The 124643-nt window shown below is 46.1% G+C and overlaps 3 protein-coding genes and 2 pseudogenes across 12 annotated transcripts; 4 read left to right on the top strand and 1 right to left on the bottom strand.

Annotated features, from left to right (window-relative positions):
- Positions 1–11021: 11021 nt before the first annotated feature.
- Positions 11022–11589, top strand: LOC101141006 (large ribosomal subunit protein eL18-like; annotated as a pseudogene).
- Positions 11590–19069: 7480 nt separating this feature from the next.
- CHRNB4 (cholinergic receptor nicotinic beta 4 subunit) lies at positions 19070–49749 on the top strand. Of its 5 annotated transcripts, XM_055363926.2 has the most exons (7): positions 19070–20029; positions 23169–23229; positions 37044–37192; positions 41245–41289; positions 41392–41501; positions 42637–43615; positions 47305–49749. In XM_055363926.2, the coding sequence occupies exons 2-7, from the start codon at positions 23184–23186 to the stop codon at positions 47461–47463; spliced, it is 1488 nt and encodes a 495-aa protein (XP_055219901.2). In that variant the 5' UTR covers positions 19070–20029; positions 23169–23183; the 3' UTR covers positions 47464–49749. The 5 variants fall into 5 exon arrangements, with proteins under 5 accessions (XP_055219901.2, XP_004056660.5, XP_018866036.3 ...); XM_004056612.5 differs by lacking the exons at positions 19070–20029; positions 23169–23229 and adding an exon at positions 31390–31585; XM_019010491.4 differs by lacking the exons at positions 19070–20029; positions 23169–23229; positions 47305–49749 and adding exons at positions 31421–31585; positions 44123–44361.
- Positions 34328–35706, top strand: LOC134757344 (uncharacterized; annotated as a pseudogene).
- Positions 49750–51202: 1453 nt separating the features above from the next.
- On the top strand, positions 51203–80400 carry CHRNA3 (cholinergic receptor nicotinic alpha 3 subunit). The gene is made up of 6 exons (XM_055363924.2): positions 51203–52410; positions 54226–54365; positions 54481–54525; positions 56514–56623; positions 71410–72421; positions 77779–80400. Exons 1-6 carry the CDS (start codon positions 52134–52136, stop codon positions 77905–77907), a joined length of 1713 nt encoding a protein of 570 aa, XP_055219899.2. The 5' UTR covers positions 51203–52133; the 3' UTR covers positions 77908–80400.
- A 2-nt stretch (positions 80401–80402) lies between these two features.
- CHRNA5 (cholinergic receptor nicotinic alpha 5 subunit) lies at positions 80403–109091 on the bottom strand. 6 transcript variants are annotated; one of them, XM_055363927.2, is made up of 6 exons: positions 108775–109091; positions 93553–93704; positions 87828–87872; positions 86090–86199; positions 83879–84710; positions 80403–81429 (listed from the first exon to the last, which is right to left on the bottom strand). In XM_055363927.2, the coding sequence occupies exons 1-6, from the start codon at positions 108878–108880 to the stop codon at positions 81268–81270; spliced, it is 1407 nt and encodes a 468-aa protein (XP_055219902.2). In that variant the 5' UTR covers positions 108881–109091; the 3' UTR covers positions 80403–81267. The 6 variants fall into 6 exon arrangements, with proteins under 6 accessions (XP_055219902.2, XP_055219905.1, XP_055219906.1 ...); XM_055363930.2 differs by having other exon boundaries at positions 84411–84710; XM_055363931.2 differs by having other exon boundaries at positions 84417–84710.
- Positions 109092–124643: the final 15552 nt, after the last annotated feature.

Below are 124643 nucleotides of genomic sequence, written 5' to 3'. Positions count from 1 at the left end.
AGCTTTGACTCTCTCTCTTTCTCTGGGCACCCGCGCACCTGCCATGCCAAGCCATGTTGAGCCGAGCCGAGCCCCCCAAGAGCCAAGCCCCATGCACAGCATCAGCAGGACAGTTATACCTTTTACAGACCGTAGTAACTTAAAGCCAAGTATGAACTTACACAAACAGGTTATATAACAAGTGGAGGTGTGCACTTGTGCACCAAACTAGCTGAGTCATGCAGGCCTGAATATCCGCCTTGGCCTGTTCCTAGACCAAAGCACATCCATGTACCTTACAATCTCTTAGTTTCAGCCTCTCTCCCATTCTGAGTTTTCTGACTCTTTTTTCTTTTTTCTTTTTTTAAGACTATGGCAGCCCATAGAAGCAAGAATGTTAGTCCTAGAGAATGAGACTTACCTAAATTCACTCCTAGAGCAAGCTGATACCTGTGTGGGGCCCACAGCCCTGGCCCCCAATCCCCAGGCTGGGCTTTTTCCCTAGCACTAAACTGCCACTTATCACTGGTTATCAGGATTGTTAGTGCACAGCTGGCCGAGGCCAGGTGCCGGGCACAGGACTCCCTGAGACGAGCCACAGGGTGGGCCCAGTGCCATATAAGATCTTGCCCTCCCAGCTGGAGTCACAGCTGTCCAGGCCCATAGCTCTGGCCTTCCAAGTCTTGTTTCTGGGAAGCCAGATTGAATTAGCTGCTGGGCCCATCTGGTCAGCCCTTGGCCTAATACCGTCTGGCAGCTCATGCCTCAATGCCAACCCCAGCCCCATGGCCTCACGGCCAGAAATCCAATTTACTGAAGCTTAATTGAGCCCCTGACTCCCTGGAGCATTGGCCCTCAGGCTCTCCTGCTCCGCTAGCAGCAGATTTCCCGGTGATTAGGAAAGGAGGAAAAAACAGCAGGAGCCAAGTTAATTTCAATTACCCTCATTTTCTCCCTGGAGCAGCACACACCCCTTGCTAAGTGCGTCTTTATGTCAGCTGCAGTGGAAGCTGATGAGTATTAAGTATTAGAGCTCTGGGTGCCCCAGACACCTTGCATTTTATCTGCTGACTCCAGAGAGCAGACCGTCCCCCCGCACCTGCTGGTCCTCAGCATTTAGTCCTATTTTATAGAGCCCAGAGAAGCAAGCTCAGATACAGTCAATGCCTGTGTGGGAAAAGGGCGGAATATTTTAACAGTCTTTCCAGATAATTGCGGATAATTTTCTTAAATACTACATCAAAACTCAACAAGTGGTACTTCTTAAAGGTTAATTGCAATGTGGATTCGGAAACCATATCGATGAAATTTCAGTACTTTGTGACTCTAAAATCCATTGATCTATCTTGCACTTCAGATGGATTTTTTACCTATGCATGATTTTGTAACATTATGCATTGGTCAGTTGGAAAATATTGGTTTTCTGAGTTATGCAGATCTTTCAGATGTTGATGCATTTTATCATATAGTATTTTTAAAAAATCATATTTATTATTCTTACCACAATCTCATCAGAAAAGTCTGTAAGTGGCCGGGTGCAGTGGCTCACGCCTGTAATTCCAGCACTTTGGGAGGCCGAGGCAGGCGGATCACAAGGTCAGGAGTTTGAGACCAGCCTGGCCAACATGGTGAAACCCCCGTCTCTACTAAAGATACAAAAATTAGACAGGCGTGGTGGTGGGTGCCTGTAATCCCAGCTACTCGGGAGGCCGAGGCAGGAGAATCGCTTGAACCAAGAAGGCAGAGGTTGCAGTGAGCCAAGATTGTGCCACTGCACTCCAGCCTGGGCAACAAGAGCGAAACTCTGTCAAAAAAAAAAAAGAAAGAGAAAAGTCTGTAAGTATTGGAAAGATATTAAGCTTGTGGTAGCAAATACAAGTTTTCCAAAATTCTCATCTTCACTTGAAAGCTCAAATGCCTATAAGTACTGTCAGTTTCCCTTGAAGTGGCAAGCTTACTTTGCTCATTTTTTAGACAATATCCATCTCTGAATAAGTAGTTTGTCCACCATCCTTTTTTTTTTTTTTTTTTTTTGAGACAAGAGTTTCACTCTGTCGCCCATGCTAGAGTGCAGTGGTGCAATCTCGGCTCACTGCAAGCTCCGCCTCCCAGGTTCACACCATTCTCCTGCTTCAGCCTCCCAAGTAGCTGGGACTACAGGCGCCCACCACCACGCCCACTAATTTTTTGTATTTTTAGTAGAGACGGGGTTTCACCGTGTTAGCCAGGATGGTCTCGATATCCTGACCTCGTTATCCATCCGCCTCTGCCTCCCGAAGTGCTGGGATTACAGGCATGAGCCACCGTGCCTGTCCTGTCCACCATCCTTTCAAGCAAAAATGGTGTTTCATGAAAAATGCAACTAGTTCAACTTGCAACTCAAAGACTGCACAAATATTTTTCGTCTAGATATTTATACTTTGCTATGAAACAGAAGTGCTTTATGTCTACCTCCCATTTGTTCACAGATTATTAAAAAGATGTGAACTCAGAGGTTGAGATTTCACAAAATTAATACATATATATTTGCTTTATCAAGGGCAGTCAGAAATGAAATGCCAAGTTCCACTTGCTGTAAGTGTGTGATGGTGAAGAAAACTATGATCACCAGAACAGTTTGGTGCCACCGCCTTGATGTGGGTTAGGGCACTGAAGTTTTACTCCCCATTGCTTTTCCATGATCGATGCAAAAGGCTAACATCATAGTCTATTATGAAAATAACTCTGACCTTGTAGAGCCTCTAAAAAGGCTTTGGGGACCTCCAGAATTTCACGGGCCACACTTTGAAAACCACTGCCCTAAAGCAGGGATCATCCAACCCCAGGATACATAAAAGTCACCTGGAAGGCTGATTAATATGCAGATTCTTAGGCCCTAGCCCCAGAATTCTGAATCTGTAGTTCTGGGACGGGATCTATGATTCTGCATTTCTAACAAGCTTGCAGGTGATGCTAATGCTGCAGGTCCTGCAACCAAAGTTTTTGTTTGTTTTGCATTTATTTTTATTTTTTATTTTTTGTAGAGAGAGGGTTTCATCATGTTGCTCAGGCTGGTCTTGAACTCCTGGGCTCAAGTGATCCACCCACCTCAATCTCCCAAAGTGCCAGGATTATAGGCATGAGCCGCTATGCCTGGCTGGGAACCAAATTTTGAGTAGAAAAATCCTAAAGCACACAACATTTCTTAAAATATTTTCATAGAATGTTAACAAATTTAAAGATATTTGGGAAGAACTGGATTAATCAAAAATATACAAGTTTATTTACTGTGGGACTTCTCAGAGCCTTTAATATGCCAATGTAAATTGGGACTCCCCAGGAGAGGCATTGGGTGCTCTGGGTTCCCAAACCTATTTGGTTTGGAATGCTTTTTCAGGGCTGGTAGCAGGGGCTTACAAGTTAATGTTCCTCAGAGCATGCTTTCTGAGCCACTTCTGTAGCAGTTTATGTATCAACTCCCTCAGGGAACAGAGCCGACCATCCCCATCTCCTCCTCCTCCTCTTCCCCTCTCCCTCCCAGGCCAGCTCTGCTCCCTTTCATACCTCATCTACATCTCTGGGGAGGGGAAGTGGGGACAACCCAATTTAACTGTAGGACCACATTGTACCACACTTGGCACACTGAGTTTTGTTTCATTTTAAATTTATCAGTCTGTGGTAGACTTATTTCAAACATGGATCACCAAAATCAGGGGCATGCTGTTCAATATGCCTCTTTATATATATATATATATATATATATATATATATATATATATATATATATATATATATATATATTTTTTTTTTTTTTTTTAGATGGAGTCTTGCTCTGTCCCCCAGGCTGGAGTGCAGTGGCACAATCTCAGCTCACTGCAACCTCCACCTCCCAGTTTCATGTGATTCTCCTGCCTCAGCCTCCCAAGTAGCTGGGATTACAGGCACCCACCACCATGCCTGGCTAAATTTTGTATTTTTAGCAGACACAGGGTTTCGCCATGTTGGCCAGGCTGGTCTCGAACTCCTGACCTTGTGATCTGCCCATCTCGGCCTTCCAGAGTGCCGGGATTACAGGGGTGAGCCACCGTGCCTGGCCCGGTTCTTTTCTTCTTAAGCTTCTACACAAATGGGTTCTGTGCACCTTTCTATCAGGCATGCGTATACCTCCAGTGCTTACAGACAAGGTCACAAAAACCATTCCCCAAAAGAGACATGGAGTTAGTTGGAGAGTGAACCCAAAAGGAGCTTCAGGACTCATACTGCACAATTCACTTGGCTTCTAGGGCAGGGTCAGTTTTGGGGAATCATAATCATACCCTCCCATGGTGATATGACTCTATAGGCATCTGGATTGGGGACAAAGGCTAACCTGAGAGGGAGGCTGCTATGAAGGAATCCCGGTAACCAAAACAAGTAGAGGAGGGAGGGAGTAAGCCAAGAGGATGCAGAACTTAGCTCCTGCCTGGCGACAGGCACTGCTGCCTCCATGCTGAATGGCACGGGAACAGCTTAGCCAGAGGGGCTTAGATCCCGGCTGTACCCCAAGACGTGGATGTGGGTTGTGCAGATAGGAGCCACCAAACATGACTTGTTCTGCTCTGCCTCTCTTCAGGCCCTGGCCATTTAGTGTGTTAAGTATATCGGAGACTGTAAAGGACAGAAGAGGAACCTGCCCCAGACTGGACAATCACACAGGGCTGTCTGGAGGAGGCAATGCTGGAGCTCCTGCAGGGAGGTGGGTGGTGCGGAAATGGGAGTCCAGGAGAGTTACCCTGATGATTTCCCTCCACGTGCAAGGAAAAAACAAGAGTGGGGGCATAAGTATTCCTTCCTCCAGCAGATGGATTCAAGCCATCTAAGAACAGAAGGGGGAAAAGAGTGTTCCAGGCCAGGGGCCAGCATGAGCTAACATTAGGAGGCATCTAAGAGCACGGCTCACTGAGAAACTACAAAGAGATGAGACTAGAGATACAGGCAGAGTCCAGCTCACAAAAGGCCTTGAATGTCATGGCAGATTTGATCCTGCTGGTTCTAAAGGTCAACTGAGGAGTTCAAACAGGGATCTACCCTCAGATTCCTGCTTTTGGAAGTTCACCCTGGCTGTCGCAGCATGTGCTGGGGACGAAGGGGCTGGAGGTGGCAGAGCCACAATATCTCAGGCAGAAAAATGAGGCTGAGTTAGGGCAGCAGCTGTGGGAATGAATGGGATTCAAGATGGGGACTGAGAAGGCACATTTATATCCTCTCCTTCCATTCAACTGATGGACCAGTGTTTTAAACAGTCTAAGCCACAACAACAAACATGACAGGCTGAATGCGGTGGCTCACACCTGTAATCCCAGCACTCTGGGAGGCCGAGGTGAGCAGATCACCTGAGGTCAGGAGTTTGAGACCGGCCTGGCCAACATGGCGAAACCCCATCTCTACTAAAAATACAAAAATTAGCTGGGCATGGTGGTGTGTGCCTATAATCCCATCTACTCTGGAGGCTGAGGCAGAAGAATTGCTTGAACCTGGGAGGCGGAGGTTACAGTGAGCAGAGATTGCACCATTGCACTCCAGTCTGGGCGACACAGCAAGACTCTGCCTCAAACAAAAAAAAGAAAAAAAGAAACAAAGAGGATGGAAGAAAGTCATTAGCAGACAAGTGATTTCATCTGGAAGATGAAAAGGAGTTAGAGACCTGTGGGGTAGATTAGAGGGGCTGGGGTGCGGCGGGGCTGAGCCATCTGCCTGTGAGAACCTGAGGGAGCCTCCAGGCTCCAGCGCAGGTATCACAGAGGGCAAAGTGAAAATGGGGCTGGAACAGGCAGAATAAATGAAGATCCAGGTAGGGACAGTTAATGCCCTTTCCCCCAAGTCATGGGTTCAGCCAGGCACTTACCCCAAGGAAAAAAATCAGAGACTGTCTCTAAAGAGAACTGTGTATACTGCCTGGTGAGATAGGTGCTGCTAGTGTAGTGGTCGGCACCCTTGAGGAAGCCCCCTTACGGCGGCATTTAGGGGTCCATGAGTGTAATGACTGGTTCCCACTCTAAGCTCTGCCCGCGTGCACATAACCCCCTTTGGCCTGTGCACAAAGTTCCTTTAGATATGGAAGGACACCAGGTAGCCCCATATATTTTAGAAAAGCTTCCAAAGTGAAGGAGAAAGAGCCAAAGAAGTCCTTAGAGGACCTTCAGAGAATAAAAGATTAAAAAGAAATAAAGAAAACGTGTATTCTCAGGAAAGCTCAAGGAAATACAACTTAAAAAAACACACACACAAGATGTTAAAAAAAAAAAAGGAACAGAGAAACAATTATCTTTTTAAAGATTGTGGCAAATACATAATATAAAATTCACCATTTTAACCTTTTTTAAATGTACAGTTCAGTGGCTGTATTAGTCTGTTTTCACGCTGCTATAAAGATACTACCCGAAACTAGGTAATTTACAAAGGAAAGAGGTTAAATTGACTCACAGTTACACATGGCTGGGGAGGCCTCAGGAAACTTACAATCATGGCAGGAGAAGGGGAAGCAAGAACCTTCTTCACGTGAGGGCAGGAGAGAGTATGCGTCAGTGCAGGAAAAACTACCAGTTATAAAACCATCAGATCAGGTGAGAAGTCATTCACTATTAAGAGAACAGCATGGGGAAAACTGCCCCCATACTCCAGTCACTTCCCACCAGGTCTTTTCCTAAACACCTGGGGATTATAATTCAAGATGAGATTGAGTGGGGACACAAAGTCTAACCATATCAGTGGCATTAAGGATATTCACATTGTTCTAAAACCGTCATCAACAACCATCTCCAGAACACTTTTTTATCTTGCAAAACTGAAACTCTGTACCCGTGAAGCAATAACTCCCCATCCCTGGCTGGCCCCGATCCTGGCAACCACCATTCTACTTTCTGTCTCCATGAATTTGACTACTCTAAGTATCTCATATGAGTGAAATCATACAATAATTGTCCTTTGTTACTGGCTTACTTCACATGCATAATGTCTTCAAGGTTCACTAATGTAGCATGTGTCAGAATTACCTTCCTTTTTAAGGCTGAATAATAGTCCATTGTATGGATATACCAAATTTTGTTTATCCATTCATCTGTCTATGGACACTTGAGTTGTTTCCACCTCTTGGCTATTGTGAATAATGCTGCTGTGAACATGTGTGTGCAAACATAAAAGAAGTAACTTTTTGGCCAGGCACAGTGGCTCATGCCTGTACTCCCAGCACTTTGGGAGGCCGAGGTGAGCAGATCACCTGAGGTCAGGAGTTCGAGACCAGCCAGGCCAACATGGTGAAACCCCGTCTCTACCAAAAATGCAAAAATTAGCCAGATGCAGTGGTGTGCCTGTAATCCCAGCTACATGGGAGGCTGAAGCACAAGAATCGCTTGGACCTGGGAGGCAGAGGTTGCAGTGAGCTGAGATCACGCCACTGCACTCCAACCTAGGCGACAGAGTGAGACTCCATCTCAAAAAAGAAGTAACTTTTTACAATTAAAAATATGGTTACCAAAATAAAACTTGCTAGATGGCTTGGAAAATAAAATTGATGGAATGTCTAGAATGCAGACAAAACATAAAAAAGAAAAAAAAATACAAGAGGAGAAATAAAATACTTCAAGGACTGATTCAAGTTCAACCAACCAGTTGACACTCCAGAAAGAGAACAGAGAAAACAAAGGGCAAGGGGTTACCAAAGAAATAATAAAAGAAAATTTCCTAGAGCCATGTTGAAGCCCAGCCATGTGTCATGCACCGTGTGGATACTGGAGCTACATACAACTGCCACATGGTGCTGAGAATCTTGGGAGAGAGAGACAGAAACAAAACACTTGCATAAATTAATGTGAAATTGTAGGTAGAATGCAGAGCGCAAAGGAACCTATAAAAACTTAGGCCAAGGAAGAGCCTCCTGAGACAGGGACGTTCAAGTTCAGAAGTAACCAGGCAGGAGAGAATGGGAGGAGTTCTGGGCAAAGGGAACAGCATGTGCAAAGACTGTGTGGCCAGAGAGGGCATGATGAGTTTGAAGAGCTGAAAGAAGACCTGCGTGGCTGGAGCTAAGAAGAGGCTTCCTAGGTGGTGAGCAGGGGAGGAGGTGAGGGGTGGATCCAACCATGTCAGGCTTTGAGGGCCCAAGAGTGGTAAGAAGCCAGGTTTTAGAGACAAAAACAGGTCCCTAGGGAGACAGAAAATGCTTTCTATTCCTTCTGGATACCAAGAAACAAAGCACAAGTTAAATCCTCAGTAGCTACTCACTTCTCTAGTGCTGGGTGGGACTTTCTGCTCCACTGCAAAGAGCTCAATCTGGCCCTGCCCTGTGCAGCACAAGGGGGCAAAGCTCCTTAGGCTAAATCACAGGTGCTTTGGTTTTTAAAACTTGACTGAAGGACTTGGGTGACTGATGGGTGAGCAAGAAGAAAGTTGTTTGGATTCATGGGTGCACATTTAGGCAGTTTCAATATTCCATGTGTGAGTGCGACTGTGATGCATATTGATGCATTCATTTTGCACATCTGATTATTTCTTTAGGATCTATTTCTAGAAATAAAATTTCTGGTACAAACAGATGGGGCACTTTTAGGGCTTTGGCCCTACAGAACAGTTGTTCCAGTTTACAGCCCCAGCAGTGGATAAGTGTCTGTTTACTCAAACTCTTCCCTGTCCAGCTGTCATTATATCTTTTTTATCTCTGCCAATGCAGCAGGAAAAAGAGGTATCTTGTGGTTTTAGCCCTCTCCTCCTCTTCCTCCTCCCTTTTTAAGACAGGGTCTCGCTTGGTCACCCAGGCAGGAATGCAGTGTCTCAATCATAGCTCACTGAAGCCTGGATTCAGGCAATCTTTCTGCCTCAGTCTCTGGAGTAGCTGGAACTACAGGTGTGCATCACCATGCCCAGCTAATTAAAAAAAATAAAAAAAACTTGAGAGTTTTTTGTTGTTGTTGTTGCGGTGGCTCATGCCTGTAATCCAAACCCTTTGAAAGGCTGAGGCAGGCAGCTTAAGTCCAGAACTTTAAGACCAGCACGAACCACATGGTGAATACACAAAATACAAAAATTAGCTGGTTGTGGTGATGTGCACCTGTAGTCCCAGCTACCTGGGAGGCTGAGGCAGAAGGATCGCTTGAGCCTGGGAGGCAGAGGTTTCAGTGAGCCATGATTGCTACACTGCACTCTAGCCTGGGTGCTAGAAAAAAAAATTTTTTTTTTTTTTTTTTTGTAGGTATGGGGTTTCACTTTGCCGCCCAGGCTGGTGCTGGACTGCTAGCTCCAAGCAATCCTCATACCTCGGCCTCCCAAAGTGCTGGGATTACAGGCGTGAGTCACTGCATTTGGCCACATTTCTTTTATTGTTCTCATGGTTACAGTTGTTTCATATATTTACTGGTCATTTCTACTTTTTTATTTTTTGAGATGGAGTCTTGCTCTGTCACCCAGGCTGGAGTGCAGTGGCGTGATCTCGGCTGATTGCAACCTCCGCCTCCCAGGTTCAAGAGATTGTCCTGCCTCAGCCTCCTGAGTAGCTGGGACTACAGGTGCCTGCCACCATGCCTGGCTAATTTTTGTATTTTTAGTAGAGATGGGGTTTCACCATGTTGTCCAGGCTGGCCTTGAACTCCTGACCTCAGGTGGTCTGCCCACCTCAGCCCCCCAAAGTGCTGGGATTACAGGCATGAGCCACCGCGCCCAGCCATATCTACTTATTTTTAAACTACGTATTCATGCCCTGTGCCCATTCCTATTGGGAATATGTCTTTTTCCTATTGATTTGTACCGATATTAACTCCCTGTCTGACATACATTAAATTCTCCCGATTTATCATTTGCTTATTAATTTTATGACATTTTTATATCATAAATCTTTTTGCAGTCACGTCTCCAATCTTTCCTTTATGGTTTCTATTTCCATGTTAAACTTAGGATGGCCTCCCTCACGGTGACATTATATAAATGTTTTCTTCTATTTCATTCTATTTTCCTTGTTTATATTTAACTATTTGTCCCATTTGGAATTTATGTTAGCATGCGGTTTGAAGAAAGATCAAATCCTTAATTTTTTCAGCCATATTTATTTCCTCTCCATTTTGAAATGCCAAATGTGTCATTTGCTAAATATTTAAAGTATACGTGGGACTTCTGGGCTTTCTACTACATGACATTGGTATATCTTTTATAACTGTTATAGCCCCCTACATTCTTTTTTTCTTTAGTATTTACTTGATTTTTCTCTCCCATTTACCAGTGATTTTAAAATGAATTTACCAAGTTCACTACCACCCTCCCTTCTAACAATTCCTTTAGGACCTTGACTGGAATTTATAAATTAACTTTAAGGTAACTTCCCTTGCAATGATAATTGTCCCATCTCTTGGCTTCAACGCCCCACATAAGAGCACGTTTACAATGAGCCAAGGTCAAAGCGGTGCATCCAGCGGGTTCCTGTCCCTGCCGGGAAGCACAAGTTCCTCCCTGTCCCCTGCCCACCCTGCTGGCTCTGGCAGGCCTTGAAAGGCCCATTAGGAAGAGGCCATTCCTCCTTCTTCATTAACACCTGTGCCCTGGGGACCAGACCAGACGTTCTAGGAAGAGGAAAGTCCTCTCCTAGCCTCTCCCCACATACCATGCGCTCCCCTCAACAATGTGGGGAGCAGCTGCAGATTCACCGTGTCCTGCCCCCACCCCAGCATAAGCACCTAGAGCTGGAGTCACTGGGGCTTCAGGGGGAGGGAGGGACTTGCCTGCCACATCCTGGGGTCCTGACTGGGTGGGCTTTCCTGGGAGACCAAGAACACAGATGTTCTGATGTTCTTTTTTTATCATATTGATGAGGGAGGAGTGTTGAGAAGTTAAATGACAATTTACGAGAGTCAGTTACAAGTGAGGATGAGCACAGCTGTCCCAACTGCAACCTCCTGTTTCTCTCCTCTGCCTACCCCACCCCACTCCCACCTCCACGGCCCTCTATAAACTGTGGCAGGTGGACCTCGGTAACAACATCACCCGGGGCTTGTTAGAAATTAGAAACGTGGCTTTCCGGACCTGGCAGAGCAGGAGGCGCCATCATGGGAGTTGACATCCGCCCCAACAAGAACCAAAAAACGTTCCGCGCAAGGAGCCCAAGAGCCAGGATATCTACCTGAGGCTGTTGGTGAAGCTGTACAGGTTTCTGGCCAGACAAATCAACTCCATATTCAACCAGGTTGTACTGAAGAGGCTGTTTATGAGTCGTACCAACCGGTCACTCTGTTGCTCAGATGATCCGGAAGATGAAGCTTCCTGGCCGGGAAAACAAAACGGCCGTGGTCTTGGGGACCATAATGGATGATGTGCGGGTTCAGGAGGTTGTCAACCTGAAGGTGTGTGCACTGTGTGTGACCAGCCGGGCTGCAGCCGCATCCTCAGGGCGGGGCAGGGGGCAAGATCCTCACTTTCGACCAGCTGGCCCTGGACTCCCCCAAGGGCAGCAGCACCATTCTGCTCTTTGGTTCTCTCCAGGGCCAAGAGGTGTACCGGCATTTCGGCAAGGCCCCACGAACGCCGCACAGCCACACCAAAGCCTACGTCCGCTCCAAGGGCCGGAAGTTCAAGCGCGCCAGAGGTCAAAGGGCCAGCCGAGACTACAAAAACTAACCCTGGAGCCTACCCTCTTATCAAAAAGATTTTGGATGAAGAGAGAAAGAGAGAAAAGGAAAGAAAGAGATGTGGACCCCACCCTTGTCCTGCTGAGTCAGAAACTGCGTTTCAATCAAATCCCCAGGCAATTGTGTGCACGTGAAAGTTTGAGAAGCCAGGATCCCAAGACTTACCTGAGCTGGATGGAGCTCACAGGAACCGCTGAGATAATTACCCACCCTAGCCCCGCCTCTCTTGGGACAAGCCTGACCTCAGGAGTAGGGCCTGGGCCCAGGCCAGGGCAAAGCTGAAAAGTGAAAGAACCAAAGCTTCTCTCAGACACCAGGTGCATCGGAAACCAGCCTATTTCCTGCATCGACGGCTGTGTGGAGTGATGGACAAGCATGAGGTCAGTGTGACACACACTTGGGTTCCAGTCGTCGCACTGACTCTTACAGGGACTGTAACATGGGGCCCTCTATGAGTCTCCGCCGACTTACCTGTCAAATGGCAAGAACTACACCACCTCACAGACCTGATGGGAAAGCAGAGGTAAGTTTATCAAATGTCCAGAAGAGTGCCATGTCATAGTAGGTTTTTACTAGAAAGGAGAATATTGATGCAGGGCAGGTGAGCCCCAGAATCGGGGCTTAGCCCAGGAGGGTTTTTGGCTTCTCCCAGGAAACAATTTAAGGGTGCGCCAGTGCTGTTAGCAACTTTTATTAAAGCTGCAGTGTACTGCAACAGCAGCGGGACTGCTCCTTGTGGGACAGGGCTACCCCACAGGCAGTGTGCCAAGAGTAGCAGCTCACAGGCAGTTTTGTAGTCATATTTATATTCACTTTTTTTTTTTTTTAAGATGGAGTCTTGCTGTGTTGCTTGGGCTGGAGTGCAGTGGCGTGATCTTGACTCACTACAGCTTCCGCCTCCCAGGTTCAAGCAATTTTTCTGCCTTAGCCTCCTGAGTAGCTGGGATTACAGGTGCACACCAACATGCCTGGCTAATTTTTGTATTATTAGTAGAGAAGGGGTTTCACCATGTTGGCCAGGCTGGTCTTGAACTCCTGGCCTAAGTGATCCACCTGCCTCACCCTCCCAAAGTGCTGGGATTACAGGCATGAGCCACCGCACCCATCATCATCTCTAGCTTGGACTCCTGTGAGCCTCCTCACTGGTTCCCTGCTCCCACATTGAACCCCTAGACTCTTGTCTTCATCCAGCAGCTAAAACAAGCCAATTAAAGCAATCATGTCACATCCCTCCCTGCTTGAAACTCTCCAGAAGAAACTAAACCCTTTTCCTAATTTGAAGACCTTAAATGATGATTCCTGCCTCACTATCTCTGTCTAACCATATTTTAGGCTGTTCTCCTTGTTCACACAACATCAGCCTCACATGCCAAGACTGTCCCTCTGTGACTTTGCCATCTCCTACTCTGTCTGCCTATAATATTCTTCTCCCAGAGTAGGGTTGGTTCCTTCTGGTCATTCAGGTCTCAACTCAAATATCACCTCCTCAGAGAGCTAGGGTACCCCTTCTCTGTCACCCTGCAGCACATCACTCTGTTTTGTTTTCTCTAGAGCCTTCACCACCACAAGCAGCAGTTATCCTGTATGTTTCTTTTTCTTTCTTTCTTTATGAGACACGGTCTTTCTCTGTTGCCCAGGCTGGAGTGCAGTGGCGTGACCTCAGCTCACCTCTGCCTCCCAGTCTCAAGTGATCCTCCCACCTCAGCCTCCTGAGTAGCTGGGACTACAGGCATGAACCATCATACCCAGCTAGCGTTTGTTTGTTTATTTTGGAAGAGATGGGCTTTAACCATGTTGCCCAGGCTGGTCTCAAACTCCTGGGCTGAAATGACCCACCTGCTTCAGGCTCCCAAAGTGCTGGAACTCCAGGCATGAGCCACCCTCACCTGGCCCTATTTCTTTACTTGGTCGTTGTCTCCCCATCTTACACCCCCACCACCCATAGAATGAGGGAGAATAAGGATTTTGTTTTGTCCACTACTGTATCCCTAGGACTTAGAACAGTGACTGGGACATAGTACATGCTCAGTTAATGCATGTGAATAAAGTAATAAAGATGCTTACCCTTCACCCTTCTTTCTGCTGCCTTCCTGCTGAACTGTGTGCAGCAGCTGGCTATATACCACATCAGCCCAGAGCAGTGTTTATAACAGAGGTTTTCAGGCATCTCCTCTCCTTCAGATGCATGAATTAGAATTTCTGGGGGAGGGTCTTGGGAATTTTTATTTGGAGGCCACTGCTTTAGATAACCAAGAATTGGTTCAGGTCAGGGCCTAGAAGAAAGGCTTTTTTTTTCCCCTCTTCAAAATCTTGTGGCTGTGCTTTCAAGAGGACATTGATAGCTTCATCCTGGTATGCAGGAAGCACTTAAGAACTATTAGTTGGAAAGAAGATGAAATGAAATCTGTACTTAGTTATTACAACTTTCTTTTTTCTTTTTTTACAAGACACCAAGGGCGAGTAATTACAACTTTCTTGATGCAGTAGAGGAATCACTGATCTGGGGACCAAGAGGACTGGGTTTGTCCCCCGGTTGTTGCTGCTTCCTAGGGAGGGCAGTCTCTGAGCCCCAGATTTCTTATCTATAAAAAGGGACAAATAGTACTTAGACAATGGAGTTATTTCATTCATTCATTCATTCAAACATTTATTATCTCTGCATTCTAGGACTGAGCCAAGGCCCAGGTGATATAGAAATAAACAAGAGGCTAGGCGTGGTGGCTCACACCTGTAATCCCAGCACTTGGGAAGGCCAAGGTGAGTGGATCACCTGAGGTCAGGAGTTCAAGACCAGCCTGGCCAACATGGTGAAACCCCATCTCTACTAAAAATACAAAAATTAGCCAGGCATGGTGGCAGGCACCTGTAATCTCAGCTACTCGGGAGGCTGAGGCAGGAAAATATCTTGAACCCAGGAGGCAGAGATTGCAGTGAGCTGAGATCACGCCACTGCACTCCAGCCTGGGCAACAGCAGTGAGACTCCTTCTCAAAAAAAAAAAGAAAAAAAAAAAAGAGAGAAACAAGAGACAGTCATTGTGAGCAATAATGATATGTGTCCCCAGAATCAAAAGTGCCCCACCCTCTTCCCTGCTTGTAGCTGTGGTCTCAGTGAGGTCCCAGAGCAACACAGGAGAAAGGACCTGCTCTGATACAGAGTCTGATGGAACTTTATTTAAATCATGATGCTTCAGCCAGGCGTGGTGGCTCAGGCCTGTAATTCCAGCACTTTGGGAGGCCAAGGCGGGCAGATCATGAGGGCAGGAGATCAAGACCATCCTGGCTAACACGGTGAAACCCCGTCTCTACTAAAAATACAAAAAATTGCCGGGCGTGGTGGGGAGTGCCTGTAGTCCCAGCTACTCGGGAGGCTGAGGCAGGAGAATGGCGTGAACCCGGGAGGCTGAGCTTGCAGTGAGCCGAGATCGTGCCACTGCACTCCAGCCTGGGTGACAGAGCGAGACTCCGTCTCATAAATAAACAAATAAATAAATATGCCTCTAGCATTATGGGAACAGGCATGAAACATCCCAAGCCAGCTCAAAGGAGTTAACTTTCTTCAAAACTTATATAGAGTAAATTCACTTTCTATGCTACCAATCTTCATTCACTCATCCATACAACAAATATTTACTGGATATTCACTACTATTCCTATTAGGTGTTGTGCAGCTGGTGGAGGAGGTTGCCATTTACAGTAAAGGAAACATTGGATAAGAAACAGGTTTGAGGCTGGCCGCAGTGGCTCATGCCTGTAATCCCAGCACTTTGGGAGGCCAAGGTGGGCAGATCACTTGAAGTCAGGACTTTGAGACCAGGCTGGCCAACATGGTCTCCACTAAAAATACAAAAATTAGCCAGTCGTGGGGGCATGTGCCTGTAACCCCAGCTACTCAGGAGGCTGAGGCAGGAGAATCGCTTGAACCTAGGAGGCAGAGGTTACAGTGAGCCAGGGTCGTACCACTGCACTCCAGCCTGAGTGACAGAAACTGTCTCCAAAAAAAAAAAAAGAAGAAAAGAAAAACAATTGGAGGGAAGATTGTGAGTTTCATTCTAGAGAAGCTGAGTTTAAGGGCTTATGAGAGATACATGCCTGGAACTTAGGGCAGATGCCTGGTCTCCAATGTACAGAAGATATTGTAAGCTATGCATGCAGGTGTGCTAGGGAGAGAATGTAGAATAAGAGGGCCCAGGGCCTTCGATCTTTTTCCACTGCAGGATCTGCCCCAACTCTCGCCACCAGAACAACCCAAACCCCGTATTGGAAAGTGAGAGGTATAATTAAGGGAATCAGAAGAAGAGAGGTTTTTATGCCCGTCTCTGGAGTCTTATTAGTCATTCTGCTCTTCTTTCAGCTTTTTGACATCTTATCTTCTACAGCGTTTGCCAATGAGTGCTGCAGGAATTCCCCGTATATCTGGGTGCTCCCAACATCCCTGTTGTGAAACGAAGGAGAGTTCATCATAAAAGTTTTTAGCAGCAAATTTTTTTTTTTGCTTTGTGTTACTTTATTCTACAAGTGATTTTTATTTACTTATTTGCGCAAATTTATGGGGCATGTGTGAAATTTTGTTTCATGTATATAATGCATAGTGATCAAGTCAGTATTTAGGCTGTCCATCTCATGAGTGTAGTACATTTTTGTTTAACCCTAGTCACCCTACTATGCTATCAATCATTCAATTTATTCCTTTTTTTTTTTTTTTTTTTTTTTTGAGACAGAGACTTACTCTCTTGCCCAGGCTGGAGTGCAGTGGTGCAATCTCAGCTCACTGCAACCTCCACCTCCCGGGTTCAATCAATTCTCCTGCCTCAGCCTCCCAAGTAGCTGGGACTACAGGTACGTGCCACCATGCCCAGATAATTTTGCATTTTTAGTAGAGATGGGGTTTCACCATGTTGGCCAGGCTGGTCTCAAACTCCTGACCTCAAGTGATCCGGCTGCCTTGGCCTCCCAAAGTGCTGGGATTACAGGTGTGAGTTATCGCACCCAGTCTTGAATTTATTCCTTCTAACTGTATGTCGGAGCAAACAATTTGAAAGTGAAATTTTGAAAATCTCATGAGTGGCACCAAAAATTTAATAAAATACCTAAAAATAAATCTATCAAACCTCTACACTGAACACTATAGAACATTGTGAAATTGAAGAGGAACTAAATAAATGGAGAGATATGCCATGTTTTGTATTGGGAGACACAAAATTGCCCAATATGATAATTCTTTCCCAATTTGTCTATATACTCAATGTAATTCCAATCAAAATTTTCAGCAGGCGTTGTTGTGTTTCTTTTTTTCAGAATTTGAAAAGTTGGTTTTAAAATGCATATGAAAATGGACAGGACGTAGAGTAACTAAAACAATTTTTGTTTTGTTTTTGAAACAGGGTCTCGCTCTGTTGCTCAAGCTGGAGTGTGGTAGCACCATCGTGGCTCACTGCAGCCTTGACCTCCCCTGGATCAAGCGATCCTCCTACCTCAGCCTCCCAAGTGGCTGGGACCAATAGATAAGTACCACCTCATCCGGCTAATTTTTTCTATTTTATATACATATGTAATTATATGTGAGATATATATAGATACAGATATATAGATATATATAGATATGTAACGTATATATACACAAAATTAGCCAGGTGTGGTGGTGTGCAGCTGTAGTCCCAGCTGCTAGGATAGGGAGGCTGGGAGGTGGGAGGATCACTTGAGCCTGGGGGGTTGAGGCTGCAGTGAGCCAGGATCACGCCACTGCACTCCAGTCTAGGTGACAGAGCAAGTCTCACTCTCAAAAAAAAAAAAAAAAGTATGTACTGTATAATTTTGTTCATACAAAATTCTAGAAAGTGCAAACTAATCTATAGAGACAGAAAGCAGATCAGCCTGGGACAGGATTGGAGGGAGCGGTGGATGACAAAGGGGCATGAGAAAACTTTGGGGGATTACGGAAATGTTTGCGGTCGGAATTTTGGCTTCATGAGCGAACACAAACGACACTAATCAAGTTGTACATTTTTAAAATGTGCAGTTGATTGTACTCCAGTTATCCGTCCATAAAGTTGGCGTGGGGGGAACTCTTAAAACCAGTTGAAATAAATCTATACCATTTAGAAATTAGAACAGTGGCTCCATTTGGGAGGGTGGGGACCTGGAGGAAGTACAGGGGGTCTTTTGGGGTGCTGGTAATGTCTGTGTCTTGAGCTGGATGCTGGTTACACAGGTGTGTTCAGTTTGTGAAAATTGATTTAGCTGAACATTTATTTGTGAACTATTCTATACATATATCTCAATTACAAGTTTTTTTTAAAAAGCTCTTTCACCAGACCTTAGATGAGTGCTGTAGTTACAGACAGTATAGGGATGATCTGGACTCCGGAATCTGCCTGTCTGGATTTCACATTGCCTATTTTTCACAGCACGTATACGGAAGATACTCTTGATCTCCCTACTTAACAGATGAAAAACATGAGGCACAGAGAGGTTAAAGAGTTTGCTCAGGGTTACACAGCTAGGAAGCTGCAGATTGCAAGCCCAGGACACATGATGCTGTGACTCACCTCTGCAGTCTCTCCTAATCCAGGCTTTACCTGATACACTTAGCATAGTGCTCAGCAGATGGGAAAGCACTGAATGCATGTTCTTTGCTGTCATTGTTATTGTTTAAGGTGTCTCCATTGAAAATACTTCCAACAAAGGAAACAGAAGGAAATCAGACCCCATCAGGGCAGACTTAAAAATCAACATCTGCCCTTAAGTGGAGCACCCAGCAATGTTACCTCAATTCTCTTTGAGTATTAGGCTTTCCCAGCAACGTGCCAAAACGCTGGTACAGAGCATTAGGCTTCTTCTCTCCCTGGTAAGTTATCCAGAGGAGGGATCCTGGCTTCATCCATCCCTGAAGCACATGGCCTGGCACAGATCTGGGTCTTTATGCTATGTGAACAAGTGAAAGGGGGAATTGGAAGAGACAGGTTCTCAGGTCCCTTTTTAGCCCCTGAGGGTCTGGAGTCCTTGAAGCCATTGAGCTTCCTCTGCACAGCCTTTCATCCTGGAGCCCATTGCAACCCATCCCTTCCATGGTGCTGGAGATGGTAAGTGTTCTGGACAGCAGATGCTGAGATGTAGTTAAGAATGGGAGAGGGTTCAGTGGGGACCAGTAATTACTGTAAATGATAAGAGGAGGAGGTAGCTGGATTGGGCAGGGGAAGACTTCAGATTGCCATGCAGATCTAACAAAGTTTCAGCCCCCGCAACAGGAGGACTTGGAGTTTGAGTTGAGCAAAAATGGCAGGCCCTAGGACTCTCGCTGTGCTCAGTAGTTGGTTTGGGGGCTGGCCAGGTAAAGTGTGGCCTCTACCTCAAAAGCTGAGGTAAAGCCTGAAGATGCTAGCCACTGGAGGCAGGCAGCTAACTGCATTCTTGCAGCTAGGAGATTTGAATATCTCTGCAGTGGTCACAGTCACAAAAGGGAAGAAAAACACCCAGCAGGTTTTCCACCAGCACTGCCAGCCTTTGCCTGGCTGTCAACGGACAGCTGGGGAGCCAGGTGAGGCAAGCTGTGGAGAATCAAATATGGAGTAAGGAGGTCCTTCAATGAGGAGACCATAAAGATTGAGAGGAATCAGAGCCGGCTTTTCCAAGATGAGTCCTGAAAGCCCAGATGCTTCTGATTAGCAGGAAGGAGGGAGGAGGTGATTCAGGACAAGGTAGAGTGAACCCTTTAGACTTAAAGCCAGAATTTGAAACAGCTTAATGTCCTGCCTCCCTCAGAACTTTCAGATGGAAGTACACATCATTAGTTATGACTGATTGAGGAAGCAACAGTCAGGATTGCATTGTAAAAGGATCATGCAACTATTAAGCACCTACTGAATTCCCATCTGTTATAAAGGAGACAGGAGAAAAGAGAAGGAAGGGGTGGTGTGCTATCTGCTGAGGCTTTCATTATCCCATTTAAGCCTCAGACCAACCCTATGAGCGGGGTGACAACTATCACCCTCTTTTTATAGATGGAAAAAGCAATCCTCAAAAATGTGAGATAACTTGCCCACCACAGCTGCTAAGTGGCCAAACAGATTTGAGGCCAAGTCAATCCAACCATAAGTTTTTATAATTTCTCCCATTCCACCACCACCCCTAGTGCCGCCATCATTTCTGAGCACTTATTGAGTGCCAAATCACTGTGCGACATGCTCTACCCACATTACCTTGTTGAAGCATCAGGACAGCCCTTATAGATGAGGAAAAGGAGAAAGTAGCTAGTCCAGGGTTATGGAGCTCCAAAATGGCAGAACCAAAATGGGTACCCTTGTCTGTTGACCTCACTACCTTCATTACCATCTATAGATGGAAAGTCATGGAGTCACCAGGCCGGAAGTGCCATGGAGGAAACTCACTCCAATCTGCTGCATGAAGAGAGGATTCTCTGAGACTGAGCAAGGTATCAGGCCAGCAGCAGGCACTGAGATGCCACCAGCCCAGATGATGAGGCCTCAGATGGTGCTGGCCAGAGGGGTGGGAACCAGCTGTTCCTTATCTCAAGCCCTTCAGGTTGAGTGGCTGCACTCCACAAGGCCTCATGTCTGAGTCAGCCCTGACCCATGTCCTCAGGCCCCACTGGCAGAACCACCAATGCTACTGGCTCTGTGGCCTCAGCTGCTGTGTGCCTCAGACATGGCAACTTATGACTCTGATCTATAAAGCAGCCAGTGATCTATAAAGCAGCCAGCGAAGGTTGAGGTTCAGCCTTGAGGCACACTGAGGCACACAGGTGGAAAGGGGAAGAGCAGAGAGCAGCAGGGCCTGGGAGACTATGGCCCCACGACCCAGCAGAGGCCAGATACAGGCAGGAATTACTGCTCCACCTCCTGCTGCAGCTGTGGGCAAGTTACAAGTGAAGGACCTGTGGATTTTGCTGCTTGGTAATCATAGGTTCAAACTCCAGCTTCACCAAACTCCTTCCCTGTCAGCTTTCTCACTAGAAGATGGGGCAGTAGCTTCTTGTGAGGATAAAATGATGAAGTATCTAGCACCAAGTAGCTACCAGGTATATTGCGGCTTCCTCACCACCTGTCCTAAGAGATAAGAATCCAAGACCCTGCCCTGTCCCTGCAGCCCTTTTGGGCTCATGTGGGGCAGATGCGACCCTTTTCAAAAAAAGTTCTGCTAAGGGGCTGAAGGAAGCAGGCCTTCTTCTGGAGCTGCTAAAGAAAGGAAGACTACCCAGGGTGGGGGCATCCTGGTTCACTTGTGTTCCCAGGGCTCAGAGAGCACTTGCCGCTTACACCCTCCTTGATGGAAGTGTCAGGATTCAGTCAGGGAAGAAGCAGAACCACGTGAGTTATGGGCTAAGGGATTTATTGCACAATTAGACCTTACGTGATTGTGGAGGGGCTGGGAAGTAGAGGTGTGGGGAGGGAGCTGGAGAGTCAGAGAAGGGGTCCACTTCTCAGTCAATCTGAGAAGCTGAAACATGTCCAGCTTCTGGTGGGACCACCAAGGGCAAGGCCCTGGAGAGGTCTCTGGGCAGCTGTGCCTTGCAGAGCTCCCACATCTGTGGGTCTTCACAAAATGCCTGTGGTAGACTTAGGGTCAGTGCAGGTCATATGGTCAGCAGTCGGGGAGAAGAGCTGGACTCAGGGCAGAGTGAGGACAAGCTGGCATTTGCCAGCACCACTACATCTGTCACTACTGAAACCAAGGGGTGAATTTGATCAGGTCTGCCTGCCACCCTGCTTGCTTTTGGCCGCTTGCTTTTTGTTTTGTTTTTGTTTTATCCATGAACCCTGAGGCCTTAGTCCACTGAAGGCTGAACCTCAAACTTCACTGGCTGCTTTATAGATCACTGGCTGCTTTATAGATCAGAGTCATAGGTTGCCATGGTCATGGTTGCTTCAGCTGTTTTTCAGGAACTTGGGCCAGCTCCTGTCCAGTTCAAACTGGTTGAGATCACTGACCCTTCAACTGGACCTGTGCCAATGCCCGAGAGAAGGTCCATTTGGATGTCAGAGGGCCAAATACTCCACCTTCAGATCATGCTAATGCCATCATTTTCTGCACTTACACCCTATGAAATGTCACAAAGCCCGACTACACTTGCAGGAAACAAACCTATGACTTCATTTTTCCCCGCTGCCAATCACCTCTCCCCACATCTTAGACCATCACACTTCCCTAGCCCATAAGCAACCCTAAGCCTTATCTCTGCGGAGGTGGATTTGAGAGCTGTACTTCCCCCTCCTCGTTTGGTGGCCTTGTGCATAAATCAGGACCTGTGTCACAGTGATTGACTTGCTGTACACCGGCAGAATGGACCTAGACCTGGCCAGTGACACCGCTTGTGGCCACGGCCACCTTCAGACAGCAATGGCTGCCTCTTTCCTTCTGCCTTCCAAATCACACATAAATGCCCCTTTTGGCCAACTCTTCCTCTGTAAGGCTCCTCCTCAAGGGGCACCAGCACTGATGGGGAAGCCAGAGAAAGGCAGTTCAGGTTGGGGGTGAAAAGCCAGGAATGTGAAGACCAACTTCTGCTTGGCTCTTACTTCCTTAATTAGAGAGGCTGGAGCCCAGGGCATCAGCTACAGGTCTTAGGACAAACCCTGGGCCCAGGAAAACAGAGCTGGATGAATCCTTGGACACCATGAGATCTACCATCTCACTCCACAGATGGGGAAGTTGGGCTCTGACTCCTGCTGTCATTTGCGGCAGGTCCCAGGCTGCTAACTGCATCCTCTCTGGCCAGCACCACTGCAGCCTGGGCCTCAGCTAGTGGAGCCAACTAGGCTCACCCACTGCCAAAGCAACTGTAAGAAGGGCACATGACAGTCATGGGCAGAACCCCAGGCCAGGATGTCAGTCTCTCTGGCCTGTGGACAATTGCTCAGCCTGCAGCTGGGGCCTGGCTAGGCCAGACAAGGGACCGGGTGCACCAGCAGGGAGGGCACCTGCCCATATCCACAGCCATCCTCCTCCTGGGCACACTCATGAAAAGGCACTCCTTTAAAAAAACAAAATTTATTAAATATTTCAAACATACATAAATCTATAGGAACCCACATAACAAACACCTGGGAACCATTATCCGGAGTTGTTCAAACATACTCATATGTAGTCATATTTGCTTCAGACCTTCTTTTCTCATTTTATGAACTAAAGCAAATTTATTTATGAAATAAAACCCCCAGAACCTCCCCCCATGCTTATTTTTCTTCCCATCCCCAGAGGTAACCACTTCTCTGAATTTAGAGTTTATCACTCGTGCAATTTTATTCTTCTGCTACTTACGTGGGTATCTTTAAACATGTTTTTAAATGTTAGCCAATGTGTATATGTTCACGTATGTTATATGTGATTTGTACATATTCAAAACTTTTTTGCTTAACATTTTTTAAAGATGTTTGTTAATACATGTGACTTTAGATCAAGGGTCAGCAAACTTTTTGTGTAAAAAGCCATATAGTAAGATATTTTAGGCTTTGCAGGCAACATATGGTCTCTGTTGCAGTCTTTGCTTTGCATTGTTTTATTTTGTTTTGTTTTTTATAGTGCTTTAATGTTATAAAAACCATTCTTCTTAGCTCCAGATTTGGCAGATGGGCGGTAGTTTGCTGGCCCCAGCTCCAGATCATATTGTATTATGTGAGTATCCCACAGTTCATTCCTCCATGTTCTTGTTGATGGACATCTAAGTGGTTTCCAATTCTCACTACACAAGGGTGACTATGAGCATTATCATATAAATGAGTGTCTCTGGGGTACACACCGAGAAATGGAAGGGCTAGGCATTGGACGGAAGCATCTTTGACTTTACAATACATTATCAATTTCTCTCCAAACTGGCAGCCCCAGTTTACATCCCCAGCAGCAGTTGGCGAGTGCTCCTGCTGTTCCACATCCTTACTAGCACTTGCTGTTATAGGGCTTTCAAAATAATATGAACTGCCAGGAGCGGTGGCTCACACTTGTAATCCCAGCACTTTGGGAAGCCAAGGCAGGAGGACTGCTTGAGCCCACAAGTTTGAGACCAGCCTGGGCAACATAGTGGGACCCGGTCTCTACAAAAAAATCCCAAAAATTAGCCAGGTGTGGTGGCATGGTTGTGGTCTCAGCTACTTGGGAGGCTGAGGTGGGAGGATCATTTGAGCCTAGGGGGTTGATGCTGCAGTGAGCAGTGATTGTGCCACTGTATTCCAACCTGGGCAACAGAGTGAGACCCTGTCTCAAAATAACAATAAGATATCCACTTTTTTTTTTTTTTTTTTTTTTTTGAGACAGAGTCTCACTCTGTGGCGCAGGCTGGAGTGCAGTGGCGCCGATCTTGGCTCACTGCAACTTCCGCCTCCCGGTTTCAAGCAATTCTGTGCCTCAGCCTCCTGAGTAGCTGGGATTACAGGCATCTGCCACCACACCTGGCTAATTTTTGTATTTTTAGTAGATACAGGGTTTCACCATGTTGGCCAGGCTGGTCTCAAACTCTTGACCTTGTGATCCATCCGCCTCGGCCTCCCAAAGTGCTGGGATTACAGGCGTGAGCCACTGTGCCCAGCCAACAATAAGAATATATTCTTATGCAGCAGAAGGAACAGATTCACCCCCACGCCTTTTCTTTTTCCTTTTTTTTTTTGAGACAAGTCTCGCTCTGTCGCCCAGGCTGGAGTGCAGTGGTGTGATCTCGGCTCACTGCAAGCTCTGTCTCTCAGGTTCATGCCATTCTCCTGCCTCAGCCTCCTGAGTAGCTGGGACTACAGGTGCCTGCCACCACACCCAGCTAATTTTTTGTATTTTTAGTAGAGACAGGGTTTCACTGCGTTAGCCAGGATGGTCTCGATCTCCTGGCCTCGTGATCCGCCCGCCTAGGCCTTCCAAAGTGCTGGGATTACAGGCATGAGCCACCTCGCCCAGCCCTACCACCCCCTCGCCCTTTTATAAAGCACTAATCTCATCCATGAGGGCTCGCCCTTATGACTTAATCACTTCTTAAAGGCCCTACCTCTTCATACGATCATCTTGGCAATTAATTTGAATTTTGGGAGACACATTCAGACCATAGCAATACTCTTCATGAAAGGCCTTATGTATATTTTGCTAGATTTAGTCTAAGGTTTTTGTTGCCATTGTGAATAGAATCTCTTTTTCTTTTTCTTTTTTTTTTTTTTTTTTTTTTTTTGAGATGGAGTCTCTCGCTCTGTTGCCCAGGCTGGAGTGCAGTGGTGTGATGTCGGCTCAGTGCAAGCTCCGCCTCCTGGATTCATGCCATTCTCCTGCCTCAGCCTCCCAAGTAGCTGGGACTACAGGTGCCTGCCACCACGCCCAGCTAATTTTTTTTTTTTTTTTGTATTTTTAGTAGAGACGGGGTTTCACCATGTTAGCCAGGATGGTCTCGATCTCCTGACCTCGTGATCTGCCCGCCTTGGCCTCCCAAAGTGCTGGGATTACAGGCGTGAGCCACTGCACCTGGCCGAATCTCTTTCTAATACATTTTCTAACCTGTTGTTATTGATGTATAGGAATGCTAGTATCTCATTATCACTTCTGTGTCCATTCCCCTCACTCCTATCCATGGTAAACCTCTTCCTATGTTTGCAGGTCATTCAAGTTTTCTTTTCTATGAATTACATGTTCATATTGTTTGCCCACTTTTCTTTTGGTTGGTTGACTTTTTAAAATATTAATGTTTATATATATAAAATGTTTATATATATAATTCCTTAAATATTCTAGATATGTGTCCTTTGATTATATGAATTGCAAATATCTTCTAATCTACGGTTTCTCTTTAAACTTCATTTGTGGTATGTTTGGTTGAATAGAAGTTTAAATACTTTAGTGAAGTCAAATCTATTACCATTTTTCTTTTGAGCTTATGCTTTTAATATTTTTTTCTCCTGAGACAGTCCCACTTTGTTGACCAGGCAGGAGTGCAGTGGCTCAATCACAACTCACTGCAGCCTCAAACTCCTGGGCTCCAGTGATCCTCCCGCCTCAGCCTCCTAAGTAGCCAGGACTACAGGCACACACCAGCACACCCAGCTAATTTTTTATATAGAGAGAGGAGATGGGGTCTTGTTATGTCGCCCAGGTTGGTCTGGAACTCCTGGGCTCAAGCAATCCTCCTGCTTCAGCCTCCCAAAATGCTGGTATTACAGGTATGAACCACCACACCCAGCCACTTTTAGTATTTTGTTTAGGAAATTACTTTCTACTTGTTATGGATTGAATATTTGTGTCCCCTTTAAATTTGTATGTTGAAATCCTGGCCTCCAATATAATGGTGTTAAGAGATGGGGCCTTTGGAAAGTAATTAGGTCAGGAGGGTGGAGCTCTCATGATGGGATCACCACCTTCATAAGAAGAGATGCAGGAGAGTTGCCTCCTGTCTGTCTTGCTCTCTGCCATGTGAGGATACAAGAAGATGGCCCTCTGTGAACCAGGAGGTGGGCCCTCACCAAGAGCCGACCATGCTGGCACCCTGATCTTGGACATCTAGCCTCTAGAACTGGGAGAAATCAACGTGTGTTGTTTAAGCCGCCCATTCTATGGCATTTTGTTAGAGCAGCCCACACTAAGACACCACCCCAGTCATAATGATATCCTCCTATGTTTGCTTCTAAATGCTTTCAAAGTTTTGCTTTTCAAACTAGATCTTTAATGAACCTGGATTTTATTTTTGCTATGGTGTGAACTAGGGATCTAGTTGTATTTACTTCCCATATGGATAATCAATTGTCCCAACATCATTTTTAGAATATTCCATCCTTTCCCCAATGATCTACAAGGCAACTTCTGTCTTATTTCAAGTTTCCATGTGTCATGGATCTTTTGCTGGGCTCCTGTTCTCTTCCAGTGGTCAATTTGTACATCCCCCTCGACATTTAACTGTCCTGATTCCTATGACATTATCGTATGTACACAAATCTTAAACCTTCCATTACTCACTGACCTCTATGTCATTCATTTTTTTTTTTTTTTTGAGACGGTCTGACTGTGTCGCCCAGGCTGGAGTGCAGTGGCACAATCTTGGCTCACTGCAATCTCTGCCTCCCGGGTTCAAGTGATTCTCCTGCCTCAGCCTCCCAAGTAGCTGGGACTACAGGTGTGCGCCACCATACCCAGCTAATTTTTTTGTATTTTTAGTAGAGAAAGGGTTTCACCATGTTGGCCAGGATAGTCTCAATCTCTTGACCTCGTTATCCACCCGCCCCAGCCTCCCAAAGTGCTGGGATTACAGGGGTGAGCCACCGCGCCTGGCCTATGTCATTCTTATTCTTTAAAAATATATTCATTTGGGTTCTGCTTGAAGGAGAGCCTGAGTCAAGGATTTGGGTGCAAGCATTTTTTTAGAAGATGATTCCGGGAAGCAAGGTAAGAGGGTGAGAAGTGAGATAGGGAAGGGAAGAAAGTCAATAGATGGTACATTAATGAGAAGGTTGCCACAAAAGGTAACTGGGGCTCAATCTCACTGGGCCCTTCAGTTATTCCAGCTGAGGGGTGGTGAAGCTGTGGTATTTATCCACCAACTCCCTTTCTTCATGGCTGTTTTAAAATGCACTCAAGATTTTCATTAGATATGGCAAGACACACAGATATGGAAATGACTGTCCTGAAATAGAGTTTTTTATACTCAGAGGTCCCTAGAAACAAGAGACATGGCATGCCAGGCAGGGATACATGGGGAGGCACCAGGGTTGGTCAATAAGTAAAGGGAGCTGGGGGGAAATGTGGGCAAGAGCTTTATTTGTGGCATCCAAGAGAAAGGCAAGTCAAGCCAGGGTAAGCAGGCACAGGATTAGCTATTAATAGTTTAAATAATTTCACTAGGCTCCAGAGCATAGGGCTGTCCCTGGTTGTCTGGTTCATGGCCCTGGGATGATGAAGGCAGATGGACAATGGCCCAGTATAACAGTCTGATGAAGGAGGTGGTTGGGGGTGTGGGCTTCGGATTGGCTGGTTTGCGTATGGAAGGTGTATTTGCAGGTGAGTCCCTTACTGTCTCGGGGAATTGGCTAGCCCTGGGAGGAACAGTCTCTCCAGGATCAGCAAGGCCTCAGCTGTCAAAACATCAGGAAATTCAGGAAATGAAAAGGCATGATGAATACACTGAGGGTGCTCTTAAAAGCATCAGCTCCCTGGCATATATGTGGTTGGCAATGCCAAGGGGTATGGAGAGGGCACCAGCGGTGTCTGCACACTGTTCTTGGCCCTTCAATTACTACATGAATTTTAGAATCAGCCTGTCAAGTTCCACAAAAAAAATCTATTGGGATTTGTTTGAGAATTGCTTGAATTTATAGATTAATTTGGTGAGAAGTAATATGTTTATAGCATTGAGTCCTCCCATTCATAATATATATGGCCTATATTTCAATTTAGTCAGCTCTTCCTATTTTTGTATTTGTCTTAGGCCTTTTGTAGTGTTATAACAAAATACCAGAGACTGGGTAATTTACAAACAAAAGTTTATTTTCTCAGTTCTGGAGGTTGGGAAGTCCAAGATCAAGGCACCAGCAGGTACAGTGTCTAGTGAGGGCCTGGTATCTGCTTCCAAGATGGTGCCTTGAATGCTGGCTCCTCTGGAGGGGACAAATGCTATGTTCTCATGCAGCAGAAGGAACAGATAAACCCCCCACACAAGCCCTTTTATAAGACACTAATCTCATCTATGAGGACTTGCCATTATGACTTGATCACTCCTTAAAGGCCTTACCTCTTAATGTTATCTTGGCAATTAAGTTTTAACAAATGTGTTTTGGAAGACAGATTCAGACCATAGCAATACTCTTCATGAAAGGCCTTACATATATTTTGCTAGATATATTCTAAGGTTTTTGTTACTATTGTGAATAGAATCTTTTTTTTTTTTTTTTTTTGAGACAGTCTTGCTCTGTCACCCAAGCTGGAGTGCAGTGGTGCAATCTCCGCTCACTGCAAGCTCTGCCTCCTGGGTTCACACCATTCTCCTGCCTCAGCCTCCCAAGTAGCTGGAACTACAGGTACCCACCACCATGCCCAGCTAATTTTTTTTTTTTTTTGTATTTTCAGTAGAGACGAGGTTTCACCGTGTTAGCCAGGATGGTCTCGATCTCCTGACATCGTGATCCGCCCGCCTCAGCCTCCCAAAGGCCTGGGATTACAGGCATGAGCCACCGTGCCTGGCCTAGAATCTCTTTTTCTATTTCATTTTCTAATTTGTTATTACTGATGTATAGGAATGCTAATAGGTTTTTTCTTTTTTTAAGATGATCTTGAATTCAACAACCTTGCTAACTCTTACTAGTCTTAACAATTTATCTGTATATTCTTTTGGATTTTCTGCATAGACAATCATACCTGCCTGCAAATACAGGTAGTTTTTTCTTTCCAATTTTAAAATTTTATTTCCTTCATTTCTGTTATAGGTTGAATCACATACATTTCTGATGTTGGGCATCTCATAATCTTAAAAAAATGGCAATTTCATATGTATTAACCTAACACATTGCCTAGGACCTCCAGTGCCATGTTCAAAAGAAACAGTGATAGAAGGCACCCTTGTCTACGTCCTAACTTTGATGGAAATTGCTTCTAAAGTTTTACCATTAATTATGATAATTGCTACACATTAAGAAAGATAGGGCCAGGCATGGTGTTGCATGCCTGTAATCCCAGCACTTTGGAAGGCTGAGATGGGAAGATCGCTTGGGCCTGGGAGGTGAAGGTTGCAGTGAGCCAAGATCCCACCACTCCACTCAGGCCTGGGCAACAGTGAAACCCTGTCTCAAAAAAAAAAAAAAAAAAAAAAAAAAAAAAAAAAAAAAACTAGCTTGCTAATAGTGAATTATCTGATGTTGACTCTGCCCTTACGTTATTGTAATGAAACCTAATTCATCATGATGCATTGTGTGTGTGTACATTGCTGTATTCAACTCGGTATTATTTAAAATTTTGGAATCCATGTTCATAAAAGTTAATAGCTAACATTTATTTGGTTTTCTAGGTTCTGGGTATTAAGTTACTTTACATGAATTATTTCATTTTATCCTAAAAGGCTTATTGTGAAGGTTATTTTCCCCCTTTATATATGAGGAAGTTAAGGCACACTGAAGGCAAATCATTTTGCCTAAGGTCACAGAGAAGATTAGTGGCACCAGAATACAAATCCGGATGCCTGGCTCCAGAAGCAATGCACTGGCCACTGCTCTGTGCTGTCTCTCTGTGACAAAGACTCATAATTCAGATTGTTCTATAATGTGTTTTCCTTGTACATCCTTGTTCTGGTTTTGTACCAAGATTATATTATTCTCAATAGATAATTAGCTCTTCTTTTTATTTAAGGAAAATACATGTCAAAGCTCTATAAAAACCTATTTCATCCTATCCCCTTTGCTAGCCTAACTTTTACAGTTCTGCAGTGGCCTCCAGGTTTTATGTCCTTTCCAAGCTCCTGTCCTGGGTATATTGGGGATGTACACATCCTATAAAGCCAGGGATACAGACCACGGATCAGCAGCAGGCCTCCCACTCCCAGCATCCTTTCAAGTACTGGCATACACCCAAGCTCCCAGCTTCTAGCCAAGAGTCTTTTGGTCCCCACTTATCCCAAAGGACCTGCCACTGTCTTTGTTTTCCAAAGCCCAACAGGCTCCAGGCTCTTCAGCCTCCAAACACTTTGCATTTCTTTTCTGGTTTTGGTTCATGGAGATGATTATCCTATTTTCCAGCCTTGCCATGTCTTTATTTACTTTGTATATCTTACCTATTACTGCTGCAGTTTGGAGAAGAGAGGATGCCCTCAATCCTAACTTCTCCAAAGCATCCCAAAGGGGAGGTCCGCTTCACTTCAACAGTGTTGTTGTTGTTTTTAAAGACCATATGTCAACATGTCAGATTATAGCAAAATGACGTGGGGGGAGCAATATGAAAGCAAGACTGAGAGTCCTGGAGATAAGGTGGCAAAGCTGCCTTTTTACAGGCGGTTCCCTTAGACCCCGCCCTTCCTGTCTTGTTCCTCCAGTTGTCAGATTTGCCTGTTAGGGCCCACACAAGGGAGCAGGTATGAGGACTGGACTGAGAGAGAGTTGGAGAAGCTGCCAGAGGCCCTTCTAGATCCAGAATTGAGGCAGCAGTTCCCCAGGTGGGGGCTGTCCCCCCACCCGCAAGGGAATGGTACTGATTCCAAAAACGCGTCAAGGACACCCTGGCTAGTAGAGGGATGTGCTTGAATCACCTGAGCGGCCTCTGTTCAGCCCAGATTGGAAGGCCCATGGGGGAGGACGAGGCCAGCCCACTCCAGCCCCATTCCCTTCCTTTTAACTCTGCTCCTACCCCAGTCCCCAAGCTGGGTGAGGGGCCCTGAGCTATTCACCCTCCCAGATTCCACTCACTTTTCCTAAGTGTCCTCCCTGCAAAGTCTGCAGAGAGCAGCGCTCCCTCGCGTCGGCTCACCCAGCAGTGTCCTTTCTTTCAGCAAACCCCATGCGAATGAACCTGAGATGACTCATTTGCCTAAAAGCGTCTTCGAGGTGAGGGAAGGCAAAGCCCAAGGACCCCCCCGCTCAAGCACATGCTCTTTCCCCAACAGTAGAGGGATCTTGAGCTAGCGTCCGCCGCCCTCGAGGGCTCAGTCTCCCCAGCTGTACCAAGGGTGCCCGCACTGTCCTGCCTGCCTTCCTTGGGGGAAGGTTGCGAGGCCCGAGGAGATAGGGAAGCCAGGCGGCAGGTGGGGTCCAGACCACCCAGGGGGCGTCGGGGCGGAGCAGCTGGCCCAGTACATCCCTGAGTGGGCGGGGCTCCCAGCTGCTGCCCACGCGGGGCTCGGCGGGGCTCTCCGCGGGGTCCTAGTGAGCGCCGCCCCGGCAGCAAACCTCGGGGGCCAGGACCGGCGCTCACTCGACCGCGCGGCTCACGGGTGCCCTGTGACCCCACAGCGGAGTTCGCGGCGGCTGCCACCCGGCCCCGCCGGCCATGAGGCGCGCGCCTTCCCTGGTCGTTTTCTTCCTGGTCGCCCTTTGCGGGCGCGGTGAGTTCTTTTCGGGGAAGGAGGGAGGGGCGCCTGGGTTGGGCTGAAAGTGGCTGGACTGGCCACAGGTGGGAGGGAAGGGAGGGTGCCCTGCGCCCGGGGGAGTGGCCCGAGATTGTCCCGGCCAGATGGGGGCGTGGGCAGGGCTGAGCCCACTCGCTGAGGCAGCGGGGGCGGGCCTGCGTGGGTGGGTCTGCCAGGTTTGGAGTGGGGGCCGCCTCTTCTCGGAGCCGCTGCCAGGGCCAGGGCCACCCTCCAGGGCGAGTGTCTGTGGGCTGGGCAGTGGGCTGGATGACACCGGCTTTGCAGGCACCGCGGGTCATCCCCAGCAGTCTGGGAGGCTGGGAGTATACCGACTCCCGCTCCCAACAGGGCCGAGGCTCCTTCCTTGCCTAAGAGGCGACTTTCTTGAAGCGTGGGCGGTGTAGGCGCTTGGGAGCGAATCTGCTGCTCAGCCTTAGAGAGAAGTCCCCTCCAACACAGCCGTGGTAGAGATGGGGAAACTGGGCCGGGAAGGAAGGGGGCTTGCCCAAATCACCAGCCCTGGAATGTTTTGTGCTTTGGGGGTGGATCTCCCAGCAAACACATTTTATGGCACCACTGCCTCTGGTCACCCACCCGAGGTGTGCCGGGCCTGGACAGCCAGCTTGACTGAGGGCCAGGCTGGTGAAGTTGGGCCTGCCACTCAGGAAGGAGACCCAGCCCTTCTCCAGGTAGAATGCAAATGTGAGGACTGCCTTCTCAGGGCCTCAGTTTCCCCACCTGAATTCCAAGGGCCCTTCTAGCTCCTACAGTCACCCAGGCTTTTCCTCCAAGCCCCAGTCAGCCTAGAGGACCAGGGCTACCTCTTCCTTGGATAGAGACCCACCATAGGGGAGGCAGGAGGTAGGAGTCAGGGAATATATAAGGAGCTAATAATCTGAGAGGAAGCCATAGCTGGAATTCTAAACTGTGAGTGTGTGTCCAGTTTGGGAAAGCATATCCAATCTAAAAATTTACATTGAAAAAATGGAAAGATATACCCATCATTTTGGAATACAAACTACAGAAAGTAGTTTGTACTACTCCTATAAAGAGGTGGAGCTCTCATCAAAGATGGTGTCTGCAGGCAGTCTGTGTATCGTGGCTCTTCTACTAGCTGGGTGACCCTGTGCCATTTCTTTCACCATCCTGGACCTCAGGTTCCCCATCTGTTCTATGGAGAGAATATGCCCTGCCTACATATTTGGAGACTTGTATGTGTGTGGGGGCCAGTGGCAGTGTTTCTTAGATGTGGTCCTGGGGCAGCCTGTATCACCCTGTACAGATTTCTGGGTCCCACCCTAGGCTTACAGGATCAGAATCTCTGGGAATAAAGCCTAGGAATCCAGGTGATTAATACACATGATTGAAGAAGCACTAATAGTATGTAATAAGCTCTTTATAAAAGATAAATTCTCTACATAAAAAAAAATCATAGGCCAGGCGCGGTGGCTCACACTTGTAATCCCAGCACTTTGGGAGGCAGAGGCGGGCGGATCACGAGGTCAGGAGATCGAGACCATCCTGGCTGACATGATGAAACCCCGTCTCTACTAAAAATACAAAAAATTAACCAGGCGTGGTAGCAGGCGCCTGTAGTCCCAGCTACTCAGGAGGCTGAGGTAGGAGAATGGCATGAACCCGGGAGGTGGAGGTTGCAGCAGTGAGCTGAGATCATGCCACTGCACTCCAGCCTGGGCGACAGATCAAGACTCCGTCTCAGAAAAAGAAAATCATTGCTGCCTTTTAATATAAATATCATGTTCCCTTCCTCAGTTAAGGACATACACCCCAGTTGAAAAATCACTCTGCCTTTCCAGATGCAGAATCTAATCTTTCCAATAAGATTCTGTTAACTGTTACTTTCTGTAGTTTGTATTCCAAAACAATAGGTATATCTTTCCATTTTTTCAATACAAATTTTTAGATTGGATATACCTTTCCAAACTGGACACACACTCACACAGTTTAGAATTCCAGCTATGGCTTCCTCTCAGATTATTAGCCCCTTTCTGGCAGGGAACAATTTTTCCCAAGAAGGCCTGGAAGACAAAACCCTGGGCAGAGGCTGGTGGGGCCCACTCCTCATCAGAATCATTGAATCATGACTGACCCCTAGTGGCGGCTTCTCTGTTTAACTGTCAGCCCATGGGCTGGGATGTGACCCCTGACTGTGCTGCAGAAGCTTCCACCCATCCTGGGCCACCCCTGCCACCTGGGGGTGAAAGGCCTCTTCCTTGTCCTTTGAGCCCAGCAGGCCTCACAGACATTCAGTAGATTGGAAAGTCTAAGCATGTGCTGGGCTGGGCTCCCCCGCCCCTTTTTGGGGGGCAAGTGGGGTGCATTCCAGTCCCCAGTATCCCTGCTGTTTATTCCCACCCTTCAGTGCACCACCCCCCCGACCCCCCGGCCATACACTCACAAGTACAAACACAGGCGCAGTCATGGGCACACACTGCCCGGGACAGCACCATTTCCAGGCTCTGCGGGGCAGTCTCCTTACAGGGAAGCTAATGAGGCACTGAAGAAGGCTCAGGGGTCAGGGAAGACCTCTGTTGGAAAGAGGCTCCCATACCTGGTTCCTGCTCTGACTTGCTGGGGGCACTTGAGAAAGTTTCTTCCCTCTTTGGTCTCAGTTTCCCCAGCTGAGAAATAGGGGGTTGGGCTAAATGGTCTAAAGTTCTGGGAACCTCTAACTCAAGCCCACAGCTGGTGGTCAAGATGGGGGAGTCCCTCCGGGTCAGCTGAATGCCTGAGAGGCAGGACAGGCCCAAAGGTGAGGCACCCGAGCACATCAGGTGGGCTCGGAGCTGGAGCATGAGCCCCACAGCCTGCAGAGCAGCCCTGCACTTGGGAGCCCTGTCAGACCAGCCTGGTGGGACTTCAGAGATGTGGGATCCAGCCTCCCCTAGTATTGCAGGGCTGGGGGATGGGAGCTGCAGATTCTGACCCCAGAGCTGCCTCAGACATGCCACATGGGCTTGGGCAAGATACACCCCTCTCTATGAAATAAGTCAGTCCAAACAAACATGCTAAAGAAGGGCTGTGGGAGGGACCCAGCTCTAGCCTGGGGCTACAGACTGGCTTCCAGGGTACTCAAGCAGCTGACCTCTGGGAAAGGGGTCCTGGATATAAGAGGCAGGGCTCAGAATCTAGGCCAAGCATCCATAGGACCCCCCTCTGGAGAGCCCAGGGCAGCCTGGGGGAGGGGCAGCAGGCAGCAGGTGCACTAGGAGCATCTTTCACAAGGCACTAAATATTGCATCTGTTCCAGATAGGCAGCGAGTTGGAAAGTGGATGAAGTAGGCAGGGTGGCGGCTGCTCCCCACAACCAGGAGTCCAGCCCAGCACCCACCCCTAAGTCCACCTCAGGCCTGCCTAATTGGGTTGGTCTGTGCTCTGGGCCCTCTGGCCCTACCCACAGAGGAAGGGGTTTGGTGCAACTAGGTGAACTGGCCCTTGCAGGAAGATGTAATCAACTCCTGAGCCTGGCGAGCCAGGCAGCCCCTCACCAGCATGCCCACCCCCACCTCTCCAGCCCCCCTTATTCCCTGATCCTCCCACCTGCTTCCCGGCCCCAGCACTGTTTCTTCTGCTCATTCTCATCTCTTTTCCTCCTCCCAGGCTTGCCTCCTCAGATGTCCTTGATTCTCCTCTGAGTCTCCCTTTTTCCAAGCTGCCCCCTCTATGCTTTACACATTCTCCCTGAAGACACTAGAGTACACAAGCCCAAGTCCCTGAACCTCACCTTTACTCCCAGACAGGTGAGGGAGATGACATAAAGACCCAAATGCCACTTGGCAAGGGATCGGGGGTATGCAGAGGGGCAGATTTGAGGCTACGGAAGGTCAGGGGGGCTCCCTGCGTGAGGCGGTATTTAGGCTGGGTTTTGAATATGGCTCTGAGCCGAGACCTCTCCTCGAAGCTCCAGATGAGGAGCCAGCTGCCAGCTGGACCCCTCCGTTTGGTGTCTCAGAGGGACCTTACACTCTGTAGGTCTAAGTCTGAACCCGGAAAATCCCCTCCATCTCAGCTCTGTTTCTTCTTAGGGAAAGCACCACCTCGTACCCATTTCTGCACCCAAACTCACATGTGAGTAATGGGGCTGCTCCCCTGCACTGTAAGTGCTCTGGTGGCAGGAACCGTTTCTGGTTTTTGCTTGCTGTTATCCTTGAAATGTAGTAAAGTCCCTGGCACAAGATAGACCCTCAGATAATTCATAACTGGTGGGCTGGGGGCAATCTTGGCAGAAGAAAGAGTCTGTTCAAAGAAGTGAGACAAGCTGGGTGTGGTGGTGCACACCTGTAGTCCCAGCTACTAAGGAGGCTGAGGTGGGAGGATCCTTTGAATCCAGGAGGAATCGCTTGAAACCAGCCTGGGCAACATAGCAAGACCCTGTCTCCAAAAAAAAAAAAAAAGGAATAAAAAGGAAGTGAGACAGTGAAGGTCACAGGGGGAAAGGCAAACAGTAGGCTATGGCCAGAAGAGAGAGTATCTGAGTATCTGGGGTAGAGGTAGAGAGGTGGGAGAAAATCAGATTGAGAAAGTTAAGCCAGTGTCAGTGGGGAAAGGGCCTTGAATGCCAAGCCAAAACATTTGATTTTTAAGTCCACCTACAGCTCTGAGAGTTGTGGGTAGGGAAGGGCCCTAGACCAGTTTGCTGTAGAAAGACCACTCTGGCACTGTATGGTACATGGATAGCAGGGAGAGACTGCGGGTGGAGAGACCAGGAGGAGGGCAGGGGTGGGGAGGTGGGGACATGGCTGTAGCAGTAGAGATAAGGAGAACAGACTGAGGGACTTGGAAGGTAAAAGATAGGACTAGGATCGGGAACGGCGGCTCACACCTGTAATCCCAGCACTTTGGCCAATGTGGGTGGATCACCTGAGGCCAGGAGTTCAAGAACAGCCTGGCCAATATGGTGAAACCCTGTCTCTACTAAAATACAAAAATTAGCCGGGTGTGGTGGTGCAGGCCTGTAATCCCAGCTGCTCTGGAGGCTGAGACAGGAGAATTGCTTGAACTCAGGTGGCAGAGGTTGCAGTGAGCCGAGATCACACCACTGTATGCCAGCCTGGGCAACAGAGTGAGACTCTGTCTCAAAAATAAAGACAGGACTAAGTGGCCACTTGGATGAACCAAGGGAGAGGTCAAGAAGAGACATCCAGTTTTTGTACCAGATATGTAGAGTGGGATGCCGTTCACTGCTAGAGGGAAGAGGAGGAGGAAGAGGTATGGCATGGGAGGAGACAGCTGAGCTCTGTGTTGAGTGTATTTAATTTGAAGTCCTCAAGGAGAGACAGGCCTGCCAGCACCTTCGCTGCTTCAGCCAGCCCTAAGGGCACCTGTGCTCCCTCTCAGCTCTCCCTGCTGCCACAGCCTGCAGTGGGGGTCAGGTGCACAAGGGCCCAGCAGGTCTGACTGTGTGTTTTCTCAGGGAACTGCCGCGTGGCCAATGCGGAGGAAAAGCTGATGGACGACCTTCTGAACAAAACCCGTTACAATAACCTGATCCGCCCAGCCACCAGCTCCTCACAGCTCATCTCCATCAAGCTGCAGCTCTCCCTGGCCCAGCTTATCAGCGTGGTAGGTGCAGAGGGCAGCTGTGGCTCAGGCTCAGGTGGAGAGGCCACTCATGCCCAAGCCCCAGGCGATCATTGGTCAAAGGAATGAAACTACTATAGTTGACTTAGACTTACCAGTACGTGTCAGGGAGGCTGCTGAAGGGTCCATGAAGTTCATAGGTGTCCAATATTTAATGAAGTCATGGTTTTGTTATAACAAAGAAGAAATGAGGGTAGGAGCAGGATGACCATTGGGTAGGCAGCCAATGGGCCTGCCGTAGACTCTGCTCAGCTGGGTCTCCAGCATGACCATAAGCTTCTCCTCCTTGTCTTTACAGCCCCACCCTATTCTCTCCCCTAGACTGCTCAGATAACCTTACATGCTTCTTACTTGTTGGGAGAAGTAAAAACCAGACTGGGGGAACTGATAGGCACAGAGAGGACCAGGTGTAGGGGCAGGACCAGAGGCAGTGCAGCAACCTATTGAGCCAGGCTGGTGAGGGATGGACAGTGGGCGTGGCTGCTGCAGGCATGGAAAGGAGGAGTGGATGGCAGCATTCACAGGTACCGTTGTCAGGTTGTCCATATGTGGATGTGGGGCAGAGGCGGGGGTGCTGAGGGAGGAGGTGCCTGGGAATTTGTCTTCTCTTTGCTGCCTCTGAGTTGGAGATGTCAGAGGGAACCGTGGCCTATTGTAAACCTTCCCATGTCCCCATCCACAGGGTTAGAACTCCGTCCCTGGAAGAAGCTCTGGGGGAACATTCACAAGGGGAGAGTGCAGGGCGCTGTGTCCAGCCAGGGGAAAGAGACCACCAAGGGGGCTGACCCTTCTCTGGCCAGGTATCTGCCTTCTGAAATGCCAGACTCTCTCTAGCACGGTTGGCCCACACACACCCAGCCTGTCAAACCTACAGCCCTCAGGAAGGCTTTGGCCAAATTAATGACTGGCTCCATCTCCTGGGAGGACGCACAGCCCCAGGATGGGGAGGGCTGGAGAGCTGTGTACTCTCTGCCCCTCTCCCTCCGTAGTCAGACCAGAAGGAAGGAGGGCTTTCAGCCAGGCTCGCTCAGGCTGGTGTCTGAGTGTTATTGTCCAGCCCAGGGCTTCTTGCTTAATGAGTTGAACCCAGCTGCTGCGGTGCAGCTGCCGCCATAGTGAGGGTGAACGAGCAGGAGGCTCTGTCGCACTTCCAGACTCAGGCTACCTGGTCAGATCTGCTCTGCCGGCCCTATAGGGTGATAGCGGCTACCAGAACGAGGAGGGGATGCGGCCACCAGCCCCCACCCATGCAAGTTATATTTCTGAAAGCTTGTGTATACAGTAAATATTAGGTTGTGGGTTGCCAGGGTTTGTTTATTTGAGGAGGAAGGGTTATAGGTACAACCAGTTTAAAGATGGAAATTTTTAGAGAGCAGGTAGGGATTTAGGGCTGGGTAAGGAAAGCAGGCTTGTCAAAGCAGCTGTTTTGTCATTGACTCCAGAGTCTGGTGAGCCAGGCACTCCCTCGCCAGCATCCCCACCCCCACCTCTCCAGCCCCCCTTATTCCCTGACCCTTCCACCTGCTCCCGTGCCCCAGCACTGTTTCCTCTGCTGACTCTCATCTCTTTTCCTGCTCCTGGGCTTGCCTGTTTTGATGTCCTTGACTCTCCTCTGAGTCTTCCTCTTTCCAAGCCATCTCCCCTGTACTTGACACATTCTCCTGGAAGACACCAGAGTACACAGGCTCAAGTCCCTGAACCTCATCTTTACTCCCAGACATGTGAGGGAAATGACATAAAGACCCAAATGCCACTTGGCAAGAGATCGGGGGTAGGCAGGGGGGCAGATCTGATGCTGTGGAAGCTCAGGGGGTAAGTTTAAGCCCAAATATATCAGTAACTACATTAAATGTAAATGGCCTAAATATTCTAATCAAAATGAGACAATTGTCGTGCATTCTTCTTCTCCCTCCTCCCTTCCCACCAACAGCCTGGAATGTGGAATTTGTGGTTAGAGCTCCAACAGTTATTTTGATCCATTCTTCTGAGGGCCACACTCTAGGTATGGTGGAGAAGAAAGCTGGAAAGAATCTGGGTACCTATCAGAACTTTGTAGAGCAGAACTGCCATATATGTCTAAAGTGTTAACATGAGAGAGACATGAATTTCTACTTTATTTAAGCCTGTGTTACTCTGGATCACTGTTACTGGCAGCCAAACCTTATCTTACTGATAATCTTATCTAGTTGTAGGTTCCTTGAGGAAATGACTCCCAAAGTGAGATCAGTATGCTGGAAGTTATCTTGATAAAGGAGAGGCAGCAAAAATAGTACAGACTGAGAACACAAGACTTATCTAAAGTACTAAAGAAGGCCAGGGGGCTGGAGGACAGAACAGAGGGACATAGGGAGGTGAAGTGAGGCTGGGAAACCTGGCAAGGCCCCGTAGACCCTGCGAAGGAGCAAGATTTTTATTCTGTAAGTGAAGGAAGCCAAGGAAGTAATCTAAACAGGGATAAAATTGAGGGAGGAAATGACAGGAACTTTGGAAGGTTTATTTGGGCTGCGTACGAAGAAGAGATGTATGTGTGTGTATGGTGGCGGTGGTGGTGGTGTACAGAATTAACATAGACCAGTTAGGAGGGTCTTACATGGTCCAGGTGAGACATGGTTGATGGTGGCCTGGATTATTATGGTAGGATTCATGTATATTCAAAAAATATTTATGGAGTATCCAACATGTTACATACTCTTCTATCTGCCTTATTTTCTCATAGCCATTAGATTCTAGTGGGAGGTGGCAGACAATACACAGATAGATAGATGGTGTTTAGGGGTGAGAAATGCTACGAAAAAAAAAAATAAGGAGACTGGGTGAGGTGGCTTGCACCTGTAATGCCAGCACTTTGGGAGGCTGAGATGCATGGATCACTTTAGCTCAGGAGTTTGAGACCAGCCTGGGCATCATGATGAATCCCCATCTCCACAAAAAATTTTTTAAGATTTAGCCAGGTATGGTGGCCTGTGCCTGTAGTCCCAGCTATTCAGGAGCCTGAGGTGGGAGGATCGCTTGAGCCTGGGAGGTGGAGGTTGCAGTGAGCAAAGATCACGCCACTGCCCTCCAGCCTGGGTGACAGAGTGAGACCCTGTCTCAAGAAACACACACACACAGACACACACACACACACACGAAAGAAAAGAAAGAAAAGGAGAAAGGGAGAAAGAAAGAGAAAGAAAGAAAGAGAGAAAGAAAGAAAGGAAAGAAAGAAAGAAAGAAAAAGAGAAAGAAAGAAAAAGAGAAGGCAGGGCAGGGACCGAGGTGCTATTTTATGTAGGTCAGGGAAGATTTCTCAGATAGGATGACATTTCTGATAACAGAAGAAAGTGTGGAAGCATCCCAGGGGGTTTCCAGGAAAAGGGAACAGTGTGTGCAAGAGCAAAGAGGCAGTGCAGGGGAAGTGGAATGAGCAAATGGCGGAGTGTTGAGATAAGAGGTCATAGAGCTAATGGGATGAGGGGTGGTGGGGAGGCAGATCATTAGGGCCTTGTAGACTCTAAGCAGAACTTTGGCTTTTACTTTGGATGAGATGTGGCAGCACAGCAATTAGTAGAAGGGATTGAGATTGTAAAGGGATCACCCTGGCTACCATGTAGAGAATAGACTAAAGGCAGGCCAGGACAGAGCAGGAAGACCAGTTAGGGGGCTCCTGCAGTAGTCTAGGTGACAGATGATGGTGGCGGTGGAGAGAAGCAGACAAATATGAGATGCTTTAGAAGATATAACTTACAAGACTTATTGATGGATCAGAGAGCAAAGTGTCAGAGACAGTGTCCATGCTTCTGGCTTGTGGAACTGGATGGCTAGGGGTGCCATTCACTGAGACAATGAAGCCAAAGGAGGACCAGGTTCTGGGGAAGATCATGAGCTTTGTGTCAAACATGCTGAGTGTGACATGCCTTTGGGCCATCCAAGAGATGTTGGGGTGGCAGTTGGTCACGTGGGCCTGGAGCTCACAGCCTTTTGCACGATAAAGTGCAATCCATTTGTGAGGCTCCTCCTTCCTGGTGAACTGATAGCCCCGTTTCCCTCCCCAGAATGAGCGAGAGCAGATCATGACCACCAATGTCTGGCTGAAACAGGTAAGTGCCCTGAAGGGCCCTGAGCCCCAGAGATCTTTTCTTTAGGGCTGCCCTTTGGTGGCAGTGGACCTGCAAGTGACAGGGCCTTGCCTGTCTGTCCAGGAATGGACTGATTACCGCCTGACCTGGAACAGCTCCCGCTACGAGGGTGTGAACATCCTGAGGATCCCTGCAAAGCGCATCTGGTTGCCTGACATCGTGCTTTACAACAAGTGAGTGGCAGGGTTGGTGGAGGCCTGGTGACAGCCAGGCCAGGGCAGCAGGCCCAGCCCTAAGAGTCATCTAGGCCTGAGTCCAACCTTGAGCCCCATCTCTGCTTTACCCAGCCTTCCAGGCCATCAAGCTAGAAGAGAAACAGAGGTGAGCAGAGCCAGAGCCCTCAGTTACAGATGGGGAGTTGGAGGCTGAGGGAGGGGAGGGGCCTTGTCTGATTCACTGAAGCAGAGCTGGGACCACAGCAGTGTCCTGACCTTGAACCCAGCACCCTTTCTGTGTTCCATACTATTCCTTTTGAGCCTCTGTTGCTTTGCCAGTGTTGGTGTTGGTACCACTGACTTACTGTGTGTGAATATCTTAGGCAGGTGGAGGAAGCCAAAGAGACTTTTCCTGAGTCGTGATTACACCAGCAGTAGCTTGAAATGGCTCAAAGTGTGTGGTCTGGGGACAGACAGACCTGAGTTCAAATCTCAGCTGTCCTGCTTACAAGTTTTCTGACCTTGAAGAAATCACTTAACCTCTCTGGGCCTTGGCTTTCCCATCTGTAGAATGGGGATAATAATAAAACCTGCCTCACTGGACTACTGAGAGGCTTAAATGAGCTATTCCATGGGAAGCCTTAAGAGTGCTTGATGGGCCGGGTGTGGTGGCTCACACCTGTAATCCCAGCACTTTGGGAGGCCGAGGCGGGTGGATCACCTGAGATCAGGAGTTCGAGACCAGCCTGATCAACATGGAGAAACCCCGTCTCTACTAAAAATACAAAATTAGCCGGGCGTGGTGGCGCATGCCTGTAATCCCAGCTACTTGGGAGGCCGAGACAGGAGAACTGCTTGAACCTGGGAGGCAGAGGTTGCAGTGAGCCGAGATTGCACCATTGCACTCCAGCCTGGGCAACAGAGCAAGAGTCTGTCTCAAAAAAAAAAAAAAAAAAAAAGGTGCTTTGATGTTAGGGCTCTCTCCACCACATAGTTGCGAACAAAAGCAGACCCCTCCTTTCAGTGAGGGCCTGAGGGATTGGAAGGGTGATTAGTGGGAAATAATCCCAAAGGGCTCTTCAGTGAGTTCTGAGAACAGGCCAGGCTTTGTGTATGGGTTTCACCATGTTCTCCATGCCCTGACCCTGCCCAGCGCCGACGGGACCTATGAGGTGTCTGTCTACACCAACTTGATAGTCCGGTCCAACGGCAGCGTCTTGTGGCTGCCCCCTGCCATCTACAAGAGCGCCTGTAAGATTGAGGTGAAGTACTTTCCCTTCGACCAGCAGAACTGCACCCTCAAGTTCCGCTCCTGGACCTATGACCACACGGAGATAGACATGGTCCTCATGACGCCCACAGCCAGCATGGATGACTTTACTCCCAGTGGTGAGTGGGACATAGTGGCCCTCCCAGGGAGAAGGACAGTGAACCCACAGGACCCCAGCTACGTGGACGTGACTTACGACTTCATCATCAAGCGCAAGCCTCTGTTCTACACCATCAACCTCATCATCCCCTGCGTGCTCACCACCTTGCTGGCCATCCTCGTCTTCTACCTGCCATCCGACTGCGGCGAGAAGATGACACTGTGCATCTCAGTGCTGCTGGCACTTACATTCTTCCTGCTGCTCATCTCCAAGATCGTGCCACCCACCTCCCTCGATGTGCCTCTCATCGGCAAGTACCTCATGTTCACCATGGTGCTGGTCACCTTCTCCATCGTCACCAGTGTCTGTGTGCTCAATGTGCACCACCGCTCACCCAGCACCCACACCATGGCACCCTGGGTCAAGCGCTGCTTCCTGCACAAGCTGCCTACCTTCCTCTTCATGAAGCGCCCTGGCCCCGACAGCAGCCCGGCCAGAGCCTTCCCGCCCAGCAAGTCACGCGTGACCAAGCCCGAGGCCACCGCCACCTCCACCAGCCCCTCCAACTTCTATGGGAACTCCATGTACTTTGTGAACCCCGCCTCTGCAGCTTCCAAGTCTCCAGCCGGCTCTACCCCGGTGGCTATCCCCAGGGATTTCCGGCTGCAGTCCTCTGGGAGGTTCCGACAGGATGTGCAGGAGGCATTAGAAGGTGTCAGCTTCATCGCCCAGCACATGAAGAATGACGATGAAGACCAGAGTGTAAGTTGCTAGCCAGCCTCTGCCCACCTGCCCAGCAGAAAGGGCTCAGATAGTAGCACCAGTTTCCCACTTCCTGCAGTTAATTCATAGGAGACAAGGACTCTCAAACTCTGAATAAGGAATTCAAAATTGAAATGAGTTTGTGTTAAATATTATAGCTTCATGCATCCGGGGAGAGGAAGGACATGCCAGTGATTTAGTTTGTTTGTTTTAGGTGTCCCAGAAGCAAACCCCAAGATGGGGACTTGGGTGCAGGTGGTTTACTTGAGATGTGATCCCGGGAAGCACAGTGAGGAAGGAGGGAAAGTGAGACAGGGAAAGGAGAATGAATGAGCAGGATACTGCCGTAGGTACCCGGGACTCAGTACCCTTGCAGACCCTCTGAGGACCCGTGGGAACAAGCCTCAGGATCACGCCCCTGGAAGGAGGCTGAGGTATTTACCCACCAGCCCCCATTCCCTAAAGGATGAGGGTGGCCCCAGGACTTTAACTCCCCTGTGCTTCCAGGTAATGCCAGCCTGCCAGAACAAGCGCCCTTGGTGCTGGAGAAAGCCCTGAGGCAGAGGAGAGAGGAAATGCGGGTGCCAGAAACGGAAGGCTGGGAAGTGACTCTGCAGGCTTTAGGGAACACAGGCGGGCTGGGGTACCAAGCGCATCTGCCCTATTCTGTTCAGACTTGCAAAGAAGCCATTCAAGCACTTATAGCTTCCAGGGCTATAGGAACATCAGTAAAAATACTATGATTACCAGGGTAATGAATTAATCGATTGTGCTAACTAGAATTACAGATTTTTATTTTATTTATTTATTTGAGACGGAGTTTTGCTCTTGTCGCCCAGGCTGGAGTGCGGTGGCACAATCTCGGCTCACTGCAAACTCCATCTCCCAGGTTCAAGCGATTCTCCTGCCTCAGCCTACCAAGTAGCTGGAATTACAAGTGCCTGCCACCACACCTGGCTAATTTTTGTATTTTTAATAGAGACGGGGTTTCACCATGTTGGCCAGGCTGGTCTTGAGCTCCTGACTTCAGGTGATCTGCCCACCTCAGCCTCCCACAGTGCTGGGATTACAGGCGTGAGCCACCGAACCTGACCTAGAATTACGGATTTTTTAGAAAGAAGTTTAATTTACTTTCACAGGATAAAGCAATGAGTGCTGGAGTCTGGGTATTTCACATGACTCCTTTGAATGAATAACACTTCTAAGGACAATGTCATAGTAACAACACAGAATGTGGTGGTGACAAATTTTCACACCCATTTCCATACCAGGAGGGAGAGCAAGTTTCATGCTCTTGTGAATGTTCTCATATTAACACCTTCAGATCAGATTCTTTGGACAGGTTTTTACTATGCAACATGGTGTCTACCCCTGTGCAGCTGCATGGACAAAAGTGGACGTCTCATTCTTACCGTTTTGAGATTGCTTTCCACTCGCTGCATTCTCAAGGAGAAGCACTGGCATTCCATTAGTTAGCCCACAGAGAAAAGAGCAGGAACAGCCCCAGAATCACACTGTGCCAAGAAAAGAAGAGAAATGCAAACAAATGGAATATAGGACATGAGATATTCTTCTGGTGTAGTTCTTGGACCAGCAGCACTGGCATCGCCTGCGAGCTTATCAGAAATGCAGAGTCTCAGGCCCCAATCCAGACCTGCTAGCTCCAAACCTGCATTTTAACCAGGTCCCCAGGAGATTCCCAGACCCATTGCAGTTTGAGAAGCACAGCTCTATAGGACTCTCAGATTTCACTTTCTAAAACGTTAATTCGATCACGCTATTACTTAGGTTAAATCATTCTGTAGGTCAGCATCACCTAATTCATTGGTTCCCAAACATTAATGTGCAGCCTGGGGCCCTGCTGGCTAAGTGAGAACCACGTGGGCAACGCTGTGGGACCACCCTTTCTGACTGAGCCAGGATCTCTGGGGGAGACATATTGGAGCCTGCATTTTTAACCAATCCCTGGTGGTTTGTGTGCACATTCTAGATTGAGAAGTACTGGTCTCCTGCATCCCTGGCTGAGCCGGCACCCACCCTGAACTCTTCTAAAGACCTCACCACCCCCTTGGCACTCACGTGCCTTCTGCTCTTTCTAGCTCAATTAATTACAAGCCTCTTAAGGGAAGGAGCCAGGCAGGACCAGTTATTATAATCACCACTGTTCATTAAGCTCCAACCACACATCAGGTGCTCTGCTGGGAGCTGACATACATTACTGCTAACCCTCCCTGGAATCCTGTGAAGTGGCTTTTAGTAGAACCCCCATTTACAATAAGGAAGCTTTCAAAGCGAAGCTCAGAGAGGTTCACTGACTTGGCCAGTGTCAAACAGCTGGCCCAGGCTCTGTACCCAGATCTGCCTGTCATCCTTTAACTTTCTTGCCCTTCCTAGTTTCTTGCCCTGCACTGAGCACATGCCTGGCTTATTGGTTGATTGACTTTCTTATGGATGGTTGGAGAAAAGAGGCTTTCTTCCCTTCTAGAGCATGCCTGCCCCTAAGCCAGCCCATGCCGCTTCTCATCTTCAGTACTTTTACCCACCCTGGTGATTAACTGGTCACTATAAATAGCACAAAAATATTAAAAGGGGGAAAAACGCACACACACACACACACACACACACACCACACACACCCCGCTTGAAATTAGGGCTGTTAAAAAGAAAGCCAAGAAAGCCAAGGAGTGCTCTGTGGAGAGAGCTGTGCGTGCCTGCTGAGTCCTGGGGACAGGTGCCAGGCGTGCTTGGTTGCAGGTGTCGGGGTTGGCTTCACACAGGATCATCCTGCACGTTAGGTACACCATTGACAGGGCCTTGACAAATTGGGTCACTGACGTCAGCATGCCCGTTGCTGCCCACATTTCCAACTCCAGAGCCTCTGCTGATCTCCGTGGCCTTCTGATCCAGCCCGTCTCTGCCAGGGAATGAATGCAGTGTGAGCCAGCCAGGCCTAGGGGTGTGAAAGCAGGCATCGGCGAGGGAGGCCAGGATCCTGGGCACACGGGCGTTTCTCTAGGTTCTCCCCCAGTGCAAAGGAGACAGGCCCATCTGTGGTGGCCCCTCTGGAGGCCAGCCAGGTCTCTGCCAACCTCACACCCCGCAGCAGGGTCTAAGAAGACCAGAGAGACCTGAATGATGCAGCAGGAGGAGGCTGGGTCTTAATTACAGGAAACAGACACTGCTGTGAACAGACTTGAACAAATTAAACAGCAGGATTTCCAGGTGTTCTGTAAGCCCCGGTTTCTCTGCTGTCACTGAACTAGGTGGGAGCCACCTAGTTCTTTCTTTAGCTAGAACCAGCAGCTCAGGCAGTGAGTTTGGGGTAAAAATGAGAAGATGGGGCTTTGAGATCCTCAGGCCCTATCTCCTATTTATAACCAGATTTTGTTTTCAAATCATAATATGTAGTATTAACAAGCCCTCACATTCCTAGCTTTTCTGTACAGCCCAAGTTCCCAGTGCCCCTCCAATGCTGTGGGGGACAGGAAGGGGTGGAGGTGGAGAACAGCCAGAGAGGCTCAGAGCTGCCCAGCTGAGAGGCCAGCGTGGGACTCAGAACTTGCCCCCCTAGTACGCAGTTCCACGCCTGTGGCCTGTGGAGTCCCTGGCCAGAGAGTAAGGGCCTGACTCGGGGAAAGGAGGGACCCCAGTACTTGGCACCTGTGACCAGCTCCTCTGTCTGCCTGCAGGTCGTTGAGGACTGGAAGTACGTGGCTATGGTGGTGGACCGGCTGTTCCTGTGGGTGTTCGTGTTTGTGTGCGTCCTGGGCACTGTGGGGCTCTTCCTACCGCCCCTCTTCCAGACCCATGCGGCTTCTGAGGGGCCCTACGCTGCCCAGCGTGACTGAGGGCCCCCTGGGTTGTGGGGTGAGAGGATGTGAGTGGCCAGGTGGGCACTTTGCTGCTTCCTTCTGGGTTGTGGCCGATGAGGCCCTAAGTATGTGACCATTGGCCATCAACCCCATCAAACCAGTCACAGCCGTGGAAGAGGCAAGGATGGGGGCCTGGGCTGTCCTCTCTGAATGCCTTGGAGGGATCCCAGGAAGCCCCAGTAGGAGGGAGCTTCAGACAGTTCAATTCTGGCCTGTCTTCCTTCCCTGCACCGGGCAATGGGGATAAAGATGACATCGTAGCAGCACCTACTATGCTTCAGGCATGGTGCCGGCCTGCCTCTCCATCACCATCTCTCTCCACTTCCCCTTGTCCAGTGCCTCACACACTTCTAGATTTCTCCCAGCTCAGAGGCTTGGCATTTGCCATATCATCTTCTTTTTTTTTTTTTTTTTCTTTTAAACGGAGTCTTGCTATATTGCCCAGGCTGGAGTGCAATGGTGCGATCTTGGCTCAAGTGATTCTCCTGCCTCAGCCTCCCAAGTAGCTGGGATTACAGAAAGCCGCCACCGTGCCCAGCTAATTTTTGTATTTTTGTTGGCCAGGCTGATTTCGAACTCCTGACCTCAAATGACCCACCTGCCTCGGCCTCCCAAAGTGCTAGGATTACAAGTGTGAGCCACTATGCCTGGCCTTCCCTATCTTCTACCTGAACCTTCTTCCTCTTCCCCCAGGGCTTCCCAAGCTCTTTCCACAGCCACATCAGTCAGGGCATGGCTCCAATCCATTCTTTGCTCCAATGTCACCTCCTCTGAGAGGCCTTCCCTAACCACCCAATCATTCTAAAGCAGCCTCTAAAGCAGCAGTCACGTTACCCTGCCTCCTTCCTCGAGCACTCCTCTGTACCTGTCGCTCTTATCTGGTGGCATGTATGTCATCCACAGCTCACCCACTAGAGTGTGAGCTCCATGAGAACAGGGACCTGCTCCTTCACATTCGTGGTAGTATCCCCAGGGCCTAGGACAGAGCTTGGCACACAGTAGGTGCTCAATAAATGTTTGTTGAATGAATGAATGGCTCCTACCCCTCCTTCAAGTCCAGATGCCCCTGCTCTGAGCAGCCATCCCTAGTTCCCCCATCTGAAAGGCATGACCTGCTCCTCCATGACTGCAGTGGTGGTCACTTTCCACTTCTCTCTCATGGCTGGGTTCAGGTTTGTCTCCCACACGGATGCTCTGATTCACTCCTCGCACATACTGCCTTTTGCACAGTGCCTGGCATGTAGTAGGCACTCAAAATATTTGTGGAATGGAGGAGGACGTTCTAAAAAATTCTATTTTAAAAATGATTATACAATAAAATTGACTTTTAAATATATAGTTCTAGGAATTTTAACACATGTATAGATTGGTATAACCACCATCACAATCAGGACCCAGGAAAGATCCGTCATGCAAAAAAACTCCCTCCTGCTATTCCTTTAGAGTCCTGACTCCCTGCACTCTTAGCCCCTGGCAACCACATATCTTTTCTCCTTCACTACAGTCGGGTCTTTTCAAGAATGCCATTTAAATGGAATCATACAGTAGTGACCTTTGGAGACTGGCTTCTTTCATTCAGCATAGTGCCTTCGAGATTCAATCAAGTTGGGTTTTTTTGTATCGCTGAGGAGTGTTCAGTAGTATGATGTTGACGCACATTTAGGCTGTTTCCAGTTTTTGGCAATTATGAATAGAGCTAATATAAAGATTCACATATAGGATTGTGTATGAATAAAAGTTTTCATTTATTTAAACACTCAGGAGGGTGATTGCTAGGTTATATGGTAAGTGTATATTTAACTTTATATGAAACTGTTGAGGCCGGGCATGGTGGCTCACACCTGTAACCCCAACACTTTGGGAGGCCAAGGCGGCAGATCACCTAAGGTCAGGAGTTCAAGACCAGCTTGGCCAATATGGTAAAACCCTGTCTCTACTAAAAATACAAAAATTAGCCAGGTGTGGTAGTGTGTACCTGTAATCCCAGCTACTCGGGAGGTTGAGGCAGGAGAATTGCTTGAACCTGGGAGGCAGAGGTTGCAGTGAGCCGAGATTGTGCCACTGCACTCCAGCCTGGGTGACAGAGCGAGACTCTGTCAAAAAAAAAAAGAACAAAAGAAAGAGAAAGAAACTGTCAAACTGTTTTCGGGAGTGGCTACACCATTTTGCAATCCCACCAAAGTATGAGAGATCCAGTTGTTCAGCAACTGGATTCCACCCTGGTTTTAATTTGCGTGTCCCTGATGGCTAGTGATTTGAACATCTTCCACGTGCTTTTTTTTTTTTGTCTTCTGTATACCTCTTTGGTGAAGAGTCTGTTTAACTCTTTTGCTCATTTAAAAAATTGTTCGTTTTCTTACCATTGAGACTTTCTTTAGAAAACAACTTTATTGAGGTATAATTTACATACCATAAAATCCACCCATTTTAAGTACAATTCAAAGAGTTGTCTTAAGCTTATCACCAGAATCCAGTTTTAGAACATCTGCATCACCCCAATAAGACCCCTCATATGCATCTATACTTAGTGTTGAGTTTTGAGAGTTCCTTATACATTCTGGATACAAGTCCTTTGTTGGATATATAACTTACAGTATTGTCCCAATGGGGGACATTTGCCAAGAGTTGAGAATGCTGTAATTGGAGGCCTGAGAGGTGGGTCCCAATTCTTACAAACATTTTCCATTCCACAAACTGTCTCCTTTTGTTTGGTTTTAATATGGGTAAACAGCACATTCTGGAAATAATAAAGGTGACTCACCATTTGCTGAATGCCAGGAGGAGAGTTTATGACAGAACTTCCTCCTGCAATAAAAGGATGTCAAAGAAGCCAACATCAAGGTGCCCCCCATCCCTGGTGGGTGGTCAGAGAGGGCAGGAGGCTCCAGGGCACCCTGCCTGGCCAATCAGTGCACATTCTTGGGGTTGCAGATGGTGGCGGGGAAGGGGACAGGTTCTGCAGGGGACTAGGGTGGGAACCCCATTGCCCTCTCAGATTGCTCCATCAGAAGAGCAGATGAGGCTGCACACAGTGGCTCACGCCTGTAATCCCAGCACTTTGGGAGGCCAAGGCAGGAAAAGCGCTGAGCCCAGGAGTTCCAGACCAGTCTGGACAACCACAGGGAGACGCCCCTCTCCACAAAAATAAAAAATTAACCAGACATGGTGGTGTGTGCCTGTGGTCCCAGCTACTCCAGAGTACTCAGCTACCTGAGTACTGTGGTCCCAGTACTCCAGAGGTACTCAGCTACCTCCCTGGGGTAGGAGGATCACTTGAGCCCCGGACGTCAAGGCTACAATGAGCCGAGATGGAGCCACCACACTGCAGCCTTGGTGACAGGGTGAGACCTTGTCTCAGAAAAAGAGCAACTGAAGCCTCATTTTAAATTCTGTCTTCTTTATCTTTAATTTTGTTGGGAGAAAAGATGAGTGTTGGGAGAGAAGCTGAGGCAGGGCTTGGAACATGTATGAGGTCCAGGGTAAAACCCCTCAGTTGGCCTTTGGAATGTGTCCAGACTTGCTGGCTCCTTGCTTCTAGCACTCCCATTATCTCAAGTAGCCATGTTTCAAAGAAAATGCTAAACCGTCACAGCTGTAGTTCATTTGCTTGATACACCGCTTCCTTTCAACCCCCACATCCTCACCACCTGTTTCTTTGTTTGATCACCAATAAATAGCGTGGGCTCCCACAGCCGCGGGCCTTCGTAGCCTCCATACGTTGGCCGCCTGGTCTCGCTTTCTCTCTTGTCTTTTCTCATTCTTTTGACTCCGCCTGACTTTGTCACCCCCATGGCCTGGGGTTGGGTCTGATCACCCCAAAAAATTTTTCATTAAGGAACAACCCAAAAGTATTCTAAAGAGAACAGTGTAACAAACCTCCAGGTACCATCACCCTGCCTCAACAATTATCAACTCATAGCCAATATTGTTTCAACTAACTTCCACCCGCCCCTAAGCTGTAAGGACTTAAAAAAAAATACCAGTACTATATCTAAGTTTTTGTTTTGTTTTGTTTTGTTTTTGAGATGAAGTCTCACTCTGTCACCCAGGCTGGAGTGCAGTGGCGCAATCTCGGCTCACTGCAGGCTCTTCCTCCCGGGTTTACGCCATTCTCCTGCCTCAGCCTCCCGAGTAGCTGGGACTACAGGTGCCTGCCACCACGCCGGGCTAATTTGTAGAGTATTTTTAGTAGAGACGAGGTTTCACCGTGTTAGCCAGGATGGTCTCTGACCTCGTGATCCGCCCGCCTTGGCCTCCCAAAGTGCTGGCTGGGATTACAGGCGTGAGCCACTGCTCCCGGCTAAAATATTTAACAATTACGTAATAGCACGAGATACACAAGGCGTCCTTCCCAGGGTGTGTTAGCGTCTCTCCTACGGCGCCCGCCTAGCCCGGTGGTCCCAGCCCCCTGCGGGAGCTGCACACGCCCCGGAAACCTGGGACAGAGACTGAGTCCCTCTCCTTCCTGGTGGTGGTGACAGCACCTGCTCAGATCTGGTCGGACGCCGCCGGCCGGAGCACCCAGCCCGGCGGAGAAGGAGCTCGTCCGGCGCTGGAGACTGGGACCTGGAGCCCCTTCCCCTACCGCACGTACGCCCCGCCCCGCGCACGCCCCCCCGCCCGCGCCTGGCGCAGCTTCACTCTGGATGGTTCCTGTCCTCCCGCGGGTCCGAGGGCGCTGGAAAGCCAGCAGCGGCGAAGCGGAGAGGAGCCCCGCGCGTCTCCGCCCGCACGGCTCCAGGTCTGGGGTCTGCGCTGGAGCCGCGCGGGGAGAGGCCGTCTCTGCGACCGCCGCGCCCGCTCCCGACCGTCCGGGTCCGCGGCCAGCCCGGCCACCAGCCATGGGCTCTGGCCCGCTCTCGCTGCCCCTGGCGCTGTCGCCGCCGCCGCTGCTGCTGCTGGTGCTGCTGTCTCTGCTGCCAGGTACGCGCACGGGCGTTAGGGCTCCGGAGGGACGGGCGCCCGAGAAGGGGCGCCGCGGGGTCCGGAGGGGCTGCCGGCGAGAACCACCGCGCGGGCGAGCGGAGAGGGCTGGCGCCGTCGCCGGGGACTCGGAACCCGCGCAGACTGGCTCCAGCCCGGCGGCGACTTAGGTAGGGTGGCTTTTTCCCTTTCGGCTCACCTCCCACCCCTAGCCACCACCAAACCTGGGAGTCACTGAGCGGGCGCTGGTACGCGCCGGGTGATGGGGAGGTCGAGACCGGGTCCTTCGTCTTGGGCGCAGAAGTTGGGGATTCGCGTCCCCGCGCTGCCCGTCGCCCTGCCCCGCGCACTGGCTCCCAAACTGGCGCGCCCAAGCCTCCGCTCCACCGTCTGCATCCCGCCCACCTCCTCATTTGACGGAGATGGCTGAAGACTTGGCCAAGGCCACCTCGGGAAGAGGGGAGTCGCTTCGGGACTGGGGCTGGAGCTGGAGCGCCAGCCTCTCCTCCGGTTGTAGCCTCCTAGCGCTCCTGGCTGCGTCGCTGAGGGACCCTCCACCGGGAGAGCGCCTCCTGTCTTCCTCCCGCTCTCCAGAGGAGCCTGCTGGGGGAAGCCGGCCCTGGCCCGCCGCTGGGAGGCTCTTGGGTGCCTGGGAGGGCTGGTGGGTAGCGAGAGTCGGGTACCGGGCAAGGCTGCAGGGAATTCCCGGCGGGCCCAGGCCGGCGGTCTGTCGTGCGGCTGTGAGCTCAGAGCGCTTTCCGCCCTCGGTGCCGAGGCCTCCACTACTCAGAACGCCATACGCTCTCAACCGACCTCCTGCCTGGGACCCTTCTTTCATCCTGGGGAAGGAGAGGGGGGAGCAGGAAAAATCCTATTTCAAGACCTGAGGAAGTTGGATTCAACTTCCTAGAGGATTCTCCTCCCGCTTCCCCAAGCTGCCCCCCAGATCTGTACGTGGGAATCAGAAGACAGCTGACCCGGTATGCTGTCTATGACCCGGTATGACCCGGTATGACCCAGCTGACTTGTGCTGGGGTGTGGCTTAGGAACAAAGAGGGGTGCCCAAGAGTTGCAGAGGTCAGAGTCTTTGATCAGAATATGAAGACAGAATCAGCAAGAGCTGGGAGTCACACAGTGCCTTGGCTTCTAAGAGGGCTGGTGGCCACCCCTACAGGGTGGAATGCAGGAGAGGCCCAGACCTGGGTGTGTTCTCCCAGAGGCTGGGAGGTAGAAGACCTGGGCCTGGGCGACCGTGGTTGGCCCTGCCCCTGGGAGTGGACTGGCCATCTTTCCATCGTGGAAGCAGTGAGTGGCTGTACCTAGGCAGACAGCATTTGCACCACACCCCCACCCTGCAGTAACAACCCAGGAAAAGATTGCGAATAGTTCTTGACCTCTTACCGCAGCACCAAGCTGTGCACTTCCTTCACAACAACCCTTTGAGGTGGATACGTTTATAATCCTTATTTTGACTGGTAAAGACACAGGTTCAGAGAGGTTAAGCCACTTGCCTAAGCTCACACAGCTCACAAGTGATTTGTCAGGATTTGCACCAGATCTGTCCAACTCCAGAGCCCAGGCTTGCAACCACTGTGCTTCTCACTGAATGCGTGTGGCCAGGTAGAATCCTGCCCCTCTTGGGCCTCAGTTTCCCATTTTGTAACCCACTGGGTTAGACTAGCCTGAAAGTCTAGGGTTCCACAGAATCCCCCCACAGGTGGAGGGGATGCTGTAGATGGGTGATGTTTCTGGTGGGCTGGGTGGGGGAGGTTAAGTAACGATTTCCCCAGGGACTGACAGGGCTGCTTCCCCCAGTGGCCAGGGCCTCAGAGGCTGAGCACCGTCTATTTGAGCGGCTGTTTGAAGATTACAATGAGATCATCCGGCCTGTGGCCAACGTGTCTGACCCAGTCATCATCCATTTCGAGGTGTCCATGTCTCAGCTGGTGAAGGTGGTGAGTGCTGGAAGCCACGAGCCGTGGCCATGGGGACCGGGGCTTCTGGAGGAGCCTTTCCCAGAATGAGTCTTGTTTTTGTAATTCTCCTGTCAACTTTAATTCCTCTTTCTAGGATGAAGTAAACCAGATCATGGAGACCAACCTGTGGCTCAAGCAAGTAAGTGACCAGACCCTAGGCACTGCTGCCCCCTGGTGGTGACTGTTTTATTTGCTTTAGGTGAACCAAGAAGGGCCTAAAGACCAGGCTTCATTTACTTCTGTGGAACCCAGATTGGGGTCCACTGACTGGCAGATATATCTCTTCTAAGGCTTGAGGTCACATGCACTGCCCTACAGTCCCCCTGGAAGGACTGTAGGTCCCAACCCCTCAAGTCCCAGATGGACAGGTTGCAGCCTGGAGAAAGACATTCTCCATGTTCACACAACAGAAGAGTACGAACCTGAGATTGAAGCCCTGCCCCCAAACCCTAGGGTGGTGCCTGAGACACCTCCTTCTCTCCTTCTTGCTAAAAACTCAGTTTTTTTTCCAGACGGGATCTTGCTCTGTCACCCAGGCCGGAGTGCTGTGGCGCGATCTCGGCTCACTGCAATCTCCACCAGCAGGGTTCAAGCAGTTCTCCTGCCTCAGCCTCCCAAGTAGCTGGGACCACAGGCGTGCACCACCACGTCTGGCTAATTTTTGGATTTGTTATAGAGACAGGGTTTCGCCATGTTGCCCAGGCTGGTCTCGAACGCCTGATCTCAAGCAATCCACACACCTCAGCCTCCCAAAGTGCTGGGGTTACAGGCATAAGCCACTGTGCACAGCCCCTAAACTCATTCGTAAGTCAGAATAAGATGCTGCTGTTGTTGGTAGCGTGGGGAGTAGATTTTCCTGTTCAGATCGAGGCCAAGAAATTGCCTTCCACATGTCCTCCCCAGGGAGGCTTTGTCCAGACTTGCCAGGAGACATAATGGCCCATTGGCCTGCGGGTGACCCTTCTGCCAGCCTGGCCAGCTGAGCACTCAGCACACACAGCCTTCATCCCCAGGAGGTTGGAAAGCCAGATGGGCACAGTGCCCCACCCAGTACTTGATGCACACGTTCCCTCTGTGGCCGCAGCCTCACCCCTCTCTCCTTTGGTGCTCAGGACTCAGACCTCCCAGCCTCTGGACCCAGACACTTCCTGGGCCCTGCAGGGGTCATGGATTCTTCCCCCGGAACCTTTCAGAGTCCAGTCTTGTTTAACCTTGGGGTGAAAGAGAGTCTATGTTGGAAAACACCCCTGGAGAGCCATTCAGGGGCTGTAAACAGGCACATGGACCTGGACATGATGCAAGAAGTCCAGGAGTCTCCACCTGGCACTAGAAGTGACCAGAGAAAGCACGAGTAGGCCCTGTTTGGTTGATGAGGGGCTGGGCTTGCTCATGGTTATGGGGGCAGTGGCTTCCCTAGTGCCAGGAGGTGGCCCGCAGAGCCAGCTGTGTGCTCTCTCCCGCACTGCACCCACAGGAGAAGTTGGACTATGTGATCATGGCATGGGTGTGGTTCAGTCACATGCAGCAGGGGTGGGGAGTCACCAAGATGGGTGGTGCCAAGGGAAGTAAAACCAGGCTGATTCTTTTACCGTTTCCTTCCCCCTCCCTGCTTCCTTCCCCCTCCCTGCTTCCTTCCCCCTCCCTGCTTCCTTCCCCCTCCCTGCTTCCTTCCCCCTCCCTGCTTCCTTCCCCCTCCCTGCTTCCTTCCCCCTCCCTGCTTCCTTCCCCCTCCCTGCTTCCTTCCCCCTCCCTGCTTCCTTCCCCCTCCCTGCTTCCTTCCCCCTCCCTGCTTCCTTCCCCCTCCCTGCTTCCTTCCCCCTCCCTGCTTCCTTCCCCCTCCCTGCTTCCTTCCCCCTCCCTGCTTCCTTCCCCCTCCCTGCTTCCTTCCCCCTCCCTGCTTCCTTCCCCCTCCCTGCTTCCTTCCCCCTCCCTGCTTCCTTCCCCCTCCCTGCTTCCTTCCCCCTCCCTGCTTCCTTCCCCCTCCCTGCTTCCTTCCCCCTCCCTGCTTCCTTCCCCCTCCCTGCTTCCTTCCCCCTCCCTGCTTCCTTCCCCCTCCCTGCTTCCTTCCCCCTCCCTGCTTCCTTCCCCCTCCCTGCTTCCTTCCCCCTCCCTGCTTCCTTCCCCGAGATCTGGAATGACTACAAGCTGAAGTGGAACCCCTCTGACTATGGTGGGGCAGAGTTCATGCGTGTCCCTGCACAGAAGATCTGGAAGCCAGACATTGTGCTGTATAACAAGTAAGGTGCTGGGGGGCCCACGCCCTCTCAGGGCTTGTCAGCCTGGGCTCTGGGTTTTTGGCCCACTGTGCTTAAAACCTGGCCTTCCTTGGCCTTTTCCAAGAAGGCTTCATTCATTTGTTCAGTCCACAGGTATGTATTCAGCAACTACCACATACCAGGTACCAGAGATGTTGGAGAGCCACAGAGAGCAGCAGTGTGCTGAGTGGCTTCAAAGCAGGCATGGGTGGGTGGAAGATGGCATTGGGAAAGTTTCAGGGAAGAATTGGCATTTGAAGTGAATCCTGAAGATTGTGCAGGATCTCAGGACAGGGAGATGGAGCAGAGGAGGGCCCGGGGAGGCAGGAGAGTATGTCATGGGCAGCCAAGGTGACCTCATTGGCTGGACTGTGGGACATAACGCTGGAAAGATCCATGGGCCAAGGACCAACCCCAGTGTGTGGAGGGGGAAGGCTCAGATGCCCGGGGCACCTGGAATGTAGCATCTGTTAGCAGCTCTGTGCAAACAGACAGGAATGGAGTAAACGGTCCCTCCTCACCTTGTCTTTGAAAGAGAATAATGAGGGTGTTGGAGAAGATCATAGCTGGGTGGGCCTAAGCTGTGTAGTCCCAGGGTTCCCAGCCTGCTGACTGGCATGGTTACCAAGGAGCTTTTTTTTTGGTTGGGGGGAAGACTGAGTCTTACTGTCACCCAGGCTGGAGTGCAGTGGTGGGATCTCAGCTCACAGCAACCTCCACCTCCTGGGTTCAAGAAATCCTCCTGCCTCAGCCTCCCAAGTAGCTGGGATTACAGGCACATGCTGCCACACCTGGCTAATTTTGTATTTTTTAGTAGAGATGGGGTTTTGCCATGTTGGCCAGGCTGGTTTTGAACTCCTGACCTCAAGCAATCTGTCTGCCTTGGCCTCCCAAAGTGCTGGGATTACAGGCGTGAGCCACCGTGCCCAGCCCCAATGAGCTTTTTAAAAATACAGGTGTTTGGCCAGGCATGGTGGCTGATGCCTGTAATCCCAGCACTTTGGGAGGCCAAGGCAGGAGGATCATTGGAGGCCAGGAGTTCAAGACCAGCCTGGCCAACATACCAAAACCCCATTTCTACTAAAAATACAAAAAATTAGCCAGGCATGGTGGCGTGTGCCTGTAATCCCAGCTACTCCAGAGGCTGAGGCAGGAGAATCGCTTGAACCTGGTAGGTAGAGGCTGCAGTGAGCTAAGATCACACCACTGTACTCCAGCCTGAGTGACAGTGAGACTCCATCTCCAAAAAAAAAATACAGGTGCCTGAATTCAAAATATTTTATTCTTTGTTCTTTTCTAAAGTTAATATGTATTACGTTATCCAAAAAATCTCTATACCTGTCCCCAGGTCCTGCCCCACAGAAACACTGAGTCAGTCGGTCTGGGTAGGCCTAGGAATGGGTGTTTTCACAAAGCTGTCCTGGGGGCTGTGTGACCAGCTTGCTTTGGGGGGATCCCTGATCTGGCCCGTCCCTGACATTTCACAGATGAGGACTGAGGCCCAGAGTGGATATGTGGCACAGCCAGGTCTGGGATGGTCTCAGCCATCCACTGTGGCTTTGGGGCCACTGTGGGCAGTGGATGCAGGAGGCCGATGCTGTGATCAGGAGGCTGAGCTGGGCACCGCAGCCTGTCTCTGCCTGTGTCCCCAAACCTCTTCTCTACTCTCCCAGCAGCAAACCTGCCATCAGACAGTTACCCTGCTACACGGTGTACCCTGCAGCCCTCCTCCCACTGGGAAAAGGTCTGGGCCTTGGAGAAAGGATTGATAGCCCCCCAAGTATGTGAAGCAAGGTTCCCATGTACAGAGTAGGATGAGCTTTCTGGGCGCCGTGCTCCCAGCCCGTCTGGGTGGCTGCATCCAGGTCGTAGTTGAGAAGGGTGAGTCCAGGACTAAAAAGACTTCCCTGGCTCCTGCCATCCAGAGAAGCTGCTCTCGGGCCAGTCCTTCACAGTGGGCCACTTCCAGTCTCCTCTGGATCCAGAATATGCATCTTCCCGCCAGTTTTGGGAGGCCTCTCCTCTTTCTCTCTTGCAAAGGTTCTTCCTCTGCCAGACAGGTCCTGCTCATCATAGCACCTCCAAAACCCCTCTCTTTTCTCTAAGTCCACACAAAACTGATACTTCCCACATTTAAGCTCTTTCATTGGACTGACATAAATTTTAGTTGATACTTTGCAGTATGCTAGTTAGTTCTCTGGGTATTGAAGAATATCATTTTTGTACCTGCATTTTAGAATTAAAATGTTTGAATATTTAAACATTTTACATTTACATTTAAACATTTTCAGCAAAACAGTTGATGTAGAATTAGTCTATTCTGATTTTAATGCTAAGAATACTTCTAGGTTTTTATGCCATATTAGTACAAAATAATGTTTTCTTAGTAGTAGTATTGATTTTACAGTTAGTGTCAGGACTAGAGAAGCTATGTTTTATACTGAATCCCACTTTCTGGTCTCTGGCAAAAACAAAAGTGGGTCTTTACTCACTCCAAAGACAGTCCATGTTTTATTTACTATTTTCCCAAGGAAACACAGCACTTATAAATGTTGCTTGTATGTAATTTGTATTTGTAAACGTCATCAAAGAACTGGGACACAATATAAACTTAACGGGCTTGCAGATTTTTTTCTTCTTTCACTGAATTGTCGTAGGAATCACATGGTTCAAATGCTCTTAAGGGAACTGGGCAGGGTGTAGAGAATTTTTGCTAAGCTACAATTAAGAAAATGAGCAAAAAGTTTAATCTTTATGTTTTGCGTTTTATAGCCATTTCCTTGCTGGCAATCTTGAGTGAACAGCTGGAGTACTATAGGATTTATGATTTTAGCAATAATGAGAGGCGTAGCAAAATGTTGCAGATTGGCTGTGGAGAGGAGCAAATATCATAAGGAATTTCTTTGAAATCTGAAGCTGAAAATAACATTTAGAGAAAATCATCCAACTCATTTTCTCTCTCTTCTCCTAGTTAGAACTTCAGTTGCTCAGGATTCACCCTCTGTTAAGGATTTCTCTTCTTTTTTTTTCCCCCCCCTCTGAGATGGAGTCTCTCTCTGTCGCCCAGGCTGGAGTGCAGTGGCATGATCTGGGCTCACTGCAAGCTCCGCCTCCCTGGTTCACGCCATTCTCCTGCCTCAGCCTCCCGAGTAGGTGGGACTACAGGCGCCCGCCACCACGCCTGGCTAATTTTTTTGTTTTTGTTTTTTGTTTGTTTGGTTTTTTTTTGCCACTGCTTTACAGTTTTTTTTTTAATTTTATTATTATTATACTTTAAGTTTTAGGGTACGTGTGCAGAATGTGCAGGTTTGTTACATATGTATACATGTGCCATGTTGGTGTGCTGCACCCATTAACTCGTCATTTAGCATTAGGTATATCTCCTAAGGCTATCCCTCCCCCCTCCCCCCTCCCCCCACCCCACAACAGTCCCTGGTGTGTGATGTTCCCCTTCCTGTGTCCATGTGTTCTCATTGTTCAGTTCCCACCTATGAGTGAGAACATGCGGTGTTTGGTTTTTTGTCCTTGCAATAGTTTGCTGAGAATGATGGTTTCCAGTTTCATCCATGTCCCTACAAAGGACATGAACTCATCATTTTTTATGGCTGCATAGTATTCCATGATGTATCTGTGCCACATTTTCTTAATCCAGTCTATCGTTGTTGGACATTTGGGTTGGTTCCAAGTCTTTGCTATTGTGAATAGTGCCGCAGTAAACATACGTGTGCATGTGTCTTTATAGCAGCATGATTTATAATCCTTTGGGTATATACTCAGTAATGGGATGGCTGGGTCAAATGGTATTTCTAGTTCTAAATCCCTGAGGAATCGCCACACTGACTTCCACAATGGTTGAACTAGTTTACAGTCCCACCAACAGTGTAAAAGTGTTCCTATTTCTCCACATCCTCCCAGCATCTGTTGTTTCCTGACTTTTTAATGATTGCCATTCTAACTGGTGTGAAATGGTATCTCATTGTGGTTTTGATTTGCATTTCTCTGATGGCCAGTGATGATGAGCATTTTTTCATGTGTTTTTTGGCTGCATAAATGTCTTCTTTTGAGAAGTGTCTGTTCATATCTTTCACCCACTTTTTGATGGGGTTGTTTGTTTTTTTCTTGTAAATTTGTTTGAGTTCATTGTAGATTCTGAATATTAGCCCTTTGTCAGATGAGTAGGTTGTGAAAATTTTCTCCCATTTTGTAGGTTGCCTGTTCACTCTGATGGTAGTTTCTTTTGCTGTGCAGAAGCTCTTTAGTTTAATTAGATCCTATTTGTCAATTTTGGCTTTTGTTGCCATTGCTTTTGGTGTTTTAGACATGAAGTCCTTGCCCATGCCTATGTCCTGAATGGTATTGCCTAGGTTTTCTTCTAGGGTTTTTATGGTTTTAGGTCTAACATGTAAGTCTTTAATCCATCTTGAATTAATTTTTGTATAAGGTGTAAGGAAGGGATCCAGTTTCAGCTTTCTACATATGGCTAGCCAGTTTTCCCAGCACCATTTATTAAATAGGGAATCCTTTCCTCATTGCTTTTCTCAGGTTTGTCAAAGATCAGATGGTTGTAGATATGTGGCATTATTTCTGAGGGCTCTGTTCTGTTCCTTTGATCTATATCTCTGTTTTGGTAGCAGTACCATGCTGTTTTGGTTACTGTAGCCTTGTAGTATAGTTTGAAGTCAGGTAGTGTGATGCCTCCAGCTTTGTTCTTTTGGCTTAGGATTGACTTGGTGACGCGGGCTCTGTTTTAGTTCCATATGAACTTTAAAGTAGTTTTTTCCAATTCTGTGAAGAAAGTCATTGGTAGCTTGATGGGGATGGCATTGAATCTATAAATTACCTTGGGCAGTATGGCCATTTTCACAATATTGATCCTTCCTACCCATGAGCATAGAATGTTCTTCCATTTGTTTGTATCCTCTTTTATTTCATTGAGCAGCGGTTTGTAGTTCTCCTTGAAGAGGTCCTTCACATCCCTTGTAAATTGGATTCCTAGGTATTTTATTCTCTTTGAAGCAATTGTGAATGGGAGTTCACTCATGATTTGGTTCTCTGTTTGTCTGTTGTTGGTGTATAAGAATGCTTGTGATTTTTGTACATTGATTTCGTATCCTGAGACTTTGCTGAAGTTGCTTATCAGCTTAAGGAGATTTTGGGCTGAGACAATGGGGTTTTCTAGATACACAATCATGTCATCTGCAAACAGAGACAATTTGACTTCCTCTTTTTCTAATTGAATCCCTTTATTTCCTTCTCCTGCCTAATTGCCCTGGCCAGAACTTGCAACACAATGTTGAATAGGAGTGGTGAGAGAGGGCATCCCTGTCTTGTGCCAGTTTTCAAAGGGAATGCTTCCAGTTTATGCCCATTCAGTATGATATTGGCTGTGGGTTTCTCATAAATAGCTCTTATTATTTTGAGATACAGCCCATCAATACCTAATTTATTGAGAGTTTTTAGCGTGAAGGTTGTTGAATTTTGTCAAAGGCCTTTTCTGCATCTATTGAGATAATCATGTAGTTTTTGTCTTTGGTTCTGTTTATATGCTGGATTACATTTATTGATTTGCATATGTTGAACTAGCCTTGCATCCCAGGGATGAAGCCCACTTGATCATGGTGGATAAGCTTTTTGATGTGCTGCTGGATTCGGTTTGCCAGTATTTTATTGAGGATTTTTGCATCAATGTTCATCAAGGATATTGGTCTAAAATTCTCTTTTTTGGTTGTGTCTCTGCCAGGCTTTGGTATCAGGATGATGCTGGCCTCATAAAATGAGTTAGGGAGGATTCCCTCTTTTTCTGTTGATTGGAATAGTTTCAGAAGGAATGGTACCAGCTCCTCCTTGTACCTCTGGTAGAATTCGGCTGTGAATCCATCTGGTCCTGGACTCTTTTTGGTTGGTAAGCTATTGATTATTGCCACAATTTCAGCTCCTGTTATTGGTCTATTCAGAGATTCAACTTCTTCCTGGTTTAGTCTTGGGAGAGTGTATGTGTCCAGGAATTTATCTGTTTCTTCTAGATTTTCTAGTTTATTTGTGTAGAGATGTTTGTAGTATTCTCTGATGGTAATTTGTATTTCTGTGGGATTGGTGGTGATATCCTCTTTATCAATTTTTATTGCATCTATTTGATTCTTCTTTCTTCTTTATTAGTCTTGCTAGCAGTCTATCAATTTTGTTGATCTTTTCAAAAAACCAGCTCCTGGATTCATTAATTTTTTGAAGAGTTTTTTGTATCTCTATTTCTTTCAGTTCTGCTCTGATTTTAGTTATTTCTTGCCTTCTACTAGCTTTTGAATGTGTTTGCTCTTGCTTTTCTAGTTCTTTTAATTGTGATGTTAGGGTGTCAATTTTGGATCTTTCCTGCTTTCTCTTGTGGGCATTTAGTGCTATAAATTTCCCTCTACACACTGCTTTGAATGTGTCCCAGAGATTCTGGTATGTTGTGTCTTTGTTCTCATTGGTTTCAAAGAACATCTTTATTTCTGCCTACATTTCGTTATGTACCCAGTAGTCATTCAGGAGCAGATTGTTCAGTTTCCATGTAGTTGAGTGGTTTTGAGTGAGTTTCTTAATCCTGAGTTCTACTTTGATTGCACTGTGGTCTGAGAGACAGTTTGTTACAATTTGTGTTCTTTTACGTTTGCTGAGGAGTGCTTTACTTCCAACTATGTGGTCAATTTTGGAATAGGTGTGGTGTGGTGCTGAAAAAAATGTATATTCTGTTGATTTGGGGTGGAGAGTTCTGTAGATGTCTATTAGGTCTGCTTGGTGCAGAGCTGAGTTCAATTCCTGGGTATCCTTGTTGACTTTCTGTCTCGTTGATCTGTCTAATGTTGACAGTGGGGTGTTAAAGTCCCCATTATTAATGTGTGGGAGTCTAAGTCTCTTTGTAGGTCTCTAAGGGCTTGCTTTATGAATCTGGGTGCTCCTGTATTGGGTGCATATATATTTAGGATAGTTAGCTCTTCTTGTTGAATTGATCCCTTTACCATTATGTAATGGCCTTCTTTATCTCTTTTGATCTTTGTTGGTTTAAAGTGTTTTATCAGAGACTAGGATTGCAACCCCTGCCTTTTTTTGTTTTCCATTTGCTTGGTAGATCTTCCTCCATCCGTTTATTTTGAGCCTATGTGTGTCTCTGCATGTGAGATGGGTTTCCTGAATACAGCACAGTGATGGGTCTTGACTCTTTATCCAATTTGCCAGTCTGTGTCTTTTAATTGGAGCATTTAGCCCATTTACATTTAAAGTTAATATTGTTATTTGTGAATTTGGTCCTGTCATTATGATGTTAGCTGGTTATTTTGCTCGTTAGTTGATGCAGTTTCTTCCTAGCCTTGATGGTCTTTACATTTTGGCATGTTTTTGCAGTGGCTGGTACCAGTTGTTCCTTTCCATGTTTAGTGCTTCCTTCAGGAGCTCTTTTAGGGCAGGCCTGGTGGTGATAAAATCTCTCAGCATTTGCTTGTCTGTAAAGTATTTTATTTCTCCTTATGAAGCTTAGTTTGGCTGGATATGAAATTCTGGGTTGAAAATTCTTTTCTTTAAGATGTTGAATATTGGCCCCTACTCTCTTCTGGCTTGTGGAGTATCTGCCGAGAGATCTGCTGTTAGTCTGATGGGCTTCCCTTTGTGGGTAACCCAACCTTTCTTTCTGGCTGCCCTTAACATTTTTTCCTTCATTTCAACTTTGGTGAATCTGACTATTATGTGTCTTGGAGTTGCTCTTCTCGAGGAGTATCTTTGTGGCGTTCTCTGTATTTCCTGAATCTGAATGTTGGCCTGCCTTGCTAGATTGGGGAAGTTCTCCTGGATAATATCCTGCAGAGTGTTTTCCAACTTGGTTCCATTCTCCCCGTCACTTTCAGGTACACCAATCAGATGTAGATTTGGTCTTTTCACATAGTCCCATATTTCTTGGAGGCTTTGTTCATTTCTATTCTTTTTTCTCTAAACTTCCCTTCTCGCTTCATTTCATTCATTTCATGTTCCATCACTGATACCCTTTCTTCCAGTTGATTGCATTGGCTCCTGAGGCTTCTGCATTCTTCACGTAGTTCTCAAGCCTTGGCTTTCAGCTCCATCAGCTCCTTTAAGGACTTCTCTGCATTGGTTATTCTAGTTATCCATTTGTCTAATTTTTTTTCACAGTTTTTAACTTTGCCGTTGGTTTGAATTTCCTCCTGTAGCTTGGAGTATTTTGATCGTCTGGAGCCTTCTTCTCTCAGCTCGTCAAAGTCATTCTCCGTCCAGCTTTGTTCCATTGCTGGTGAGGAGCTGTGTTCCTTTGGAGGAGGAGAGGTGCTCTGATTTTTAGAGTTTCCAGTTTTTCTGCTCTGTTTTTTCCCCATCTTTGTGGTTTTATCTACTTTTGGTCTTTGATGATGGTGACGTACAGATGGGTTTTCAGTGTGGATATCCTTTCTGTTTGTTAGTTTTCCTTCTAACAGACAGGACCCTCAGCTGCAGGTCTGTTGGAGTTTGCTAGAGGTCCACTCCAGACCCTGTTTGCCTGGGTATCAGCAGCGGTGGCTGCAGAACAGCGGTGGCCGTAGAATAGCGGATCTTGGTGACCCACAAATGCTGCTGCCTGATCGTTCCTCTGGAAGTTTTGTCTCAGAGGAGTACCCGGCCATGTGAGGTGTCAGTCTGTCCCTACTGGCGGGGGTGCCTCCCAGTTAGGCTGCTCGGGGGTCAGGGACCCTCTTGAGGAGGCAGTCTGCCCGTTCTCAGATTTCCAGCTGCGTGCTGGGAGAACCATTACTCTCCTCAAAGCTGTCAGACAGGGACATTTAAGTCTGCAGAGGTTACTGCTGTCTTTTTGTTTGTCTGTGCCCTGCCCCCAGAGGTGGAGCCTATAGAGGAAGGCAGGCCTCCTTGGGCTGTGGTGGGCTCCATCCAGTTGGAGCTTCCCGGCTGCTTTGTTTACCTAATCAAGCCTGGGCAATGGCAGGCGCCCCTCCCCCAGCATCGCTGCCGCCTTGCAGTTTGATCTCAGACTGCTGTGCTAGCAATCAGCAAGACTCCGTGCGCGTAGGACCCTCCGAGCAAGGTGCAGGATGTAATCTCCTGGTGTGCCATTTTTTAAGCCCGTTGGAAAAGTGCAGTATTAGGGTGGGAGTGACCCGATTTTCCAGGTGCTGTCTGTCACCCCTTTCTTTGACTAGGAAAGGGAACTCCCTGACCCCTTGTGCTTCCCAAGTGAGGCAACGCCTCGCCCTGCTTTGGCTCGCACACAGTGCACTGCACCCACTGTCCTGCACCCACTGTCTGGCACTCCCTAGTGAGATGAACCCGGTACCTCAGATGGAAATGCAGAAATCACCCATCTTCTGTGTCGCTCATGCTGGGAGCTGTAGACTGGAGCTGTTCCTATTTGGCCATCTTGGCTCCACCCGAATTTTTTTGTATTTTTTTTAGTAGTGACAGGGTTTTACCGTTTGAGACCATCCTGGCTAAATCTCCTGACTTCGTGATCCACCCTCCTCTGCCTCCCAAAGTGCTGGGATTACAGGCGTGAGCCATCATTCCCAGCCTTTCTCCTATGATATTTTGTTTTCTAAAGTTCATTTGCTGATAGAATCCTCAAAGTGTTCATGGACTCTGTATACTCTGTGTTCTGGCAAGTTCATAATTCATTGTAACCTTTTTAGAGAATACTTTTAGGTAACTTGGCTGGGTGTAAAATTCTTGGCTCCTCTTTACCTTCCATGAAAATCTTTTTTTTTTTTTTTTTTTTTTTTTTTTTGGAGACAGAGTCTCGCTGTGTCGGCCAGGCTGGAGTGCCTTGGCTCACTGCAATCTCTGCCTCCTGGATTCCAACTATTCTCCTGCCTCAGCCTCCTGAGTAGCTGAGTAGCTGGGATTACAGGTGTATGCCACCATGCCCAGCTAATTTTTTGTATTTTTAGTAGAGATGGGGTTTCACAATGTTGGCCAGGCTGGTCTCAAACTCCTGACTTCAAATGATCTGCCCGCCTCAGCCTTCCAAAGTGCTGGGATTACAGGTGTGAGCCATCACACCCAGACTGCTTGTTCTTATGTTTCTTCTGGTTTTCTTTTTTGTATGAGCCATCACACCCAGACTGCTTCTTCTTATGTTTCTTCTGGTTTTCTTTTTTGTGTGGTTTTTGTTTTGTTTTGTTTTGTTTTTTTTGAGATGGACTCTTGTGGTGGCATGATCTCAGCTCACTACACGCTCCGCCTCCCAGGTTCACACCATTCCCCTGCCTCAGCTTCCCAAGTAGCTTGGACTACAGGTGCCCACCACCACATCCGGCTAATGTTTTTGTATTTTTTTTAGTAGAGACGGGGTTTCACTGTGTTAACCAGGATGGTCTCGATCTCCTGACCTCGACATCCACTCACCTCTGCCTCCCAAAGTGCTGGGATTACAGGCCTGAGCCACCACCCCTGGCCTCTTCTGGTTTTATTTCTAAAATGATTTTTTTCTTTTTCCTAGTTTTTTCCTAAATTCTGCTAGTTCTTTATACATTCTTTCATTTAACCAAATTATCCCTTATCTTTTCTCATTTCTGTTGTTCTTTCAGTTTCGAAAAATTTCTTAGTTTCTTTTCATTTAATTTGTAATATCAGATTATCGTCAGCTTCATCTGCTTGGTGGCTCTATTTTTGTAGTTGCTGTTATCTGCGTGTGTGTTAATTCAGTTACTTGTGTTTGTATTTTTTTTTTTTGGAGACATCTTCTGTTTTTTTGCTCTTGTTACCTAGGCTGGAGTGCAATGGCATGATCTTGGCTCACTGCAACCTCTGCCTCTCAGATTCAAGCGATTCTTCTGCCTCAGCCTCCCAGGTAGCTGGGACTACAGGTGACTGCCACCATGCCTAGCTAAATTTTTTTTTTGTATTTTTGGTAGAGACGGGGTTTCACCATGTTGGCCAGGTTGGTCTCGAACTCCTGACTTCAGGTAATCCACCTGTCTCAGCCTCCCAAAGTGCTAGGATTACAGGCATGAGCTGCTGTACCCAGTTTGTGTTTTTCTTACAATATGTTTTCATAAAGCTTTGTTGCTCTTGTTTAAATAGATAACCTTGCTTTACTTTTAGGGCAAGTTCTTGGAGGGAATAGGAGAAGACGGGTAGTTACCTTGAGGTGACACTTGTCTCAATGCATGGCCACCTCCCCAGTCTCCACAGTCATGACACCTCAGTCATGACATGACTGCACAATCATGGCACCTCCATGAGCCTTTGGATGCTGACTTCAGTTTCTGAACCTTCTTTTCTCATCCCCACTTCTTACCCTTTTGAGTTTGGATTCTACCATAAGCAGCTTTTTCTCTGAGTGGGTCTCTGTCCTTCTGAAAGGGAGGTTTTGGGAGGCATTTCTGACATCCTCAAGAGCCCACGTCAGCACTGACTGACCTCTGCAGACCCTGAGTGGATTCCTGCGGGATTTTTTTGGTTCTTGCCCACAAATCGGAACCTGTGGAGCCCTCTCTGTTCCATTGTTCCCCTTGCTGAGGATTCAGTGCAGAGTGGGGTCCTCGTCTTTTGAGGGGCAGCCACTTTTTGGAGATTCCTGTGTCTGGCACTCTTAGGACATGAGAACCCTTCTTTCTTTTCCCCTGGCTGCCTCTACCCGGCAGCTAATCGCATGTGGGTCCCACAGGTCCTGCTGGTGGTGGTGGTCTGACCGCATACTCTCATATCCTGAGGTGCTGTGTAACCTAACTTTGTTGACAATGTGATCAGATTTGTTATTTTGCTGTCATCCTAGTTGCCCTATTTTTCTGAAGAAATTTAGAGATTTTAAAAACCCATGCCATCATGATCTTTCTCATAGCCCTCACCACCCCCCCACTTCTGTTCTTAAATGCCCCCGTATGGTAGTGCTACCTCAGCTGATCATTTGCACCCATACTACCTTTTCTTTTTTTAATTGCCTCACATGGTTTGGCAGTACACTGCTCAGACCCTTCCCACCAATGCTGTCCCTTGCTGCCAGCCATCTCTGGGTGTGATATTGACTGACTGAGACAGAATCTCACGCTGTCACCCAGGCTGGAGTGCAGTGGTGCCATCTCAGCTCACTGCAGCTTCCACCTCCTGGGTTCAAGCAATTCTCCTGCCTCAGCCTCCCAAGTAGCTGGGATTACAGGTGTGCACCACCACACCCGGCTAATTTTTGTATTTTTAGTAGAGATGGGGTTTCGTCATGTTGACCAGGCTGGTCTCAAACTGCTGACCTCAGGTGATCTGCCCGCCTCTGCCTCCCAAAGTATTAGTATTACAGGTGTGAGCCACCACACCCGGCTTTCATTTATTTTTTGGTCATTCGTTAGGTCAACAAATATTTACTGAGTGCCCTTTATGAGGCTGGTGCTGTGCCAGACCCGAGTCTCCAGCTGGGTCTGCATGTTCTGTCTTCTGCTAGCAGAGATATGACTGTTGACACTGCCCCAGGCTGCACACAGGCCTTCTGATCTGGGTGGACACACCCCAGGGGTGCTGTGGGCAGCAGCCACAGTGACCAGGATCCCCAGAAATGAGCCATCAGCCAAGCTCAGCTAACCTCTAGTATATGTTCTTTGGGCACATGCACACATTTCTGTCTCTCTTCACTTGGGGACCCAAGTTCTGAATGGCCAAGGTTCTGCCATAAACTCTCTGTGGAGTCTCGAGCAAGTCATTCCTTTCCTTTGACCGTCAGTTTTCTCTTTGGCAAAATGAAGGCGTTGGACTAGAGCAGGGGCTAGCAAATGTTTTCTCTAAAGGGCCAGAGAATAAATATTTTAGGTGTTGTGGGTCGTACAGTGACGGTCACAGCTATTCATCTCTGCCCTTGGAGCTCAGAAGTAGCTATAGATAATAGACAACAAAAGGCAGTGGCACTATTCCCCCCCCCCCGATTTTATTTACAGAAAGAGGACCACAGCTTGCCAACCCCTGGACCAGACCCTGGGCTCTGAAGCTCCCTTGCCGCTCTGACATTTTGTTGATCCAGGATGCTGTATGGAATTGGTTCAGGAGGCCTCTGCCTTCCTGAGGGTCTTTTTGACCTTCTGCTTAGCCCAGCCCTCTCCAGGGCCCCTCAGTGCTAAACATGGGCTGAGTCCACTTGGGGACTGTGTGGATGTTCACCTCCACCCCACCCTCCTACCTCTCCCTTTTTCCTTGAGCCAGGAGCAGGAATACTCGTAGGGAATTAAGGGCATGGTGGGAGTGAAATTGGGGCTAAGAATGTATAAACTCAGCAGGGCACCACTGGGGGCAAACTAGCCAACCAGAGGAAAGATAGGTAGTGGCTTTGGCATTAAGCCTTCATGGGTAATGATGATCCTGCTTAACCGAGACCGAGGAGAGACTAGCAAGGAAGAAGGGCATGCACCACAACATTCCCCTTCTGTTTTCACAGGTTCCCATGCAATTACAGCAGCACAAGGATATCCCTAAATGTTTAGGCTTTGTCATTGTTTACAAGGCAAAGGAGTATGGCAGTTGCTCCCTTTGGAGGATGTAAATGCCTTCACAAGGCTAAGAAACTTAACAGGGCTGATCCGAGGAATGTTTAAGAACCTTCCTGGGCAGGGCCATTGTTGTGGAAGCAACTGGCCTTGCTCTCAGATGGCCTCATCTGGCCGTCGCAGATGGAATGCCCAATGCAAGACTCAACAGGGATCATCAGCTGATTTTCTGTCGAACAAACCAACAAGACTATTCCTAGAAAAATGTACATTTCTAAGGCCAGGCAGTGGCTCAAGCCTGTAATCTCAGCACTTTGGGAGGCCGAGGTGGGCGGATCACTTGAGGTCAGGAGTTCGAGACCAGCCCAGCCAACATGGCAAAACTCCATCCCTGCTAAAAATACAAAAAGTAGCTGAGCGTTGTGGTACATACTTATAATTCCAGCTACTCAGGAGGCTGAGCAGAAGACTTGCTTGAACCCCGGGAGACAGATTGTAGTGAGCTACTGCATTCTAGCCTGGGCAACAGAGTGAGACTCTGTCTCAAAAAAAAAGAAAAAAGAAAAATGTCTATTTCTGTGTGAAAATAAATGTCAGGATGCACATAGTGAAAAGGAAGGGAGAAGAAACATGGGGAGAAAAATGGGGATAGATAGGGACACAGAAAGCGAAGAAACCTGTTAGGCTGAATTCGAAAGACAAGGCAGCAAAACATGATTATTGTAAAACAGTACTGGGAAGAATGGGGGTGGGGAGGGTACAGGGAATGGTCAAATCAGGATCCAGAGATAGGGTTTGGAAATAAATCCATCTGACAAGGTTCCGTTTAATGGGGGTGGACTCCCCTGCGTGGTCTGTGCAGCCTCTTCCAGCTCCACAGTCTGGTTTCACACACACATTAGGCGCCTGGTACAGACTGAATGAGGAGAGGGCCAAGCCTCAGGGACCCTGGGTGGCAAATAATCCCAAAGGCTGCTTCAGCACCTGGCTCCAGGAGGATGACCTTCCTCCCATTTCTTTAATTAAAGGGGGGCCAATCCTCTTCGGGCATTTGGGAGTGTATCAGTTTGGGACCTGTATTGTGGGATGAACTGGTGGCCTGCCCTGGGGCAGGGGTTGATCAATATCTCAGATTGTTGTTGGGGAGGGAGCTTGGGCCTCAGTATCCCCGTTGGTAAATGGGGCCAGGAATTGGGTGACCTTTTATGGCACTTTAGCTCTCATCTTCCACTGCCTTCCAAATCATTACTTACTGTGAGAAGCTGGTCGAGATGACCACAATATGACCAAGTGTTAATGACCGTGTGTCACTGTGCCCCCTCTTTGTCTTTGCAGTGCTGTTGGGGATTTCCAGGTGGACGACAAGACCAAAGCCTTACTCAAGTACACTGGGGAGGTGACTTGGATACCTCCGGCCATCTTTAAGAGCTCCTGCAAAATCGACGTGACCTACTTCCCGTTTGATTACCAAAACTGTACCATGAAGTTCGGTTCCTGGTCCTACGATAAGGCGAAAATCGATCTGGTCCTGATCGGCTCTTCCATGAACCTCAAGGACTATTGGGAGAGCGGCGAGTGGGCCATCATCAAAGCCCCAGGCTACAAACACGACATCAAGTACAACTGCTGCGAGGAGATCTACCCCGACATCACATACTCGCTGTACATCCGGCGCCTGCCCTTGTTCTACACCATCAACCTCATCATCCCCTGCCTGCTCATCTCCTTCCTCACTGTGCTCGTCTTCTACCTGCCCTCTGACTGCGGTGAGAAGGTGACCCTGTGCATTTCTGTCCTCCTCTCCCTGACGGTGTTTCTCCTGGTGATCACTGAGACCATCCCTTCCACCTCGCTGGTCATCCCCCTGATTGGAGAGTACCTCCTGTTCACCATGATTTTTGTAACCTTGTCCATCGTCATCACCGTCTTCGTGCTCAACGTGCACTACAGAACCCCGACGACACACACAATGCCCTCATGGGTGAAGACTGTATTCTTGAACCTGCTCCCCAGGGTCATGTTCATGACCAGGCCAACAAGCAACGAAGGCAGCGCTCAGAAGCCGAGGCCCCTCTATGGTGCCGAGCTCTCAAATCTGAATTGCTTCAGCCGCGCAGAGTCCAAAGGCTGCAAGGAGGGCTACCCCTGCCAGGACGGGATGTGTGGTTACTGCCACCACCGCAGGATAAAAATCTCCAATTTCAGTGCTAACCTCACGAGAAGCTCTAGTTCTGAATCTGTTGATGCTGTGCTGTCCCTCTCTGCTTTGTCACCAGAAATCAGAGAAGCCATCCAAAGTGTCAAGTATATTGCTGAAAATATGAAAGCACAAAATGAAGCCAAAGAGGTAAGGATATGGCTTTTATTACATTGGTCATTCATTCATTCAACAAATATTTATGGGTTCCTCGTGGGGCAAGGCATAGGGTACGGGTTAAGAAATTGCCCTCTGGAGTCAGTGGCCTGTGTTAAGACCAGTTATATGTCCTTGGCTATGTTACCTCACCTCTCTGAGCCTGTTTTCTCTTCTTTTCTGTAAAATGGGATGATAAAGCTTGGTATGTGGTACCCTGAAGCTAGCCACCAGGCTGCCAGCAGGCTGGACCATGAAAACACCTGATGCCAATAGACTAGATTAGAATGTAGGCTGGAAAAGGGCATGGGGCCAGATGATCTCCAGTTAGTATTGGTTAATTGAGGTTATATTTTTATTTTTTTTTTGAGACAGGGTCCTGCTCTGTTGCCCAGGCTGGAGTGCAGTGGCGCAATCTTGGCTCACGGCAACTTCCGCCTCCCGGCTCAAGGGATTCTCCCACCTCAGTTTCCCGAGTAGCTTGAACTACAGATGTCCCGCCACCATACCCTAATTTTTTTGTACCAATGGGGTTTTGCCATGTTGCCCAGGTTGGTCTCAGACTCCTCGACTCAAACAATCTGCTCACCTCAGTCTCCCAAAATGCTGGGACTACAGGCATGAGCCACTGCACCTGGCCTTTATTTTTACTTTCTAATTGTATATGTGTTCTCATTGAGGAAGAATTTACATGAAGTGCACACCTCTTCAGTGTACATCTCAATGAGTTTTTACATCATGTATACAACCGTGTAACCAAGATCCAGGTAAAGATATAGAACACTCCCGGTGCCCCTAGAAAGTTCCCCAATGCCCTTGCCAGTCAGTGTCTCCCTCCCTGCTTGGTGCCCACCATCCTGGCTTAGGCGCAGTGGCTCACGCCTGTAATCCTAGCACTTTAGGAGGCTGAGGCAGGTGGATAGCTTGAGATCAGGAGTTTGACACCAGCCTGGGAAACAAGCGAAACCCCGTCTCTAACAGAAATACAAAAATTAGCCAGGCGTGGTGGCACGTGCCTGTAGTTCCAGCTACTCAGGAGGCTGAGGTGAGAGGATCACTGGAGCCCAGGAAGTCTAGTGAGCCGTGATCATGCCACTGTACTCCAGCCTGGGTGACAGAGTGAAGTCCTTTCTTTAATTAATTTTTTAAAAAAGCATTATACTGACTTGATAATTGATTAGTTTTACCTATTTTTTTTTTTTTTTTGAGAGGGAGTCTTGCTCTGTCACCCAGAATGGAGTGCAGTAGTACAATCTCTGCCTACTGCAACCTCTGCTTCCCAGGTTCAAGTGATTCACATGCCTCAGCCTCCCAAGTGTCTGGGACTACAGGTACCCGCCCGCTACCATGCCTGGCTAATTTTTTGTATTTTTAATAGAGATGGGATTTCGCCATGTTTGTCAGGCTGGTCTCGAACTCCCGACCTCAGGTGATCTGCCCGCCTTGGCCTCCCAAAGTGCTGGGATTACAGGTGTGAGCCACTGTGCCCGGCTAGTTTTACTATTGTTGAGTTTCATATAAATGGAATCACATAGTATATAAACTTTTCCCATAGCTGAGGCCGGGACTGTTTGGTCCTTGATGTGTGGAACTTCAGTCTTAGCTGAAGAGTTTCGTATCCAGCTACTCTCTCTTTGAAGTGAGGCTATGGCCAGGCACAGTGGCTCACACCTGTAATCCCAGCAGTTTGGAAGGCCAAAGCAGGAGGATTGCTTGAGGCCAGGAGTTAGAGACCAGCCTGGGCAACATAGTGAGACCTCATCTCTTAAAAGATAATAAATAATAAAATAAAAGTGAGGGGATGGGTAAGGTGGCTCACGCCTGTAATCCCAGCACTTTGGGAGGCTGAGATGGGTAGATCACTTGAGCCCAGGAGTTCAAGACCAGCCTGGGCAACATGGCAAAACCCTATTTCTACCAAAATAAATAAAAAAATAAAAGTGAGACTGCAATAAAATTTTTAGCCTTTTTTTAATTTTTTTTTTTTTTTTGAGACAGTCTTGCTCTGTCATCCACATTGGAGTGCAGTGGAGCCATCGTAGCTCACTGTAGCCTCTAACTCCTGGGTTCAAGCGATTCTCCAACCTCAGCCTCCCAAATAGCTGGGACTACAGGTGTATGCCACCACACCCAGCTAATTTTTTTTTTAATTTGAAGAGGTCGGGGTTGGGGGAGGGGGGGTCGCACTGTGTTGCCCAGGCTGGTCTCGAACTCCTGGACTCAAGCATTTCTCCTGCCTTGGCCTCCCAAAGTGCTAGGATTAAAGGTGTGATCCACCACACCTGGCCTTTTGAGCCCTCAGAAGAACATTTATCCATAAACATTCTTGAGAAGGCATGCCAGTAAGAAGAGAAATAAATCCAGGGGGCTACAAAGGAGAGGAGGAAAGCCTCGGGCTCCACCAGTCAATGGGCAGCTCAGTTCTTTGCACTTCCCTTTAGCCAGGCTCTGCTGGGCTTGTGAGGGACCCCCTGAACCTGCATCTCTGGGCTGGGAGTGGCAGGCTAAAGAGGCAAAGTGGCAGAGGAACAAAGATCTCTCCCTAGCTCTCCCCTCCACCAAGCCCCTCCCCCAGCCATCCCCAGTCTCTGGCCACACCTTCCCAGTTTCTGGGTCTTTAAAGTAGTCTTCTCATGCTTCTGGGCCAGCTCTCAATTTGGGCTAGTTCACCACTTTGCCTAACATCTGTGACTCATCAGAAAATGGCCAATATCATTGTGCTTTAAAGACTTTAGGAGTTAGCCAGGCACAGTGGCTCACACCTGTAATCCAACACTTTGGGAGGCCAAGGCAGGAGGATCACTTGAGCCCAGGAGTTCAAAACCAACCTGGGCCAGGTAGGGAAACCCTTTCTCTACAAAAAATTTAAAAATCAGGCCAGGTGCAGTGGCTCAGGCCTGTAATCCCAACACTTTGGGAGGCCGAGGCAGGTGGATCACCTGAGGTTGGGAGTTCAAGACCAGCCTGGCCAACATGGTGAACCTCCATCTCTACTAAAAATACAATAAATTAGCGGGGGGGTGGTGGTGGCATGAGCCTGTAATCTTAGCTACTCGGGAGTCTGAGGCACAAGAATTGCTTGAACTCGGGAGACAGAGGTTGCAGTGAGCCAAGATCACACCACTGGACTCCAGCCTAGGTGACAGAGTGAGACTCTGTCCCAAAAAAAAAAAAAAAAAAAAATGCCAGGTGCAGTGGCTGACGCCTGCAATCCCAGCACTTTGGGAGGCTGGGGCAGGTGGATCACCTGAGGTCAGGAGTTCGAGACCAGCCTGGCCAACATAAAACCCCATCTCTACTAAATACAAAAATTAGCTGGGCATGGTGCTAGGCACTTGTAATCCCAGCTACTCAAGAGGCTGAGGCAGGAGAATTGCTTGAACCTGGGAGGTGGAGCTTGCAGTGAGGCGAGGTCATGCCACTGCACTCCAGCCTGGGCGTCTCAAAAAACAAAAAATTGCCCAAGTGTAATGACACACACCTGTAGTTCCAGCTACTCAGGAAGCTGAGTGGAGAAGATTACTTGAGCCCGGGAGGTCGAGGCTGCAGCAAGCCATGATTGCACCCCTGCACTCCAGCTTGAGCAACAAAGCAAGACCCTGTCTCAAAAAAAAAAAAAAAAAGATATAAAATTTCTGTCCAGCCAGCTCTTTTTATACCACTATTTCTATTCATGTATAAAACCCAAGTGTCATCTTTCTTCATGAGGCTTGAGTAAGGGTCATTTTATAAATCAACATTAGTATCACTAGGCTCTATTCATTAAGGACTCTGTTCTGAAACAACCTTCTGAGGGAAGTAGTGTTCTTATCCCCATTTTACAGATAAGGAAATTGAGGCTAAGAGCGGTCATGGAATTTACCCAGATTCTCACAACTCAAAAGGAGCAGAGCTGGGATTCTAATCAGTTTGTCTCCAAGTCTCTGCTTTTCCACACCTCTGCCTCCTAGAGCCTTAGGTGGCTGGTAGGGGGTGGGTAGGAATCTCACATCTCAAGGTGTATCTGAAGCACACACAAACCAGTCTTAGGAATTCAAATAAAGTACCTCATGGCAAACATAGCATCGTAATTCTAATTTTACCTATGACAGTAGTGTCACCAAGAGAACACATTTACTCAGGCTCACAATGGTGATGTAAAATCTTCATCTCCTGGCGCCATTTCAGTATACTTAAATTAATAAATTACATGCTGCCTCTTTATTATCATTATTGCTTCAAAATCAGCTGACTCGTGTTCTCTCAATTCAATTATGGCTTCTTTGCTTTCTGAATTGTCTAGGAGTATAATTACTCTACAATTTTCCTTCCTATTTCAAGCCCAAATTGAAGCTGTATTATATACAATTGGTCTTGCTTTTTCTCCCATCTTTTACTTTATTGTCAGCAATTATTTCTGATGTTCAACCTGCTCTCCAACTGCACAGTATTCCATGATACGGTTGGTCTTATGAGTAAAAATGACTTTTGATCAGCTGGGCATCGTGGAGAGGGCAGTGGGGAGGGAAAGAGTGATGAGGATGGACTTGCCCTGTTAACACTTATCTCGTTTTTGGAACAGATGTTAAAAGGAAATTTATTTTGTTGTTTTTGAGACAGGGTCTCGCTCTGTTGCCCAGGCTGGAGTGCAGTGGCGTGATCTCTGCTCACTGCAACCTCCGCCTCCCGGGTTCAAGAAATTCTCATGCCTCAGCCTCCCAAGTAGCTGGGATTACAGGCATGTGCCAGAAATTCTCATGCCTCAGCCTCCCAAGTAGCTGGGATTACAGGCATGTGCCACCACTCCTGGCCAATTTTTGTATTTTTGGTAGAGACAGGGTTTCAACAGGGTTTCACCATGTTGGCCAGGCTGGTCTCAAACTCCTGACCTCAGGTGATCTCAGCCTCCCAAAGTGCTGGGATTACAGGCGTGAGCCACTGTGCCAAGTCAAAAATTTATATCTAAAACTGGATAGAGTACTTTGAAACAATGGTAGATTATATTGGACTATATTAGCCATTCTAACCAAGGCCCAGAATCCTGCCATGGAAGCCTAAGTAACTGGTTTCACTAACTTTATAAAATTAGAATTCAATTTAGAAAAACTAGGTTATGAATTTTTAGGAAACTTCTAATTTGAAACAGATCTAATATGACAGATCTTTTATACCTGTTTCTCTCCTGCATAAACAGAAACTTGAGAATGGTGGATTTCCTTAGACCACATCAGTTAGGAAAAAAAGGGCTTCTTACACATTAGAGACAAAATGGCTTCTACTGCAATGTGTTGATTACATCTTCAGTATTGAAAATGTATTCATTTGCCTTTCCCTCCATGTTTTTTTTTCTCTTTTATCATTTTGTTTTGCAGATTCAAGATGATTGGAAGTATGTTGCCATGGTGATTGATCGTATTTTTCTGTGGGTTTTCACCCTGGTGTGCATTCTAGGGACAGCAGGATTGTTTCTGCAACCCCTGATGGCCAGGGAAGATGCATAAGCACTAAGCCGTGTGCCTGCCTGGGAGACTTCTTTGTGTCAGGGCAGGAGGAGGCTGCTTCCTAGTAAGAACGTACTTTCTGTTATCAAGCTACCAGCTTTGTTTTTGGCATTTCGAGGTTTACTTATTTTCCACTTATCTTGGAATCATACAAAAAAAAAAAAGTCAAGAGTATTTATTACCGATAAATGAACATTTAACTAGCCTTTTTGGTATGGTAAAGAGATGTCAAAATGTGATTCTATGTGATTAGTATGCTATGCTATGGAATATACATGTAAAAATGTTTCCTTTTAGTTGTTGAAACAAAACTGGATAGAAAAATGCTGTTCAGAAATATGAAAAGTCATTCAGTTATCACTACACATCTCCCAGTAATTTTTCTTATTTAGCCCATAATCTCTTTGAAGGTTTATACTAATTCAGCAATCCCCCATCGTTACCCATTTCTTACCATGCATTTCTCGTTCTTTACTGGGTCTAAAGGGCTATGCCTCCGTTTCAGAGAGCTTCAACTACTTCTCTTGCATACTTCTAAATTATACCATGAGAAATCATGCCTAGTTATTCATTGTTAATATAACTGTCTTACTACACCATAAACTGGGTGGATTATAAACAACAGAAATTTCTCAGTTTTGGAGGTTGGGAGGTCCAAGGTCAAGGCACCAGCAAATTTGGTGTCTGGTGAGGGTCCTCTTCCTCAAAGGGTGCCTTCTAGCTGTGTCCTCACATGACTGGAGTAGCTACCTCTGTGGGGTCTATTTTATAAGGGCACTAACCCCATTCATGAGAGCAGAGCCCCCATGGCCTAATCACCTTTCCAAGGCCCCACCTTCTATCTAAGACAATCACGCTGGGATTAGGTTTCAACATATGAATTTGGGGAGGACACATTTGGACCACAGCATGAACCTTTAGAACAGGGTTTCTCAGCCTTAGCACTATGGACATTTTGGACTGGATAAGTATGTGTTGGTACAGAGTGGGGGTATCCTATGCATTGTAGGATCTTTAGCAGTACCCTAGCCTCAACTCACTAGATGCCAATGACATACCTTGCTTCTTCACCAGTTACGATAACGAAGAATGTCTCCATTGTTAAATGTCGCCTTAGGAGCAAAATTGCCCCTGGTTGAGAAACATTGCTTTAGACAAATTGTTAAGAGTATCATGTACTACACTTCTGAAACTTAACATGATCATCACCACTGACAGATGATTCACAGAGACTGTTTGAATCTTGTCTCACTAGTTTTTCCTGTGCAAAAATAAAATGGACAGAATTGCAGCCCGCTGTGACTCATGTTTCAATAAGTCAAAAGAAAGATGTCGATAAAAATTTATATATAAAAATCATAAGTAACAGTAATGGTAGTATAAGAGGGATCAGGGATGTATATGAACTAAGGTAGGTAGCTGGCAGGCAATCTAAATTCATCACACCAGGCTTTCACTCATTAAATGGCATTAAACACCTGCCTACGATTAAATGCAAATTAGATAGGGTCTCCTCTGCCTTCCAAAGAGCATTGGCTTGAACTTAGATAGGTTACTTATTATAAATAAATGAGGTGTTTGTTTGTGATCTCAACAGCTAAGAGTTCTAAATTGAACAGAGGGTTTCTGTCAGTGTTCGCTACCTGGTCACACCTGAAGTGGTGACATTTAGAGATGGAATTTAACTGTTTTAACTGTGATACATTATACTGTACTAAATCATTTACGCTATACTAGTAATAGGCTAAGATTTATTACATCTAAAGGCCCTTGCAACTCTAAGATTCTATTATTGTAATTGTTAGAATGAAGGAGAGAAAACTGAAATATTACAGGTACATAACAGTGTGCATATACCAAGTTAGAATACTGTGTTTCATATTAGAAGATTGTTTTCTCACAGAATGATTTAGACCAAAATATGTTTGAGACAGAGTTTTGCTCTTGTTGCCAGGCTGGAGTGCAATGGTGCAGTCTCGGCTCACTGCAACCTCCACCTCCCAGGTTCAAGCGATTCTCCTGCCTCAGCCTCTTGAGTAGCTGGGACTACAGGCGCCTGCTACCATGCCCGACTAATTTTTTGTACTCTTAGTAGAGACGGGGCTTCACCATGTTGGTCAGGCTAGTCTCGAACTCCTAACCTCTGGTGATCCACCTGCCTCAGCCTCCCAAAGTGCTTGGATTACAGATGTGAACCACTGCCCCCGGCCCTAAATATGTTTTTTAAATGGGGTTCATGTAATTGTAGTGGACTGACTATTCTAAGATCAAGGATAAAGAGATACTACCACAATTTACATAGAAGATGGTTCTATTAATTGTGGGAAATGTGGACAAGAGGATTGAAATTAATGTTAAGGATATGCTACTGCGTGTCCACAGGAGTTGTCTACTGTATGACTTTACAGTGGAAGCTAAGCTACAGAAATAGTTAACACAATAATTATTAAGTTTAAGCATCTAAAGAATAAAGTAAGCCTTAAAGGAGTTCCCAATTCCTGTTTTTCATTTATTTTTAAAATGTTGGTTATGGAAAAGCAGCAGCACGTTAAGTTGTTGTTATTATTATTTGAGACTGAGTTTTGCTCTTGTTGCCCAGGCTGGAGTGCAATGGCATGATCTCAGCTCACCGCAACCTCCGCCACGTGGGTTCAAGCGATTCTCCTGCCTCAGCCTCCCAGGTAGCTGGGATTACAGGTGTGCGCCACCACCCTGGCTAATTTCGTATTTTTAGTAGAGACGGGGTTTCTCCACGTTGGTCAGGCTGGTCTCGAACTCCCAACCTCAGGTGATACACCCACCTCGACCTCCCAAAGTGCTGGGATTACAGGTGTGAGCCATCGTGCCCGGCCACATTAAGTAATTATTATATCAAGCATCACATTAAGTAATTATATCAAGTAGTCAGCTTTTTAAATATAGCAGTATAATATTATATTAAAGATTAGCTGTTACTCAGTGAGTACAGGAAAGTTTACATACCTTTACCAAATGCAGAAAAGTTTTAAAATCAGTCTTCAAATACAACTGGAATTCTCCAGCACAGTCAAAGGATGAACTTTACCGTGGATTATAAATTAGTATTATTTGCCAGGATACAAATACTAGATTTTTCACTAGTCCAGTTCAGATAATATTTTGCTGCTATTTTTAGAAGATCAAATGTATCTCATCAGTTATTACTTCAGTCATACAGCCAACTGTTCAAATGGATCATCTGTTAACATAAATTGAGGTTAGCAACTTAGTCTGTTAAAGCTTGCACTAAATTTAACACATAACTTACATTTTCGTAATTTTATAGGTGCCATCAGATATATGTGTGTTAACTAAATGTATACTTCAGTCCCTTGGGAGGCTTCACTTATTTGCATTTCCAATATGAACTGGTGTTAATATATTTGCCCATTTATAAATAACAGGAACAAAAAGCCCAAGAGATCCAACAATTGAAACGAAAAGAAAAGTCCACAGAAACATCCGATCAAGAACCTGGGCTATGAATTTCCAATCTTCAACAACCTGTTAGGAAAAAAATAAAAATGCATTAAATAATTGTAAATTGTGTATACATATTTTAAGATATAACAAACACACTGAGTTAGAAGCCAAATCAATTTCTGCCTCCCATTGCTGCCTCTAAACGGTAAGTGACCCTATACTCAGCTCAGGGACAGACACTAGCCTGAAGGTCTACTATAGATATAAGCTTTAAAAGACACTACAAAATATGTTCATTTACACATCAACTTATATTACAAGTGGTTTATTTTGATAGATTAAAAATTAGACTTGGATATTTTACAATAAACTTAAAAAAATTATTCTTACTATACTTACTTATTCTTGCCCAGTAGTGTTTACTTATTTTAATATTTTGAGAGACTCTAGCCTGAGATTAATTTCATGCCAAATTAAAAGTTGGTTCAGAATAATACATGTTAGAAAGCTGTTCATCTTCCTCACATACACACTTTATTTATTTCTGGATTTCCTAGGGACCACTTCAGTCTAATTTCATGAGCACAGAACAGTCTTCCCTGGAGCCAGCTTTAGTAGGGAGCTGGCTCAGCAGCTCGGAGCCACCACAAGGAAAAAGGATGAGCCCAGCCACTAAGCAGCAGGGGCTCCCCTTTCTACAAGGCCATTTCCTTGACCAGGGGCTTCCCTGGCCCTGAACCTCTATGAAGGATGGTGTCCTCTATGGGAACTGCCTCCAAAGTGTAGGATAATTTAGAATTCAGGGCATCGTAAACCCTGTTACTTCTCTGCTTATTTTATTTTGAGACAGAGTCTCGCTCCATCCCCCAGGCTGGAGTGCAGTGGCGTGACCTCGGCTCACTGCAACCTCTGCCTCCCAAGTTTAAGTGATTCTTCTGCCTCAGCCTCCTAAGTGGCTGGGACTACAGGCACATGCCACCATGCCCAGCTAATTTTTCTATTTTTAGGAGAGACAGTGTTTCACCATATTGGCCAGGCTGGTCTCAAACTCCTGACCTCGTGGATCCACCTGCCTCAGCCTCCCAAAGTGCTGGGATTACAGGCGTGAGCCACTGCACCTGGCCACCTCTGCCTTTGTTTTCATCTGAAAATAAAACCAACCTCCTTGGTCCTAGTAGTATGAGCCATGACCCTTTTGCACAATACTTTGCAGACATTTATTAAATTCCATCTCAGTCTAAACCATTACCTAAGAAATCTATGTACTTTTAAAAACTCCATTGATAGCTCCAAACCTTATAAACTAATTTCATTATGCTACCACCAAATAGATACTTCACAAACCCACAAGCATTAGAAGTTTTTATGATGGGTGCACCAAAGTCTCAGAAATCAGCATGAAAGAACTTATGCATTTGACCAAACACATGTTCCCCAAAAACCTATTGAAATACAATAAAATAAGGAAGGAAAGTCTTATTGAAATTAAATCATTAAAATATGAAAAAAAGTTTTAAAAATATATACATCAAATGTCCCTTTTGGGGTAAAGGCTGTGATTTTGCCAGATTTATTCCATCTCCTCATACCTGATGGAAACTTTCCATTTAAAATAGCTTTACAGATTTATAATTCACATAATGTTAATGTACATTAAATTATGAAAATATTACTATGGTCATAGGTTTAAAATAATACACAACAGAAGAAATAACAGTGACAAGACTGAATTTTATATTTATAAATTCCACATTAGGCTCATTCTTTAAAAGAACTTTTTTTTTTTTTTTTGAGACGGAGTCTTGCTCGGTTGCCCAGGCTGGAGTGCGATGGCGTGATCTCGGCTCACTGCAACCTCCGCCTCCTGGGTTCAAGCAATTCTCCTGCCCCAGCCTCCCGAGTAGCTGTGACTATAGGCATGTGCCACCATGCCCAGCTAATTTTTGTATTTTTAGTAGAAATGGGGTTTCACCATGTTGACCAGGCTGATCTCAAACTCCTGACCTCAAATGATCCACCCACCTCGGCCTCCCAAAGTGCTGGGATTACAGGCATGAAGCCACTGCACCCAGCCTAAAAGAACTTTTGATAACTCCATTAACTGTTATAATGGAGTTCTGCCTACAGATTATCACAATTTAGAAACAAAGTTACTGAAGACAAAATTAAAACAGTTCACCCACTGCCCTCACCCCAAGAAATTAAAACAATTCATCAGGTCAGAGCCAAGAAATATGGCAGGATTATTATTCCTTAGAATACGTAACACTAAATTTTCTTTAGAGTTATCCAAGATGCTGATGGCAGAAGTGGAGAAGTGAGATTTGTGTAAATGCCCCATTTTGCAGGTGCTTTAACTGAAACAAGCCTTAGTAAAGATCTTTTATAGAAAATATGTCAACAATTCTGGCCCTCAATCTATGCTTAGTCTTACTTAAGGGTCATGCTGTTTACTCTGCCAAAATTAATGAAAGTAACTTCTGAACTTAAAATGGAAGCAGATCTGCATTTGTAAATACACATCACAGACCTCACGGACATCATTTTCCTTCATGATGTGTCTTGTAATGTAGCGAATAGAATCGAGCGCAGCTTCCAATGTGTTTCTAGAAGATTTTGGTCCACTACCACTCTCAGTTTCCTCTTTCTGAGTGAAGTACCTATCTACATGACTTCTCATGCAAAGCAGTTTGGGAAGCGTGTGAAGAAATATCTTGCGGACCCAAGGCGCCATGGCATTATGTGTTGAGGAAGAACGATGATGAATGTTGATAGCGAAGACGGTTACCATAATTGACAGTGTCACAAAAATCATGGTAAATACCAGATACTCTCCAATCAGAGGTATGACTTTTGAAGATGATGGTATGATCTCTTCAATAACCAGAAGGAAGACAGTCAAAGACACAAGTACTGAAGTGCAGAGACAAATCTTTTCACCTTCATTTGAAGGAAGATAGAAGACAAGTACAGTTAAAAATGAGAGCCCAATACAGGGTATTATAAGGAACAAGGTATAAAAGAGAGGCAGGCGCTTGATTACAAATGAGTAAGTGACATACGGATACCAGCAACAGCTGTCGGTTCTGTTTCCTTTGCTCCCTGTTGCACTCACAATTTCCCATTCTCCATTATCAAAAAAATCTCTCTTGTCTACATCTTGGTCCTCTAGAATTATATCAACCTGTGATCCATCGTAAGTCCAAGAACCAAATTTCATGGAACAGTTCTGAAGGTCAAATGGGAAAAACGTGACATCTATGGTACAGGAACTTTTGTAGTTTGCTGGTGGAGTCCAGGTGACAGTGCCATTGTACCTGATGACTGTTTTCGTACTGGTCCCTTCAAAACGTCCATCTGCACTAAAATACACACATATAAAATAACAATGCAGAAATTAAACAATGCACATGAATTGTATTAATATAAGCCTAATATAAAAGCAGGCCTATCATTGATTGCATGAAATAATTTTTAAATTACTATACTTCAGATAAGATATACCTGCTACATAGGGACCCTGCTCCAGGAATATCTTCCTTAAATATCTAACTCTACTACAACTGAACCCCTTCTTCTGCATCTACTCCAGAACTGACAAATTTTCACAGAAGCCTGAGATTCTAATGACTGAAAAGACCTCACCTTACACACAGAATAGACTCAGGCTATTGACACAATGGGCACGCATACAGCCAGAACCTGAATCCACACTCCTAGACTCCCTGCACAGTGCTCTTCTTCCTTCATCGCAAATACTGGCCGTTTTTTACTTTAATGGGGAAAGATCATGAACACCAAGCTGGGCATGACCCTGAAAAGCAGCTGTGCCTCTCAAGCTCTCCCACCAAGTAAATTCATATATGAGAAAAGTCTAGTATAGAATCCATATACTAGGAAAGCACACCACCAACATAAGATTTCTTTAAAATGTTGCTGTCTTCAAATTCATGTGGCTTTTGCACACTATTCTGTAATATATCCATGTTTAATATAAAAGTTTCCAATTACTGAAAATAAAATGATGCTCCAGGAAGCTGCATCATGTGTCCTTATAAGCTTTGTTCACTTCTTAAGAAGCATGGAGGTAAAAGGTGTCAAAAGATTAAAGATATTTTTGCATAGCAGTTGCTCTGTCCTCATGCCAAATGGCCTTCTTTCGAATCAGACAAAGTGCTTTAAGATAAGCACAAATTCCCAGATTTGCCCAGGAGTGGTCTTAGAAAAAAATAAAACTGGTACCCAGAATTTTCCTCTCCTCTAAGTTAAAAAAAAAAAAAATCCTCAAAACACACCCAGGTAGGATGCCTCTAAAGATGAATTAATAATTAACCCAGCATTCCTCATTGTGGGAAAATGATGATACAGTATTTAAACACAACTAGAAGGATGCACAATTCAACATAAAATATGACCTCAACGACGTAAAAAACATACAAAAAAATCTAGAAGTCTGCCAAATATGTAGTCTAGTAAATCAAAGGGTAAATGGAGGTATCAGTCCCCTTGGTGTGACCCCCTACTCTGCCATGTGCTAGCTCTGTGATCTTGGACAGGAACAACCACCCTAAGCCTCTGTTTCCTCATCTATAAAACATGTAATCATACCCAGGCACATGCGGTCATGTCATTTGATTTTTATACCTAAACAATTTCAAAAGGGAGAAAAATTATTAGTGCCTAATAGAAATACAAATGTTTTCTTTTGAAAATATAAAACTATATTTAGAATATAACTTACTTATCAAACAAAACGATGTCTGGTGTCCAGACAGAGTCTGAAGGAACACGTATAACTTTTATTCCACCATAGTCATCAGGGTTCCATCTTAATTTTACATCTATCCATTCCTTTAAAACAAAGAAATCTGCCTCAATTTCAATAAAACTAATAGTCAAAAACGGTGAATACCATACTTTTTTGTCACACCAGAAATTTTAGACATGAGATCATCTCTACCCCCAATAGAGAACACCTCCCTGTCTTTCTTATTATGGGCACCAGATAACCCTGTCCCCTTGTGTGGTGGTTCTCACCATGGTCCCTGTGAGACACAGGTGAGAACCAGAGCTAGATGTGTTCACGGCTCTGCTCGGCAACTCTTCTCCCATCAACTGACCGACTATACCCAGGACTTGAAGCCACAGGCACTTAATATCCAGGTTCAAGGGAAACATTCTTTTTTCCAGATGTACTGTCACCCAGTTTGGCTGTTCTGGTCCATGCAAAAGGGAGTTGGATTTATTGCACATTCTGCGTATTTCAATACCTTACCCTACCTCCATGCAGTTACAATTCTGTGATCAAGTTAGGAGCTGCACCCTGAGAAAAGCATATATGCCTTTCAGGAGTTCGGGGTTAGAAAACAAATAGTAGGTATAAAAATTAGGAATGATAAAAACAAAAGGAAGCGCTCAACAGCAGTTAGGACATATGTATGGTGGCCCGGAAAAAAACAAAAGTCCTTTATATAAAAGGGACTATCTATAAAAAAAAATTCATTTCATTCTTGCCCATTTCCACCTTAGAGAGTCAGAATCCTTGCAGTGGCCTATAAGCAGCTGCTACTCCACCAGCCTCTTCTTGCTTATCTGATGCCATCTCCTACACCCCCTCTCCCCAGTGGTTCTCTCACTGCTAGCCACACTGGCCTCCTTGCAACTGCTTAAACACACTAGGCACACACCAGCCTCAGAAACCTTTGCACTTGTAGGTCCTGCTGCCTGGAACGCTCCTCCCCACATATACACATGGCTTGCTTCCTCTCCACCAAGACTTTGTTCAGACATTATCTTCTCAATGCTGTTTTCTCTGACCACCATTTTTATAAGTACACCCCCCACCCCAATACTCCCTATCTTCTTTTCCAGCGTGTTTTTCCCCAAGCTTATCAGCTTCTAAGGTACTATACAACTTACTTGTTTATTTTTCCCCCACTAGAATGAAGTTCCATGAGGACAGGTGATGTGGTTTGGCTGTGTCCCCACCCAAATCGCATCTTGAATTGATGGTTTTATAAAGGGCAGTTCCCCTGCACATGCTCTCTTGCCTGCTGCCATGTAAGACATGCCTTTGCCTCTTCTTCATTTTCCACCATCACTGTGAAGCCTCCCCAGCCATGCTGAACTGTGAATCCATTAAACCTCTTCCCTTTATAAATTACCCAGCCTTGGGTATGTCCTTATAGCAGTGTGAGAACAGACTAATACTACAGGGTTTTTTGTCTGTTTTGTTCACTGCTGTTTCCCCATAACAGCGTCTGGCACATAATAGGCACTCCAAAAATACTAGCTGAATAAATACAAGAACTCCATCTACCCTCATCTTTCTGTGTCCTGCCAATCCACCAAGGCCATATAGTCACGTATTCATTCGTATTCACAAATATACATACTCTTGTATTTCTGCTACAATACATATAATAAAAATAGGTGTCCCAGTCACTAATTGGGTGCCCGTTTGAATTTTACACACATACCTGTTTCAACCAGACGTTTGTTGTCATTAACTGATTTTTCTCATCCTTTAAAAAATAAAAATTTAAATAAGATTGATTTCAATTACAGAAACAATAATTCTTTAAATAATTTCACATTGTTATATAAACACTCTTCTTCACATAGTACCCACATTTCATTCATCAATCTGGTTCTCTAGAAAGCTAGGATCTTTCTTCCAGCCTAATTTCACATTACTCCTTTCAACATACTCTCTATTTCAGATAAACTACACTAAAAGATAGCTTTAGCATTTTTGCATTTAACATTAATCATCTCAACTACTATATTTCCTCATATTTAAGATGCAGTCTAAGATATAAGCACAGTGTTATTTTATGTGCTTAGCACTAAGAGGAGAAAAAAAGGCTGTCAATGAATTACAAGCTGCCATGAATTGTAAGACACATCATGATTTCAGAAGTATTAAAATGCGGAAAAGTGTGCTTCTTAGAATCAGTGAGATACGGTATTTCTGTACATCCCTGAGGGACATCTCTTACAGTCATTTGCCTCTGCTGAGGGAAGAATCTGAATCTCCCTGTAGGTCTGCTAGACAGAAACAACATTGAGGGCTGGGCGCAGTGGCTTATGCCTATAATACCAACACTTTGGGAGGCCAAGGTGGGCAGATCACTTGAGGGCAGGAGTTTGAGACCAGCCTGGCCAACATGGTGAAACCCCATCTCCACTTAAAAAAAAAAAATACAAAAAATTTGCCAGGCATGGTGGCACATGCATGTAATCCCAGCTATTCAGGAGGCTGAGGCACAAGAATTGCTTGAACCCGGGAGGCAGAGGTTGCAGTGAGCCAAGATCATGCCACTGCACTACAGCCTGGGCAACACAGCGAGACTCCATCTCAAAAAAAAAAAAGAAAAGAAAAGAAAAGAAAAAAAAAATATTGGCAGCCTTGAATGCGAATTTCATAAAGCTTTTCGTGCCTACTTTTGTAGAGAACTGGAGGTCCTTGGTACTTCTCACTTACACCTCTCTGCTATCATGTCTTTGCTATGCCGGTCCTTTACCAAATATTCAAGGTGTAATTAAAGTAATACTTCTTCCATTAAATTTTAGTGAAATATCATGGAGCCAGGAGAATCAACGAAAAATCCATAATCACCAGCCGCAAATATATTATGTGTAGGACACAATGCTATGCACAGAGATTCACAGAAGTATGAGGCAGCTGGGGAGATAGGACAGGGGTGTAAATAAATATTAATACCTCAGGTAACTGGAGGTGACCCATTCCTTACCCCGTCCCAACAAAAGGTAAGTGACCCAGGACAAAGGAAGAGACCAGAAGGAAGCATACCCCTGAGGATGCAGGCAGCTCCATGAGGTTCCTGCATGGGGAGAATGAGTACTGGGAAATGCAGCATGGCCATCTCTCTTACACTGCAGTTCCAAAGAGCAATTTTCCTTGATTAAAACACTAGAGCTGGCTGGGCATGGTGGCTCACACCTGTAATCCCAGCACTTTGGGAGGCCGAGACGGGTGGATCACGAGGTCAGGAGTTCGAGACCAGACTGGCCAATATGATGAAACCTGGTCTCTACTAAAAATACAATAAGTAGCCAGGCATGGTGGCACACCAGTAGTCCCAGCTACTCAGGAGGCTGAGGTGGGAGAATCGCTTGAATCTGGAAGGCAGAGGTTGTAGTGAGCCGAGATCATGTCACTGCACTCCAGCCTAGGCGACAGAAACTGGCCCAGAGAGGTGACTTGCTTAAAGTCACAGCACCGATTACTGGTGGCACTGATTTTAGAACTCAAATTTCCTAAATCTAAAGCCACCAACTCTGCTATCCACCCTAGTCGCACACCATCCAGAATAACTGCTGATCCCTGTATCTGAATATGCCTGTTAGGCAAAAGTTCTAAACAGAGGCATTTATAATTAGGAAAGTTCTGGTAAACATATTACCCATGATGGTATATAGCAATAGGTCATCTTTGAGAATCTAATGAAACTTATGGGCCCTTTCCCTAGAAAAATGTGCACACACACATAAACTGGGCTCCCAGTCAATACTCAGCACTTTCAACAATAACACAGATAAAAGAATAATCCATAAGTTCACAAATGGCCCCTAAGATGTGGTGGTTAGCCATTACCATAAGGGATACCGCCTAATTTAATGTGACCTCAAATACCTCCCAAGCACCTATAATGTGCTCAGCACAACGGAGGATGCAACAAAAATGAAACTGAGGACAGATAAATGTACGATGATCCCCAGGAGGAAACCTAAACTAACAAATGGAAAAATGTTAACTACATGTGTAAGTACAGCAGAAGAGTTTCAGGGGTAATCGTATTTATAAAAAGATTTTATCTTTAAAATCAAAACAAACAAGCCAAAAATGAGATTTAAAAACAAAAGACAGAATATGTGGGAAATAAGGCAGAAATCCACCAAATATGATTCCGGGGAGCTTAGCGATAAAAGGAACCTAAAACATCTCAGACACAATTCAGTGAATTTCCCATTCTCCATCTCCAGAGCCCTCACCCTTCATCTCCCCTGACTCCAGTCCTTTTCTGCTTTCGTAGTCACTGACATTTCATTTTTTTGGCTCTTCTCTCAAGAAGCAACCCTTCCCCAACTTCTCTGCTTGGTTACCCCTTCCTTCTACCACTTTCTACAAATGTTCCTCAAGGATCAGGTTCCTGCTCTTCCCACTAACTTTAAAAACTCATCAAAGTGGGAGGTGAGAGGCAAGGGCAAAAACAAAAAAAAAAACTCATCAAAGTTTTCAACAGTCACCTCCAGGCCAGCAATTCCAGATGGACATCCTTGTTCTCATCTGTCATCTCAGAGCCAGTCTTGACTTCCCAAAAGCTAGTGAACATTTTCTTTGGAATTAACACCTCAAACCACAATCAAACTCATCATCTTCTCTGCCCTACTCCCATAACAATGAAGAGTATTTTTCTTTTTTTTTTTCTTTTCTTTTTTTTTTTTTTTTTTTGAGACAGAGTCTCGCTCTGTCACCCAGGCTGGAGTGCAGTGGCGCAATCTCGGCTCACTGCAAGCTCTGCCTCCCAGGTTCACACCATTCTCCTGCTTCGGCCTCCCGAGTAGCTGCGACTACAGGTGCCCGCCACCACGCCCAGCTAATTTTTTTGTATTTTTTAGTAGAGACGGGGTTTCACCGTGTTAGCCAGGATGGTCTCAATCTCCTGACCTCATGATCCACCCGCCTCGGCCTCCCAAAGTGCTGGGATTACAGGCGTGAGCCACTGTGCCCGGCCGACAGTATTTTTCAAATGTGTTACTCTTCCACTCTAATCACCTAGGCTTCAAAATATGATGCCTCCCTCCATATTCAGTGGTCAAGTCCTGTTCCTTCTTGTATGTGGTCTTCTAACTTGCCTTTCATTTTCTAGTCTCTCTTTCGCTCCTCAAAACCATGTACATTACTGTTTTACTGATCTTCTGAAAGTACTGCTTTGATCGTGTCTGCTGCCTATCAGGTCTCTCACTCATTCAGCATTTACTATGTACCAGATACCGTGCTAGGTTCTGGGACAGATACAAGAAATAAAGTTCACCCAGCTTTGAAGATGAAATGCCAGAGCACATGAGTACCAGTGAGTGTAATGGGCACCATATAAAAGTGCAAAAAAAAAAAATTTTTGAACACAGGAGAGGCTGTCTTATGGATTCTGGAAAGATTTCACAAAGGGTCTGACAGATGAATTTGGCCTTGAATAATAAATGGCTAGTGCCAGTAGGAAAGTTCTCCCAAGAAGTAAACATGGCAGGAGTAAAGACGAAGTGGCATGCAGGGATCCTCCTCACCTTCTCCACCGTCCAGTCAGACCACTCCTGTATGCCAGGGCTCCCAACATTCATCTTTTGATCTAAACAGCTGTACAGGAAGGCTCAGTTATCACTTATATACCTACAATTATATTGTTCCTTTGTACTTAAATACTTTTCCTCTCTGCCACGTGAAACCCTACACTTCCTACAAAGGCAACTCTGGTGCCACCTCATCTACCCTACCTTCTTTGATAAGGTCATTCATTAAGATCTGAATTCCCAGCTCCTTCTGGCATCATGATTTAGTGCTACAGTTTTCTACACCATTTGTGTGCCAATGACCTCAACCAGAGACATCTTTGAGAGCAAGCCCCACCCACCTTACTTTTTCTTTTTTTTTTTTTTTTGAGACAGAGTCTTGCTCTGTTGCCCAGGCTGGAGTGCAGTGGTGCAATCTCAACTCACTGCAACCTCTGCCTCCCAGGGTTCAAACGATTCTCCTGTCTCAGCCTCCTGAGTAGCTGGGATTACAGGCATGGACCACCACCCAGCTAATTTTTGTATTTTTGGTAGAAATGGGGTTTTGCTATATTGGCCAGGCTGGTCTGGAACTCCTTACCTCAAGTGATCCACCCACCTTGGCCTCCCAAAGTGCTGGGATAACAGGCATGAACCACCACACCTGGCTACCACCTTACTTTTCCACTTTCCTATTTTCATTTAAAATCTCCCCATATTGACTAGCTAAGGGCTGAGCACACACAGTCCATATATATTCATTAACCTTTCTGGAAGCAATTAGATGACATAGCAATAGACTTTGAAAAAGGTATATCCTTTGGTTCACCAACTGCCTTTCTTAAGGAAAGGAGACATTCAGGCATTTGTGTACAAATATATTCATCGCTGTTAATTATAATAAGAAAAATTGGAAACAAGCTTCTGTTCAAAATGGGAGAATGCTTAAATTATAGATGAAATATGTAACCATTAAAAATTATATTTGGAGAGTATGTAATGACATAGGAAAATGTTCATCATGTCATAGTAGAGAAAAAGCAGTAATCAAAATTATTTCTAAAATATTATTCCAATTTTGTAACATATACACAAAGACAGACTGGCAAGAAACACAACTAATTATTAACATTAGTCATCTCCGGGTAGTAGAATTACAGTCACTTTTTATTTTCTCATTTGTATTTTTTGCACTTTCCAAATTCTCTACAAAAATCAAGCATTGCTTCTGTAATCAGAACATAAAGCACATCTATAAATGTTATTTTAAAACATACATATATATAAATATACATATACTTGGTTATTTTGGGAACACAACAGGGAAATAATTATTGATTTACATGTTCAGAACAAGAAGAAACCAGTTTAAAAATTGGCATGAATGTTTTAGTTTAAATAGATAGGATCTCTTGACAATAAGTACAATTTATCAAGGGAACTTATTCTACTAATGAACGTCACATAGAAAAATTTCTGAAATGTTTTAAGTGTGAGCCCAAGATAATGATCTCTTGTGATACTTTTAGTTCCTAAGAATCTATCACTCTATTTTTGGACTTTTTCTCTTGAACTTAAAAATTTATTTTCTTTTCCCTACTTTCAAGCTAACTTTTTGAAACTATTTTTAACACATTTAAGGAATACACAATGTTTTAGATCTTTGAATTTGTTAAAGATAGACTTATAATTACCAAATTGAGATAAACAGTTTCTAAACTATAAAATATATAAACACAGTGTGTTATCATATATGTGACACAATCACTACTTTTCCCTGGTGAGTTCCTTCAGGCAAAGGACTGTTTCAATCACCTTTGTAATCCTTGGTGCCTAGCATAGTGCCTGGGCACACACCAGGCTCTCACTAAATCTGTGGGAAATTGAGTGTAGAAGGATATGCACACCTACCACATCCACCAATTGAGATATTGCAAGTCCAAATTTTATTTTTATTTTGTCATTCAGGTGTTCCACAGGACGAATCCATCTTTCGTAGTCTTGAAATAAATCCTTAAGCAAACTATCTTCATGTTTTGCAATAGAAGAAGGTTCAGATAATCCTGTATAACAAATTTTTAAAAGTTAATGTACTGGCTTCTCTCCCACCAGATACCTGTACTTTCAAACAAAAGTTCAAACCCAGGAGGCAAAGGTTGCAGTGAGCCAAGATCGGGCCACTGCACTCCAACCTGGGCCATGGAGAGAGACTCTGTCTCAAAAAAAAAAAAAAAAAAAAAAGGAAAAAAAAGTTCAGATTATTAATGAACCAAACTACAATTTAGGCTATTATTAACACAGCTTTTAAAATGAAATATTAATATAAGTATTTCTGATAGAATAAGGGACACTCTGGTTCAGATATGTCTTAGTTAAATCAGACTGACTATGGAATATGCTGAGCTCCTTAAGAAACACTGAGTACTCAATACAGAATAATTTCAAATCTAAATAATAAAAGCTTTTAAATTGCCAGGGTGGCAGGAGTTATCTTGAAATTCCAAACCTAGAAAGCAGATATACTAAAGCAAAGCTCATTTATCAATTATAAATGTTAAAATTGCTTTAATTTGCATAATCTTTTTTTTTTTTTTTTTTTTTTTTAAGACGGAGTCCTGCCTGGTCTCCCAGGCTGGAAGTGCAGTGGTGCAATCTCGGCTCATTGCAACCTCTGCCACTGGGATTCAAGCAATTCTCCACCTCAGCCTCCCGAGTAGCTGAGACTACAGGTATCCACCACCACGCCTGGCTAATTTTTGTATTTTTAGTAGAGATGGGGTTCCACCATGTTGGCCAGACTGGTCTTGAACTTCTGACCTTCAGCAATCTGCCCGCCTCAGCTTCCCATAGTGCTGGGATCACAGCTGTGAGCCACTGTCCCTGGCCTGTCATAATCTTAATATGAAAATATATAAATATTGAATGATTGATTTAGCTTTGACATACTTTGCTACTATACTTGTATAAAACTATACATTTGTATAAAACTGCTTTTTAGGGAATAAGGAAGGAAGAACTCGAAGATAGCAGATAGCATGCTGTCCTGGAAGCTAAATGAAGAAAATGCAGCAAGAAGGGTTGAGCCTCCCCATCTACTGATGCTACTCATGAGACATGGAGAGGCAGCTGAGAACTGAGTGTTGGATTAGCAACAGTGAGGTCAATGGTGAATCTAACAAAAGCCATCTACGGGAAGAGAAGAGAGATGAACTGGAGTATGTTTAAGACAGAGTGCAAAGACAGGAATGATCTCTTTCCAAAAGTTATGCTGATATAGGGATACTGAGGATAAAGAATCAAGAAACGTTTATTTCAAGATCAGTAAAAAAAATAAATAGGCGGTGGCTCACGTCTGTAATCCCAGCACTTTGGGAAGCTGAGGCGGACAGATTACCTGAGGTAAGGAGTTCGAGACGAACCTGGCCAACATGGTGAAACCCTGTCTCTACAAAAAATACAAAAATTAGTCAGGCATGGTGGCACATGCCTGTAATCCCAGCTACTTGGGAGGCTGAGGCAGGAGAATTGCTTGAGCCCGGGAGACAGAGGTTGCAGTGAGCCGAGATTGTGCCACTGCACTCCAGCGTGGCCAACAGAACGAGACTCTGTCTCAAAAAACAAACAAACAAACAAACAAATAAATAAATAAATAAATGTATGTATATGTGTGAATGTGAACATGGTTGGCTAAATAATTCACAGGGCCCAATGTAAAATGAAGATGAGGAATTCCCGTTCAAAAATCAGGAAACATGTACCATTAAATATACTAAAAAGAAACTTGTTTCTTCAAAAAAATCTATTTAAGGACCTAAGTTGTTAAAAAAAAAAAAAGTCAAAATATAAAATGTTTTGGATACTATGGCCAAAGACTGGTTAGATTTGGGGATCACAGTTATGCTTATGCTACTACAGAGCTCAAATAAGCGTCTCTGAAGAAATGAGTTTTCACTGTTGTCTGGCCTGGGATCACTTAAGGAAATGTGAAATGTATAAAAATGCAAGCATGACTTTTACTTAAGACTAATGATATTACAAAAAAACCACTTGTTCTTGAAACAAAAATGTCACTGGCTTATTAATCAGCAAAAATATACACATAAGGATTACAGTAGCAAGTGATTGTTCTTCTCCAACCTAAAAGAAATGGTTGGAGAGAAATTAGCACTTTCACAAAATCTTCTCTTTATGATGATAGACCATGTTTTCCATACAGAGATATGAAAGAATATCCAGGTACTCCAGGTGGAGGAAACCTATTTCCTGGTTCTCTTTTTCATAAATAACCTACTCCTCAAGAGTTTGTGTCCTGCTTCCCTGAATAACTAGTTTAATTTAAAAAAATTATTTATTTTTTATTTATTTATCTTGAGACGGAGTCTCGCTCTGTCACCCAGGCTGGAGTGCAGTGGTGTGATCTCGGCTCACTGCAACCACCACCTCCCAGGTTCAAGTGATTCTCTGTTTCAGCCTCCCGAACAGCAGGGACCACAGGCACATGCCACCACGCCTGGCTAATTTTTGTATTTTTAGTAGAGATGGGGTTTCACCCTACTGGTCAGGCTGGTCTTGAACTCCTGACCTTAGGTGATCCACCCGCCTCGGCCTCCCAAAGTGCTGGGATTACAGGCGTGAGCCACTGCGCCAGGCAGTAACTAGTTTAAGATACTTAGTTTAATCTACAAATACTATGGAGTTTGTGTGGTGACGCCTGTAAAAGTCTCCTTATGCTGAAATGCACAGCATTGAACATATTTAGATTAATTTAGAAAATTATACACTAGAGTCATTCTTAATGTTTAAAAGCCATTAATTTTAGAGCTTCAAGTTAAAATAGCATTATTGAACCATTTCTCCTCTTCTAATCCTCCTAATTATAGTCCCTGAAATACCAAAAATTTAAGGGTTAAAAGATAAAAGTATTAATAAATAAAATGTCTTTTTTTTTTTTTTTTTGAGACAGGGTCTCTGTCACTCAGTCTGGAGTGCGATGGTCCAATCTTGGCTCACTGCAGCCTCAACCTCCTGGACTCAAGCGATCCTCCCACCTCAGCCTCCTGAGTAACTGGGACCACAGGCTTGCACCACACCTGGCTGATTTTTTGTATTTTTGGTAGAGATGGGGTTTCACCATGTTGCCCAGACTGGTCTTGAACTCCTGAGCTCAAGCAATCTGCTAGCCTCTGCCTCCCAAAGTGCTGAGATTACAGATGTGAGTCACCGCACCCAGCCTAAAATGTCTGTCAATAGCATCTAAAGGAACCTTTGCCTGAGTGGGGAAAAAACTAGCTTGAATCGCTATCTCAAATCTTCTTTGAAAGAAAGTAGACAGGGTATAAATAAAATAGTAATCCCAACATTCTACCTAATGAGAATCTTCAAGATACTGCTTTGTGAATATCTTCATAATACATCCCATACTAGAAATACCATTTTCTTAGGACACTTTATAGCAGTGTCCAGTGCAAACGTCAAAGGTATCTTAGCATAAAACCTTGATAGTGCACTTAAATTCTTCTTAGCAGTCATGCTTTTTTAGCTGGCTGTAAATGTTTTAAGTTTCCACTGTTCACAAACCTCAGCATGTTAATAGGAGACAATCCAATGCATCCCCTCATTTTACAAATCAGGATATACATATGACCAGAAGGGTTGCTGCTACAGAGTTCATAAACCGCAGAGCTCTGAGGGGCACCTTGGCTTCATGCTCTTATCACCCTAACATCTTCCATCTTGTGACAACTTTCTAGATTAACTTAATGAATGCCACACCCCCGATAGCTCTAGCCCACATTGATGTTTACTTATTCATTCATTTAACAAACATTTATCAGACAGGCACTGGGAACATACTGGTAAACAAAACAGACAACATCGACATTTACAATCCAGTAGGAAAGACTGACGCTATATGTAAGGTAAATTCTAAATAAACTGAATCAAATGGAAAAATTCTTTTTAGTTGTTTTAAATAGTTAATATTTGCTCATCCTATTCAAAATGAACACTTTTTTGGCATCTCTATAGCACTACATATAGGCTGATGACAGTAATTGCTTTTTTTTTTTTTTTTTTTTTTTTTTTTGAGACTGGGTCTCGCCCTGTCACCCAGACTGGAGTGCAATGGCGCCATCACGGCTCACTGCAGCCTGGAACTCCTGGACTCAAGCAATCCTCCCACCTCAGCCTCCCTCCTATCTCAAGCTCCCACAGAGCTGGAACTACAGGTGCGTTCCACCACACCCAGCTAATTTATTTATTTTTTGTAGAGATAGGGTCTCTTTTTGTAGCTCAGGCTGGTCTTGAACTCTTGGGCTCAAGCAATCCTCCCGCCTTAATCTCCCAAAGTGCTACAAGATCCACCACGCCCGGCCTTACTTATTACATTATTACATTTTAATTTTTCTTCCCTTCGTTGTCTTAAAAATAGTTGACTTGGGCCAGGCGCGGTGGCTCACGCCTGTAATCCCAGCACTTTGGGAGGCCGAGGCAAATGGATCACTTGAGGCCAGGAGTTCGAGACCAGCCTGGCCAACATGGAGAAACCCTGTCTCTATTAAAAACACAATAATGAGCTGGGCGTGTAGCACGCGCCTGTGATCCCAGCTACTAGGGAGGCTGAGGTAGGAGGATCTATTGAACCTGGGAGGCAGAGGTTGCAGTGAGCCAAGATTGTGCCACTGCACTCCAGTCAGGTAGACAGAAAGAGACCCTAACTCAAAAACAACAATAACAACAAAAAACAAACAAACAAAACAAAAAACTTGACTTCAAAAGATCCCTTACATCAAAAGGATATACAACCCAGAGAAAATATTTGCAAATCATATATCTGATAGGGGACTTGTATCTAAAATCTATAAAGAACTATTATAAATGAATAATAAAAAGATTCAATAATCCAATTTTTAAATGGGCAGGAGATCTAAATTAACTTAGACATTTCTCCAAAGAAAGGCCAGTAAGCATATGAAAAGATGCTCAACACCTTTAGCCATCAGGAAAACACAAATCAATACCACAATGAAATAGCACTTCACACCTAATAGGATTGGCTATAACCAAAAAGATAGATAAGTTACTCAACTTTGGATATGATTTTTCTTCATCTGTGACACAGGTATTAAAAAAGTACCTCCCTTATGAGGTTATTGTAAGGATTAGCTAACGGTGTAGATATAAGTGCCAGCACAGGGTCGTTCTTATTCTTCCATAAATGATTGCTAAAGTAATGGTAACTGATAGACCAACAAAGACTGTCTCCAGACAGTCCTAGGCAATGGAACTTTGCAAAAATACAAAGGAAGAATATGCTTGTGGCATTGGGCACTCTTAACACAGTGCAATAATGAGTCACTATAAAGCTTTCCTCAAGTCTCTTCTTGAAACCAAATAATAGTAATTATAATACAACCTGCTAATAGCATATAAACCACATATCTCAGAAAAACAAAGGAAACCAAACAGTGAAGCACACTAAAAATAGGATAAGAACAAAAAAAAATTTAATGGGATAATTCTTCTAAAGTAGTTAAAAGTACAGCTGCTAAGAGAAAAACTAAGTTGAATACCTAACAAAGGTATAAATGTGTATACAGTAATGTCACTAACACTTTTATATATTTACATTTTGGTTTTACAAATTCAATTTTAACTCTTACTATCATTCATTGCCTAAAGTTTGAGGAACTGGGAGAATGACATTTTAAAAAATCACAGTCAAATCATTTGGTGAAACCACATTTATTTTCAAAGAAATGTAACCTTGCTCCTTAGTTTTAGTATGGTGAAAAGGAAAGGACACAAAACTGCAAAGCTGAAAACCTTAATTTGAATACTTGGCACCACTAATTAGCTGTTAACCTCCATCCATAAGCCACAATTTTTTTCTTTTCCTTTTTTTTTTTTTTTTTTTTTTAAGACAGGGTCTCACTTGGTCGCCCAAGCTGGAGAACAGTGGCACGATCTTGGCTCACTGCAGCCTCGATCTCCTGTGCTCAAGCAATCCTCCTGCCTCAACCTCCCGAGTAGCTGGGACGACAGGCACTCGCCACCATGCCCAGCTAATTTTTTTGTATTTTTTTGTAGAGACAGGGTTTTGCCATGTTGCTCAGGCTGGTCTTGAACTCCTGAGCTCAAGAAATCCACCTGTCTCGGCCTCCCAAAGTGCTGGGATTACAGGTGTGAGCCACTGCGTCTGGCCCACAATTTTCTAGCCTATATAAAATAAGGATATCTGTTAGCAATATGTCAATAATTGTTAAATGGGTATGGCAATGACTTTTTGATTCATTACTTTGGACCATTCTTGTGAACATTTTTATTTTTCCATTAAAAAACATTAATAAAAAGGAGAACCTCTGCTTAGCTGCTTCACTCTCGTCTGAATCAAATGAAATAAAGTACATTATCTTACTATGTTAGGTAGTGTCTAGGTAGTTTAAGATTTTTTTTTTTTTAAATCTTCTTCACTAAATATAGTATGTAGCCAAAAAGATACCTGAGGATTTTTTTTTTTTTTTTTTGAGACAGCGTTTAGCTCCTGTTGGCCAGGCTGGAGTGCATTGGTGCGATCTCGGCTCACTGCAACCTCCACCTCCCGGGTTCAAGCAATTCTCCTGCCTCAGCCTCCTGAGTAGCTGGGACTACAGGCATGTGCCACCACGCCCAGATAATTTTGTATTTTTAGTAGAGACGGGGTTTCTCCATGTTGGTCAGGCTGGTTTTGAACTCCCGACCTCAGGTGATCCGCCCGCCTTGGCCTCCCCCTGAGGATTTAAAAAACCAATTCTAGGCCGGGCGCGGTGGCTCGCGCCTGTAATCCCAGCACTTTGGGAGGCTGAGGTGGGCGGATCATGAGGTTAGGAGTTTGACACCATCCTGGCCAACATGGTGAAACCCTGTCTCTACTAAAAATACAAAAAAAAAAAAAAAAAAAAAAAAAAAATTAGCCAGGCATGGTGGCGCACACCTGTAGTCCCAGCTACTCAGGAGGCTGAGGCAGAAGAATCACTTGAACCTGGGAGGTGGAGGTTGCAGTGAGCCGAGATTGTGCCACTGCACTCCAGCCTGGGTGACAGAGTGAAACTCCGTCTCAAAAAAAAAAAAAAAAAATTCTAGGAACATTTGATAGTGCTTTGCTCTGGCATTTTTCCATGAAGAATCATGATTTTCTTATCAAAAGGTAATGATTTGGAAAAAAGTCAACCAACATGTTCAGCAACTAAATGTGGATATTAGCAGTCTTTTGCCAACCTGCAGATAAAAACAGACATTAACTATAATTTAAAGTTTCTGCCACAAATTCTTCTTAAATCTTTAGCATCTGCTACAACTTGGCCACACTAGAGCCTAATGTGATATCTTGTTAAATTCATTAGTTCAACAAATGCCAACTAGCTGCTTACTGTGCCAACCTCTGTGCCAGGTGCCAGAGGGAGAACAGAAAACGAAGACCTGGTGCCTGTCTTCCTGGGGTAAAAACTTGCACATTTATTTACCTTATTATATCATACTTATAACTCTATGGCTATGCAAAGTACACCCCACAGTGAGAATGGCGCCCCTGCCACTGCACAGTGCATCACCTGCATATTCCAACACCACTGCAGCTCTGGAGTCTAATACAGGATTTCTCAACTTGGCACCACTGACATTTTGGGCTGGACAATTCTTTGTTGTGGAGGGCTGTCTTGTGCCCTGTATGTTTAGCAGCATCCCTGGCTTCTACCCACTAGACATACCACCGCCTCACATGACAACCAATCATGTCTCCAGACATTGCCAAATGTTGGTGAGGGGGAGCAAAACTGACCCTTCTTGAGAACCACTGTTGTAACACTAGTAGCTAATAAGCAGCAGAAGTAGAACTAGGACCCAGATTTATTTTGTTTTTTCTCAAAATAATGCTATAATTGCAAAAGTAATGTGTGGTCACTGTCAAAATTCAAATCCAGAAGCTCATAAAGAGTAAGAATTCTCCCTCCTCCTCTCCTTCGCCTTCCAAGGGTAACCATTAAGTTTGACGTGTAGATATTTTAAATTACATGCATGTTCACTCACACACAGAAACATGTTTTCCTCTAAGTTCTGCAACTTTTTTTCATTCAATACTATATACCAGCCAGGTGTGGTGGTTCACGCCTGTAATCCCAGCACTTTGGGAGGCTGAGGTGGGGGATCACCTGAGGTCGGGAGTTCGAGACCAGTATGACCAACGTGGAGAAACTCCGTCTCTACTAAAAATACAAAATTAGCCAGGCGTGGTGGTGCATGCCTGTAATCCCAGCTACTTGGGAGGCTGAGGCAGGAGAATCGCTTGAACCCGGGAGGCAGAGGTTGCAGTGAGCCGACATCACGCCACTGAACTCCAGCCTGGGCAACAAGAGCAAAACTCCGTCTCAAAAAAAAAATAAAAAAATAAAAAACACAACCATATAAACTATATACCAGTAGATGTCCAACTATCTCCAGTCTTCCTTCACAAGCTGCAAAGTGATCATTATGAGTGCATTAGACTTTATTTAAGTTTTCACCACTGATTGGCATTTATAGTCTTCAGTGTTTGGTTATTTCTAATAATGCTACAATGGGAAAAAATGCTGTAATTAACAAATCTCTTTTTCCATACTGATGCAAAGATTTCTATAGCAATGATTCTCAGAAGTAAAACTGCTGAGTCAAGGGGACGCACATTTTAAATCTTGCTAGGTGCTGCCAATATCTTCCTTTTCTTCTTCACAGGCTGCCATAAGAAGGAAATAAGATAATATATCTAAAAAGATTTGAAGATTGATGTATATTATACCTCCCCAATTCATAATCAAGGCATTCCCGGAGCAGTTAATCTACCCCTGAAGTCTCCTTGCATCTTTCTGTAAGTTAGCAAAAAGTGACTTGTACTCTTTTGAAAAAAAATCCTCTTTGCAGCAGTCCTAGGAGGGCTATTTTAAGCAACAGCAAGATAAAGCAGTGAACGTAACCATTTTGCAAACGAGGGAAAATGTGTATATCCAACATTTTCAATGTGACAAACAAGAATGCTTACCAATCATTATTTTAAGTATTACAGATAAAATATAGAGGGATTTTTTTCGCTCCAGGATTTTCATTATATTTTATATTGATTTTTATCACAGAATTACAGGATAAAGTTACACTGTAACTGCTATGCCTTAGTAAACTTAATATCTTACCCTGACTCTCAGAACACTCGCAGTAAGAAAACGAATGACCTTAGGTGGTATTAATTTGGGTGCAGTCAATAGTTCTCAAGGAGACGAGACAACTTGCACACTTCAAAAAAAAAAAAAAAAAAGGCAGAGCATCATCAGATCAAGTAAATGCAGAGTTCATTTTCTTAATTTGGGGCTATAAATCTCTCAACAGGCAATAAATATGTATTATGAGCTAGTATATTTACAGTATTATGGAATAAAACACCTAATGGTGCATGAGGTTGCCTGTATGACCTTGAAAAGACTCTTGCAAATTTCCCCCTTAGAGATGTCCAGTTATGAATGAATACTAAGGACTGGAAGAAAATATGGAAAAGTGAAGACAGCTGCTTTGTTAGGACAGCAGGATAATGCTTGTTTTCTTAGCTTCTATTAGCCTTACATTGTTTGGGCTACAATTCATTGTAAATTCACTATTTCCATAATTACTTTCATCGGCTTCCCTTGAGAGTTCACCCAGTTGGTATGAATGTGGAATTTTCTACAACCTTGCTACTTAATTGTGATACACTGACCAACAGTATTCACATCACCTGGGAGCTTGTTAGAAATGCAGAGTCTCAGGCCCTGCTTCTGACCTACTGGATCAGCATCTGCGTTCTGAGGGAATTCCTGTGTACATCTAAGTTTCAGAAGCCCTGGTCAACAAGACCTAGAGAAGTGGTTCTCAAGGGGTAGCAAATGTGAAGAACAATTTTGCCCCCAGGGCACATTTGACAACGTCTGGAGACATTTTTCAGTGGGTGCTACTGGCATCTCATGGCTAGAGACGAGTATGCTGCTAAACATCCTACAAGGCACAGGACGCCCCCTCTCTGACAACAAAGAATAACCCAGTACAAAATTTCAGAGGTTGAGAAATCCTGACCTAGAGGAAAGAGTTTTGCCTAATTCCATACATACAGTTGACTGTAAAATAAAAATGAAAATAAAACCAGATAAAAATAAAACCTAAAAGTTCATATCATCTTTTTTGTCAGAATTCAAATATTCATATTTAACTCCTATTTTTACTGGTAAAAGGCTATATTTTATAATCACACTTTGGAAGAGAAGTGCATGAAGTCACTGAATTAAACACAGTAGGAGGGGCCGGGCGTGGTGGCTCACACCTGTAATCCCAGCACTTTGCGAAGCCAAGGCGGGCGGATCATTCGAGGCCAGGAGTTCAAGACCAGCCTGGCCAACATGGTGAAACCCCGTCTTTACTAAAAAAAAAAAAAAAAAAAAAAAAAAAAAAAAAAAAAATTAGCCGGGTGTGGTGGCGCATGCCTGTAATCTCAGCTACTTGGGAGGCTGAGGCACGAGAATCATTTGGACCCAGGAGCCAGAGGTGTCAGTGAGCCAAGATCATGCCACTGCACTCCAGCCTAGGTGACAGAGCAAGACTCTGCCTCAATAAAAATAATAAATAAATAAACAGCAGGACAAACAATATGTTTCCTCAAAGGAGAACAAAACATCTAAATTAACATTTTTCATCATAGAACAGAAAAGGATAATTTTAAATAATCCTTTCTATCATATTGTCATTATAAAACTATACCCAGGCCAGGCGCGGTGGTTCATGCCTGTAATCCCAACACTTTGGGAGGCCGAGGCAGGCGGATCACCTGAGGTCAGGAGTTTTCAAGACCAGCCTGGCCAAAATGGAGAAACCCCATCTCTACTAAAAATACAAAAATTAGCCAGGCATGGTGGCACATGCCTGTAATCCCAGCTACTTGGGAGGCTGAGGCAGGAGAATCACTTGAACCCAGAGGCAGAGGCTGCAGTGAGACGAGATCATGCCACTGCACTCCAGCCTGGGCGACAGAGCGAGACTCTGCCTCAAAAAAAAAACAAAAACAAAAACAAAAACAAAAAAACACTATACCCATGCTGTTCTGTGGAACAGATGTTTAAAGAAACAAATTCTAAACTTCTTTCAAAAAGAATTCCAGGCCGGGCACGGTGGCTCACGCCTGTAATCCCAGCACTTTGGGACGCCGAGGCGGGCAGGTCATGAGGTCAGGAGATCAGGAGATCGAGACCATCCTGGCTAACATGGTGAAACCCCGTCTCTACTAAAAATACAAAAAATTAGCCAGGCGTGGTGGTGGGTGCCTGTAGTCCCAGCTACTTGGGAGGCTGAGGCAGGAGAACGGCGTGAACCCGGGAGGCAGAGCTTGCAGTGAGCCGAGATTGCACCACTGCACTCCAACCTGGGCAACAGTGCAAGACTCCGTCTCAAAAAAACAAAAAAAAAATTCCAATATTTAACAACTCTAATTGTCGACATGCTTATTTAATAGTGAACTTAAGCTATCATCTGATAATTTAATTCCAATGCTTTAAGAAAAATAATGCTATTAGAAAAAAAGTTCTGTACTGAAATTACTGAACTAAAACTTCATATCCTAATTATAAAAAATTACTTGCTAGATCTAATTTGTAGATTATAGGTTGAAAAAAAAGCTATTCTTACAATTGACTGAAAACCTCAGAGTTCAATCCATAGGCTACATTAATAAATGCAGGTATATCTGCAATGTATCAGGAAATACACAGACAAATGAAATCCTACCCTCCAGCTGCTCAGTCTAGTTCACATATTTAGTATTTCTTGGAAATCAAAATAATTTTAAATTGCAAATTAAATTGTGTATAAAGTTTATGTAAGGACATAAATATAACAAAAGTAAAACTGACAGTCACTATGTGTGTATTTCTGTTAGCTTCTGAAAATGTTAATGAAAATGACTAAAGATGAGAAGAAAAAAATCTTTCACAGCTCTCATTTTCTATGAGTTATTTCATTTTCCTATTTCATTTTCAGCCACTACAGATAGTAATTAAAATTAAGTTTCAACCATTTAAAATGTCACATAGCATGCAGCCATAAAAAAGAATGAGTTCATGTCCTTTGCAGGGACATGGATGAAGCTGGAAACCATCATGCTCAGCAAACTAACACAGGAACAGACACCAAACACCGCATGTTCTCTTTCATAAGTGGGAGTTGAACAATGAGAATCCATGGACACAGGGAGGGGAACATCACACATCAGGGTCTGTCGGGAGGTTGGGGGCAAGGGGAGGGAGAGCATTAGGACAAATACCTAATGCATGCGGGGCTTAAAACCTAGATGACAGGTTGATAGGTGTAGCAAACCACCATGGCACATGTATACCTATGTAACAAACCTGCACGTTCTGCACAAGTATCCCACAACTTAAAGTAATATTTAAAAAAAAATTAAAAAAATAAAATGTCACACAGCTAAGAAATATAACCATTGGCTTTAAAATGTCACATAGCTAAGAAATAGTAAGAAATATAACTAGTTAGGTAGTTAATGACTATCTAACTTCCATAATCACTGTCCCAATCACAGGTCAGTTTAAAATGCTTGTATTATCTTGATGTACTAGTTCATTATACTTTAATATATTATACTTTAATTGTCTCCTGAGCCACTTTCCACAGCTCTGTGACCATTCATCAGCCAAATAATAGCTGCTGGCTGACTAGATATTCTCTTTACCTGGGAACTGGCTCACAGAAAACCACAGAGAAAGGTTACTACTAAGAACCTAAGACGAATATGAAAACAATAAATTGTAAAAATAAAGGTAATTATACTTGAACTTAAAAAACTTAAAGTTGACTTAAAAACATCTACTACCGCCCTTTCATTTTAAAGAGAGAGAAATAAAGAATCAGCAAGGTCAAGTAATACGTCCAAGGAAACACAGACAGCGAGTGGCAGGTCTCTTATTTCCAGACAGTACTTTCAGCCACCCACATGCAACGACAGTTGTACACAAATGCATATTAACAGTTAAGAGCAAGTGTGCAATTACATCATCCATTCAGTATCACTTTGTTCTTCAAGATGATCACTTCTAAGAGCACACAGAATCTTATAATTTTCGAGGTGGAAGGGGGATCCTTTAATGGCCCCTCACCATACAGATGGAGAAACTAATATCCAGAGAGGTAATACTGCTCCACTCCTTCCTTCCGCAAACCTTCACTGGGCTCCTACATTAAGGCAGGTGTTGGCGATACAAAGATAAACAAGAATCACAGTTCTTAAGGAGCTTACATGGAAGCAGGAGGAAACAGAAGTGCAATAGAACCAGATGGTTATTATGAGAGAGATATTAACTAAGTGGGGCAGAAAGCAGGAACTAATCGATTTCACTTTGTTATAACACTGAACACCATGCATGAAGGCAGATAGCTATTTACACTATTTAATGCTGGGCTACAGTGTTTTATATTAAAAGACATGAAACAGATTTTTAAAGTTCAGTTTCATCAAAAGGGGTAGAGAACTACCATTTTCTCGAGTGTCAGGCACTGTGCCTGGCATTTTATATGCATTATTTAATCCTCAAAAGAACTCTGAGAGGTAAGCATGATTATTACCCCCATTTCTTTTCTTTTTTTTTTTTTTTTGAGACGGAGTCTCGCTGTGTTGCCCAGGCTGGAGTGCAGTGGCGCGATCTCGGCTCACTGTAACCTCCGCCTCTCGGGTTCACGTCATTCTCCTGCCTCAGCCTCCTGAGTAGCTGGGACTACAGGCGCGCACCACCACGCCCGGCTAATTTTTTTGTATTTTTAGTAGAGACGGGGTTTCACTGTGTTAGCCAGGATGGTCTCGATCTCTTGACCTCGTGATCTGCCCGCCTCGGCCTCCCAAAGTGTTGGGATTACAGGCGTGAGCCACCGCGCCCGGCCCGCCATTTCTTAAAGAAGGAAAACGGCTGAGAGAAGTTTGTCCAGTGAGGATGCACCACAGCCATAATTTGAATACAGGTTTGCCTGGCTCCAAAATCACATTCCTTTCTCTCTGTTTAACTCTCTCTGCCCAGGATTTTCTTAATTTGTTTAAATCATCCTCCATCTTATTTCTCTTCGGTCTACACTAAGCAATACATCCTGCAATGAATTATTCTAGTCTTATTACTTCCTAAAATCAGGAGCCATAGATTAAAAACCTTAACAAAGGAAAGGCAAGAAAAGGTTCTTGCAATATTTCCCCTATTTAAGAAACTCACTCATAAAACCTGAAATACAGACGTAGTGAACTTCTGTAATCATATCTTGCTTAACGGATGCTTAGCTTTTCTACGTTTAGATCACACCATAGCTGCTCCACAAACGTGTTTTTCTTCAAGGTATTGAGAGAACTGACTCTAAAACTTTCCCAAGCACTTGAAACATGTAGGACTACGCGATTTCTTTTGTTGTTTCCATTCCCGTCCAAAACCTCTTGAAAAACATCAGGCTGAAAAAAGCTGTGCTCTAAGGAGCTAGTGAGGAACTCTGGATGCAAACGATTAGCCCCGAAGCCAGGGTCGGCCGCCTAGCCTGCTACAACACACACCTTTCATCTCCGGCGAAAGGAAAGGTTTTCAAATGCTGCGGTGGGTAGGGGACAGGGATGGAAGAAGAGGCGGCGGGCAGGAGGTGGAAGATAAGTCCCAACCCCTAGAATGAAACCCAGAGTCTCTATATCCCGTAAATAGGCAACAAAATGGGAAGCTTGGCTGCCACCAGGACAGGAAAGCCCTGCTGGACAAGAGTGGCATCTTTTACTGAAAAAGTTGTGTGGAAGTATACGCTAAGCCAGCCTCGTAGTCTCCAGCGATGCAGGTCGTGGAACAACAAAGAAAACCCACCCAAGTAGCCTTTTCTCTGCATTTTAATGAGCAAATCTGGACATTTAAACTGAAACTTCACTCCAAGCCCCCAGGAGAAAAAAACCCACCTCCCCTCGCAACCAGGTTTTCCGGCGGCCGTCGCCTGGCGGCTTCCTGGGCACCGCGATGTGGAGTCCGGGCCAGCTCCCGCTCCGGCCCGCAGCCCCCCGCCCCGCCCCGCCCCTCTGCAGCCCGGGCTTACCTCTCTGCGCGCCGCCCGCCGCGCCCGCTAGACCGCAGCGCCCCGCGACCAGCTGGACCAAGAGCAGCAGGCGGAGCGCGCGGGGCCCTGACCCCCGCGCCGCCATCGCCCCGCGCCCGCGCGGGACCGCGGGCAGCCGCCTCTCGACCGCCGCGCGGGGAGCGCGAGCTCTTGGGGAATGGAGCACTGAGTGTGAGTCGTGAGACAAAACCACGGCAGACGCAGCAGAGGGGCCGCTCCGCGCCACAGCTCCCGCCGGGACAGCAGCCTCAGCCTAGCAGCTTCTGGCGGGCTCGGGACGCATGTGGAAGCTCCCGCGCCTAGCCCCGCCCCTATTTCCCTCTGGCCCCGCCCAATCCTCGCCTTGTTCCTTTTGGCCTAGTCCGGTCTATTCATAGCCCCGCCTCCGATCCCCACCAACCCTTTCCCCACCCCGCCCCGCCTGTGGTCCAACCCTGTCTGCTCCTAGCTCCTCTTTTTCCACGCCTGGCCCAGCCCCATCGCCCTGGCCCCCGCCTCCAGGCCTTCCTTTGGGCAGGTGCGACCCTGGAGCGGAGTTCTAGGAAGGCAAAGACTTGAGGCTGGCATCGCAGGCGCGTCCTTCTCTAACCACCGGATGTCCTTGGCCTAGTCACTGCATACCTTAAGATAACAGCTATTCACTGATGTCTGCTGGGAGCACCAAAAGGGGAAGCAGAGGGACAGATTGCTCCCAGCTGACAGAAAATGTAAATAAAGTAATTCCGAGTTGTGATCAGAAAGAAACAAGCTGGAGGCTGGGGCAGAATCACAGTGGTGGGGGACTTGCTCCAGGCTGCAGCGCTCTCCATGGGCCCCGCTGCCCACTCAAGTCTTTCTCACCAGGAAGTACCAGTCGCAGCTTGACTGCCTCCTGGGGCTGTCGTGCCAGCCAAGGGGTCCCCACCAGGAGACCTGTGTTGTGGATCAGCGAGACAACCCTGGGCAAGTCACTTTCCTCTCTGGGCCTGTTTCCTCGTCTGGAAGCGAGGAACCGAGGCAGATAAACTAGAGGACTCGGGAAGGTACAGCTCTGACACTCACTCAAGCTCTCCCCGGAAATGATATGCAGTCGCCTCAAACGTGGGCATCGCCCTCCGTGTTGTCATCAATTAACATTTGTAAATATTAGTGACTATCTGCTACAGACACTTAGCAACTCCGGTGGAGATTGGTGCCGACTGCTGGAAACCCGTCTCAAATCCCTCCAGACCCTATATTTCATCCTCTCTGTCCATAATTAATTAGAAAGCTTCATTTGGCTGAAGGGATTCAGGCGAATTATCTTTAAACTTCAGTGGCAGAGGGAGCCGCTGACTCTTCACAGAACGCTTTATGGAGTTGACACCTCTAAGACTCATTGTGAGCAAAAATTTCACTCCACCCTCCAGACTAGTAAATCTGTGAAAAACTAAACCTGGTTGCAAAGAATCTAAACAGCAAAATTCAGTGAAGATGCTCTTCTTAGGTCCAACTACAGCTGGAAAAATGTAAATTACATCCAATGGAGCCAGTCTGTTTAAACAGGACTTAAACAAAGCGGCCACAGAAAAGGGATGCAAAAGATGTTAACCAGATTAGTAATTAATTGCACTTCTGCACAGAAATGAAAGACAGTACCTATCATCCTTTCACTGCAAATTTACATTTTACTCTGAAGAATTTATGGGACTTACAGGCACTTATGCAATTCATCCTAACAGTGTTTGGATGACTTTAAAATGTTATTCTGCTTTTGCAGCTAACTGATTTGAAACAGAGGAGTTGAATAACTGCTGAAGGTCACAGTACCTGTCAGTGGCAAAACTAGAATGAAATGGTTGTTAGTGCAGCCACTGCAAGTATAATTGGAACTCCTAGATGTTATATCAATAATCATGAGAATGATGGTTATTTACATAATCTATGAAAAACACTATTAATTGTCGCTATTAAGTGAAAGGCAAAGCGTGACATTTGTTGGGCATTTTAAAATCCAAGCAAATAATCAGAATATAATGTCTACATCTTACATGGTTTTTCCAGGGGGATACGCCAATTACTCATGGTTGCTGGATGTGGTGCTACACTTGACTCTGATAACAGGCATCTTCACACTGCTAGGAGACATTAGCTGACCAAATGACAATGAAAATTGCTGCTGTTGCTGCAGCCACCACCTACAAAGTTCCCCTAAAGTGGCATCTATCTACCAACTTTCTGAGACTTAGCCAAAGGGACTATTACACAGTTCTTGCATCCCAGACACCACCTTTTCCTCTGAAAATTGTAGAATTTTTTTTTTTTTTTTTTTTTTTTATTTTTATTTTTTATTGATCATTCTTAGGTGTTTCTTGCAGAGGGGGATTTGGCAGGGTCACAGGACAATAGTGGAGGGAAGGTCAGCAGATAAACAAGTGAACAAAGTTCTCTGGTTTTCCTAGGCAGAGGACCTTGCGGCCTTCCGCAGTGTTTGTGTCCCTGGGTACTTGAGATTAGGGAGTGGTGATGACTCTTAAGGAGCATGCTGCCTTCAAGCATCTGGTTAACAAAGCACATCTTGCACCGCCCTTAATCCATTCAACCCTGAGTGGATACAGCACATGTTTCAGAGAGCACAGGGTTGGGGGTAAGGTCACAGATCAACAGGATCCCAAGGCAGAAGAATTTTTCTTAGTACAGAACAAAATGAAGTCTCCCATGTCTACCTCTTTCCACACAGACACGGCAACCCTCCGATTTCCCAATCTTTTCCCCACCTTTCTCCCCTTTCTATTCCACAAAACTGCCATTGTCTTCATGGCCCGTTCTCAATGAGCTGTTGGGTACACCTCCCAGACGGGGTGGTGGCCGGGCAGAGGGGCTCCTCACTTCCCAGTAGGGGCGGCCGGGCAGAGGCGCCCCTCACCTCCCGGACGGGGTGGCTGGCCGGGCGGGGGGCTGACCCCCCCCACCTCCCTCCTGGACGGGTTGGCTGGCCGGGCGGGGGGCTGACCCCCCCACCTCCCTCCCGGACAGGGCGGCTGGCCAGGCGGGAGGGCTGACCCCCCCACCTCCCACCCAGACGGGGCGGCTGGCCGGGCGGGGGGCTGACCCCCCCACCTCCCTCCCGGACGGGGCGGCTGGCCAGGCGGGAGGGCTGACCCCCCCACCTCCCACCCAGACGGGGCGGCTGGCCGGGCGGGGGGCTGACCCCCCCACCTCCCTCCCGGACGGGGCGGCTGGCCGGGCAGAGGGGCTCCTCACTTCCCAGTAGGGGCGGCCGGGCAGAGGCGCCCCTCACCTCCCGGACGGGGCGGCTGGCCAGGCGGGGGGCTAACCCCCCCAACCCCCTCCCAGATGGGGCAGCTGGCCGGGCAGGGGGCTGACACCCCCACCTCCCTCCCGGACGGGGCGGCTGGCCGGGTGGGGGGCTGACCCCCCCACCTCCCTCCCGGACGGGGCGGCTGGCCGGGCAGAGGGGCTCCTCACTTCCCAGTAGGGGTGGCTGGGCAGAGGCGCCCCTCACCTCCCGGACGGGGGCGGCTGGCCAGGCGGGGGGGTAACCCCCCCCACCTCCCTCCCGGACGGGGCGGCTGGCCGGGCAGGGGACTGACCCCCCCACCTCCCTCCCGGACGGGGCGGCTGGCCGGGTGGGGGGCTGACCCCCCCACCTCCCTCCCGGACAGGGCGGCTGGCCAGGCGGGAGGGCTGACTCCCCCACCTCCCACCCAGACGGGGCGGCTGGCCGGGCGGGGGGCTGACCCCCCACCTCCCTCCCGGACGGGGCGGCTGGCCGGGCAGAGGGGCTCCTCACTTCCCAGTAGGGGCGGCCGGGCAGAGGCGCCCCTCACCTCCCCGACGGGGCGGCTGGCCGGGCGGGGGGCTGACCCCCCCACCTCCCTCCCGGACGGGGCGGCTGGCCGGGCAGAGGGGCTCCTCACTTCCCAGTAGGGGCGGCCGGGCAGAGGCGCCCCTCACCTCCCGGACGGGGCGGCTGGCCAGGTGGGGGGCTAACCCCCCCACCCCCCTCCCAGATGGGGCAGCTGGCCGGGCAGGGGGCTGACCCCCCCACCTCCCTCCCGGACGGGGCGGCTGGCCGGGCAGAGTGGCTCCTCACTTCCCAGTAGGGGCGGCCGGGCAGAGGCGCCCCTCACCTCCCGAACGGGGGCGGCTGGCCAGGCGGGGGGTAACCCCCCCACCTCCCTCCCGGACGGGGCGGCTGGCCGGGCAGGGGGCTGACCCCCCCACCTCCCTCCCGAACGGGGCGGCTGGCCGGGCGGGGGGCTGACCCCCCCACCTCCCTCCCGGACGGAGCGGCTGGCCGGGCAGAGGGACTCCTCACTTCCCAGTAGGGGTGGCCGGGCAGATGTGCCCCTCACCTCCCGGACGGGGTGGCTGGCCGGGTGGGGGGCTGACCCCCCCACCTCCCTCCCGGATGAGGTGGCTGCCGGGCGGAGACGCTCCTCACTTCCCAGACGGGGTGGCTGCTGGGCGGAGGGGCTCCTCACTTCTCAGACGGGGTGGCTGCCGGGCGGAGGGGCTGCTCACTTCTCAGACGGGGCGGTTGCCAGGCAGAGGGTCTCCTCACTTCTCAGACGGGGCGGCCGGGCAGAGACGCTCCTCACATCCCGGACGGGGCGGCAGGGCAGAGGTGCTCCCCACATCTCAGACGATGGGCGGCCGGGCAGAGACGTTCCTCACTTCCTAGATGGGATGGCGGCCGGGAAGAGACGCTCCTCACTTTCCAGACTGGGAAGCCAGGCAGAGGGGCTCCTCACATCCCAGACAATGGGCGGCCAGGCGGAGACGCTCCTCGCTTCCCAGAATGGGGGGCGGCCGGGCAGAGGCTGCAATCTCGGCTCTTTGGGAGGCCAAGGCAGGCGGCTGGGAGGTGGTTGTAGCGAGCCGAGATCACGCCACTGCACTCCAGCATGGGCGCCATTGAGCACCGAGTTAACGAGACTCCGTCTGCAATCCCGGCACCTCGGGAGGCCGAGGCTGGCAGATCACTCGCGGTTAGGAGCTGGAGACCAGCCCGGCCGACACAGCGAAACCCCGTCTCCACCAAAAAAATACGAAAACCAGTCAGGCGTGGCGGCGCGCGCCTGCAATCGCAGGCACTGGGCAGGCTGAGGCAGGAGAATCAGGCAGGGAGGTTGCAGTGAGCTGAGATGGCAGCAGTACCGTCCAGCTTTGGCTCGGCATCAGAGGGAGACCGTGGAAAGAGAGGGAGAGGGAGAGGCAGAGGGAGAGGCAGAGGGAGAGGGAGAGGGAGACGGAGAGGGAGAGGGAGAGGGAGAGGGAGAGGGAGAGGGAGAGGGAGAGGCAGAGGGAGAGGGAGAGGGAGAGGGAGAGGGAGAGGGAGACCGAAAATTGTAGAATTTTTATTACACTTTCCTGACTTCATTTATCCTTCCTTCTCCCCTCTTCTGAATATCCAAACCCACGCTTTGTTCAAGGCTCATTTCAAATGCTACCTGCCTTCTCTTTATCTATTTCTCCATAATTATGTTCTCTACTAGATAATGGGTTTCTCAGCCTAGCGGCTATGTCTTTTTTTTTTTTTTTTTTTTTTTTTTTTTCCCTAGTAGAGACAGGGTTTTACTCTTGCCCGGGCTGGAGTGTGTAGCAGTGTGATGATAGCTCACTGCGGCCTCAACCTCCTGGGCTCAAACTTAGGCGATCCTCCCTCCCCTGTCTATCAAGTAGCTGGGATTACAGGTGTGCACCACTACAACCAGCTAATTTTTTTAGTTTTGATTTTTTTGTTTGTTTCTTTTTTTTTTTTTTTTTGGTAGAGACAAGGTCTAACTATGTTGTCTAGGCTTGTCTCAAACTCCTGGGCTCAAGAGATCCTCCCACCTCGGCCTCCCAGAATGCTGGGATTAGGAGTGTCAGCGGGGCTATGTCTTGTTCACCTTTATAATACCTACTTGCCAGTCAGTACCTTGCCATAGAAAGTAGAATTTAATAATTATATTAACACTGCTAAGTAATGGGGACTGTAAGAATTTAAACGTTTTAATATGCTAGTTCATTTAATATCAATATTACAGGAGTGGTACTTTTATTATCCTTGTTTTTGCCAACACCTCAGTTCTCTTGGCAGGTTCCTCCTCTTCTACTCAGGCTTTGCATGTTGGAAATTCCAGAGGCTCAAATCTGGGACTTATTCTGTCTCTGTAAACTTCCCCCCTCAGTGATCTTATCCACTTCTCTGGCTGTAAATACCATCCATATATTGATGATGACCAGATTCATACTCAGATAGGTGCTGATCTCACCTCTGAGCTCCAGTGTATTTGACTATGTACTTTACATCATAATCACTTAGTTATGTCACTTAAGATGTTCCAAACAATGTTATCCTCTTAGCCTTCCCATCTCAATCAATGGTACCACCATCTGACTAATTACTCAAGCTAGAAAACTGGAAGTCATCCTTAGTTCCTCCCTCTGCTTCACCCACCAAGTCTAATTCAACTCTAAGTGCTATTTACCTGGAATTTATTTATTTATTTATTTATTTATTTTTATGTATTTATTTTTAAGAAGGAGTTTCACTCTTGTTGCCCAGGCTGGAGTGCAATGGTGCGATCTCAACTCACTGCAACCTCTGCCTCCCAGGTTCAAGTGATTCTCCTGCCTCAGCCTCCCAAGTAGCTGAGATTACAAGCCTGCGCCACCAGGCCCAGCTAATTTTGTATTTTTAGTAGAGGTAGTGTTTCACCATGTTGGTCAGGCTGGTCTCGAACTCCAGGTGATCCACCTGCCTCAGCATCCCAAGGTGCTGAGATTACAGGTGTGAGCCACCGTGCCTGGCCAGCCTTGAATTTATTTTGAATCCATCTCTTGTATCTCCTTTCCACTCCTAGTTTATTCAAATGCATCTCTATCTTAGACTCCTGCCCCAGCCTCTCACTGGGTCTCCTTCCCTGCATCCTCCAACACACTCTGCAGATGGCAGCCTGAGTGATTGTCTTCAAACAGAAACAAAATCCCAAGTCCTTGTCATGATTCTTAGAGGGGCCCCCGCTACCCTCACAAACTCCACATCACACCCCTCCCCTTTGCATACTAAATTCCAGCCACATGGGCCCCTTCAGTCCAGGAACCACCAAGCCCAGTCCCACCCTAGGGCCTTCACACACGCTGTTCCCTCTGCCTGGACTAATCTCTCTCCACCCCTCCTCCTCCTCTGCCTTGCCTAACTCCTACTCCTCCTTCAGCACTGGGCTGATTGTCACTTCTTGTGTGAAAGCAATCTCTCTAAGTTGGGCCCTGTACTCCCTCTGCTCATTACTTTCACTGAATAAATGAATGTTAACTGGTTTTCCAAAGATCTGAGAGCTAGCGAGCTAGAAAATAGTGGGCAGGGATTCGAATCCAGGTGACCTGACTTCAAAGACTTAACCATTCACTAAACTAAAGTTAATCTCTTTAAGCCCTATTACTAACTTTTTAAACAGTGCCATAAAACCTGCCTCACAGAATGTAAAGTTCATAAAGTCCTTAGCACAGTGCTTGAGTGTTCAATAGATGGTAGCTATCATTATTTATGTAGCAATTATTCTCTGACGTACTTTCATCCTTACAAAACCCTTAAGTAAAGGGCAGTTGGTGCTTTGGAGTTAAAAAGAGAGCGCATGGAAAGGGAATTAGGAGGCCAAATAAATAGCAGACATCAAAAATAAACATTGTCATCTGTGAGTGGTATGGCCTAATGAGTTGTCTTTTATATCAATGTTGTTCACTTTTCTTTTTTATAATGGGGTCAACTGAGCTAAATTCAGAGCTAGGCAGCTTCTCTGAATCTTCCATTCAGCACTTCTATTATGGCTTGGTGATAAATTCTGCCGTGAGCCTTTAAGATGAAAGCCAAACTGAAAAGTTAATTAAAGATAAAAATGGATGCTGTCAATTTTACTGCTGAAATTAAATTCATTTTCACAGATTAAAAGAAAAAAGCAAGTTTTGATGGGATATTAAAATTCAATCCTTCATAAGAAATGATATAAGAAGTAAAGGTCTCTTTCAAGGGCTATTTCAGTGACCACAATCAAAATGTAAAAGTACAGACATATTTTAATGTGGAGAGTTTTAAAAAAGAAAATTAATTTGCCACATTTTTATTAGATTGTAATAACTAAATAGTAATGCGTAAAATCAAATATCACAAAAATATAAGCCATATATAAAACTAAGCCTTCTCAATAGAATTTAATAATAGCATATATATCACACAATGTCACAGGTTCAATTACCAATAGAAAAACGCATGTTAACAAGGAAATGGCAATTCAGCTACCAAACATTTTTTTTTTTTTTTGAGATGGAATTTCACTCTTGTTGCCCAGGCTGGAGTGCAATGGCGCGATCTCAGCTCACTGCAACCTCCGCACCCCAGGTTCAAGTGATTCTCCTTCCTCAGCCTCCCAAGTATTGGCATTACAAGCATGCGTCACCACATCCGGCTAATTTTGTATTTTAGTAGAGATGTTTCACCATGTTGGCCAGGCTGGTTTCGCATTCCTGACCTCAGGTGATCCGCCCGCCTCGGCCTCCCAAAGTACTGGGATTATAGGCGTGAGCCACCACACCTGGCCTACAAAACATTCTTGTTAAAAATGAAGATACTGTTTTTTTATTTTAAGAAAGTGCAATACAATATCCCATGTCCCCTAAATGTTGAAAGCTTTTAAATTTGGGAGTGATGAATTACGTTATAAAATAATTTTTCTTTTTAAGACAAATATGAATTTCCATAAAGTCCTTGAGTAATAATTTTTAATATGCAAAAGTTCAACATTTGTCTACTAAATAAAGACACCTTATTAGGAACATATAAATGTGTGTAATATAAATATGTATTGTCTGTTCTCCATAGATGATATACTATTATAAATGTTAAAATGAAACTTATGCTTTTAATTTGATATCTACAAGATACAATTACAAATATTCAATTCTGTGCAAAAGGTAGAATTGGAATATTTTTCTAATATTAAATATCTAGCCTCTATCTCTCCCTCAGGCTTTCTATTCTGGACATGAGAGGTATTTATAGACACTGCTATGTATACCAGAAGTGAATCCAAAGTACAATTTATACTGCAGGTTTAGACCACAAATGTTCCAGATATTTGTGGCTATAGACCAGGAGAACTGCCATCTTAGAATTTAATGTATTGATTGCCAAATTATTTGTTCCCAGATTAATTCCCCTTCAGTCAAGAGATATTATAAAATTCTGATCCTCAAAAGCACAAAAAAATCCAAAATTAAATATATTTCATTTCCATGTGTAATTTGTAAACTGCCATATATTGCTTTTAGGGAAGTAATGATAAAATGAAGATAGAGCTGCTTCTCTGATATGGTTTGGAATCTCTGCTTTAATTATCATCTCTTCTAATTTATTTAGCAAGGGTTCACTTTCTCATCTAGCTTCATTTCCCGTGGAATACTAATTGACATCAAGGTTTCTATAGGGATAAGAAACAAGACCAGATGAGCAACCTCTCAGCAATAGAAAAAGCTCCTTCGGAAGATTATGTATGGCATTGATTGTTCCAGGGAATTGATTGTCTTTAATCTAATTCTAAGCCACCTGATCCAAATCTCTTAAAATTGGAAATCATTTGGTAATTTCCAGTTCCACAGCTGTCTCACACAAGACACAATCTTTCCTTGCTCTTCTAGAACATGGCTGATTAATTTTAAGTGTTTTAAATTTTTTGAAAACTGAAGAATACTTCAAGTCACCTATATGGAAAAGGGTATTTTGATCCTTGATTGTATCTGATCTTCTCAGTCATTGGTGAACCAGAATTGAAACTGCTTGTGTTTCTAACACACACATGATCTTTTCAATGCTTTATGGGATAACAGATTGGGAAATACAGAGAGCTCTTGGCGTATTGGGAATCACACAGCCTTTGATTTGTGGAGTCAGATAAACATGAGTTTGAATCTTTGCTGTCACTCCCAGCTATTCATTCATTTGTTCAACAAATATTTAAGAAACAACTCATGTATATACCAAATTCTAGAAATGATGCAGTGAACATGATAGTTAATGTCCCTGCATTCTTGGAAAGTACTGCCTTGGGAAGGAACGCAAGCAATAAACAAGAAAACAAAGCCGGGCGCGGGGGCTCACGCCTGTCATCCCAGCACTTTGGAAAGCTGAGGTGGGAGGATTGTTTAAGGCCAAGAGATCCAGACCAGCCTGGGCAACATCAAGAGCCCCCTTATCTCTACAAAAAAATAAAATAAAATAAAATTAATTAGCCAGGTGTGGTGGTGTGCACCTGTAGTCCTAGCTACTTATGAGGCTGAAGTGGGAGGGTCGCTTGAGCACAGGAGTTCAAGGGTACAGTGAGCTATGATCATGCCTGCTGCTGCACCCTAGCCTGGGCAACAGAGTGAGACCTTGTCTTTAAAAAACAAACCTTGGCCGGATGCGGTGGCTCATGCCTGTAATCGCAGCACTTTGGGAGGCTGGCGTGGGTGGATCACCTGAAGTCAGGAGTTCAAGACCAGCCTGGCTAACATGGTGACACCCCATCTCTACTAAAAATACAGAAATTAGCTGGGCGTGGTGGCATGTGCCTGTAATCCCAGCTACTTGGGAGGCTGAGGCAGGAGAATCGCTTGAATCCAGGAGGTGGAGATTGCAGTGAGCAGACAGTGCGCCACTGCACTCCAGCCTGGGTGACAAGAGCAAAACTCCATCTCAAAAAAAATAAATAAATAAACTTTGCCTTTAAAAAAACAACATAAGACCTTGTCTTAAAAAAAAAAAAAAAGTAAGCAAGATAATTTCAGAATTTGAGAAGAACTATTGAGGAGGGCTAGGTGCAGTGGCTCATGCCTGTAATCCCAGCACTTTGGGTGACCTAGGCAGGTAGATCACAAGGTCAGGAGATGGAGACCATCCTGGCCAACATGGTGAAACCCCGTCTCTACTAAAAATACAAAAATTAGCTGGGTGTGGTGGCGCATGCCTGTAATCCCAGCTACCCGGGAGGCAGAGATTGCAGTAAGCCAAGATTGTGCCACTGCACTCCAGCCTGGCGACAGAGTGTGACTCTGTCTCAAAAACAAAAACAAACAAAACTATTGAGGAATAACTAGAAGTTGATGCAGTAGGGGGTAGGGGATTTTACTTTTAATCAGGTGGTCAGGAAATGCCTTCCTGACAAGATAACCTGAGTTAGGACAGAAGATGGAGAAAGTGGCAGTCATGCAGGATGGAGGGGAAGAGCATTCCAGATACAGGGGTGATCTAGCTAAAGACCCTTTGGTAGAAAAGAGCTTGCTACGGCCAGGCACAGTAGCTCATGCCTGTAATCTCAGCACTTTGGGAAGCCAAGGCAGGAGGATCACTTGAGCTCAGGAGTTCACCAGCCTGGGCAACATAGTGAGACCTCATCTCTACTAAAAATAAAATAAAAATTATCCGAGTGTGGTGGTGCACACCTGTGGTCCTAGCTACTTGGGAGGCTGAGATGGGAGTATCACTTGAACCCAGGAGGTTGAGGCTGCAGTGAACTATGATTGCACCACAGCTGTGGTGACAGAGAATATGTCTCTCAAAAAAAAAAAAAAAAAAGAATAAAGAAGTTTATGAGAGGGAGGGGCAGAGAGGAATCAGGGGTACAGATTCTCAACAAGATAGGGGGACAATGGAAAACAGAGGCTAATTCCGGTTTATATTGAAGATAGTATTATTTGGGCAGGTGGGAAGGAGTCCTCTTTAAGCAAAGAATATGACAATACAAGCCAGGTGTGGTGGCACGGGCCTGTAGTCCCAGCTACTGGGAAGGCTGAAGAGGGAGGATCACTTAAGCCCAGGAGTTAAAGTCAAGACTCAGCCTGGGCAACATAGCAAAACACTATCTCTACAAATAGAAAAAGAATATGATAGTACAAATGTGAAATTGCGTGTGAAATTGGATATTTACTTAGAACAAAAAAATTTTCAACAAATTACATTATTTTTTGGACCACAACACTCAAAGCCAGAACAAATTTTGTAAAAGTTGACAAACATCACAGTAACTAGAAAATGATAGTTTGGGCCGGGCATGGTGGCTCACGCCTGTAATCCCAGCACTTTGGGAGGCCGAGGCGGGCAGATCATGAGGTCAGGAGATCGAGACCATCCTGGCTAACACGGTGAAACCCTGTCTCTACTAAAAATACAAAAAATTAGCCAGGCGCGGTGGCAGATGCCTGTAGTCCCAGCTACTCGGGAGGCTGAGGCAGGAGAATGGCTTGAACCCAGGAGGTGGAGGTTGCCGTGAGCTGAGATCACACCACTGCACTCCAGCCTGGGTGACAAAGCAAGACTGTCTCAAAAAAAGAAGCTGCCCATGCTTGTTCCCCTCCAACCTATTCTCCCCTTCACTGCTAGAGGGATCTTCTTAATATGTCAATCGGAGCACATGAACACATGTCTTAAACCTTGCATAGGTTTCCCATCAGAGAACTTCCCCAATTTACTGTGAAGCTAATGCAGCTTAAGAGTCAAGCCTCTTCATTTGCATGGCTCCTTCCAAGGCCCTGGGAAGGACCCTAATAACGTATTGTTACGCTCATATGCAAAATATCTTTTTTTTTTTTTTTGGAGATGGAGTCTCACTCTGTCACCCAGCTGGAGTGTAGTGGCACAATCTTGGCTCACTGCAACCTCTGCCTCCCGGGTTCAAGCAATTCTCCTGCCTCAGCCTCCCGAGTAGCTGGGATTATAGGTGCATGCCGCCATGCCCAGCTAATTTTTTTGTATTTTAGTAGAGACAGGGTTTCACCATGTTGCCCAGGTTGGTCTCGAACTCCTGAACTCAGGCAATCTGCCTGCCTTGGCCTCTCAAAGGGCTAGGATTACAGGTGTGAGCCACTGTGCCCGGCCATGGGCAGCTATTATAGAAGTCCAGGCAAGGGATGATAGTGATGGCTTGCATGGAATGATGGCACTGGAGTTGTGTGACTTGGCACAAATTACTCACCTTTTCTGATCTTTGGTTTCCTCAACTACACAATAGAGAGATTGCCTCTAAATCACTGAGCACAGAGTAAGCCCTCAAGGGTTTACAAGGTTGTTGTGAGAATTAGCACTAACATTTATAATGTAGCTAACACTTACTGTTTAATCAACAAATGATAGCTTCTACTCTGCTGTAAAGAGAAATGGGGCTTTCTAAGGCTGCAAACTACTTTAGAAAAGCAATTAGAGGCTGGGCGTGGTGGCTCTCGCCTGCAATCCCAGCACTTTGGGAGGCTGAGGTGGGGGGATCACCTGAGGTCAGGAGTTCGAGAGCAGCCTGACCAACATGGAGAAACCCCATCTCTACTAAAAATACATAATTAGCCAGGCATGGTGGTGTGCATCTGTAATCCCAGTTACTCAGGAGGCTGAGGCAGGAGAATGGCTTGAACCTGGGAGGCGGAGGTTGCAGTGAGCCAAGATGGTGCCACTGCACTCCGGCCTGGGCAAAAGAGCGAGACTTCATCTCAAAAAAGGAAAAAGAAAAGAAAAGCAATTAGAAGGAAAAAGTATTTTTACATTTCTCCTTTAAGAGTATTTTTAGGCTGGGGGCGGTGGCTCGCGCCTGTAATCCCAGCACTTTGGGAGGCCAAGGCAGATGGATCACTTGAGGCCAGGAGTTTGAAACCAGCCTGGCCAACATGGTAAAACCCCCTCTCCGCTAAAAATTCCAAAAAACAACAGCTGAGTATGGTGGCAGGCGCCTGTAATCCCAGATACTTGGGAGGCTGAGGCAGCAGAACTGCTTGAACCCGGAAGGCGGAGGTTGCAATGAGTCGAGATTGTGCCACTGCACTCCAGCCTGGGTGACAGAGCAAGACTCCATCTCAAAAGAAAACAAAATAAAACAGTATTTTAAAATGGCTTGCCTATAATTTGCTGAAGGTTACCAGTGTGCTCGTTCAGCATCTAAACTGGGCCACTGAGATAAGTTAATAGTGGCTAACTCTGGGCAAGATATTATGGGTGATTTTTATTTTATTCACTGTGTATTTTTCAAAGTGATCATGCATTGCTTTCCTAATCAGAAAAAGTAAGTTATTAGATTGTTTAGGAGTCAGAAGACAATTTACCCTGGATTCTCCCATTCTATGTGATTCCTAATATTTCAGAGAAGGTTATTACATAAGGCTCTTAGGTACAGAATCAAAGACTTGGCCTCTCACTAGAGAGTATAAAGTTAAGTATAAAGAAACTTAGAGAAAACATTCTTCCTGCCAAGATGAAAGAAAGTGAAAATCCTCTCCAACTGTGAGACCTACTTCTATAACTAACAGATTCATATACATTTACTCAAATAGTCAACCCATTTCCCATTTCTATTGGGTTCTTATAGGAGAAAATAGGGCAAAGTAGATTCTTTTAAAAATCCATGTCACTAATGTTAATGTATGGCATAAAGATGGATTTTAAAATAAGCCAAAAATTCTACTTCAAGGTGTATACTCAAAATAAATGAAAACATATGTCCACACAAAAAACTTGTACATGGGTGTTCATAGCAGCATTATTCTTAAGAGTAGAAATAACTCATATTTTTGCCAATGAGTAGATAAACAAAATGTAGTATAACCATACAATGGAAGAAAAATAATAAATCTCTGCATTTTTCTCTAATCTAGTAAACAAATTACTGATGCACACTACCACGTAGATAAACCTTGTAAACATTACGCTAAGTGAAAGAAGCCAGACACAAAGGATCACATATTGTATGATTCCATTTACGGGAAATGTCCATAATAGGCAAATCCGTAGAGACAGTAAGTAGATGAGTGGTTGCCCAGGACTGGGCAGTGATTTGGGGGTGATGTCTAAGAAGCGTGTGGAGTTTTATTTTTGGGGTGATGAAGATGTTCTAAATCAATTGTGATGGTCACACAACCCTGGGAATATACAGAAAGCCATTGAAATGTATGTTTTAAATGGGTGAATTGTATGGTATGTGAACTGTATCTCAGTAAGGCTGTTACCAAAAAATAACAAAAATAAATGGAGAAAGGTAAATAACTATCATTTCACGTAATTCTGAATTCACTCAAGAATGGAAAATTCCCAAGTAGTCTGAACAATTGAAGTAAAGTTGCATGATTAATTTAAATACTGCTTTTAAAAATAGATTAACAATTATATTTTGCAAATTGTGTATTATAAAGATGATTAAACCACAAATTTACTAGAATAATGTTGATGTACTTTGGCATGGGGAATATTTTTATGTGCATTGTACTAAAAAGAACTTTAAATGATAGCTTTGTCTACATAAACACAAAACAACCCTTCGGTACATCAGCATCAAAATCAAAATAAAAATGCAAATGCCACAATGAAAAAAAAATGTAACACAGATGACAAAGAACTATCTTTAAAAGAGCTCATAAATGAATTTATAGAAAGTTAAATTATCTGATAGAAATTGGGCAAAAAATATGATCAGACAGTGCATGCAAGAATACAAATGAATAATACCTGGAAGAAGAAGGGGAAAAAAGCATCTGACATGGGTTTACTCCGATGTGTGATATACAATGTTGTTTACAGAATTCTTCCCTACTAGGGATATTAACTCTAATTGGTTTCAGGTTATAATAATAGTAACAAAAAAGACATTAGGAAATTTTAAGAGTAGTTCATCATGTTCACTGAATGCTTTTTTAGATCAGATTGTAACTACTTGAATTTGATGCCCTTGTCATCCCTTCCTCTTTCTCTCTCCTCCGTCACTCCGTGGCAGCTTCCCTTCCTCTCTGTTCCCTTTACTACAGTCTTACACCCTCATCCTTCCTTGCCTATTTCAGTAGCCTCCTAACTCACTCTGTCTCTTCCCACCCAGTCCATC

This window comes from Gorilla gorilla, chromosome 16 (genome assembly GCF_029281585.2).
Source record: "Gorilla gorilla gorilla isolate KB3781 chromosome 16, NHGRI_mGorGor1-v2.1_pri, whole genome shotgun sequence".
In the NCBI taxonomy this organism is placed as follows: Eukaryota; Metazoa; Chordata; class Mammalia; order Primates; family Hominidae; genus Gorilla; species Gorilla gorilla.
This window is presented reverse-complemented; position numbering and strand designations above follow the sequence as displayed.

Excerpts from the sequence above, each read along its gene's own strand:
- CHRNB4 (XM_004056612.5), top strand. The coding sequence starts at position 31,531 with ATGAGGCGCGCGCCTTCCCTGGTCGTTTTCTTCCTGGTCGCCCTTTGC. Across the intron at positions 37,193-41,244 it reads TGGCCCAGCTTATCAGCGTG|AATGAGCGAGAGCAGATCAT; the intron begins GTAGGTGCAGAG and ends TTCCCTCCCCAG. Across the intron at positions 41,502-42,636 it reads GACATCGTGCTTTACAACAA|CGCCGACGGGACCTATGAGG; the intron begins GTGAGTGGCAGG and ends GACCCTGCCCAG.
- CHRNA3 (XM_055363924.2), top strand. The coding sequence starts at position 52,134 with ATGGTTCCTGTCCTCCCGCGGGTCCGAGGGCGCTGGAAAGCCAGCAGC. Across the intron at positions 54,366-54,480 it reads TGTCTCAGCTGGTGAAGGTG|GATGAAGTAAACCAGATCAT; the intron begins GTGAGTGCTGGA and ends TCCTCTTTCTAG. Across the intron at positions 56,624-71,409 it reads GACATTGTGCTGTATAACAA|TGCTGTTGGGGATTTCCAGG; the intron begins GTAAGGTGCTGG and ends TTGTCTTTGCAG.
- CHRNA5 (XM_055363927.2), bottom strand. The coding sequence starts at position 108,880 with ATGGCGGCGCGGGGGTCAGGGCCCCGCGCGCTCCGCCTGCTGCTCTTG. Across the intron at positions 86,200-87,827 it reads CAAACGTCTGGTTGAAACAG|GAATGGATAGATGTAAAATT; the intron begins GTATGTGTGTAA and ends TTTGTTTTAAAG. Across the intron at positions 81,430-83,878 it reads AGGAAAATGATGTCCGTGAG|GTTGTTGAAGATTGGAAATT; the intron begins GTCTGTGATGTG and ends TTTTCCTAACAG.